The sequence below is a fragment of the Bombyx mandarina genome, chromosome 12, assembly GCF_030267445.1.
Source record: "Bombyx mandarina strain Sakado chromosome 12, ASM3026744v2".
Lineage (NCBI taxonomy): Eukaryota > Metazoa > Arthropoda > Insecta > Lepidoptera > Bombycidae > Bombyx > Bombyx mandarina.
In genome coordinates this window covers 52,279-156,649 of record NC_143219.1, presented here as the reverse complement: position 1 = coordinate 156,649, position 104,371 = coordinate 52,279, and the positions used below count along the sequence as shown (strand labels likewise).

General features: G+C 41.6%; 5 protein-coding genes and 1 long non-coding RNA gene across 6 annotated transcripts; 3 read left to right on the top strand and 3 right to left on the bottom strand.

Moving 5' to 3' along the window:
- Positions 1–9,269: 9,269 nt before the first annotated feature.
- On the top strand, positions 9,270–15,029 carry LOC114251768 (uncharacterized). The gene is made up of 3 exons (XM_089731570.1): positions 9,270–9,314; positions 12,119–12,272; positions 14,723–15,029. The coding sequence occupies exons 1-3, from the start codon at positions 9,270–9,272 to the stop codon at positions 14,890–14,892; spliced, it is 369 nt and encodes a 122-aa protein (XP_089587696.1). The 3' UTR covers positions 14,893–15,029.
- A 5,439-nt stretch (positions 15,030–20,468) lies between these two features.
- LOC114251767 (venom protease-like) lies at positions 20,469–57,221 on the bottom strand. Its single transcript, XM_089731710.1, has 10 exons — positions 57,060–57,221; positions 37,433–37,530; positions 32,370–32,437; positions 32,224–32,285; positions 25,057–25,223; positions 24,864–24,976; positions 24,624–24,776; positions 21,606–21,744; positions 20,750–20,881; positions 20,469–20,674 (listed from the first exon to the last, which is right to left on the bottom strand). Exons 1-10 carry the CDS (start codon positions 57,130–57,132, stop codon positions 20,510–20,512), a joined length of 1,170 nt encoding a protein of 389 aa, XP_089587836.1. The 5' UTR covers positions 57,133–57,221; the 3' UTR covers positions 20,469–20,509.
- A 16,143-nt stretch (positions 57,222–73,364) lies between these two features.
- Positions 73,365–78,713, top strand: LOC114251796 (uncharacterized). Its single transcript, XM_028186187.2, has 3 exons — positions 73,365–73,436; positions 75,518–75,671; positions 77,414–78,713. Exons 1-3 carry the CDS (start codon positions 73,365–73,367, stop codon positions 77,581–77,583), a joined length of 396 nt encoding a protein of 131 aa, XP_028041988.2. The 3' UTR covers positions 77,584–78,713.
- Positions 78,328–82,988, bottom strand: LOC149501701 (uncharacterized). Its single transcript, XM_089731754.1, has 4 exons — positions 82,124–82,988; positions 81,260–81,799; positions 79,323–79,584; positions 78,328–78,355 (listed from the first exon to the last, which is right to left on the bottom strand). Exons 1-4 carry the CDS (start codon positions 82,986–82,988, stop codon positions 78,328–78,330), a joined length of 1,695 nt encoding a protein of 564 aa, XP_089587880.1.
- A 2,356-nt stretch (positions 82,989–85,344) lies between these two features.
- Positions 85,345–93,156, bottom strand: LOC114251795 (venom protease-like). The gene is made up of 10 exons (XM_028186186.2): positions 92,995–93,156; positions 92,481–92,578; positions 91,768–91,835; positions 91,516–91,577; positions 90,244–90,410; positions 90,051–90,163; positions 89,811–89,963; positions 88,291–88,429; positions 85,626–85,757; positions 85,345–85,550 (listed from the first exon to the last, which is right to left on the bottom strand). Exons 1-10 carry the CDS (start codon positions 93,089–93,091, stop codon positions 85,386–85,388), a joined length of 1,194 nt encoding a protein of 397 aa, XP_028041987.2. The 5' UTR covers positions 93,092–93,156; the 3' UTR covers positions 85,345–85,385.
- A 4,580-nt stretch (positions 93,157–97,736) lies between these two features.
- Positions 97,737–101,619, top strand: LOC149501700 (uncharacterized). Its single transcript, XR_016323968.1, has 3 exons — positions 97,737–98,006; positions 101,115–101,262; positions 101,456–101,619. It is a non-coding gene; the product is annotated as an uncharacterized LOC149501700 (long non-coding RNA).
- Positions 101,620–104,371: the final 2,752 nt, after the last annotated feature.

Sequence of the window (104,371 nt, the reverse complement as noted above, 5' to 3'; positions counted from 1 at the left end):
GGCAGGGGGTGCGAAGAATCCCCGGTCGGCAGGCCACCATAAACAACTGACCATTGGCACGTTTAACACCCGGACTTTGAGGCGAGATGAGGATGTGGAAGAGCTGGAAGTAGAATTGAGGTCCATTTAATGGCATATCCTTGGGCTTTCGGAGGTCCGTAGAGAGGGTGAGGACACCGTCATCCTCGAGTCTGGAAACCTCTTCTACTACCGTGAAGGAGACCAGCTCTCTCAAGGCGGTGTTGGGTTCATCGTTCACAAAGCCATCACTAACAACGTCTTGGAGCTATCGAGTGTGTCGTCGCGGGTGGTGTACATTATAGTTAAAATCTCAGAGAGATATTTACTCAAGGTCGTGCAAGTGTATGCACCAACGGCGACACACCCTGATTGTGAGGTTGAGGCCTTATATGAAGACATCTCTAAGGCCATTCATAACACCACCAAGACCCACTTCACCGTTGTAGTTGGCGACTTCAACGCCAAAGTGGGAATACAAGGGGAAGACGAATCCATAATTGGACGGTATGGTTTGGGGACGAGAAACCACAGAGGACAAATGCTTGTCAATTTTCCGCAGATGGAGGGACTCTATTTGATGAACTCGTTTTTCAAAAAGAAGCCCCAAAGGAGATGGACTTCGCAAAGTGCCGACAAAGTGACACGGAACGAGATCGATTTCATCATGGCGGATAAGAAGCGAATATTTACGGATGTCTCAGTGGTCAACAGGTTTAGTGCCGGCAGTGACCACCGACTTATTCGAGGAACCCTAAATATCGACATAAGGCTTGAAAGAACCCGGTTGATGAGATCGACTCTGCGCCCGTCTCTTCCCCAAATCATCCAAGTTTCCGAGAAGTTCCAATTGGAACTTCAAAATCGATTCAGTCTGCTGGATCCCACTGAGGACGTGAACGACGTGGTGGAGAACATGGCGGCGACACTACGTGAAGTTGGCGGAAGATACTTTGGATCCCAGCGGAGAGTTCGTGAAGCCAAGCTAACCCCTGAGACTCTGGCATTAATGAGGAAACGACGAGAAGCCACTCCATCCGCAAGAGCTACAGCAGAGTACGCAACCTTAAATAAGGACGTCCGGAGGATGGTGAGGCGTGACTACCGTAGCTTTAATGCTAGACGCATTGAAGCTGCGATAGAGCGGAATAAAGGCCTTAAAGCCCTTGTACGGACGTCTAAAAGTGCTCCTCTGCTTAAGCTTAAGCGAGAAGATGGTTCTATAGTTACTTCCAAGCCAGAAGAAATCTTAGGCGAGGTCGAAAAATATTATGGCAAACTCTACGCAATGCACACTTCTCTACCTACACCCGCCAACCGAGCTAGTGACAGCCGAGCACCACTTACTCGGCATTACTCGGGTGATGTCCCGGACATCAGCATCGGGGAGATTCGGATGGCCCTGGAACAGCTCAAAAATGGTAGAGCGCCTGGTGAAGATGGAATTACTACGGAGCTGCTGAAATCCGGAGGGGTTCCTATCCTGAAGGAATTACGGAGCCTGTACAATTCCGTCATACACAATGGGACTACACCATTGGCGTGGACAAGGAGTCGCGTCATGTTGTTCTTCAAGAAAGGTGATAAAACTTTGTTGAAGAACTATAGACCGATATCTCTTTTGAGCCACGTCTACAAGGTCTTTTCTAGGGTCATTACTAATCGTCTCGCCCGAAGGCTTGATGAATGCCAGCCACCGGAGCAGGCTGGGTTTCGAAAGGGTTACAATAGACCATATTCACACCCTCAGACAGATTATAGAAAAGTCTACAGAATATAATCTGCCACTTTGCGTGGCTTTCGTGGACTACGAGAAAGCCTTTGACTCTATCGAGACCTGGTCAGTTCTGGAATCCTTACAGCGATGCCAGATAGACTATCGCTATATCGAGGTGTTGAAAAGTCTATACGAAGCCGCGACGATGACCGTACAAATCCAGGATTGCCAGTCTAGACCTATCAAGCTGCAGCGGGGTGTCCGACAGGGAGATGTTATATCTCCGAAACTGTTCACCGCTGCACTTGAAGATGTCTTCAAGACGCTGGACTGAAAAACATGTGGAATCAACGTCAACGGAGAGTACATGTCACACCTTCGATTTGCCGATGACATAGTCTTAATGTCGGTATCGCTGGAGGACCTCAGTCGTATGCTCAACGATCTCAATGCTGCTTCCCGATGCGCGGGACTGCGGATGAACCTTGACAAGACTAAAATCATGTTCAATGATAAAATCGTCCCGGGCCAAGTTACCATCTCGAATGCAGTCATTGAAGAGGTAAAAGACTTTGTCTACCTTGGTCAGGCTATCCAGCTTGGCCGGGGTAACTTCAATACAGAGATTGAGAGACGCATACGACTGGGTTGGTCGGCATTTGGGAAATTCCGTGCAATCCTCACCTCGCAAATTCCTCCATGCCTGAAGACAAAAGTCTTTAACCAGTGCATTCTCCCCGCTATGACCTACGGCGCGGAAACCTGGACACTGACGGCAGGGCTGGCCCATAAGTTAAGAGTCGCACAGCGGGCGATGGAGAGACCTATGCTAGGTATTTCTCTAAGGGACAAAATCCGGAACGAAGAAATTCGACGGAGAACCAAAGTCGACGACATAACTCTCAAAGTTAGCAGGCTGAAGTGGCAATGGGCCGGTCACATCTGTCGAGCCAGCGACGCCAGGTGGGGGAGGAAAGTCCTCGAATGGAGGCCACGGATGGGTACAAGGAGCGTGGGGCGTCCTCCAACCAGGTGGACTGACGACTTAGTGCGCACGGCGGGAAGTCGTTGGATGCGGAAGGCGGAGGACCGCATTATGTGGAAGGCATTGGGGAAGGCCTATGTCCAGCAGTGGGCAGATAAAGGCTGATGATGATGATGATGATAACTTCAATATGCGATCTGCTACCCAAAATTACATTCTTATAGTCTTCAAAATCGTACACAGCATCTTTTGTTTTTAATCTGCCTCTTTATATTGCCATGAACTTCATCATAAGTGTGACCTTCAGTTAGGTATTTCAAAGTCAAACTTTCTAAATTGCAAAACTCAGAGATTATTACAGTAACAAATGATGTAAAGAGGATCCAATTTTTATTTTGAGCTGTGCAATTATTACACCACAATATCTAATGATTAAGATCTCTTTCTTTTTCGATCATTGCTGCAATCGCATTAACAATGTCATGAGCGTCTCGTACAGAATAGGCTTCAAGCCATAGAACACAAATACTATTAATATTAGTTTTCTTTCTGATTGGTGCAAATGCAAGTTGAAAGTTATCATTCTACTCAAAAAAAACGATTCTTTGACTTTAGGTATGTCAACATAACTTTATGTATATCCATCGAATAGTTTCTTACAGAGGAAGTATTTTCTAGGGTGGTATCTTCTTGATACTTTTGTATTACTTTACTTGCTTTAGCTTTGTGATCCTCATATGCAGTTTTAACATCCTCTGGAATATCTGCACCTTCATTTACTTTATGTGTCGTAGTATGTTACAGTAGAAACCTAGGAAAACAAAAAACCTTGACAATAACACACCGAAGCGTACTTACATTTCACCACGTTGTTCTTTTAAAGCACTCAAGATCAATTTCGACCTATAAAACTGATTTTTACTCATTTTATAGACAAAAACACGCACGACGTGCAACGACTTTCTCACTTACTAAAGTTGCGCGAGAGTTTTGACGTTTATTTCAACAATTTCATTGACTTAGTATCTGCATGAACATACGTGTACCCCCGTCCATCTGGCTAAACTTCATATCAGGGATAGTTCTATTTGCGAATGTGGTCTTGACGAAGGCTCTCCAAATCACATGTTTTTCAGTTGTCCTCGTCTATCTTCCTCCCTCTATGATCTCCTTCCTCCTGATATTCCTCGCCCCATTGATCTCAAATCTCTTCTTACCCTTGTCAATTCCTCTTTCGTTTATATTCTTAGTTCATTCATTAACCATAATAATATTAAGCTGTAGTTTGTCTGTCTGTTATCGAACTAACCCCTGTATATATATATGTTGTATGTATATTGTATGTATATTGTTTTAGGTAAATCAACAGAGATCCTTTCATCAAACATTCTTAGCTACTCACTTAATTCTTAGTGAATATCTGTGACCTTGCTCGTTCACGAAGCCCGCTATAGAAAGCAGAGTATTATATACACTTGACATTGGCGAAATCTAAAAGGAAACGCCATAAACCTAAGAGATAGATAGATAGATCTGCATGAACCATTTTAAATCCAAGTAACTACAAGCCCTTACCAGGTTTTTAAAATGTTTCGTGTTATATACTATGTCCTAATCTTGTAATTTTTGCATTTTGAAGACGTTTACTGTAGATACTAGGTTTCCGACTTTGTGCAACTTCGTTTTTTACAAATTTTTGGGGGTTATTGCTATCCTAGTATGTGGAGAATGGTCTATAAGGTCGAAAAATGCAAAAAAACAGTTTTTTTTTAATTTTTTAGATACTAGGTTTTGAAATTGGACAGCCAATATAACAGTGATGTGCGTGTGAACAAAATGATTGATTCTCAGAAACGAGTATATCATATTTGAATTTTACATAAAAAATGCAATAAGCAGCCATTTACAAAAATAATACCAGTTTTCGCCAGGCTTGTCAAGGTCTGCCTCAGCTGTGTCCGTTTGGATGCTTTATAAAGGTTAGAATATGATGTCATGTTCATTTTAAAGGATATAAAATAAAAAATATTGTACCTCAGTTGTTTTTAACTTTTGTTTCTCTATCTTACTTTATGTTTGTAACATGGTTTTTCAATGCTCATCTAATTCTGTTTCGAATCTATTTGGCTATTTCCAGCTTTTTTAATTAAAGTTTCAATTCTTCTAGTAGCTTGATGTCTAGCATTGTAAGGGTTTTCATTTGATTAGGTATAGCATTGTGCAATTTATTTCTAATTTGTGTTCTTGAAACGAGGCAACACTAGACTCTGAGAGCTTGTACGTGTCTGTGAAGATATGCCGGTGGTCACGGTCTGAGATACAATACTAGCAAAAGCCAGCTTATAGTATTTAAAGGTGGTAGTGCTGAATGTCTTCAGAGTATACCACCAGTGTTCTTGAATGGTACTCCCCTAGATAGCGTTTATAAATAAATATCTGGGACATATAGTAACTGCCGACCTTAGCGATATTAAGGATATTGGGCGGGAGCGGAGAGCGTTGTCGGTGCGGGCGAGTATGTGGGCTCGCAGGTTTGCGCGGAGTTCAGACGGGTGTTCTCTGTACACCTGTGCTCTGTGGGCTGACTATACGCAACGTGCGTGCAGCGCCGTCCGCGTCCAATTTAATAACACTTTTAGGGCTTTGTTGGGGCTGCCCCGATTCTGTAGCGCCTCGGGCATATTCGTAGTGGCTCATGCGACCATACACAAGCGGTGCCCATCCTTGGTACACAGAGTGCGGGCCGGCCGGCAATGGTGTTCGAATCTCGCAGTCAAGTACCAATATTTCTGATGAAATACGTACTTAACAAATGTTCACGATTGAGTTCCACATATTTGTGTAGGAACTTTCCCTGGCCGCTGTGCATGCGGTACACAGCGGCTAGCGGACACGATTGTTCCTTTATATCGGTCTTAATGAGTTCCACGTCAAACTCTTTGGGGACACCGCGGATGACGACACGGTGCTCGCGATCTTCTTGAAGCGTATAGCTGTGATATCCTATATGCTCCTTTCGGAGCTAAGCTGCAAGCGCGCGGTGGTCGTGGGGGGTGGGGACTTTAATACGAATCCCGTTACCAAGGTTTCACGCGCTGGTATAATTAATTCTGAGCGTGAGGAGGGCGTGGAAGACGCAATCAAACGCTGGGTTTTCTTGAAGGATCAGCGGGGGAAGAGCTAGGTTTTTAGGAGCGATTTGCGGTCGCGGCGACGGGGTAGCGCGGCGGGCCGAGTCCAACTCGAGGATTTTAACGTGTGAAACGTTCGCGGATTTAGGGAGTTTGGAGGGATCACGGGACGCGCATGCACATTATTTACCCCGTACGACAGTCGTTAAATCGTCAGACGACGCGGTAGTGGGCGACTCCTCTACCTTCATCTCGGAGTCCGATTCGGAGTCAGCGATGGAGGACGCAGCGGAAGTTGGAATGGACGAATCGCGTGACGACGGCGCGGTGGTAAGTGGAGATGTGGGCGCAGGTGCAGATCTCCCGGAGGTGTCGGGGGCAGTGGGCGCGACTGAGGGGTAAAACCCCGTGAGGTGAAGGGGCGTGTGGGGCGAAGCCCCGGTAGCAGCGCGCTTGTAATCGAGAAAGTCTAGAATTAGCGCAGGGGGACGTTCACGCAAGAACTTGATCAATGGTCGACGAATCCATCCTTGACGTGATGCCCGGAGAGGGCTGCCCCAGGACTTTCGCGCGCTCAGCTTGCGGCGAGGCCCCAATGAAGGACTCCCTCGGCGTTTAGATTAACGAAGGTCCGTTCGCCGTGGAAATGGCAGCGGCTAGAGTGGGGAACCTTGTTTGAACTGTATAATGATACAGTGGGCGGATATCAAACAAAGGGGGTTGCCATGAAAACGGCAGTTGTAAATAACAGCGTAAACCGACTGATCACAATAGGACTACTAAGTTGTAGAACGAATTCTAGGAACTGTAAAGGCGGTATTTTGTCCCGCTTTTGGCGGCGCTATTTGGTCCCAGATGGCGATGCATCGCAGTTAAATGTAGGTGTCGCGCTTCAATGCAGGTAAAAACTTCCGAGAAGCTTGGAAGAACGTGAAGGCCAGATGTACCGCGAACAAGCGGTCTGGCGATCGGGCGGCTGAAAAGCGCGTCCGCACACAATGAATGCTACGGTCGGAAAGCCGTTAGAGTTTTTTTAGGTCAGCTAGCAGCTTTTCAGGTCAGTGTTCCGTCCCATTTGCTGTTGACTTGACTGTGCTCCTGGCATTGGTGACGTCCATGTGTGACGGTATCCATTGATGACCAGGTGCAGGGTATGTCGTCTGCCTACTAAGGTAATAATAAGTATATTAATATCACTCTTTTTCACAGAGTATATTGGCTAAGGTACAAATGTTATAATTAATTATGTTGTATAACTAGTCTGGCCATAAATATTGTTACATAAAAACTTTTTTTTTTTAAATGTTTTAATTATTTTGAATTTGGAACACGTAGGTATATTATTTTAAAAAATTCTTTCAATTTTGCACCATTTCACATATTTTTTCGTGTTCATTATCATATTACAATATGGCATGGGGTGTTAAAGAAAATAGGATTGCAGTGATCGCCTTGCACAAAGTAGGTATGGAGCCGTCGGTCATATTCCAGACACTTCAAAAGCTTGGTATCAGCCGTATGCTCGTATAACGTACTATCAACAGATACAGTAACACTTCGTCTGTCGAAGATCAGAAAAGATTAGAGCGGCCGCGTGCTGTTAGAACTACAAAGACTATTAATGCTGTTCAAGCCAGAATTCGTCGAAAACCCATTAGGAAGCAAAAAATGTTATCGCAAGGAACTAAAACAACCTATACAATTAAAGAGAGTGGATCGATCAAAACGCCTGAACGATTGAAGAAATTGTAGTGAATAAGCAAAATGATAAAGTGTACGCTCACAGTTCTAAAAAAGCTGCTCAAGTGGTCGGAAAGGTACAACGTGGTCATCATTCTGCGTCAGTGATGGTTTGGTGGGGCGTGTCTTAAACGTAAAAAAACTACATTTTTGTGAAAAAGGAGGATCTGAACGACACGGCGACATTGAGTCTCTTAAAAAATCTTTGGAGCAAGCCGTGGCGAAATTTGCCTCGGAAACACTGCGTACATCCATAGATTCATGGCCAAACAGATTAAAGGCCTGTATAAAAGCCAAAGATGGCCCTTTCGAATAGAATATTATTATTTTTTGCTGAGTCTTTCATAAATAGGTATATAATAAATTGTAATAATATTACATTACTTCATTAAAAAATGCTTTTTCATTTCTAACAGAACTTATGGCTGAGCTAGGTAATTTCTATATCTTTGGGAATATATTGTATAGCCCCCGATTTTGTCCAATGTACTATGTTATTATTGTGTCTGTACTCTAGTTTGAGCATAATGAAATATGAAAAACAATATAGAAAATAATGTTAGATAATTAAAATCGAATGTCAAATATTTACTCTGACCGCTGCAATCATAGTTTTACTTGAGTTTATATTTTTCTTTACCAACACTAATGATTGAACTAAACCCATAATTTAGTTGCAATTATCATGAAACGCGAAATGTGTACCGCAATGATAATGCGCTTCAGAATTAAAATTAAAAAATACAAGTTTCTGTGAGAATCGTTAATATTAGTGCAGTATTCAACACCAAATACTGACGACATAGTTGTGTTTACGAGGCAGTCACCATGAGGCGATCGACAAAAGTCATCTCGCTGGTCAACCAGTCAGATAAGGGAGAAATCAAAACATGTTCCAGATTCATAAAGATATACTTCTTCGTGATTTACATTCTTACTGGCTTCAACTTCGGTTTCTACACCGGCTGCGGCCTCAACTTCTTGCGGGTCATACAAGCTTCAGTCTTATTACTGAGATCGATCATAGCTTCATACTGCATTTATGTTGCGATTCATTTCCGGGTCCTGGAAGCAATTTGGTACTGTTTGATTTTCAGCGAAAGCTTAATGGTAGTGGTCTGCTTCATGCTGAGTAGATCTGCTCTGAGCTGCAAGAGCCTGTTCGAGTACTTGTACAGTGTCGACCAGTTGTTGAAGAAGAGTGTCGGTCCCAGCATCGAAGTGAAGCTCGCGCTGTACACGGTCGTGGTGAGCGTGCTGAGACTGACTGTCTACGTGTTCTGTGCTATCGCCTACTACGAGAGCCTTCACGAAGGATTTTCCGTCGAGTTAATCTACAACACACCTTGTTACTGCTCGGATCTGTATCTAGTGATACACTTTACAATATTTCATTCGGTTTACTGTCGACTGAAGGCGCTGAGAATATCTATGAACGAGAAATTTGATGTTTACAAAGGTACTCTCATATACAAGTCGTTGATTGATAATTTGGAAGAAATCAAGAAAAGTTTGGATGTCCCGGTAAATATTTATACCTCTGTTTCAATAGTTTTTATTTGCTGATCTTTTGAATACGTTAATATAAATCTGAACTTTGTATTTGCTCAGTGACTGTTCATGATCCACTTGATTGTTCTAGTTCTTCGTGATCCTACTAAACGCAGTAGCCATAGCGATGATAAATATTTTGGTGACTTTGGAAATTTCTTATGGACAAACGGTACGTAGAATCTTAGATTTATTCGATTTACCCCTTACTAATCTTTCAAATTACCAATATGCTGAGGCATTTTAGATTCGGTTTATTCTGTAACGTATATTTATTACAGAATAGAAGGAATCAGGCAAAAACCTGCATTCTGTGTGTGAAGTACCGGGTGCAAAACAACGGGTAGTCAGTGACTAAGTTTCGTCACTATTTTGTTTACACAATATTTATTACAGAACACACACAATTAGTCTCAGCTATATATATCAGAAGAGATACTTAGTATATATATATATTAATACGTGAAGCAAAAACTTTGTACCCCTTTTTGAAAATTGCGCGGGCGGAGGAGAATGAAATTTCACACACTTATAGAGAATGCAGAGAAAGAGTGCAGAAAGTTGATATTTTTTTTAAATTGTGCATTAATAATAATACATTAAATCAATACAAATAACATTACACACACTACATGTACTTAACACACACACACACACACACACACACGCATGCATACTATTTGTTTATTGTCAAACTTTTCCTATTGCTTCAAATCTGTGGTCAAATTGAGAATAGGTTAAATATTGTTTGTCTTTATTAATATTAAATAGAAGTATTTTACAATAATAGAATCATAATAGTGTACAAACTTATAATTTCAATAAATTATAGTTGAATTTCGACAACCGGGGGACAACTAGTATACAGAAAAACACAAAGTCCTCATCGAACTTATCCACTCACCGTGCTTTTAGCCTCTTCAAGCACCGGTCGACGAAGAGTTACAACGACTCGTTTAGTGGGTAGGGTTCTAAAAACATCCTTTGGCCCGCGGTCTGCTCCCAACTGAACATCAGTAGACCGTCAAGCCTCACAAGCACTGCGTGTGGGCCATGAACTCATTCACCCATATAAGCAATAAAAAAGACAGAAAAACGGCATATTTTCTAATTTGGCCAGTCTTACGTTTTTATTATGAACCCTATTATGGCAGAGGAAGAGGTAGACCTGAGAAAAAATGGATGGATTGCGTGAAAGACGATATGTGTAAGAGGCGAGTGAGCGAAGAAATGGTATATGGTAACGGTATGGTAGAGAAATATGTAAGGAGAAAAGAATGTTAATAGTTAACTCTTGTTTTCATGTTCTTTTAAATTTTTTTTATATGTGGTACAGATAATATTTAAATTTAACCTATTTTTCCGTTGTTTGTAAACTTGCTGTAACATGTCATAGTGTGTTATAAGAGATTGCTGTACATGCCTGTACATGGCTTACATAACAGTACTTATTTTATACTTGTTAATTTTAAGCTTGAATGTTTTGTGTGTATTGCTGTTGGTGTGTCTAAATAAATAAATAAATAGGTACTGGTTCTACCGTACATAGTTCGAACAAGCGGCTAGTATTTCCTTGGCACTCCTTTTACTTTCATGCTCCACCACAGAACCTCACGGGGAACCCTATCATATGCTTTTTCCAGGTCAACAAACACCATATGCAAGTTTTTACTTGCACGGCGGTATTTTTAGCGTAATTGGCGAAGGGAATAAATGGCGTCCGTTGTACTGCGTCCCGGCATGAACCCAAACTGGTTTTATGATACCTTTTTATTTTATTTTTTATTGCATAGCTTTGTGGACGAGCTCACAGCCCACCTGATGTTAAGTGGTTACTGGAGCCCATAGACATCTACAACGTAAATGCGCCACACACCTTGAGATATAGTTCTAAGGTCTCAGTATAGTCACAACGGCTGCCCCACCCTTCAAACCGAAACGCATTACTGCTTCACGGCAGAAATAGGCGGGGCGGTGGTACCTACCCGTGCGGACTCACAAGAGGTCCTACCACCAGTAATTACGCAAATTATAATTTTGCGGGTTTCATTTTTATTACACGATGTTATTCCTTCACCGTGGAAGTCAATCGTGAACATTTGTTGAGTACGTATTTCATTAGAAAAATTGGTACCCGCCTGCGGGATTCGAACACCGGTGCATCGCTTCAACACGGATGCACCGGACGTCTTATCCGTTAGGCCACGACGACCACACCTCACTCTCCTAACTTATTCTGCTCGCTATCACCTTCTCCCAAGCTTTCATACTATGTGACATGAGCTTTATTCTCTTCTCTTAATACACCAATTTTTATTTGAACATTTTGTAGTTCACCACTCCAGTCATTCTTTCATTCGTCAACTTTTCAAAGTACCTCTTCCATCTATTTCGTATTCCTCATAATTTGTCAACACTCTTCCTGCACTATCTTTCACGCATTTAATGTGGCTAAAATCTCTTCCATCCTTCTCTCTTGCTTTGGCCATTCTGTACAGGTGCGTTTGTCCTTCAGGTCTTTCTAGCAACTCATACAATGCATCTTGTGCCTTGGCCCTGGCAATATCTACATACTTTTTAGCCAGCTTCTTACTTTCTTTAAATGCTGTCTTTAACTTCTCTTTCGTAACCAAATCTGGGGAATATGTGTTCTGTATTTCTTTAAAGGTCATTTTCTTATCTTTAAGCCCTTTTTGAACGTAGTCGTTATATTACCATATATTACCATATATATTTTTATTTTTTATTTTCGTCCCCGTTGATATCTCAAACATAATTCTAAAATATAATATAAGCTAAGCTCATGCCGTTCAATAACACAGTGGAGGGCCGGTAGTGCAGTTTACCCTGCGCACTGTCATTGTGTTCTTTTTGTAGTTGAGAAGACGAGCTCATCGCGCAGCAGGTGTGAACTAGTTACCAAAATTTGTACAAAATATCAAACATAAATCCTTAACAAAAGTTTACATGTTTCAGATGATATTCATTACGGCAGCACCTCGTTATCTGGAAACTGTCCTGCTTTTCTCGTCTGCATTTGCGCCAGTGCTCGCGGCGGACATGATGGCGAGCGAGGCGCAGAAAATAAAAGTCACTCTCAACAACATTCTACAGAGAGACGACTCCCTGCGTGAGAGCTATTTGGTCACAGTACTCAGCTGCACACACTTTAACATATCTGTCATTAACATTCAATAACTACCTACAAGTAATTAATTGACTGTCACCTCACGGACATCGCAGACTGCCAGGTGCTTAGGAATGATGGCGTCTCCAATCTGGAAAGTTTCAATTGAAGTGTGTTACTAATTAGAAGTAAATATAATTATTAGTTAAACATAGTTTATAGTTGAAATCTCTCAAAAACTGGGTTGTAGAGCGTGACAAAGAATAAAACAATAATATGTACGAGGAGAACATAATAGTATTGTTATGCCGCTAAGAGTAACGCCACCTGTGGTTATTAATTAAATAGCAGAAACGAATAGCAGAACAACTAGTAATATCGAGAGCGTTCGAGAAGTGTAACGCCATCTATTATCAAATAGCGGAAACACATATCGAAACGACTCGCCCTATCGGGAATGTTCTCGATAATTGTAGAGTTGTCGTGTCGACTGTAAAAGCCTTGTAGAGATGACATGAAAGCAATTAGTAATCGGATCTACTCGCAGCAAAACAGCGAACGGATCGCCTGAAGTGAAGCTGAAGAAGTGAATTGAGAATTTTAAAGTGCTCTAAGTGTTTGATAGAGTTTTAATTTGTGCTTTGGTGGTTTATTTATCCCGAACCTAAGCGCGTAACAATATGTACCTACGCTCGAAAATGAGGGAGAGTTGTGGAATGGACTCTGGTCCGATGACGTCAGTATCTCCTCACAGATCAACTGTGAAAATACCGTAGAGTGATTCCCATGATGGTGTTACGTCGGTAAGAGCAACGCCATCTATCGACGAATAGCCGAAACAAATATCAAATGAACTACGAGGAGGGATCAAAAAGTAGTGAGAACAACATACTCCTTAGTAAGAAAAATAAATACTAGCAGGTATAGCTCAGATACATATTTGTAATATTAATAAAGAAAAAAATCTTCGATTTTCTTTTGTTTTTTTCTGAATGTAGTCATTTGTTAGCTTCGTGTCCGAACGTGTTTTCGAAAATGGAGAAAAACGAAGTGCGAGCCGTTATTATATACCTCTGCTTAAAAAGTTAACGACGCAAGAGATTCATTGTGATTTGGAGGCAGCATTAGGAGAGTCTGCTCCGCCGTATTCCACTGTCGTAAGGTGGGCTTCTCCATTTCGAGTACGGGGAACGAGCACGGATGACGCACATCGTTGCGGTCGTCCATCGACATCAGTCACCCAAGAAAATGTTGCGAGTATCGAGAAAATTGTATTGAGCGATTGAAGAGTTACCACCCGATACTAATACAAGAAACGGCCATTTCATATGGAAGTATCCAATCGATATTGAAACAATCTTTGAATATGAGAAAAGTCTCCGCAAGATGGGTGCCGAGAATGTTCACCGACAGTCAGAAGCAAAATCGACTTGACATTTGAATATATTGTTGGACAAGTTTCAAGAAGATTCTGAACATTTTTGTCTAATTTCGTAACAATGGACGAAACATGGGTCCATCATTTTGATCCTGAGACAAAAAGCAATCTTCATGTCGTGGCATCGGCTGGCAAGGCTGGCCTCAATATTTTGGGACTCAGAAGGGATATTGTTGATTGATTACCTAAAGCGTGGAACCACTATTACTGGCCAGTATGCAGCTTTAATTTCCAAGTTGAGGAATGCCCTCAAAGAGAAAAGGAGAGGGAAACTTCGAAGGGGCGTGCTGTTTCATCATGAAAGGCACCCGTGCACAGGTCGGCAGTTGCAATGGCTGGTATTTCGCAAGTTAACCACCCCTCTTATTCACCAGATCTGACTCCTAGCGAATTTTATCTGTTCACCAAATTGAAAGATTACTTTAGGGGAAACAGGTACGAAGACGATAACGAGGTGATGGAAGCCGTGGAGAGCTTTTTGCAGAACCAAGACAAAACTTTTTTTTGAAAGGGATCGAAGCCTTGGAAAAGCGCTGGACTCGCTGTGTAGAGAGGAGACTCGGAGAGTATGTAGAAAAATAAATTATTAAGCTATCAATAGACATTATATTTTATCTCATTCTCACTACTTTTTGATCCTCCTAGTAGTATTGTCGAGAAAGATCGAGAATTGCAACGCCATCTATTGTCCGATAGCGAAAACACACATCAAAGCGCAGAATGTTCTCGATAAATCTAGGGATGTCGTATCAACTATAAAAGCGTTGCAGAGATGGCACGAATTCTGTTGGAGATCGGAACTACTCGAAGCGAAACAGCGAACGAATCACCTGAAGCGAAGCGAAAAAATTGATCTAAAGGTTTTAAAGTGTTCTCTCAGTGTTCTAAGTATCAATGCAGTCTCAATTTATACTTCGGTAGAATTTTTATTTATCCCGAGCTCCAGTGCGTAGCAATAGGATCCCTTACAATAAGTCGGTTGTTGACTGATAGTGATGAGTACTTTTCTGTTCAGTGGAAGATGATCGTCGCAAAGTGAAACAGTTCGCGTGGTACGTCTCGGCTGGGCCGTTCCGGCTCCGCGCGTGTCGGGTGCTCTCGCTGGACTGCACGCTCCCCGTGACCGTGCTCAGCATCTGCGTCACCTACCTCATCGTGGTCGTGCAGTTCACGCATCTCTACTGATCTCTGCTCCGCTGCGGCGTGCTATGGTCCGCGTGGAGTAAGTGGGCGTGTCCGTATCGTGTCCAAGTCTCGCATTGTTTTATTATATGTATTATATGCGTTTGATTTTTTCAATTTTGAATATTAAATGCACACCTAAAATTTCTAATTCGAACTATAGAAGTATGGTCTCATTGATAGCGGTGTCTCCTACTGCCCCTCAACCACAGGCAGTTCTTATAAAGCGTATTGTTACACTCTTCTGCAATCAATCTATTTTTACGAACGCGGCTGTAGTCATGAAAGTATTAGGATTATTTTATTTAAATTATAGTACTATATATGTAAAAACGAGTAGACGTATTGACTTTTTAAATAATTAATGATTTAAATACTGGTCTCATGACTATTATAACGGCTGGGCGACGCACGCGGAGTCCAGCGTTACAGACTGGGCGTGGGCAGGAGCAGGATGTCTCTCCGAGTGACATTTTTTTTTTTTTTTTTTTATGATTGTATGTTTACTGGTGGCCCGAAGGCCTTTCCAGTTTCACCAGGACAGGTGGGCGAGCAAAGGCTCAGCCAAGAGGGGTGGGATTTGCTAACAACTGCCCGAGCGCCTCCGAAGGAGACCTAACAACTCAAGAGCAATTGTTTCGCGAATGAATCTACTACCGGATCGGAATCGCGACCCGCTGAGAAGATCCGGCGAGAAACTCAGCGGGCTGATGCATGGGTTAGGTTGCACGTCGACCTCTTTGTCGAGTTCGACGAGTACGGTTACCGGGGTCCCTAAGCCTGCCCCTAGTATTAGAGCTGAAGGCATCTAATGCAAAGGTTATTGGATCTGATGGATCCGTAAGGACGTGTCTAGGGCGTCGACGGTGACTGGCTCCTGCATGATCAGGATTCGGGGAGTAGTCAGCGGCGGCAACGATAAGGCGATTATCATGACGCATAGCCTTATCGAAGTATCGTTCCGACGCTGACTTCATGTATTTCCGAATTGATTCGAGGCCCAGGTCGTCGTGTAGGTCAACGTTCCTCACGAACCACGGAGCCCCGACAGCTAACCTGCAAAAGCGGGATTGTAGGGATTGGAGGGTGTCTATGTGTGTGCGGGCCGCGTGAGCGAACACCACACTCGCGTAAGTCATGACGGGCCTTATGCAAGTTTTGTAAAGTGTCACCTTGTTCCGAAGGGACATTTTACTCCGCTTACAGATCATGGGGTAGAGTCTACCGAGAATAAACGCGGCACGGTCACGGACTGATTTTATATGCGGGCGGAATGTCATCGATGCATCCAGGGTAACGCCCAGGTACTTGACCTTCCTGGCCCAGGGTATGGGTTGTCTAAAGAGAGTAATCGGGGTGTGAGATTCCTCCTCCTAATCCGGGAGGAAATCCGTGTGGAGCTTCCCCTCTGAAATAGCAAAGCAGTACTTTTCGCTGGGTTGATGTCTATGCGCCATTTTCGGAACCACTGTCCTAGGGCTAGGGCTGTGCTCTGAAGCTTCTTCGCGATTAGGGATTTGTTTCTACTGGAATAGTAAATAGTCGTGTCGTCAGCGAATAAGGCTAACTGGGTCGGCGGCGACCGGGGAATATCGTTGACGAATAAGCTAAATAGGAGGGGCGAGAGGACAGAGCCTTGCGGGACTCCAGCTGTGAGAGGTCGCGGGAAGGAGCGGGTTCCCTCGACTCGATATCGAAAAGAGGGGTTCGTTAAGAAGTCCCGTATGATGAGCACGAGACTATCCGGCACGCCCATGTTGAATAGTTTGAAAATCAAACCATTGTGCCAGATTTTGTCGAACGCTTTTGCGACGTCGAAGAAGAGAGCTCCCGTGTATAACGGTTTTGGTCGATTAAGCCCCACAAGAATGTGCTCCGTGAGGCGGTGCACCTGTTGAACGCATGAGTGATTTGTACGGAATCCGAATTGTTCATCGATGAGAATGCCCTTGGATGAGACGAAGTCTCTGAGGCGTTTGTAGAGCAGACGCTCATACAGTTTGCCTAGAGACATGAGGAGGCTAATCGGGCGGTAGCTCGTCGGATGATTTTTTGGTTTACCGGGTTTATGTATGCCGATAACGTCCGCTTCTTTCCACACCGCGGGAAAGATACAGTTCGCCATAGCGGCATTGAAAATAGATGCCAACATCACGATGAGTTGGACGGGTAGAAGTTTAATAACGCGGTTGGATATACCGTCGGAACCGGGAGCCTTGCGAAGACGTAGGTCTTTGATCAAGTCTTTAACTTCCATCGGGGTGACGGGTGGTAACGCATCCGAGGGTGGCAAGGAGGCTTTGCGTTCTACCTCACTGTCTACTAATTCTACATGAACAGGGTCCACGGATTGAGTGCTGGGCGTGCACTGGGTTTGCAGTGTATCGGCCAGCAGCTCTGCTTTTTCATCATCATCGAACGCCGCGAGTCGGCCTGAGGGGCCTACGAGGGGGGGCATAGTTACTACCGTATCCGATTTGAGAGTACGAGCTAAGCGGTAGTAAGACCTTTAGGAGGGCGCAAGTCTTTCTAAGAAATCAGACCATCTGGCATCTCGGACTTCGGCGATGCGAGACTTTACGTCGCGTTTTAGGGCACGCATTCGAATACGATTATCCACGGTAGGATACCTATCGTAGGCACGGATCGAGGCGTTCTTAGCTCTAAGGAGTAAAGAAAGGCGCGGATCGAGGCGTTCTTAGCTCTAAGGAGTTCCCTAATATCGTCGGGCAATTTGAAGCGGTGAAGGAAGTCCTCCGCTACAACTTGCTTCGATGACCTATCTAATGTCGAGGTAATGTGTGACGTTAAGATGTCTATGGCTTCAGCGGTATCCTGAGGAGACGGGGTAGAGTCCGGGCTAAACGGGAGCGATGGTGGATCAGATTCAGCCAAGCTGATGCCCAGCGTGTGCCAATCCACCACAGTCCTCGTGACGGGAACGGAATCGGGAGCGCGACCGAGCTTCATAACGACGGGACGATGGTCTGAATCTAACTCTGAAACTACTTCGATCGAGTGTAAGCGCAGAGTTACGTTTTTTAATAACGCTATGTCGAGTATATCCGGGCGATGCGCGATATTTAGCGGGTAGTGAGTCGGGGTTAGCGGAGCGACGATATCGAAGGCGAGATCATCGACTAACGCGTCAAGCCGCCTGCCATTCGGTGTTGTGGTGTGTGAGTTCCACCTGACGTGTTTACAATTTAGGTCGCCCGCCAGAATGACAGAGCTTCCCATGCCGAGCAGCGCCTCGATATCATTGCTTAGAACGATCTTATCCGGTGGAAGATAAACGGACGCGATAACGATCGGCGCGTGTCCAGTCAGTGAGATTCGGCATACTGATGCTTTGATGTTAGAAAGCGCGGGGAGGTCGAGTGGGACGCAGTGCAGGGCTCGTCTATAGTAAATGACGGTACCACCACCACGAGCAGTGAGCCTGTCGTTCCTAACCATGTTATAGTTCGCGATTTTAGGGTTGCGGCGCGCGGGCTTAAGCAGGGTGGGTCTCCTGCACCAAAAAGATGTCAATTTGATGGTCACGCAAAAAATCACAAACCTGATCACGTTGATTTGCGAGACCGTAAGCGTTAAAAAATCCTATCGTTACGGATAGGGGCTTTATTCTACTTATGTACGCCATTGATTACCGGCGGAGCGAGGGGAGGACGTACGTATTTAACGACGCGTATACGTCAGCGTATTCTTGCACAACGGCGATGAAGTGATGTGCAGTGGAGGCGGCGCAAATGGCGTCACCCAAAGGATTAACACGCTCAAAGTTGATCGACTGAAAAAAGTCGATCAACTCAATTCAAACGATCAATTCCGTCGCGGTTTTTTGATCGCGAGTGCAAAGAGTCGTGGCGTGATCGTCCAAACACTTGACGCATCGAGGGCGCGCGTGACAATTACGGGAAGAATGCCCGTACAACTGACAATTGTGGCACTGGCTCGGAGTGCCTTTTTTATGAGGGGTTTCCACGGTGATTCCGGAAAGCCTACAGACAGTTCGGACGTTAAAGATTTGCTTACCCTCGGGGGTAGATTAGAGGGCGACGAGAACCATATTGTATGGCTCCCTCCCACGTCCTGTGTGCATGCGGTGCACGGAGTTTACGGGTAGGCCTTGTTCGAGTCCCCCCTACCTCATCCGGGTTCTGACCTCGGAGGGGATCGGACGTCGGGTGTAAGAGTGCAGGGGAGTCGTTTAGTGGGTGGGTCCTAAAATCCTTGGGCCCGCGGTCTGCTCACAACACCATGCAGATCGTTGAGTCTCACATACCCCGCGCGCCCCTTTTGCGCGGGGACCTCGTAGGAGGTTCGGCCCTCTACCCGAAAAAAAAAAAAAAAAAAGCTCGGCATCTAACTCCTTGGGGATGCCACGTATGACTGCACGGAGCTCACGCTCCTCCTTGAGCGTATACGTATGATAACTTATACGCTCCTTTCGGAGGTAGCTTGAGAGGGCCCTATGTTCGTCGGGTGTTGCTACTTTTATCTGTATCCCGTTCGCGAGGTTACGGGCATTTACAAAATTTATGTTTTTGGCCTTAAAGGCCAGGGAGACACGGTCCCAAGCAGCCTTCTCTTGAAGAATCAACGGAGGAGGGGCCTGATTTCTCGTTTGTACCACCGGGCGCGGCGACGGCGTGGCACGGGGACAGGGAGCGACGGGGGTCGGAGGGCGGGGGCGCGACGCGTTCGCGGCCTAGCTTATTTTAGCGGCCGCGGAAGCGCGGGACTCCGCGGCGCGCTTCTTACCCTTTTGCACGAGAGTGAATCCATCTGTTAATGAGGCGGGAACGAGGTCAACCTCCATATCCGAGTCAGAGTCGGAGGACGAGAAGGAAGGCGCGGGAGCGGCGGACGCGACGGAGGCCGCAGATGATCTCTGAGGTAGAACGGAAGCTGCCGCGGTAGACGCGGGAGTTTTTCGCGACAGTATGGGGGACACAGGTGTGCTGGGCGCGACGGAGGCTGCGGTGTACAGCGCGGGAGTTTTGCGCGCGCTTGCAGGGGACGCGGGAACGGCAGGCGTGGCGGAAACGGCGGGCGCGGCGGGCACGGTAGAACAGTTCACGGCGCTTTTAGCTTTGTAAGCTAAAAATTCTGATTCGAGGGCCGGGTATTTCTCGCTTAAAAATTCCGCGAGCAGTGTGTTGGTTGGAGAAAACTCCATTTCTTCGGACTGCCCAGGGGGGGCTGCCCCGGGACTTAAACACGCGCTCGCCTTGCGGCGAGGCCCCTGCTTCGGTAACACTAAATTGGCCGAAGCGATTCTAGGAATTTTAGAAATTTTAGTGAATAGAATAAATAGAATAGAATTAGAGTGAATAGAACCACTGCACAGTTTCCGGGCGGCAATGCTTTGTAATTAGGCGCAGGTTCAAATTCCGAGAAACACTTGTTTATTTTTAATTGTATCAGTATTTATGGCCAGACTAAGTATTTGTGAAGGAAGGGCGTAAGCGTACGGGCAGGTACCAGGCCAGCAAACATTCTGTGTATTTTTCTAAAGTCAAATTAAAACAAAAGCCGATAAAGATTCTTTTATATTCAATTTGGAAGACAACAATGAATTAAAACAATTTCTAATAAGTTTAGTTAAAAATCTTCAAGGCCAGACGATGCTCACGATCCAAGGCTTGTAGTGCTCGATGCGCGTGTAGAGGCCGGCGCCCGCATCGCCACACGCCACGCCTGATGACGTCACGCCGAGCACAGCCCTGGTGCAGCCCGCCTCGCTCTCGTGCAGGATCAAGGGACCGCCGCTGTCACCCTGTCACAGTACGTTGTCATATGAGACAACTCAGTCGTGCATCTGGATTCCTTAAATTATGAGAACCAAACTAACCTGGCAAGTGTCGTGCGGTGTGTCGCGGTCTCCGAAGCACAGCTGCGTGCTGTTGTCGAACCCGTCGAGCAGGTGTCGGTGCGGAGAATACTGCTTCAAGCACTCCTCGGCGGTGAACTCGCTCACTTCAACCTTGTTTGTACAGAATGACTTACTAAATTACTGCTAACGAGGAAAGCTAGTTTACACAATAGGAAAATTTACTTTAAGTCTGATACAATGCCACAGAACTTTAACTACTTTAAGTCTGATCCAATGACATTAAATTGAAGTCCTTTATATGTGGATGCGGTTATAATAATATGGAAGCCGTCAGTTGCGCAGGATATATTAAAATACACAAATGTATGCGCGAGATACAGGTGCACATACTCATCCTTGTCTTCTAGACCCAGTGGAACGGGGATCGTTATGGCTGGAGAAAGACTCGAACAGATGGACCCGTAATAATGAATGATGAATAAGTTAAAGGAAGTCAATACTTTTTCACACTCTCTTAATCGCCTTATACAATACCCCCGGAAGGATTTGGGATGGTATTATTGTAGTCCGATACCACAAGGCTTTTCCGGTATATAATGAATTAAATAAGAATCAAACGGGTACGCCATAACCATTCCGGGTCACCATTCACTATATTGTTCAATTTTGTTTTAAACTAAAAATTAATATCAAAGAAAGCCTTTGTTCAAGGTAAGTAAGTAAGTACGTAGCAAGTAGTAAATAATAATTAAATACTGTTATTCAATAGAGGCAATTTCCAACTTAATACTAATAAAACTAATTAGGTTGATGTGAAACTAAACAAAAAGTTCTCATCAATTACTTATACTGCGTTAAATCTGGCCCTACAGACCTTTTGCAGCACATCTGCCAAGCGTTTCCTCGGCCCCAAATAGCCCCACCCCAGGGCTAGTGCTCGGGTTTTATTAATATAGGGAGATATCTGACCAGAGTATAAACACGCGGGCACCACATTCACGTTGAACTCTATTCTGGAACAAACAAAATTACAAACTGAAACTATGAAATTCTGTCCAAATGTTGACAGCGCCTGCATTTATTATTCTTTTGTTCTCGATTGCATAAAAACGCGTGCAACCAATAAAGCCAGTCATTCTGAAGCCGCGCTTAACCTTCAGACACAACCCACTGAGTTTCTCGCCGGATCTTCTCAGTGGGTCGCGTTTCCAATCCGGTGGCAGATTCTGCGGAGCGCGGCTCTTGCTAAGGTTCGTGTTAGCAACGTCGTCAGGTTTGAGCCCCGTGAGCTCACCTACTAGTTAAGGTTACGCTGAAATAGCCTCTCAAGGCTCTCAGCTTAGGTAGGAAACAAAAAAAATCGCGCTTAATATTTACAATAAAGGTCTAGTCTCTTCATACTTAAATAGCTCTTTACGAATAGTGACCGATTTATAATAGGTTGGGGAAAAAGTTTCTTCGCATTTTTTAAGAAAATTCACAACATTTTTAATGTAGTTTATTTACATTTAACTAAAGTATGTGGGTACCATTTTTTTCGATAACTTTTTGCCATCTTGTAAGTAGGGACATGATCCCATTGCTATAAAAACTTTGGGGCTTCTGATTTAAATACCGCGACAATTGGTTGTGGCAGTCCTCTCGTGGTGTTAACCTGACACTGCCTAAAGAATTCTGAAGAAACCGAAACAGGTGGAAATCTGAAGGTGCAAGATCAGGACTATACGGCGGATGCATTAACATCTTCCAGCCAAGTTCTCTTAATTTTTGTTGAGCGGCTAAAGGTGTGTGAAGTCTAGCGTTATCATGATGAAAAACCACACCCCTTCTGTTGATTAATTCCGGCTGCTTCCTCTCATCTTCTTGCTTTAATCTCATCAGTTGTTCGCAGTAGCGTTCAGAATCGATGGTCCTGCCTGGTGGTAATAGCTCATAATGAATAATGCCCTTCCAATCCCACCACACACACAGCATCACCTTGTTGCGAGTTAACCCGGGTTTCGCCACAGTATGTGAAGCCTGACCGGCTTTGACCACGACCTTTTTCACACGTTCTTACCCCACATGATCCACTTTTCATCACCAGTCATCAGCTTCTTCAAAAATGGTTCGGTTTCATTACGTCATAATAAAGAATCACAAATGAGTACACGGTTCATTAGGTTTCTTTCAGTGAGCTCGTGAGGTACCCAAATATCGTTTTTTTGGGTACCCAGTTTTTTTCCAAATGCGCCAAAACTGTTTTATGGTCAATTCCCAGTTCTTCAGCTACGTCGTAATTACTGATAAGCCGACCTTGCTCCACTTTTTCAAAAATGGCATCTATTTTGTCCGTAATGAGGCGACCAGAGCGACGTGCATCTTTGACATCAAAATTTCCGGATTGAAAACGCTTGAACCAAATTCGTGCTACTCTCACAGACACTGCACTAGGTCCATAATATCGCAAATTTTTTTCGTGGCTTGCGTTGCATTTTTACCTTTTTTGTAGTAAAATTTTAATATGTATCGAAATTCTTCATTAGATTCACTCATCTTGACAGTACGAAAAATAAATAAAAATCACACATTTTCCTAATTTGAATTTGGAATTATCTTCTTTATAATTTAAACTTTTAATGATAACAAAACCAGCCAGATACAAATAGTATAGGCAAAGAGATTTTATTACAAGTTCATAAATACTATAATGTGAACAGACTTTTACCCAACCTATTATTATCGGTAAGTTTTTAATTATCACTTTGTCTGATCTCTGTAGATTCTTGAGATTTGTTGTTTATAATTAATTTATTGTAGGGTTCTAATAGTCCCGTTTATCGTGACTATATTGTTGTTAGAATACACTCCGTGGATCGTGCTGTAACGACCCGGAACCAGACTTAGTACTGTCTAATTGTCACTTTATGCCAAGCAGCTGGAATATCCTCATTGGATCCCAGGACCTAGGCAATGTGCATCAGAATCACAATTTTTTTAAGATACCTTTAATTCTTTATCAATACGTAACATTTCACCATCAGCATTTATTTAAACCCCTTTAATCTTTATGGAAATTTAAAGTTAATTTTAAAAACTTTTTTTTATGTGTGTGTGTATGTGTGCTTACGTATAATTAATATGTTAGACTTGTTTCTGTATGTTTTGCTGAAATATGTCACCTTTAGATCGTTAATTTCAGTTTGAAATTTTAGTAAGTCTTTTAATATCTTACTACAATCAAAATGATCATAAACTAGGGGAGGTAATCTGTCCAGATCTCTCGCAACGTAAATCGGGAAAAGATCAGGTTCCATAGATTTAAAAACATTCACAATGTCCACGAGATCTCGTTCTTCTTTGCCCTTGTTTTTGCGCTTAATTTTCAACCTGCCCACAGACACGGAATCAAACAATAACGTTTTCGACTTACTGATTTCCTCAGCTGAGAATGACATTATACAAATTCGCACTAACGTTTCCTATCTATCACCGACACCTTATTTTGAATGTACGATAGCATTTCGTCGATCACTATATTGCACGCATTGCATTTCACAGTTTGCGTCATTTTATCGCGATACGCATTAGCGTTTAGCAACACGCGCCCACACGGAGGGAGGGATGCGCGCGCGCGAACTGCTTATATTTATTTCCCTGAACAAAATCTGTAAACAGACCTAATCTCATCGAATTCTTGTATTTTTTTTTTTTTTTTTCATTGACACGTTACAAACATCGGACGTAATATTCGACTAACTACTAACCAAGCGTAAGAATAGTTTAAAAATTGATTTATATAACATAATAATCCAATCTTATTTATCAGCGTTCTCTATTTTAGTTTTACGACATTATTTTTCAATGTAGTGTGATGTTAGTTATTTAATGATTACATTTACATAACACATACTGTTTCTCTGTCTTGAGGAGCGCGATGTCGTGGTACTTGGAGGGCGAGACGTAGTCGGGGTGCGGGATGACCTGGGCGAGGGTGTGCCGCTGCCAGATCTCAGGAGGGTCGGAGCGCTTCAGGATGCCGAGAGCTGCGTACTTCAAGGGTCCCCTGCGGACGACAGGGCGTGCTGTTTATTGGCGTCTAGTGTCTGTGTGTGCGTGTGCGTGGTAGCGTGGCGCCGGCGAGTGAACTGACAGGCGTGGCTCGGAGATGCAGTGCGCCGCCGTGAGGATGTACCGCGCGGAGAGCACCGACCCGCCGCACAGCCACTGCGCCTCCTCCGCGCTCGCCCCGAACCCCAGCAGCGCCTGCAGCACACGTGCACATCAGTACCTATGCGAGCCTCTGCGACACGTGCACTGCCCTTACGATCTCTGCGGTACATTACCATGAAGGGGAACTCCGCTCTTTCGGCGTCTTCACCGCCGACCGGAGACCACCCGCTGGAGACTATTGAGTGACATTTCCTTTCGGGGTTGTAATGTTTATGAAAGCCATAGGTAACTGTGCTTTTGCAGTGGTAGTCTGGTATGTATAAAGCATTGTCGATGCAAGCTGAAACAATTACAAACAATTTGATGCTAGTATTAGTGTCTGAGAGTTAATTAGTTTTCATTATAAAAACACTAAGCACTTCGACGAAATGTAATTGATAACTAGAAAATCTTATAAAATGTGGTTTCCTGTTTTCCTATTGATCGCTGTGGGTATGTGTGAAGTTGGAGTCGTAGGTGATTCTTGTCCTGGGTCAGCTTCTTACTTACAGTTCTAGCCTGTTGCGCCCTGGAAAGCAAAGGAGCATAAGACCCGTCTGATTCTAAGCGGTTGTTGACGCTTATGATCGTTGGTCAATATCATTATCATAGTCGTATCGATGAACGGTGCATACCGGTGTATTTCATTCCAGAGGCGAACTACAAAAAGCACAAGAACCTCGAAACTTTGGATATGCGACGTCATGTAGTGAATGTAGTGAATGGCCTAAGCTGTGTCTTCAATGAGTTATACTGAATTAAATTCAATGGTGTCAATGAAATGTTCAAAGACTCATCACAGAGATAGTCCCATTTCGACCTCACGTCCTTTTCTTCATTCTAGGACGCCTCTACCCGATGATATGCAGGCAAAGTAAAATGTCCCTTAGAAATAAGCGTGACACTCTACAAAGCTTGCATACGCCCCGTCATGACCTATGCAAGTGTAGTGTTCGCTCACGCGGCCCGCATTCACTTAAAATCATTCCAAATCATTCAATCTCGTTTTTGTAGGATAGCCGTCGGAGCCCCGTGGTTCGTCAGGAACGTCGACCTCCATGACGACCTGGACCTAGAGTCCATCAGTAAGTATCTTCAGTCGGCGTCGATGCGTCACTTCGATAAAGCGGCACGACACGAGAACCCTCTCATCGTGGCCGCCGGTAACTACATTCCCGATCCTGCGGACAGAATGGAAAGCAGTCGACGTCGCCCAAAACACGTCATTTCGGATCCTCCCGATCCACTAACGGTGCTTTTAGGTACTTCAAGCACCGGTCACCGTTCTCGTCGAACCCGTCGCTTGCGACGAAGGGCTCGACGAGTAAATTAACCCTCAGACACAGCCCACTGAGTTTCTCAGTGGGTCGCGTTTCCGATCCGGTGGTAGATTCTGCGAAGCACGACTCTTGCTAGGGTTCGTGTTAGCAACGTCGTCAGGTTTGAGCCCCGTGAGCTCACCTACTAGTTATGGTTACGCTGGAATAACCTCTCAAGGCTACCAGCTTAGGTAGGGAAAAAAAAAACAAAAAAAAAGTCCTTTCAGTTTTTTTACATCCACTTCGACGATATTTGCAGCACGCATTCTGTCAATGTCATGTCAAATGCCATAAGGTTATATTAGAAAATCATTAGAAAATTTAATATGGTGGTTAAGTACCGCAGAACGGGGTGAAAAGGGACAAAATTGAACTTTGCACTATAATTTTATAGACTTACATTAATAAAAGTGAATATCATTTGAATGAAATGTACCTATGTCCGCTAACCTAAATAATACAATACTCTTTATAAAATAACAGTTATTTAATCGGTTATTAATTTATTTACTAAAAACTATACTGTCCCTTTTCAGACTGAATGTGGGGTCAGTTGGGACGCACAAGTGGTTGCTAGAGAAAACAGGTCAGGGCTGTCAAAAGACAAAAAATATAATGGAGTAGATAGGTAGGGACGTAAATAAGATACGTCTGTAGGTATTATTATTTATTCTTATTCTTACAGAAATTTTATCGTAAAGTCTTCTTAAAAAGCCAGCAACAAAGTCAGGGTCTGGCATATGATTTGTGAATCTCTTAATCTTTATGTCTGATCTATCTAAAAATCCTTTTACTAAAAGCATCAGTCGTAAGTGTCAGGCGATAGTATTCAGAACAAACATTCAAATATTCAATAATATATTCTTCTATGTCTCGACTCAACTCAAAACTGTTTACCCACCCGGTTTCTTCATAACTTGAGTATAGTGTCTCTGTAGAACAGATTTTGGATTAATGCATTATTTCGCTATGCTTACAAATGACATTTCTGTGGTTTCATATTCTCGAAGAGCAGTTGTAATAATATTCTCATCGTATTTTTTATGTTTTGTTTCGAATATTTTTATAATTGCGAGGCATACTGAAACAAATAGTAGTACGTATATTATTTACATTATCAAACACCATTTGTCACTAAAACATATTCTCAGGCAATTCTCAAGCCAACTTATACATTGCCAACCTACCTTCTGAAAATTCACTCTTTTTGATAGGTAGGTAATAGGTAAGTAAATAAGATTAAAAAACTCCGAAATATCCCACATATTCATCCCGAGTCACCCCATGCTCCGGTTCTTTTTACACATATTGCTGTCCCTGGTGACCCCAAAAATAATTTAATTAGTAATATTTTTTTCAAATCATGTTATCTGAATAAACACAAAACAAATATACGTACCTGCATTAATAGGTATGGCTTCTTCAACATAGACTTAAGCATGCAAAACAAATGTCACTTCACTAATTGCAATAAAACTTGTTTTTTTCACAGAGTTGTGAGGGGCATAAATTTCCAACAGTTTTTTAAAAAAAGGCTTTCAAATCTTTTGAGACAAAGTCGTCGTGGCCTAAAGGATAAGTCGTCCGGTGCATTCGTTGTTGCGATGTACCGGTGTTCGAATCCCGCAGCCGGGTACCAATTTTTCTAATGAAATACGTACTCAACAAATGTTCACGATTGACTTCCACGGTGAAGGAATAACATCGTGTAATAAAAATCAAAAACCCGCAAAATTATAATTTGCGTAATCACTGGTGGTAGGACCTCTTGTGAGTCCGCACGGATAGGTAGGTACCACCGCCCTGCCTATTTCTGCTGTGAAGCAGTAATGCGTTTCGGTTTGAAGGGTGGGGTAGCCGTTGTAACTATACTGAGACCTTAGAACTTATATCTCAAGGTGGGTGGCGCATTTACGTTGTAGATAGATGTCTATGGGCTCCAGTAACCACTTAACACCAGGTGGGCTGTGAGCTCGTCCACCAATCTAAGCAATAAAAAAAAAACATATCTGTTGGTGTATAAACACCGTCACTTGGGTAATTAGAAAAATCTAATTTAAAGTAATGCTTCTCTATACATGAAATTAGACGTATAGCCATCTGGGATCAAAGCATACAGGTTGCTAAGATTGCTAACACGCGACAGAGCTACATAAAGCTGACCGTGTGAAAACCAGTTAACGCTTAGATCTACATCCACAACTCTTAGCGTCTGACCTTGGGCTTTATTTATTATCATCGCGAAACATAGAGTCACTGGAAACGCGATCGGCAGTGAGCCGTGCTTCCTGTTCTTCAAGTGTCTCCTGAGACCGGGCATTTGCTGTCCGAGCCCTCTCAGAGCTCAGACGGGATTCCCTATCAGTGAAAGTCTCAGACTCACGCAATGGTTCATGAGATTCACGATCGATGGACAAACGTGCCTCACGCTGTTCCCTGTTCTCCCTAATTCGGTGGCCATAATTCGAGAACGATGTGAACTCAATCGAGATACTCGCTGAGCCGAAGTTTCTGTAGCACGAAACCTGGCCTGACGTTCCTGACATGCAGTGAGTCTTGCCTCATGATTTTCTTCAGATTCCTGTGATCGGACTAATCTCATCCTTTTAGCATTCCTGCTGCACTGGGAGAGGTTGGATCCCCTTCGAGGCATTCTTACAATAAGTAGTACCTACTAACACAACGTTGTTTGATAAACACATACTTGCCATAAAACTAAACTATAAATACTTACAGATTATTACACAGTTTAACTTTATTACAGCTTAATAACTATTAAGACGTGTCAACCTAATCTTTTGACTATAGAAAACAAACGAAATGTGTAATAGATACTAATCTGAGCTAACAAAAATGTACTTTTTCCAAAGATCTAACTGTAAGTATTTCCTGATATTTAGAAAAAAATAAAAAAAATACCTAACTAATCAAAGCAAGTCAAGAAAAATAACCTATCTTATATATATCACTGACCTAAGCTAACAAATATGTATTAATCAGAAATTACTAAATTTTTTTTAAACCTAAAAATTGAGAAATATTTTAAATTAAATAGGTAAATGATAAGGTTTATAAAAAAATCAAGAACTTGAAATTAAACTAACTTATACAAAATATACATACTATATGTATTTACAAACCCTCTAAACCCTAAACAAATATGTTCTTATCACATACGACTAAATTGTATAACTTTCAGATTTTTACACATAAAATTAAGAAATAAAGAAAATCAAGAAAATAAATGTCTAACTATACTAAATACACACAATATGCATTTACAAGCCCTATAAACCCTAAAGTACAAACCGATAAAATATGCAAACAGTCAGTGTTATCGAATGCTACTAATACGCCACCGCCTCCGGAATACGTGCGTGCGCTGCGAATAATTGAATGCTGTAGGCAGCAGCGCTTTTTTTCCCCTCCCTATTCTGATAGCCTTGAGACGCTATTTCAGCTTCTCCTTAACGTGTAGGTGAGTTTACGGGGCTCAAACTGGAGTGTTGCTAACACTGGCCCTAGCAAGGGCAGTGCTTCGCAGAATCTACTACCGGATCGGAACGCGGCCCACTGAGAAGATCCGGCGAGATACTCAGTGGGCTGTGTCTGTTATTTTACTCGCTACTTTAGTTAATTTACTCGTCGAGCCCTTCGTCGCAAGCGACGGGTTTGGCGAAGACTGTGACCGAGGCTGCAGCGCGGCGCACAGGCGTAAACAATCTACAAACGCCCAACTACGTGATTCTTTAAATTGGCATAACTTTTTACAACAAACTTAAGAAATAAGTTTCAAGCTTTTAGTTCCAAAAAATGACGATACTTCCATGTAACTTTTCATCCCGCCCTTTCAACCCTTTGCATCCTTTTTCGCATTAAAAAGTAAAAGCCTTTCTCAGGCTCTAGAGTCTAGACTATCTGTATACCAAATGTCATTTAAATCGGTTCAGTAGTTTTGGCGTGAAAGCGCAACAGACGAAGTTACACTCGCATTTGTGGTATTAAAGTATGAATTTTCGATGGTGAGCCAAGCTGCGTGAGAACTCTTATGACCGGTACTACGCTTCCACCATGTCATCCATCATCCGCATAGCTATATGTAGAGATGTAATCTATATATATAAAAATGAAACCCGTTTTCCGTTGTCACGACATAACATGAAAACGGCTTGACCGATTTGGCTTATTTTTTTTTTGTAGTTTTCTAATACTCTGTACAAGGTTCTTACGGAAACAAATATTAAGAAAATCTCTCAGAAAGATTGAAAAATATACATTTAATTTTGCATATTTTAAAAAAAGCGCGTAACGAATGTCAACGTCATTCAATTTAAAACAAAAAATCTGTGGTAATCTGTGACACCACATCGATAACCGCGCTAACAAATGTCAACGTCATTCAATTTAAAACAAAAGAATCTGTGGTAATCTGTGACAACACATCCATAACCGCGTTAATAATAATTTTATTATGTTTTTAATAAAGTTCGTTTTGTTTTAAAGACTAAGAAGTTTTTTGTTTGCTAATAAGTGTTTGTTAGTCACGGTAAGTTCACTTCACTTCATATCGATTTTTGGTAACTTTTGGTGACTACACAATATTACAATTTGACATGGTTATATAGAAAATATATGAGATCTTTTTAATTTCAGTTGGATTTTCGTTTTTAACAATGCCACCAACCAGACGTACAAACTTAGGCCGCAGAACTCGAAATACGGCAAGTCAAAGAAATATAAGAGTAAATCAAACTGATGAGCAACGCGAAGCGCGAAATGAACTTCAACGGAATCGAAATCAACATAGAAATGTTGTTTTTAATCCCCACAGAGCTGCATTCAGTTATAATGTGGCAATTGATTACAGTTCAGAGCAAATTGTTGCTATTGGACTAATGAATATTGTGTGTCCTTTCACATGGCCAATTATATGTCGCCTGTTCCCGTGTCGGAAAACCATCAACATTATTTATTTACGCGCCAGAACATAAAACTAAAAATATAGTTTATCAAAAAGCATTAGAATAGAGAGAAGCAGGTGAAGGGTATAGAGGCTATTAGTTGCTTTCTAGAGCGCGCGTGGTGTTGAGCTCATTTTTTACTTCAAAATGTAAAGTTGTTCAATAGCGATTTGTAAAAATATGAGTGAAATTGAACCCTATGGAATAAGCACTATTATGAAAATATATATGTTGTTTTTTTATTTAATAAAAATTAGTAAAGTCCTCAGGTATGGCGAGAGATTCATTTTTATATGGAGGATATTATAGATTCCAGTTCAAATTGAATAGGTACTCATACATAAGATAGGTCAGCTATACAAAATAAAGTATTGCATCAAAGTGCGGTTAAGGCGGTACGAAGTTCGCCGGGTCAACTATCTGAAATCATTTGACATGATAGACGTTTACGTAAACTTTACAGGAAAAATAAAGCGATGTCTCTAGGTAGCAGCACTCTTGACAATTATATGTACTTGATTGACGAAATTTTGTTCAGAACTCTCTGACTCTCTCTTGGTCGGTTTTGTGACTATTGACGATGATTTGACATTCGACTTCTAGGCGAAACAAAGTTCGCCGGGTCCGCTAGTGACAAGATAAATCTACATTTGGGTGTGCTGTACACTGAATTCTTCTGCTGTTGTAGTAGTCAGGGTGAATGTCTGCGGGCAACGGGAGCCGTGTAGCACTTGCGGCATGCGGTCCGCCTGGTAGCGAGTGGTCACCGCCATTCTTGCACGTCAACTTGCAAGGCGCTTAAAATGCTACCCACCCCGCTGAGGACTCCCGTTCTACTTCGCTTGGAGAAAGCCATATGATAGGGTTTAGGAAAAGGAAGGAAAGTGTGTATAAGTTTGTTTTTGTGCTTTACGGGCGAATGCTCTCACGGCCACCGGGTATAAAAATTTACTTTTCCACAATTAGTTCGTAGCAAGTGAAGATAACAAGGAAAAACAATGAATACAGAAAGCGTTTATACCGTCCCAAGACTTCTCGTTCGTTTTTTCGAGTCGTGAATGTTGGCGCGAGAGGTATATATTTCTGAAAAAAAAAAGAAAATTGAATCTGTAATGGATCTGGTAATGACTTATTCAGACGAGCCGGATTTACAGGGGCACAACTCACTCGATGTTGTCCACGAGCTTACAGTCGGTGCAGCACACGATGGGCTCCTTGCCGCGCAACCCGCACACCTGAGAACGTGAACCTCTCGTCATAAAACCCCTTTATAAGTTGTCGTGGCGTGCAACGTCTTTGACAGGACATGAGACTTGCAACGACTAGACACAGATTAAGACAGACACTTGATAAGAATTCAAAAATAAAGAGAGAAATGGAACGAGGGCGTACGTGACTAGCGGCAGGCAGTACATTTTATGACATCCTAAGAAACGGGACACGAACCAGACGACAAGGAACAAATTGACCGTTCTCATATGTGCATAAAATAGACGACGAAAATAACTAACTGACCGTTCACAAGTCTTAGCAGCAGATGTCCTTGGGCCGGGGAGGTCACTTAGGATCTGACCGCCTAAGCTTCGCCTTCAACGACAATAAAATACACAAACATTTTTTTAACGTATTTCTCGTTTCCTAAATCGATGGTTAAAATTTGAATTCAAGATTTTTGATTTAGGCAGCATTCTTAGCAGCAAAGTAGCATTATTATTATTACCTTAGTATTACAGGGTCACTGAATTACAATAGATCAGTATCTTTTACCTCTTCAATATTTTTGTATTTTCCATACACAATATGCAATCTTTACTCTTAATTCTTCATTTGACAGCCCTCTTATCGGACACCACCGTGACACGTGTTGAAAAACATCGAAATTATGTTCATCATCCGACTCACATTACATACTACATGTAAGTAGTAAGTAATGTAGAGCCAAATACAGAAACAGACCAAAACGTAAAACAAACCCTCAAAATCTGCACTTATAATGTAAGAACACTTTCATCAACAGAACGATTCCTAGAATTAACGAATGCTCTAAAAAATATTAATTGGGACATTCTAGGCCTCGCAGAAATTCGAAAAATGGGATGTAAAATCGAAGAGTACAGCGACCTTATCTTTTGCTACATTGGCGAAACTAAAGGACTACATGGAGTAGGATTTCTAATCAAGAAAAAATATAAAAACAACATCACCAACTTTATAGGAATCTCAGAAAGAGTAGCACTTTTACAAATAAAATTTGAAAGCCTCCCCTTATCAATATATATTGACATTCAACAAGTGTGTTATACTGACATCTAAGTTGAAATAAATGATTTTGAATTTGAATTTAAATAATCCAAGCGTACTCGCCGACAGAGAGATCAACAGAAGAAGAAATTGAAAAATTTTACGAAGACATCGAATATGCTCACACCAAGACGGAAGGAAAGGTCATAGTCATGGGAGATTTCGATGCGAAAATAGGTTGCCCGAAAACAAACTACTATCCAGTAATGGGAAAATATGGTTACGGAGTGAGTAATGAAAGAGGTAAACGTCTCTTAAGTTATGCTTACCAACACCAACTGTCAATAATGAACTCATTCTTAAAAAAGAAGAAGAGCCGCAGATGGACCAGACCAAAAAACTAATAATGAAATAAATTTTATAATGATAAATCACCATAAACTCATAACTAATATCGGGGTACTAAGCAAATTTAAATTCTCTTCCGATCATAGATTAGTGAGAGCATCATTACTTTTAAGTCGTCCAGTAAAGAGCAGAAGAACCTACACAACACCATCTAATGTTCCTAAGACAGAAACAGAAATTAAAAACTATATCGAAAATCTACGAATACACACAGAAAATATAGAAACAGAGTGTAATGATATCCAAACATACTACACAATATCCTAGAAAGAGGCATAACAGAGAGTCTAAAATACAAAAACAGTGCACATGCTCATCAACATAATATTTTCTCCAAAAACACAATTCAGCTTATAAAAAGGCGCACGGAACTATCATAAACAAAGAATAAAATCAAAGATATGAAAGAAGAACTAAGCATAATATACAAAGAGGCTAATAGGTCAATCCGTAAGGACTACAACGACCACAGATATGAGATTATCTCAAGAAACATAAAGAATTTTAGAAGTACCAAAAAAGCCTACAAAAAATTAACTACACATAAGTCATGGATTCAAAAACTCGAACATAACTCACTAGAAACAAAATCTAGAAAAGATAAAGAGTAATAGATAATAAAGAGTAATAAACCATGCAACAGACTTCTATAAAAACTTATATAGGAAACAAAACAACACTGAAACGAAAGCGTAAATAACTCACATGAACTCAACAGACTGCGTCAGAAAAATTGAAGACTCCGAAGTTTTTTTTTTTATTGCTTAGATGGGTGGACGAGCTCACAGCCCACCTGGTGTTAAGTAGTTACTGGAGCCCATAGACATCTACAACGTAGACGCGCCACCCCCCTTGAGATACAAGTTCTAAAGTCTCAGTATAGTTACAACGGCTACCCCACCCTTCAAACCGAAATGCATTACTGCTTCACGGCAGAAATAGGCAGGGTGGTGGTACCTACCCGCGCGGACTCACAAGTGGTCCAACCACCAGTAAAAGGTACGTTTGTACGAACGAATGTACGAGTGTACGAACAAATGAATAAGCTGAAGCCTGAGAAGAGTCCCGGACCAGATGGATTATATAATGAGGCCCTTAAAATAGCAGCACCTATTTTAACACGCCATTTTACGAAATTGTTTAACATGATACTAGACGAAGAAAAAGTAACGAAACAATGGTGTACATCAGACATAATTTTACTCTTCAAGAAAGGATGCCCCTTAGATATAGGAAATTATGGACTCATAAGCCTGCTGGCGAGCATATATAAACTATTTTCATCCGTAATTTTAAAGAGAATATCCGACGACTTCGACAAGCAGCAACCAAAGGAGCAGGCGGGATTCAGATCAGGCTTTAGCACAATGGACCACATACAAACTATGTGGAATAGTTGACGACAGTAAAGCTATCGACAGCATCAGTCACAGTTCAATCTGGAACGCACTACAACAATCAAATATTAACTATAAATAAATCAATATCTTAAAATATATCTACACAAAAAGTACGAGCAGAGTTAAATTAGAAACTAGAGGGGACGAGATAAAAATAGAACGAGGAGTCAGACAGGGAGATCCTCTTTCCGCGAAGCTGTTCATAGCAGTACTTAAAACTATTTTTCAAAAACTAGACTGGAAAAAAAGAGGAGTGTACATAAACGGACACTACCTAAGCCATCTGAGGTTCGCTGACGATGTTGTTATAATTGCTGAAACTGCCAAAGACCTAGAGGAAATGATGAGATCACTGGACTGCGAAAGTTAAAAAATCGGCCTAGAAATGAATGTAAACAAAACTAAGATATTAACCAACAATCACGAACGCGCGATAATGATAAAAGGTAACAATATAGAATACGTCAGCGAATACATCTACTAAGGGAAGCAAATCTCATTCAAAATGACAAGCAACGAAGAAGAAGTAACAAGAAGAATCAACGCAACTTGGAAGAAATTGTGGGCACTAAAAGAAATCCTAAAAGGGAACTACAGCTTGCGTATGAAAATGGCAACATTTGATACATGCCTGCTACCCTGCTTGTTGTATGGCTGCCAAACGTGGATATTTACAAATAAAATAAAACAAAAAATTTAATGTAGTCAAACAGCCATGGAAAGGAGCATGTTGAAAATTAGGAGAATACATAGAATTAAGAATTCATCAATTTTCAACATTCAACATTCATCAAAAACTAAGCATACCGATGCTCTCAGCCACGCACTCTCACTTAAGTGGAGATGGGCCGGACACATCTCACCATACCCAGTCAAAAGACGGACCATTGAAGCCACACGATGGAAATGACCAATGGGAAAAGGAATGTTGGTCGACAATTAAGACGATGGGCTGATGACATAACACACGTCGCAGGAAACGACTGGAATAAATCAGGCAAGGACAAGGAGTCATGGAAAAGGATGGAGGAGGCCTTTACCCAAATAGGGGTCCAAATCTCATAAGTAGTACTAATATTAAATAATTAATTAATTATAAGTATGTAACCTTTTAATTTTAAACTACAACTTACTAACAATCATTGGGTTATGGATATCTTTTTTCTCAGCTAATGCTGGTAAATGTGAATCTAGCACTAACTTACGCCAAATGAGTTGGTTCATTGTGTAGTGTTGTAGGGATTTGAGTAGTGGATGTAAGGAATCGTCGCACTATGGAACAGGTGTCGATTATTACAGATTTTTGTAAAGCGATGTATGAATATTTATTAAGATCAAGTTCTGAGAGCGATGTGTGTAATGATTTTGGAATGAGTCCGGTTGATGAAATTATTATGGGTATAATTTTAACGGTGTATTGATGCCACATTTGTCGTATTTCATCTGCTAGTGGTATATATTTTTGTATTTTCTCATTGTATTTTTTCCTTATATTTTCAGAATTAGGTATTGCAATATCTATTAAGTATGTATTTTTTCTATCTTTTAGAGTTAGTGTAATATCCGGTCTATTATTTGTCTATTTTTTTATTATTATCATTATTATTACTGGTGTAGAGCGTCTTGTGAATCCGCACGGGTAGGTACTTTCTGCCGTGAAGCAGTAATGCGTTTCGGTTCAAAGGAACGGGCAGTCGTTGTACTGTAAAACTGAGACTTATAACTCATGTCTCAAAGTAAGTGGCGGCATTTACATTGTTGATGTCTGTGGGCTCCGGTAACCACTTAACACTAGATGGGCCGAGAGGTCGTCCACTGATCTAATCAAAGTGTTAATTTTATGGTATTATTTTTGTTGTATAGACGGGTGAACAAGCTCGCGGCCTGTATGGTCGGAAAGAAAGAAAGAAAGAAACGTTGTAAGTGCTATAGCTCACAAATATCATAATACGAATGTCGTCAACGCCACACTTTCAGACATGAAAATGAGTTTCAATAATATATCATATATATATATTACAGCACAACAGCCTTTCTGACCTTCAAGCCAGAACGCATTAACGTACGCTTCGCGGAAGTAGAAGAAGGCTTCAGAAATAGACAAGATGGTTGTCCCTTCCGGGCGAACTCACAGCACGCCCCACCGGCAGCAGCGTGACATGAATTGCTTTAAATAATTACCGGTGGATAATTCTGTTCCTTGTAGTCCAAGATGAGTGTCTCGCAGTGCTTCGCAAGAACGCACGTGCCGTTGTAGCCGTCGCGCTGACACGGGGAGCCTGCCAAACAACGTGTCACTATACAATGCGTACTTGAACCACACGAGATCCGTCTTAATGCAGGAGTATACAGGGTTTGAAATAAAGATACACCTCGTTGGATTAGAACAACTGCGGGGTTGGAATGCGATGCCGCTATTCGATTGCTATTAAGTTCTAGCTCTGCTGCGTGCTAGTGGTACCGAGGTGATAGCGCGCCGCGCGATTTTGACCTCTACAGTCGCTCCGAGCCGTCAACGAGGAAGGCAGCCTCCTACTAACAGTATGACGGCTGCTCTAACCCTTCAAACTGAATGCATAGCTGCTTTGCTGCAGAAATAAGCGTATACAACAGAAGTATTGGTATAACATTCATTTAGAGAAGCTACGCCAGCACGGTAGTGCGATGGGCAATTTAACCGAGAATTCCCAAAAAGCCGTGTTTTTAAAATTTAGTGGAATTTAAAATAAAAGCACCGTGGATCCGTAGAGGATCCGACAAGGCATGCTTTGGGCTGCTCCGTCGCCTGACTCGCACATGTAATTAGCGGTGCCCAAGATAAGATAGCTATCGTGTCGCGCCGCTTTATCAAAATGGCATTCTGACGCTTCCTTAAGATACTCGTTTTATTTTATTTTATTTATTGGGTTCAACTTGTTATACTTTAGCACAAAACATTACAAGTAGCACACACTGTTACGCGCTGGGGTACTGGATAAATAAAACTTCCACCGAAGTATAAATTAAAACTCTATTTAACACTTAGAACACTTACATAACACTTTACAATTGGTAATTCACTTCTTCCACTTCGCTTCAGGTGATCCGTTCGCTGTTTCTCTTCGAATAGATCCGATTATTAATTGCTTTCGTCTCATCTCCGCAACGCTTTTATAGTCGACACGACAACTCTACAATTATCGAGAACATTCCCGATGGGGCGAGTTGTTTCAATATATGTTTCCCCCATAATTCTTTGGATTCAGAGACGTAGCAATTCTCACTAAGCTTCTGAACCACGCTCAAATATTGTTCTCAGCCCGTGTTGCCGTCACTGTCTGTTAGTTTTAGAATTTGTTTGGTGCCAGTTCTAGTGTTTAATTTTAACATTTTTGTTCTTCTAAATTGCTCTATTTTGTATTAGTTATGACTTTTCTGACATCGGCTTTGATAGCTTTGATTGAGTCGCAGTTCATTTTTACACTACTTCTTTGGTCTTGAAGTAATAATAATAATAATTTATTTATTTATTTACTACATAAACTCTTAAATAAAATATTCATAAATTCTTGACCTAGAATACTATTTATATATATAACAAATTGAGAGATCACGCAGATGGCATCAACAATATAATATTAACCAATGATCTTCACACTAGGCACAGCCTGTACCGTGAGGAACAAAATACGATTTACTATGTATGTGTATAATCGATCTCATAAACGACATCACTATTATATTAATAACTAGCGACCCGCCCTCGCTTCGCTTCGGAAACATTAAAACACACATGAAACCAAAAAAATAAAATAAAAATTTATTTTATTTTTTTGGTTTCATGTGTGTTGTTACAAGATTTAACATAGGTATAATAGAAAATTTGATTAATAAAAATAACACGTCAAATACACACACATATGTGGGGAGCGTAGAAATAAACAAATATAAAATAAAGTAGTATGAAAGAAAAAATAAACAAAAAAAGAAACAAAACTAATAAATCTACTGCTATTTCTTGCTTTTAATTAAGTTATCTGTGTCCATATAGTTCCATGCTAACAACCATTTTTTCACTAGTGGTTTAGCTTACCTAACCGTTTTGTGTTTTAGGTTTTCATTACAATATCTAATGACCGCGTCATAAATATAGATCTTAGCAACTTTTTGACATAGATGGTTTTGGATAGATGGGTATTTTGTAGCTGTCAAAGTTACAGGTAAATTGCAAGCCCTGCGCTTAATCAAGGAATTGTATACTTCAGAAGAGAGCACTGCTCCATGTATCAATAAAAATATTTTTAAAATGAATAATGACGCGCGTTGAGAACTTGACTTTCCCTGTAAACGCGTTCTATGGAGTACATTCGCTAGTAGATACTCCGCATATTCTGGTCAGTCACTATCTATCTAATAAAGACCTTTAATAATAATAATAAATATAATGACTAAATGTGACCAAAACCCCAACGCGCAAGACATTGCCCATCGGTAATGGCGTTGGATAGGAACACTCTGCGGCGCAGCGGAGTCAACGCAGCATCAATCGCGTTTGAGTGGCAACCGCTTGGCAGGAGAAGACCTGGTCGCCCTGTACACACTTGGCGACGCACCGTGGAGAGTTAGATGAGGACTGCCGACGTGACCTGGAGTGATGTCAAGGAGCAAGCGCAAGACAGGGTAAAGTGGTGACAACTTGTGAGGGCCCTATGTACCAGCGGGGTACCCTAGGACTACAACAACAACAACAACTGTAAATATGAATGAATCTAGTGGAGAAATTCGATACATTTTAAAATTTTATTACAAAAAAGATAAAAATGCAACGCGAGCCGCGATAAAAATTTGCGATGTTTATGGACCTAGTGCAGTGTCTGTGAGAGTAGCACAAATTTGGTTAGCGTTTTCAATCCGGAAATTTTGATGTCAAAGATGCACGTCGCTCTGATCGCCCTATTACGGATAAAATGGCTGCCATTTTTTAAAAAGTAGAGCAAAATCGGCATATCAGTAGTTACGACGTAGTTGAAGAACTGGGAATTGACCACAAAACAGTTTTGTTGCATTTGAAAAAAACTGGGTACACAAAAAAGTTCGATATTTGGGTACCTCACGAGCTCACTGAAAGAAACCTAATGAACCGTGTACTCATTTGTGATTCTTTGTTATGACGCAATGAAACCGAACCATTTTTGAAGAAGCTGATAACTGGTGATGAAAAGTGGATCACGTACGACAAGAACGTGCGAAAAAGGTCGTGGTCAAAGACCGGTCAGGCTTCACAGACTGTGGCGAAACCCGGGCTAACTCGCAATAAGGTGATGCTGTGTGTGTGGTGGGATTGGAAGGGCATTATTCATTATGAGCTATTACCACCAGGCAGGACCATCGATTCTAAACTCTACAGTGGACAACTGATGAGATTAAAGCAAGAAGTTGAGAGAAAGCCGCCGGAATTAATCAACAAAAGGAGTGTGGTTTTTCATCATGATAACGCCACACATCAGTTAGACGTCACACATCTTTAGCCACTCAGCAAAAATTAAGAGAGTTTGGCTGGGAGGTGTTAATGCATCCGCCGTATACTCCTGACCTTGCACCTTCAGATTTCCAACTGTTAAGGATCTCTAAATCCCCCTCCAAACAAGTTTTTATTCTCGTCCACCACCGAGCTTCACTTCATCGAGCGATCGCGAACGCATATACATCTTTAACGATTACATTATCTACAATACTCATATTGCACTTCATGATTATTTGTTCTTCAGTTTTATCTTTTAATAGACCTGTAAATACGAGCCAAATCGTTTCATTGAAGAGAACAACAAGACATCCAGCACGGAACATTGGTGACCTCGACGTGATCAACGTGATCAACATCAAACAGCAGGGAAATGTCCGTTCCTGATTTATATCTATTCTCATCATAAATCAACCATTAATTCATCCATAGGCCTTAGACTCGAACGAAAATTAGCTTTATGTGCTTTAAACTTTAATAAACTACCTCCATCTTAATAACTAAGAGTGAAATACATTAGTCAAAACTTAATTATTACACATTAATAAAGTCAAATATCATTTCGTAATCAATACTTCATTAAATACAACAAATTATAATAATATTACATTTTGTTAACTCTGAGATTGCAGTACAACGAGCTGTTACAATACATTTCGAAAAAAAGTGCGTGCGTACAAAGTACACATGTCAGAAGTGAAACTTTTTTGGCGAACTAATTTATAAGTCTTGCTTATATTGATACAAATCTAAAACTTTAGATTTCCAAGACTTAGAGGAAGGGAAAAAGGAAGATATGGACCCGCCAAAATTCTGTCAAATGTCAATCTCAAACCTCCGTGTTGACAGTCACAGTATGTTTAGATTGCTAAATTGTAAATGACTAATATTTTGCCAATTGAATTGACTAATTTAATTTCATGCTATTTGATTAATGTTCCAAATTCTTTTCATTTCATTTCATTCTTATTAACATTTTTCACAAAAAAAATATAAAATATTAGGCTGTATGGTATGATACATTTGCCTTTCCAGTTGGAAAAATACAACAACTACTACTACTGACATTTGACAAGTACTTCATTTCAATAGTAGTTTGATGTCACTTCCGTTGCATACCTGCGTGACGTTCTGTAAAAATTTTACCCCCATGTGCCTAAAAAAGTTTCACTTCAATAATTCCTTAAATAACAAGCGTAAAATTTAACAATAAATTATTCATCAAACGCATTCATTAAATCATAACATTTGTGTTGAATAGTTCAATTTCTGCATTCCAGTAAACGCTTCGTGTCGCACAGGTCGCTCTACGTGTGTCCGTACGTGTACGTGTTCAAGGCCGTTCCCGCATCTGGCCGACTACACTTTATAAGACACTGCGCTGACCTTGACCCATTGTTACTTGAGGGCATTGACCGGATTGCATAATTTACGTAACATTCTATTTTAATTTTATTTATTTTTCTCGTTTGCTTTCAATTTTGTATTGCTCATTCCTTTGCCATTATGTCTCACACTGAGAGATCTATCTCGCCAATCGGGAGTCTTAAACTAGATGTCCCCAGTGCAAGCAAGCACAGTAAGCACATTAAAAGAACTCAACGCTCGTCGTAGTTCCGTCAAGGGTCGTATCACTAAATATAAAAATTTATTTAATAAGATCTCAGAATCGCAGCCGGCCTTGCAGGTTGATTTGCGTATGCTTAATCAAAGATATGAAAGTTTGAGAGATATGTTTTCTAAGTTTGATGAATTGCAGACGCAGATAAAAATAATGAACATTGCTTATCTAGAAGCTGAACTAGATATAAGAGATGATATTGAGACAGATTTTTCATTACTTATCGCAAAAACTCAATTATTTTTGGAGGCTAATCAGACGCAACGCGAGGACTTTAGGCCCGCAAATTCTGAGATTTGTTCCAATTGTTCAAACCCAAGTCAACATAATAATATATCAGGCTTAAAATTGCCTACTATAAAAATTGCGAACTTTAACGGCACTTACTTTAAATGGCTAGAATTTCGAGACATTTTTGCTTCATTGATCCACAGCAATAACAGAATTGAATCAGTACATAAATTTCATTACCTCAACTCTTATCTTGAAGGAGAGGCTGCTCACGTCATCAGCAATCTCGAAGTAAGTTCTGCCAATTATGATGAAGCCTGGCAACTTTTTTGCGAGAGATCCAACAACGAAAAGCAACTGATAAGCAATCATTTAAACTCGCTCTGTAACCTTCAGCCCGTGTCTCGCGATTCATCTAAAGATTTAAAATTTTTAGTCGATCACATTTCGAAAAACTTACGGGCTCTCAACACCCTGGGCGAACCAACGGCGTCGTGGGATACGCTAGTAATACATCCGGTCACTTTAAAACTCGATAGTAGTACTAATTTTTTAAGTGGGAGGAGTGGGAGCACAGGAGCAATTTCAACCTTTTTTTTTTTTTTTTTTTCGGGTAGAGGGCCGAACCTCCTACGAGGTCCCCGCGCAAAAGGGGCGCGCGGGGTATGTGAGACTCAACGATCTGCATGGTGTTGTGAGCAGACCGCGGGCCCAAGGATTTTAGGACCCACCCACTAAACGACTCCCCTGCACTCTTACACCCGACGTCCGATCCCCTCCGAGGTCAGAACCCGGATGAGGTAGGGCGGCTACCGCGGTCAACACTACAACCAGACGGCGCGGCTCACCCCAAGGACGCCTAGCCGACGGAGCCTTCGAGGCGAATCGAAGGCTCTGAAACGTCGGCCGTCTCGGTACGGCAGCCCGTCGGGCCGCCCAGACGGTGCCGCTGGTGTCCCGGAATACCCCGCTGGACCAGAACCAGCCTGCCGGGTCGGGACGCGATACACCGTCGACCGGTCACTCTATTCACTCCACGGCAGCGCGCTAGAGTGCTGGTAGCGCACCGCGCGGCCTCACCCCCTCAGGTCGCCCCTTGACCTTCACCGGGGGGAGGCCGCCACCTACAGGGGCTGGGACGTACGGGCGTATTCCCGCCTCCGGCCCCCGGCTCGACAGCGACGGATCGGTGCGGAAAGGGAAGAGCTCTCCCTCTCTCGCTCCGCCGCCTCCTTCTGCGAGATGGTGGACTCGCAGAAGTCGAGCATCGCCTTCCAGGACGCGTCGCTGCCGAGCATCGTAGCCACGACGCGCGTAGTCCTCTCCTATGACCGCGACGAGGGCGGCGCGTTGCTCGTCGAATCCAGAGCAACGCGCCAATGTATGTTCCGCTGTGTCTTCCTCGTCGCGGTCCGCGCAGTGGTGGCACTGCGCCGTCGGTTCCCTTCCGGCTATTTTGAAAAGGTACCGGCCAAAACAACCATGGCCGGTCAACATCTGCGTCAGCCGGAAGGTGAGGCATCCGCGGTCGCGGCCCACCCAGTCCGCGAGAACCGGGCGGACCGCCTCGACGGTACGGAGGCCGGCCGACGGGTCCGCCAAGCGGCGAGACCACGCCTCCAGCACGGACCGCCGAGATTGGAGCCTCCGCGCTCGAACTACTCCTTCGCCGGGGCGCCCTTCCCCCCTAGAGCGGAGGTCGCTACGCCACCTGTAATCGGCAGCGAGCGCCTCCGCCTCCAGGTCCCAGGGTGGCGCCCCGGTGAGCAAGCACGCCGCCTCGAAGGAGACGGTGCGGTATCCTCGGATCGCCCTGACCGCGATCGCGCGCTGCGGACGTCGCAGCGCCGCGACGTTCTTGCGGGTCAGGGCGTGGCACCATACGGGAGCCCCGTATAGTGCCATCGACCGCACCACCCCCATGTAGAGGCGGCGCGCCACCTGATCGGGACCCCCGACGTTTGGAAGCAGCCGGCTCGGAGAGCCGGCCGTCGCCATCAGTCGAGGGCCCAACTTCTCAAAATGAGCGCGGAAGTTCCACCGACCATCCAGTTCGAGGCCGAGGTACCAAAGACCGGTCACCCCGACCCCGACGCGGACGCCTCCGATCACGAGGTGGGCACCCAGAGGCGGCGCTCGTCCCGGCCCGTGAAACAACAGGGCCTGGGTTTTGTCGAGCGCCACCTCGAGCCCCAACCGTCGGATCCTTGTGACGACGTGTGCCACGCCTGCGCACGCCAGACGGGCAGACTCCCGGTAGTCCCTCCCCGGAGCCACGACCAACGTGTCGTCGGCGTAACAAATTACGCTCAGCCCGGGGAGGGGACCCCGTACGACGCCCCGCAGGACCCAGTCGTAGCCGATGTTCCACAGCAGGGGGCCCAGGACGGACCCCTGCGGAACACCGCGCTCGACGGGGAACCGGTACATCGCCCCACCGTGTCCGATGCACTGGATCGACCTGCCCTCGAGGTAGGAGCCGATCAGTCGGCGGAGGTATGCGGGGACGCCGTGATACTCCAGCGCCCCCGCGATCACCGACCAGGGCAGGGTGTTGAAGGCGTTCCTTACATCTAAGGATAACGCCATCGCCACCCCGCCCCGGGATACGGCTTCATCGGAGAGGGCCCGCACGCGCAGAATTGCGTCGATAGTCGAGCGGCCCTCTCTGAAGCCGTATTGCTCCGCCGAAAGATCGGGACCCGTCTCGGTCAGGTGCCGGACGATGCGGGCCGCGACGATCCTCTCGAGCATCTTGCCCGCTTCGTCCAGCAACACGATGGGGCGATAGCCCGCGGGTGAGTCCGCGGGGCGCCCGTCCTTCCGCAGAAGGACCAGTCTGCCCGTCTTCCATTTCGACGGGAACCGTCCCGACTCGAGGCACGCTTCGAAAAGCCCCCCGAGCCGGTCCCCTAGGGCCTCGAAGGCCAAGCTCCAGACCCGGCCGTGAACGCCGTCAGGGCCGGGGGCCGCGTCCTTCGCTCTCATTCTGGACACGGCCGCATGGATCTCCGCCCCCGTGATAGGGGGAGGGGGCTCCTCGGCAGCGGGAACGCTGGGGCGACGCGGAGGCGTGCCCCACGTGGCGTCCATCTGGGGGGGCTCGAAGTCCCCTCCCCGCTGCCGGCGGGAAAAGCGCGGAAACTATTTCCCGCAGCTGCCGAGATCACCTTCTCTTAAAGTTTTTTTTTGTTTCCTGAAAGCTCGAGCCGATATTTTGGAATCAATACAATTGAATAGGACAGAGCGTGCTTCAATTAATAAACGTCCGCTGAACTCCTTCGATTTGAGCAAAGGTCAACGGCCTCAAACAAGATCATTTGTGATTTCAGCTGGCCAATCCTCCTCCTCGTCGACTTCCGTATGCGTCCTGTGCGGTGGTGATCATCGCTTATATGATTATGCGACCTTCTTGGCCAAATCAATCGCTGACAGGACCGCCGAGGTGGTGAGGTTAAGACTATGTTTTAACTGCCTACGCAAGGGGCATTCAGTACAACAATGTAGGTTAAGCCCTTGTTACATTTGCAAAATATTTCACAACACCCTACTACATAGGGATAATTCTCAGGCTGCAAATATATCCAACGTTCAAGCACAAAGTTCGGCAACCGAAGCGGGGTCTGAGGGTGGGCAGGCTCCGTGCAATAGCGCTGTCAGTATGTCGGTGGGTTCCAAATCAAATGTACTTCTTTCAACGGCGATGGTCGAAATATACAATCCAAACACAAGACATCATGTCACGGCTCATGCACTTCTAGACAGCGGCAGCCAGTCGTCCATTATTACAGAGAATTTAAAATCGAAATTACAGTTAATATGTACACATACGCGGCATGGAATGATGCCAGTAGACGCCAGGATCCTAATACTTCTGAGGAAAGGCGGAAATTTAACGCCGCTTCTAGGTCCTATAAGAGGGCTATTGCCAAGGCGAAGTCGGAGCACGTTGCCAGAATTGGCGAGCGACTGAAGAGCTATCCCGCCGGGAGCCGAGCTTTCCGGTCGCTCGCTAAGGCTGCAGAAGGTAACTTCTGCAGGTCTAGTCTCCCACCACTACGCAAGTCCGATGACAATCTGGCCCATAGTGCGAAAGAGAAGGCTGACCTTCTGGTCAAACTCTTCGCCTCGAACTCGACTGTGGACGACGGGGGTGCCACACCACCGAACATCCCTCGGTGTGATAGTTCCCTGCCGGAGATCTGCTTTACACAGTGTGCAGTCAGGCGGGAACTCCCGACTCCTGGACGTCTATAAGTCGAGTGGGCCAGACGGCATCCCTGCAGTGGTTCTAAAAACGTGTGCCCCTGAGCTGACGCCTGCGCTAACGCGTTTGTATCGCCTCTCTGATTGCACTAACAGGGTTCCGTCTTCATGGAAGACCGCCCACGTCCACCCTATCCCCAAGAAGGGTGACCGGTCGGACCCATCGAGCTATAGGCCTATCACGATAACTTCCTTGCTTTCCAAGGTGATGGAGCGAATTATAAATATACAACTCCTGAAGTATCTTGAAGATCGCCAGCTGATCAGTGATCGACAGTACGGTTTCCGTCACGGTCGCTCAGCTGGCGATCTTCTTGTATACCTTACTCACAGGTGGGCTGAAGCCTTGGAGAGCAAGGGCGAGGCTCTTGCTGTGAGCCTTGATATCGCGAAGGCCTTCGACAGGGTCTGGCATAGGGCACTTCTGTCGAAGCTACCATCTTACGGAATCCCCGAGGGTCTCTGCAAGTGGATCGCTAGCTTTTTGGATGGGCGGAGCATCACGGTCGTTGTAGACGGTGACTGTTCTGATACGATGACCATTAACGCTGGTGTTCCACAAGGTTCGGTGCTCTCCCCACGCTTTTCATCCTGTATATCAATGACATGCTGTCTATTGATGGCATGCATTGCTATGCGGATGACAGCACGGGGGATGCGCGATATATCGGCCATCAGAGTCTCTCTCGGAGCATGGTGCAAGAGAGACGATCAAAACTTGTGTCTGAAGTGGAGAACTCTCTGGGGCAAGTCTCCAAATGGGGTGAATTGAACTTGGTTCAATTCTTTTTTTTTTTTTTTTTTTTTCTTTTTATTGATGCACAAAACAAATTACAACCAAAGAAATTATAAGTTTAAATGTTTAACATAACAATCTGGATTGCAATTCAAAACAGGTGCATACAGAAAAATTTTTACAACTGAACAGATGCCTAAATACGATGTATACATACTCACATACGCTCACACTAACACACACACAGCCGCACGCACACACACTCACACACATATGTAAGTTACTATCTGATTAAATTAGATCTAATGTATTATTAACTGGACAATATTAATTATTTGAGAATATGTTTAACTAATTTACAATATTTATAAAAAATACTCTCAAATATATCAAGATCAGTGTTGTCACTTGCCAACTCATTATAATGTCGTGCCATTCTAACAATGGGATTAAAGTATGAGATGTTATTTTTGTGAACTTCAAGTGCAAAAAGATTAGTGCAATGTGATCTACGCGCAGTATATCTGGTATTAAAAGATATTTGCGAAATTAAATCACTTGAATTTATTATATAATGTATGATTTTGTACAAATAGACTAAGTCAAAGTATTTACGACGAAGAGATAAAGATTCAATTTTGAATTGGGTTAGTCTATATTCATAATTAAAATTATTTCGACCTGGTTTCAAACGGTAAGCTAATATCCTAAGACATTTTTTCTGCACTCTTTCAATATCATCTATATGAACTTTATAATACGGAGACCATATTGGTGTAGCATATTCCAAGAGACTTCTCACAAGTGAAAAAAATAAGTATAATACCGAATGAGGATTCTTGAAGTCTTTGCTTGATCTGAGAACGAAACCTAAAAGTTGATTAGCTTTAGAAGTTATATATTGATAATGTGAACGGAATGAAAGTTTCTCATCAAAGATAATACCTAAATCTTTAGCGACAACGGACCTATTTAAGACACTATTGTTCAAAAAGTAATTATTAATGATTCTATTTCGTTTATTTGTAAATGAAATAACAAAACATTTGCTACTATTTAAAAACATATGATTAGAATTACACCATTTAACTAATGTATCTAAGTCTTGCTGCAAAAGGGAGCAGTCAGCTGGACTTGAAATATTGTGAAATATTTTAAGTCATCCGCATATAATAAATGATTACAAACTAAATATTCAGTTAAGTCGTTTACAAATATATTAAAAAGCAAGGGTCCGAGATTAGAGCCCTGCGGTACGCCCGATGTTACTGTGACAGGTGACGAGAGAAAGCCCTTCAAGGCCACCAACTGACTTCTCTTGTTGAGGCAAGAAGAGATCCAACGAAATAAGTTACCGTGTATGCCGTACGAGACTAGTTTATGAAGTAGAATACGATGATTGACTTTATCGAAATTAATTTCTCTTCATTGCACTTGATTAAAGACTTGTTATACCAGATTGGATATCTATGGTGTTTAACATTAGTAACCGGGGTATATTTATTGATTATGCCAAACAATGTACTGTAAAAGATTTCACAACATACATTAACATCATCGTGATTTAGAATTTCAGACCAGTCTGTTAAATTTAATTCATACTTAACTTTATTTAAGTCGCACTTGAAGAAATTTAATCTTTTGCGGGGATTTTGTTTTAGAGATTTAGATAAGCTATACTGAGGAATATTTATCAATATTGAGGGGTGATATCTGTCTAGTAGACTTAATTCGGTTGTTTCATTAACAGTAACAGTCTCCAAATTAGAAAGCACAAGATCAAGAATACGCTTATTTGTGTTTAAAATCATATTAGCTTGCTTAAGACCACAAGTAGTTACGAGTTCTATTAAACGATCAGACTTTTTATTTGGAATATGTCATAATTCAACCCGTTAAAGACACAAGTTTGCGCGTTCACTGCGAAGAAGGACCCCTTTGTCACCACACCCCTTTGGCGCCACAATTCCAAGGAGTATCCCTGCGATGTCCAGTTTCGGAGTCATTTGGAAGGCAAAGCCAAGTTGGCGTCTAAAATGCTGGGAGTCCTCAACAGAGCGAAGCGGTACTTCACGCCTGGACAAAGGCTTTTGCTTTACAAAGCACAAGTACGGCCTCGCGTGGAGTACTGCTCTCATCTCTGGGCCGGGGCTCCCAAATACCAGCTTCTTCCATTTGACTCCATACAGAGGAGGGCCGTTCGGATTGTCGATAATCCCATTCTCACGGATCGGTTGGAACCTCTGGGTCTGCGGAGGGACTTCGGTTCCCTCTGTATTTTGTACCGTATGTTCCATGGGGAGTGCTCTGAGGAATTATTCGAGATGATACCGGCATCTCGTTTTTACCATCGCACCGCCCGCTACCGGAATAGAGTTCATCCATACTACCTGGAGCCACTGCGGTCATCCCTAGTGCGTTTCCAGAGGTCTTTTTTGCCACGTACCATCCGGCTATGGATTGTGCTCCCCTCCACGGTCTTTCCCGAGCGCTATGACATGTCCTTCTTCAAACGAGGCTTGTGGAGGGTATTAAGCGGTAGGCAGCGGCTTGGCTCTGCCCCTGGCATTGCTGAAGTCCATGGGTGACGGTAACCACTCACCATCAGGTGGGCCGTATGCTCGGCTGCCTACAAGGGCAAATAAAAAAAAATAAAAAAAAGTAATTTAGTGAAAACATCTAAAACATGATACAGACATTAATACATTTTGATAGGTATTCTAATTTGCGCATATTGCAAAGAGCTTGTGCATATATTCTAAGATTCGTTTTAAATTGCAGAGACAAACCCAATAAAAAGAATGGAATATTGCAGCCTGATGAGCTCATCAATTCATTTGAAACTTTAGTGAGATTAGCTCAGAAGGATAGTTTTAGTGCTGAATTAGCCACAATCGATAATAAAGGCGTGCTGAGTTCGAACAATCCTTTAATTTCTTTAAGCCCGCTTATTGATGATAAGGGTATATTATGTGTAGGTGTCGTTTAAACTATTCTTGTCAGATTTACGACAAACGTCATCCTATGCTACTGCATGCGAAGCATAAATTGACAAAACTATTGTTCCAGCAAGAACATTTACGTCTTCTGCACGCTAGCCCACAGTTACTACTGTCCACTGTCCGAGAGTTCGTCTGGCCCATAGTGGGCAGAGATACAACGCCTTGTCGCCGCCTGCATACAATGCATTGTCTCACGTGCTACTGTGAGACAATGCATTGTATGCAGGCGGGCAAGTGCTAAGATGCGTGCACCTATGATGGGTGCATTACCCAGTCAACGCGTTAATCCTGATTTCCCCTGTATAAGTGCTGATATCGATTTTTGTGGACCTTTCTTAATAACTGATAGGAAGGGTAGAGGGTGTAAGATAACGAAATGTTATAAATATGTGCATTTTTGTCTGCTTCAGATACAAATGTTTGCATTTAGAAGCCGTAAGCGACTTCACCAAAGAGGCATTCATATTATCGTTGCGTCGTTTTATCTCTCAACAAGGTAAGCCGAAGGAGATTTTCTGCGATAATGGCAGAAAATTCGTATCTGCATCCAAAGAGATTACAGAATTTGTGAACTCTCATGCTGATGGCGTCGGTGGATTCCTTTCTAGTGAAGGAATTGATTTTAAATTTCAACCGGGATATGCACCACACTTTGGGGGTCTATGAGAGGCGTCAGTCAAATCAATTTCATTTGAAAAGAATTCTCGATAACACTCACTGCACATTTGAAGAATTAGCTACTTTGTTTAATCAAATCGAGGCCATACTCAATAGCAGGCCTTTATGTTCCTTATCTTCCTCTCTTGATGACCTTGCTCTTCTGACTCCCGGACACTTCCTCATTGGAAGACCTTTAACGTCGTTGCCATCACCTAACTACATGCATCTTAGCACCTCTAGATTGAGCCGATACCAACACTTGGAGCAAATTCGTCAACATTTTTGGAATCGATGGCAGCTAGAGTACTTGAACGAATTACAGCAAAGCTTCGATCAACAGTTACTATTGTTGATCGAAGCAGCAAAGTCACAAATGGCGCGTACCAGCAAGATCAATCCAGAATGGCGACTTGGTTCTACTGAAGGACGAGAATATTCCACCGATGCAATGGCGGACGGGTCGAGTCATCAACATATTTCCAGAAAAGGACAATATCGTGCGAGTAGCCGAAATCAAAACTTCGAGTGGCGTTTATCGACGTGGGCTTCGATCTCTTTGTCCTCTATTGGATACTGCAGAAGATTCTTCATTGGAAGCAAATGCTTCCAAGGCCCCGGAGGATGTTAAGGATCTCTAAATCCCCCTCCAAACAAGTTTTTATTCTCGTCCACCACCGAGCTTCACTTCATCGAGCGATCGCGAACGCATATACATCTTTAACGATTACATTATCTACAATACTCATATTGCACTTCATGATTATTTGTTCTTCAGTTTTATCTTTTAATAGACCTGTAAATACGAGCCAAATCGTTTCATTGAAGAGAACAATAAGACATCCAGCACGGAACACCACCTGTTTCGGTCTCTTCAGAATTCTTTAGGCAGTGTCAGGCTAACATCACGAGAGGACTGCCAAAACCAATTGTCGCGGTATTTTGATCAAAAGCCCCAAAATTTCTACAGCAATGGGATCATGTCCCTACCTACATGATGGCAAAAAGTTATCGAACAAAATGATACCTACATACTTTAGTTAAATGTAAATCAACTATTTTAAAAAATGTTGTGAATTTTCCTAAAAAATGCGAAGCAACTTTGTCTCACCTTATAATAATATAATCGCTGTGTTATCCGCATAGCACAGAATGTCTGCGTTTCTTAAAGTTCAAAAATTTCATTCATATAATATATTGTCATATAAACAAGTGTTTTCCATTGAACTTGCCCAAGTTCACTATCTCTCTTTCCGTTTATGACAAAATGTATTTTTATTTTTTTATTTTTTTTTATTATGTAATTTATTGCGTACATTTTCAAACACTCGAGAAAGTTAATCAAGGTCTCTTTTCTGACGATACGCTAATTAAGACCAAATATGCCAATATATTTTTCGTCACAAAGTGGTTGCCCTATACATGCATTAAAATCTCTTATGATCGAAGTGCAATGGCATGGGTTATCTACAATAGCCTTGTCAATATTTTTATCGAAAGACTCCATGTAGTCATTCGGATGGATTGTAGTGGGGCGTACACCGGAACTACCGCTGAGACCGATGTCGCTGTTGGTTAGTTGTCAACGATCGCCTCGACGACCCATCAGTCTGGCATCCTCGGGGTGGCGTCGCGATGTTGACGGCGGGACACCTCCTACCCTGACCGGACTCTGACTCCGGGCGAAGATCGCACGTCGGGTGAAAGAGTGCAGGGGAGTCGTTTAATGGGTTGGGCCCTACATTCCATCCCTTGGTTCCGTGTTCCGTTCCCAACATCTACGGACCGCCCAGTCCCACATGCGCCGCGCACCCCCTAGGTGCGGGGACCTCGCAGGGGGTTCGGCCAACGGCCCCAAAAAAAGTAACTTGAATTGTCTTAATACAGTAACGCTTATTTAATTTTAATGTAACGAAAAAAACTTTTTTTTTAACTTATTTTTTTTGTTTTGATGGGTGGAAGAACTCATGGTCCACCGCATGTTAAATGATTACCGGAGCTCATAAACATCAACAACGTAATTGCCGCCATCTTGGGAGGAGTCACATGATTTTCTTGGAATTTTCTGTGACTTATACAAAGCATTTGACTGTGTTGAACATGAAACATTGGTGAGGAAACTACATCACTAATACCATATTAGAGATGGTGCATTGGAACTTATTACTTCCTATTTATCGGGAAGGATACAAGCAATAGATGTAAAAGGTAATAGATCTTCAGGCACCGTGTTGAAAGTGGGTGTATCTCAGGGTTTCATCTTGGGTCCTTTTTTATTTCTTACTAGCAGAGACCGGGAGACTTCGTATTGCCTCAATCGATAAATAATATACTAAACTTTTGTATAAAATAAACTTAAAACAAACAAAAGGGATCCGTCTGACAGGGGACACATCAAAGGGAAAACGAAATTGTTATTTTTATTTAATTCCGAGCATTTTCATATTTAATTACCTTTTAAACCTTCTCTGGACTTCCACAAATAATTCAATACTGAAATTAGCCAAATCGGTCCAGCCATTTTCGAGTTTTAGCGAGACTAACGAACAGCAACTCATTTTTATATATACCTAGTCAGGTCATAAATTCTGTCACATGTTTAATGTAAAATAATTGAAACAAGTTTATTCATTATGTAACCATTCATATACCAAAATTAACTTAACAAAACATAGATTCTTATGACACTAAAGTTTATTCAAAATGACCTCCGTGATTTTGAATACAGGCTTTCAATCTGCGCGGCCAGTCGTCTATCGCAGCACGAACGAGGTCCATGTCAATATCGGCGGCTGCCTTAATCAAGGATGTCTTGAGTGACTCCAAATTGGGATGAGGCTTTGAGCACGCCTTTTCCTCCAAGTGTTGCCATATCTTGTAATCTAACGGATTCAAATCTGGACTGGAGGAGGGCCAGTCTTCGTGCCGGATGAAGTCGATTTCACGCGCCGCCAGCCAGTCTTGTGTGCTCTTCGCTCTATGAGCTGGCGCTGAATCTTGTTGGAATACCCAGTGCCTGTTATTGAACATGGTATGAGAAACAGGTTCCACAAGGTTCGTCAGGACTGTATTTTGATACACAACTGCATTCGTTTTTACACCTTTCTCACAAAAATGTACCTCTGTTAAGCCCCAATAAGAAACTCCCAACCATACCATGAGCGAGGATGGAAAATGACCTCGTTGGACACGCGGAATACGGTTGCTCGCTTCTTCACTACTGTGTGCGTACACCTTATCATTTTGTTTGTTGTAGCTCTCTTCTAGGGTAAAAATTTTTTCATCCGAAAAAAGAATTTCCCGATATTTTTTTCCCGCGTACCGCTTCAACAAAGCGCGGCATCTCTTCAGTCTCAGGTCCATTAGACGAGCATTCAAACGATGTCCTGTTTTTCTTCGATATGCCCGAAGCCCTAAGTCTTCATTTAACACCCTTTTCACCGTGGTTCTGCTTAACCCCATCTGAAGGGCCAACAGTTTCTGCTTACGTTTGGGATTTCTTTGAATTCGCGCCTTCACAGCTTTTATCACTGCTGGAGTCCTAACAGACCGAGGGCGACCACTTCTTGACCTGTCATTTACACTAGAGTCTTCATTGTATCGTTTGATGGTACGATAAACGAATCTTTTGGTTATATTTAAATTTTTCAGTATGTTAAAAATTTGAATTGGCGCGTAGCCGCAACGATGCAACGCAATAACTGCAACACGGTCTTCTTTAAGCGTCCACTCCATATTTAAAAATGAGTAAAACTCTAAAAGTATACATTTTTATTTTCATGAACAATTCGAAATTCGAATTCAATAAACTTTTTTGTGGCAAGCATTGTAAAAGAAAAGTTTTTACTGTGTGACAATACTTATGACCTGACTAGTTATAGATAAACGATTTACCTAGTTTTATTGAGTCCCGACACGAGGTCGTATTATTCGCAGATGATACATCTTTGTTATTTAAAATTAAACGACAATTGCAAGTCTATGACGAAGTGAATGATGCTATTTCGTGTGTGGTTCATTGGTTCCGTATCAATAACCTATTATTGAATAGTAAGAAAACTAAATGTATTAAATTTACTTTAAAATGTATTAAATCATCTTTAAATGTGAGACAAGAAGATAGTTATGTAATTGTTTCTGAGGAATCTTTGGAGCTTGTTGAGTCAACCGTATTTTTTGGTATAACAGTGGACTCCAAACTGCAGTGGGGACCTCATATTCATAAATTGGCGAGTAAGCTCAGCTCTGTAGCATACGCAGTAAAAAAAATTAGAATGTTAGCAAATGCGGACACGGCTCGTTTAGTTTACTTTAGTTACTTCCACAGTGTCATGTCCTATGGCATTTTGGTATGGGGCAATGCGGCCGATGTAGAAATAATATTTATTCTGCAGAAAAGAGCTATACGTGCTATTTATAACATGCACTCAAGGGAATCCCTGAGTGAAAAATTTAAAGAAATTAAAGTTCTCACTATGCCATCCCAGTACATTTTTGAAAATTTGATGTATGTTTGTAAACATATTGAGGAGTTTCCTAAACAGTGTGACTTACCTAATAAACATACTAGGAACAAATACAAGCTTGATGTGCTGATGAGTAGGTTACATAAGATACGAAACTCATTCGGGTGTTTGTCTGTGCGCCTGTACAACAAAATCCCACAAGATGTTCAGAACCTACATATACATAGGTTTAAGAAAACTATTAAAGAACATCTGTGCAATAAAGCTTACTATAAAGTCAATGATTATCTAGAAGATTGCACAAAGTGGGAATGAGTTGCTCGCTCCGGGCATTTCAATATTGCAATAATTGTTACGTTATATATAACTAGCGACCCGCCCTCGCTTCGCTTCGGAAACATTAAAACACACATGAAACCAAAAAAATTAAATAAAAAAAAATTAAAAAAAAGTAGCCTATGTTCATCAGGGACAATGTCGGCTTCTAATGGAAAAAGAATTTTTCAAATCGGTCCAGTAGTTTCGGAGCCTATTCGAAACAAACAAACAAACAAATCTTTCCTCTTCCTATTAGTATAGATACCTCTTGTAAAATGAATATTTAAAAAAATGTAATATTACAAAAAAACTAATATTTAAAAAAAAAATAAGACATGCCCGCTGAGTTTCTTGCCAGTTCTTCTCAGGACGGAGGCTAGCGATAGTTCTTTTTGACGTTCAACAAGTATATACTTTCATGTATGTTGAATAAAAAAATTTTGAATTGATTTGATTAGATTTGACTCCCCTTGAGACATATGTAATCTGGAGGTCTCAGTTTTACATTACAATGGCTGCTCCACCCTTCAAACCGAAACGCATTACTGTTTCACGGCAGAAATAGGCAGGGCGGTGGTACCTACCCGTGCGGACTCACAAGAGGTCCTAAAACCCGTAATTACGCAAATTAAAATTTTGTGGGTTTTGATTTTTATTACACGACGTTATTCCTTCACCGTCGAAGTTAATCGTGAACATTTGTTAAGTACGTATTTCTTTAGAGAAATTGGTACATGCCGGCGGGGTCCGAACACCGTTGCGTCGCAGATACGACACCGGAAGCCTTATCCACGACGACGACCGCCGGCAGATGAAGTTTCAGCCCATCTTGTGGCGAGAGGTCATCCATGCTCATGGATAATACTAATAACCATTTCATATTCTTTTAGGCCTACCTAATTTCAAATTTAACTTGAAGGAAAGCATGTTGTGTCGTTAATTTCTTTGTCACTAAAGGTTAAATCTCTGAATATGTTACGTTCTTTTTTTAATAAGGAAAGGTTAGTTTACCTTCTATGTCGGCCGCGGAAGTCCCGAGAGCGAGGAGGAGCAGCACACAAGACACGAGCGTGACACGAGACATGTCGTGCGCGCGCCGACCGATGACAGATTGTGCGATGCGTTATTGATAGCTACGTTACGATACGACACATTAATTACGTCTGAAGGATGTTTTGGGATGAGTGCAGTTTGCGAGAGGCAAGCGAGACCGCTGACGCTTCGCCCATGCGCGATGCAACTTACACATATTGCTGGTGAGCTTCTACAAGTAGGTACCATCCTTGCGTCAGTTTCTGTGGCATAACAGTAACGCGTTATGTTCTCAACAGCCCCGTGGACCAGTCGCGCCCATATAGTACTACCATAGTTGAGACTACCTCGTTACTACGCTACGCTGGGTTGTGGCATTAAAGTTATCTTGTCTATGGATTCTGGTAGCCACCTAATACCACTTAAGTCATGAAATCGCCGGTCACAAATTTTATGTGTCCTTTAAAGTGTTCACTATACATATAACCGTGATGTGCGAGTGAACTAAATGATTGATTCTCAGAAACGAGTATGTTACGACATAATTGAATTTTACATAAAAAATGCAATAAGCAACCATTTACCAAAATAATACCGGTTTTCGCCAGGCTTGTCAAGGTCTGCCTCAGCTGTCCGTTCGGATGCTTTATAAAGGTTAGAATATGATGTCATGTTCATTTTATAGGATATAAAATAAAATAAAATTGTACCTCAGTTGGTTTTGTCTTTTTATCTTTTGTTTCTCTATCTTACTTTATGTTTGTAACATGGTTTTTCAATGCTCATCTAATTCTATTTCGAATCTGAAATTATTTGGCGCAACTCAATTATTGTATTCTAATATTTAGCTATTTCCAGTATTCTAATATTTGGCATTTTAATTAAAGTTTCAATTCTTCTAGTAGCTTGATGTCTAGCATTGTAAGGGTTTTCATTTGATTAGGTATAGCATTGTGCAATTTATTTCTAATTTGTGTTCTTGAAACGAGGCAACACTAGACTCTGAGAGCTTGTACGTGTCTGTGAAGATATGCCGGTGGTCACGGTCTGAGATACAATACTAGCAAAAGCCAGCTTATAGTATTTAAAGGTGGTAGTGCTGAATGTCTTCAGAGTAAACCACCAGTGTTGTTGAATGGTACTCCCCTAGATAGCGTTTATAAATAAATATCTGGGACATATAGTAACTGCCGACCTTAGCGATATTAAGGATATTGGGCGGGAGCGGAGAGCGTTGTCGGTGCGGGCGAGTATGTGGGCTCGCAGGTTTGCGCGGAGTTCAGACGGGTGTTCTCTGTACGCCTGTGCTCTGTGGGCTGACTATACGCAACGTGCGTGCAGCGCCGTCCGCGTCCAATTTAATAACACTTTTAGGGCTTTGTTGGGGCTGCCCCGATTCTGTAGCGCCTCGGGCATGTTCGTAGTGGCTCATGCGACCATACACAAGCGGTGCCCATCCTTGGTACACAGAGTGCGGGCCGGCCGGCAATGGTGTTCGAATCTCGCAGTCAAGTACCAATATTTCTGATGAAATACGTACTTAACAAATGTTCACGATTGAGTTCCACATATTTGTGTAGGAACTTTCCCTGGCCGCTGTGCATGCGGTACACAGCGGCTACCGGACACGATTGTTCCTTTATATCGGTCTTAATGAGTTCCACGTCAAACTCTTTGGGGACACCGCGGATGACGACACGGTGCTCGCGATCTTCTTGAAGCGTATAGCTGTGATATCCTATATGCTCCTTTCGGAGGTAAGCTGCAAGCGCGCGGTGGTCGTGGGGGGTGGGGACTTTAATACGAATCCCGTTACCAAGGTTTCACGCGCTGGTATAATTAATTCTGAGCGTGAGGAGGGCGTGGAAGACGCAATCAAACGCTGGGTTTTCTTGAAGGATCAGCGGGGGAAGAGCTAGGTTTTTAGGAGCGATTTGCGGTCGCGGCGACGGGGTAGCGCAGCGGGCCGAGTCCAACTCGAGGATTTTAACGTGTGAAACGTTCGCGGATTTAGAGAGTTTGGAGGGATCACGGGACGCGCATGCACATTATTTACCCCGTACGACAGTCGTTAAATCGTCAGACGACGCGGTAGTGGGCGACTCCTCTACCTTCATCTCGGAGTCCGATTCGGAGTCAGCGATGGAGGACGCAGCGGAAGTTGGAATGGACGAATCGCGTGACGACGGCGCGGTGGTAAGTGGAGATGTGGGCGCAGGTGCAGATCTCCCGGAGGTGTCGCGGGCAGTGGGCGCGACTGACGGGTAAAACCCCGTGAGGTGAAGGGGCGTGTGGGGCGAAGCCCCGGTAGCAGCGCGCTTGTAATCGAGAAAGTCTAGAATTAGCGCAGGGGGACGTTCACGCAAGAACTTGATCAATGGTCGACGAATCCATCCTTGACGTGATGCCCGGAGAGGGCTGCCCCAGGACTTTCGCGCGCTCAGCTTGCGGCGAGGCCCCAATGAAGGACTCCCTCGGCGTTTAGATTAACGAAGGTCCGTTCGCCGTGGAAATGACAGCGGCTAGAGTGGGGAACCTTGTTTGAACTGTATAATGATACAGTGGGCGGATATCAAACAAAGGGGGTTGCCATGAAAACGGCAGTTGTAAATAACAGCGTAAACCGACTGATCACAATAGGACTACTAAGTTGTAGAACGAATTCTAGGAACTGTGAAGGCGGTATTTTGTCTCGCTTTTCGCGGCGCTATTTGGTCCCAGATGGCGATGCATCGCAGTTAAATGTAGGTGTCGCGCTTCAATGCAGGTAAAAACTTCCGAGAAGCTTGGAAGAACGTGAAGGCCAGATGTACCGCGAACAAGCGGTCTGGCGATCGGGCGGCTGAAAAGCGCGTCCGCACACAATGAATGCTACGGTCGGAAAGCCGTTAGAGTTTTTTTAGGTCAGCTAGCAGCTTTTCAGGTCAGTGTTCCGTCCCATTTGCTGTTGACTTGACTGTGCTCCTGGCATTGGTGACGTCCATGTATGACGGTATCCATTGATCACCAGGTGCAGGGTATGTCGTCTGCCTACTAAGGTAATAATAAGTATATTATCACTTTTTTCCAAAGAGTATATTGGCTAAGGTACAAATGTTATAATTAATTATGTTGTATAACTAGTCTGGCCATAAGTATTGTTACATAAAAACTTTTCTTTTTTTTTCAACTTTTTAATTATTTTGAATTTGGAACACGTAGGTATATTATTTTAAAAACTTCTTTCAATTTTGCACCATTTCACATATTTTTTCGTGTTCATTATCATATTACAATATGGCATGGGGTGTTAAAGAAAATAGGATTGCAGTGATCGCCTTGCACAAAGTAGGTATGGAGCCGTCGGTCATATTCCAGACACTTCAAAAGCTTGGTATCAGCCGTATGCTCGTATATCGTACTATCAACAGATACAGTAACACTTCGTCTGTCGAAGATCAGAAAAGATTAGAGCGGCCGCGTGCTGTTAGAACTACAAAGACTGTTAATGCTGTTCAAGTCAGAATTCGTCGAAAACCCATTAGGAAGCAAAAAATGTTATCGCAAGGAATGAAGATTCCCGCTAGGACTCTGTCGCGTATTATAAAACAAGACCTGAAGCTCGGTGCTTATCGTCGATATACAGGACATGCTCTAAAACAATCTATACAATTAAAGAGAGTGGATCGATCAAAACGCCTGAACGATTGAAGAAATTGTAGTGAATAAGCAAAATGATAAAGTGTACGCTCACAGTTTTAAAGAAGCTGCTCAAGTGGTCGGAAAGGTACAACGTGGTCATCATTCTGCGTCAGTGATGGTTTGGTGGGGCGTGTCTTAAACGTAAAAAAACTACATTTTTGTGAAAAAGGAGGATCTGAACGACACGGCGACATTGAGTCTCTTAAAAAATCTTTGGAGCAAGCCGTGGCGAAATTTGCCTCGGAAACACTGCGTACATCCATAGATTCATGGCCAAACAATCATTCCCGATCCTGCGGACAGAATGGAAAGCAGTCGACGTCGCCCAAAACACGTCATCTCGGATCCTCCCGATCCACTAACGGTGCTTTTAGGTACTTCAAGCACCGGTCACCGTTCTCGTAAAGTAAGGTAGTAAACTAACTCTCAGACACAGCCCACTGAGTTTCTCGCCGGATCTTCTCAGTGGGTCGCGTTTCCGATCCGGTGGTAGATTCTGCGAAGCACGGCTCTTGCTAGGGTTCGTGTTAGCAACAACGTCAGGTTTGAGCCCCGTGAGCTCACCTACTAAAGTTAGGGTTACGCTGACTTAGCCGCTAGGGCTATCAGCTTAGGTAGGAAAAAAAAAAAAGGCCAAACAGATTAAAGGCCTGTATAAAAGCCAAAGATGGCCATTTCGAATAGAAGATTATTATTTTTTGCTGAGTCTTTCATAAATATGTAGGTATAAATTGTAATAATATTACATTAGTTCATTAAAAAAATGCTTCTTCATTTCTAACCGAACTTATGGCTGAACTAGGTAATTTCTATATCCTTGGGAATATATTGTATAGTCCCCGATTATGTCCAATATACTATGTTATTATTGTGTCTGTACTCTAGTTTGAACATAATTAAATATGAAAAAAAAATTAGAAAATAATGTTTGGTAATTAAAATCGAATGTCTAATATTTACTCTGACCGCTGCAATCATAGTTTTACTTGAGTTTGTATTATTCTTTACCAACACTAATGATTGAACTAAACCCATAATTTAGTTGCAATTATCATGAAACGCGAAATGTGTACAGCAATGATAATACGGTTCGGAATTGAAATAAAAAAATACAAGTTTCTGTGAGAATCGTTAATATTAGTGCAATATTAAACGCCAAATACTGACGACATAGTTGTGTTTACGAGGCAGTCACCATGAGGCGATCGACAAAAGTCATCTCGCTGGTCAACCAGTCAGATAAGGGAGAAATCAAAACATGTTCCAGATTCATAAAGATATACTTCTTCGTGATTTACATTCTTACTGGCTTCAACTTCGGTTTCTACACCGGCCGCGGCCTCAACTTCTTGCGGGTCATACAAGCTTCAGTCTTATTACTGAGATTAAGCGTCGCTTCATACAGCATGTATATTGCACGTTATTCCCCGCTTCTGGAAGTTATCTGGTGCTGTTTGACTGCCAGTGAAAACTTAGCGGTAGTGGTGTGCTTCATGCTGAGTAGATCTGCTCTGAGCTGCAAGAGCCTGTTCGAGTACTTGTACAGTGTCGACCAGGAGTTGAAGAAGAGTGCCGGTCCCAGCATCGAAGTGAAGCTCGCGCTGTACACGGTCGTGGTGAGCGTGCTGAGACTGATTATCTACGTGTTCTGTGCTACCGCCTACTACAGAAAACTGCTCGATGGACTTCGCCTCGAGTTGCTCTACCACACACCTTGTTACTCATTGGATCTGTATCTCGTGATACACTTTACAATATTTCATTCGGTTTATTGTCGACTGAAGGCGCTGAGAATATCTCTGAACGAGAAATTTGATGTTTACAAAGGTACTCTCATATACAAGTCGTTGATTGATAATTTGGAAGAAATCAAGAAAAGTTTGGATGTCCCGGTAAATATTTATAGCTCTGTTTTAGTAGTTTTAATTTGCTGATCTTTTGATTACGTTAATATAAATCTGAACTTTGTATTTGCTCAGTGACTGTTCATGATCCACTCGATTGTTCTAGCTCTTCGTGATCCTACTAAACGCAGTAGCCATAGCGATGATAAATATTTTGGTGACGTTGCACATTTCTTATGGAAAAACGGTACGTAGAATCTTAGATATTGGCTTTTAAATTACAAAGATTTTAGATTCAGTTTAATCTGTAACGATTTTTATCACAGAATTGAAGGAATCAGGCAAACCCTGCATTCTGTGTGTGAAGTACCGGGTGCAAAACAACGGGTTAAGACTAAGTTTCGTCACTATTTTGTTTACACAATATTTATTACGATACACACACAATTAGTCTTAGCTATATTCAACAGACGAGGTACTAGAGGTGGTAGAGCTAACATTGTTATTTGTATTTTGACATTCAACAAGTGTGTCATACTGACATCTAAGTTGAAATAAATGATTTTGAATTTGAATTTGACTTACAGCGCATTCCGCGTGGTATATGGGTCTTGACAGTCCACAGATGTTGGGATCGGGCTGCTGGCCCAAGAATATTTTTAGGGCTCTACTCAACAAACGACTTCCCTAGCACGCTCTTACTCGATTCGTCGAATCTCCACCTGAGTCAAGAACCTGGTCAGAAATTGAAAGGCGGTTCCAGGATACCGCCCTGGATCAAAACCAACCTACCGAGTCGGAATGCGATATACCGCCGATCGGGTTGCTTTTCACAGTAAAGACAATTTAACTCGTGCGAAGTCTGTATGTCATCAGTGTATGTATTTGGCTTTCAAAGAGCTGACATCAGGTACACCTCGTTGTCGCCTTTCTGCCGTGAAGTATGTGTTAAAAACTGTCTGTGGCGGTGCAATCACCGTGGTGCTCACAGCTAGATAATGGACGAAGCTCTGGCGACCGAGCAATATAACCATACGCCCCACTGAGATCAATCTGACCTCGGTTGGATGAGGCTACAACGACCTTGGTGGCTTAAATCCTCCTTAAAAGGTTAGCGAAGGCCACGGGAAACCACTGCACTATATTTCCAAGAAAGTCATGAATAGGAAGAATGCGAAAAAATGTGAGCCGAGTGAGCCGCTTGGCAACCGGCTTTTTCCGGAGCAAACAGTGTAAAACGGGTTACGGGTCATCTCAATGTAGGCGACCAGGCGTTGCATGGAAATAATGTTACTGGAAAACACATGTCAAAGCTCAAAAACATAATAAAAATAGGAAACTGGAATGTGCGTGCATTCTTGCACTTGGGTAAATTTATATTAACCGAAAATGAACTCGTTAGGTGTGGAATAGCCATATATGGACTGAGCAAAACTCACTGGAAACTGAGCGAAACTCAATATCTCGTCGGAAAATAATATTATTTTGCCACTACTTTTGTTGCAAATAACACAAATCAATGTATCGTCCATGACTTGTTTTTTAATTCAAAATCACTTTCATTTAAAGTCACATAAACAAATTGTAAACATATTGTTACGGCGGTAAAAGCAACGCCATCTATTGCCGAATAGCCGAACGAATATCGAAGAATCTAGTAACATCTAGAACGCTCGAGAAGTACAAAGCCATCTATTTTCAGATAGCGGAAACACACAATACTTGACTTGTGTGGAATATTCTCGATAATCCTAGGGATGTCGTATCGACTATAAAAGCGTTGCAGAGATGGCATGCAGTCAGTTAGTAATCAGAACTTCTCGAAGCGAAACAGCGAACGGATCATCTGAAGCGAAGCGGAAGAAGCGAATTGAGAATTTTAAAGTGTTTGGAAATGTTCTAAGTGCTAGTACAGTTTTATTTTGTACTTTGGTGGAAATTTTTATTTTTCCCGAACTCCAGCGCGTGACAACAGGATCTACGTATCATACACCAATAATATTGAATACACCTTATAGTCTGTGTATACTCGAAATATTTTATGTTGTTAATTAATAGTGAATATTTAATTAATAATATTTGAAATTTAAGGTGGGTGGCGCATTTGCGTTGTAGATGTATCTGGGCTTCGGTAACCACTTAACATCAGGTGGGCCGTGAGTTCGTCCACCCATCTATGCAATAAAACAAACAAAAAAAAGTTGAAGATGTATCTGGGTTTCGGTAACCACTTAACATCAGGTGGGCCGTGAGCTCGTCCACCCATCTATGCAATAAAACAAACAATATATATACCTAGTCAGGTCATAAATTCTGTCACATGTTTAATGTAAAATAATTGAAACAAGTTTATTCATTATGTAACCATTCATATACCAAAATTAACTTAACAAAACATAAATTCTTATGACACTAAAGTTTATTTAAAATGACCTCCGTGATTTTGAATACAGGCAATATCGGCGGCTGCCTTAATCAAGGATGTCTTGAGTGACTCCAAATTGGGATGAGGCTTTGAGCACGCCTTTTCCTCCAAGTGTTGCCATATCTTGTAATCTAACGGATTCAAATCTGGACTGGAGGAGGGCCAGTCTTCGTGCCGGATGAAGTCGATTTCACGCGCCGCCAGCCAGTCTTGTGTGCTCTTCGCTCTATGAGCTGGCGCCGAATCTTGTTGGAATACCCAGTGCCTGTTATTGCAAATGGTATGAGAAACAGGTTCCAGAGGTTCGTCAGGACTGTATTTTGATACACAACTGCATTCGTTTTTACACCTTTCTCACAAAAATGTACCTCTGTTAAGCCCCAATAAGAAACTCCCAACCATACCATGAGCGAGGATGGAAAATGACCTCGTTGGACACGCGGAATACGGTTGCTCGCTTCTTCACTACTGTGTGCGCACACCTTATCATTTTGTTTGTTGTAGCTCTCTTCTACGGTAAAATTTTTTTCATCCGAAAAAAGAATTACCCGATATTTTTTTCCCGCGTAAAGCTTCAACAAAGCGCGGCATCTCTTCAGTCTCAGGTCCATTAGACGAGCATTCAAACGATGTCCTGTTTTTCTTCGATATGCCCGAAGCCCTAAGTCTTCATTTAACACCCTTTTCACCGTGGTTCTGCTTAACCCCATCTGAAGGGCCAACAGTTTCTGCTTACGTTTGGGATTTCTTTGAATTCACGCCTTTACAGCTTTTATCACTGCTGGAGTCCTAACAGACCCAGGGCGACCACTTCTTGACCTGTCATCTACACTAGAGTCTTCATTGTATCGTTTAATGGTACGATAAACGAATCTTTTGGTTATATTCAAATTTTTCAGTATGTTAAAAATTTGAATTGGCGCGTAACCGCAACGATGCAACGCAATAACTCCAACACGGTCTTCTTTAAGCGTCCACTCCATATTTAAAAATGAGTAAAATTCTAAAAGTATACATTTTTATTTTCATGAACAATTCGAAATTCGAATTCAATAAACTTTTTTGTGGCCAGCATTCTAAAAGAAAAGTTTTTACTGTGAGACAATACTTATGACCTGACTAGTTATATATATATATATATATAGTTGTAGGATCGTTCATAAGTAAAAGTGGGATGAATATAGCGAAATTCTTTATTTTACTTCACAATCACTTCGTACACGTCTTTCTCAAACTATTCCATTTTTGAACTACCCCCTCTAACCTTAAACTACTATCTCTTTGTGAATCTAATAGAATGTTGCCATTGCAACAGGCACAAAATAAATATTAAAAAAAACAAACTGAAAAAAAGGTAATAAAAATAACACTCCCCACACGGCCATCCTGGTCATTCATCTGACCCAGATGAACTATCTTCATTCACGACCCAAGGCTTCATTAGGTCAGCCGAGCTGGTAGTATTAATAGGACCTTCACCGTCGCCGACTTTTCTTACAGCGTACCGGTCATGGTGCTTCTTAGCCACTACTTCGTAAGGCCCCAGAAATTTTGGATACAGCTTACTTCCCTGGGTGAATTGAGTTCGCTTGATAGCAACCAAGTCACCTACTTCGTAATTTATAGCCTTTCTCCTTTTTATATTGTAGCTTTTGACATTCTCCTCTTGTATCTTCTTGATAGATTCTTTAGCTTTAGTTCTTAGTTCATTTCGTTTCGCACTGTAATTTTGTATTTCCTCTTCTTCTATCAGCTTCATAATATCTTCATTTTTGTCTTTCAACTTTGTCCCAAAAAGAAGTTCAAAAGGTGTCATACCAATACTTCTCTGGTACGTGCTATTCAAACAGCGTTGTACTCCTGAAATTCGTCTATACCACTTCGTCGGATCATCAGCACTAAGTTTACTTAAGACGCTTATGATTACTTGGTGGATTCTCTCGACTTGGCCATTTCCTCGTGGCTGTCCAGTAGTAATAGTGTAATGAGTGATACCTTCCTCTTTACAGTATTCCTGAAAATTTGTCGATGTAAATGCGGCGTTACGATCTGAAATAATCTTTTGTGGTGAGCCGAATGTTTGTTGTTGGATTCTTAACTTATCTAACGTCTCTTCTGTGGACAAAGTTTTCGTAGGGTAGATCCAGGTGAATTTAGTAAATCCATCCACGACAGTTAGGATGTGCTTATAATTTTTATGGGTTGATGTCAGTGGACCGAGGTGATCAATATGAAATGTCGCCAGCGGAACATCTCCTTTATCCAACGGATGTAAGTATCCCTCTTTCTTTCCTTTCTTATGCGAAATAAGAATACATTCCACACAATTATCTATAATCTTTCTAATCTTTTCTTTCAGGTTCTCTATGTAGTATTCTCTATTCACAAGTTCTTCCGTTTTAATTATCCCAAAATGTCCATGATCGTGTTTCTTTCTTATGATTTCATATTGCATTTTCTTTGGAACTACAATAAGTCTCGTACCATCTTTTTCCTTACAAAGTATTCCTCTTTCTATAAGATAATCTTGATAGGGTCCTTTTTCTAACATTTTCTTTAAAAGGTTAGTATGCGGATCATCGTCTTGTGCTTTCTTAAGTCGGGCTGCTGTTTCCGTTAATATCATACAAATCGGGTTTCTGCTTAACGCGTCAGCATGTTTAAGTCTTGTTCCAGGCCTATGCTCTATGTCGTAATTGTACTCTTCGAGAAGTAGGGCCCAGCGCGCAACACGCGGAGGTAGATCTTTCTTTTGTAACGTCTTAGTCAGAGCAGAGCAATCTGTGATAATTTTAAATCGAATTCCTAAAAGATATACGCGGAATTTCTTAACAGCTTCAGCAATTGCTAATATCTCCAGGTAATAACTATGATAGTTTCTTTCGATAGATGTCGTCTTTTTGCTCATGTAATAGATCGGATGCATTTGATTGTCTTTTGGGCTCTTTTGTAATAAAACAGCTCCATAGCCTTCTACGCTCGCGTCTGTATGTAACTCCGTTACCAAATCAGGATCATAGATACGTAGAACGGGCGAACTGCACAGTATGTTTTTTAACTCATTAAAAGCCTTCTCACACTCATCACTAAAATAAAATTCAGCGTTTTTCTTCAGTAGATCGGTGAGTGGCCTTGCAATTATCGAGTAATTCTTAATAAATTTTCTAAAGTACCCGGACAGTCCTAGAAATGACTGTAGGGACTTTAAATTGTCAGGTGTCTTAAATTTCGAAACTGCTGCAATCTTTTCTTTTGAAGGTCTTACTTCGTTATCCTGAATGATGTAGCCTAAGTACTCTATTTCTCTCCTCATGAATAAACATTTGCTCCAGTTAAACATTAATCCGTATTCTTCAGCTCTCTTAAAAACTGTTAATAATTTATCCAGCCCTTCATCTTGTGTTTTACTTGGTATTGCTAGATCATCCAAATATGCTAGAACGGTGCCATCCGAAATGAGGTCTTGAAAAATGTAATTGACGTATCTTTGGAACACCGATGGTGCCGTACACAACCCAAACGGCATTTTTATAAACTCGTATTGCCCTCGAGGCGTTACAAAGGCGGTGTACTTTATACTGTCGCGGTGAACGTTCACGTGTAGAAATCCATTCTTTAAGTCTAATGTCGTAAAAACTTTTGCACCCTTCAGTCTGTCTATCTGATCTTCGATAAGCGGCAATGGGAATCGATCTCTTATAATTTTCTTATTTAATCTTCTGTAGTCTATACAAAGTCGGTAGGTCCCATTCTTCTTTTTCGCTAGTACAATAGGACTTGAGTAATCTGATTTGCTTGGTCGTATAATATTTTGATCTAACCACTCTTTTATTTGTTCGTCAACTACTTTCATTTCCAGCGGTGATAGTCGCCGTGGACTCTGGTGAATCGGGTCTTCGTCGGTAAGTACTATTTTCATTTCAATATTTGTTTCTTTCTTTGGTTCCTTAGGTTTATATTCTTCTATCAACTTTGTTAACTTATTTTCAATTTCTTTGTTTTCACAATCTTTAAGATCAGTAACACTCTCTTCAGCCGATATAGTTAATTGTAAAATCTTCTCAAGAAAAATGCCATCTGTTGTAAAATTCACTTCAAAGTCCTTCAGGATAGGATTTCCTAATATAACTTTGACAGGTATAGCATCATCTTTGACTACATGAAATTTAATGTCAGCGTAGTAATCATCAATTGTAAGTATGGCATTCAAAACTCCTTCAGTACGTAGTTCTTTTCCAGCAATTCCAGTTAAATTAATTGTGAAATCTCTAGTATAGCTTGACTTGTCTCTTAGAATGTTCTCAACCTCAGATATTTTGATCAAATTAACGTCACTTCCAGTATCGATTAAGGCTGTCACTTCAACATCATTGATCTTTATCTTCTTGTATGGAGCTCTAGCTTCTCTTATGTCTTCTGTAACATTTACTTTTCCTTCTGTACTATTCATTTTTATACTTGTATTATTTTGAATATTTAAAGTATTCTTTGGTTTGTTTGTACACTCTGGTCCCTTATGGCCAAATTCATTACATCGGAAGCATTTGATACCCTTCTTACAAGCTGGTGCTTGATGATCTAAGTCACCACAGTTAAAGCATCGCTTCCCGTTGTAGTTTCTTCGAATTTGAGGACATTGAGGAGTGGTATTAGACGTAGTGGGGCGGTTTGATATTTTCTTCCTCATATCACTGTAGTCCTTCAATTTCTTACGGAAATCTTTAAGGTTTGATGCACCATACAACATAGATTTGTTAGACTCACTGTCTCGGATGCCATCGATAACATATTCTATAAGAGCATCGTCTTCAATATTACCGTGAAGTGCACACTCTTTCATGTGGAGAAAATACTGCTGGTACGTCTCATCACTTTTCATTTTTCGTGAACTGAGATTCTTATGTATGGCAGCACTATTTAGTTTCGGACCAAATTCTTCTTCGAATTCGTTCTTTAGCTTTGCCCAATCTTTCACACTTCCTAGTGACCGTAAAAATAACTTGGCAGTTCCACGAAGCAGGCGTTTTGCATAGATAAGTTTTTCGGTTTCCGTCCAGTTCATCAGTTGTGCCGTATCCTCCAATTCGTCAAACCATAATATTATAGGGTAAGTATCATCACCACTAAAAGTTGTTAATAACTCCTCCAAATCACGGAACGGGATATAAGGTGGGTCATTTCGAGATTCGCGATCTTCTGCTTCTTTAATATCCTTCTTCGGCGGCATCTTTAATGGTTAGGTACCTAAGTTTTGAATTTTCGAAATAAATCGATGTTCTTGTGTTTTTAACCTTCTTATAAAATGTTCTTCGTAAATTTTTTGTTAAGTCGTAATGTCAAGTCGTAAGTGCAACGTCTGATATTCGTTAAGTCTTAATATTCGCAAAATCTTCTTATCATCATAATAACTTTCTTCGTAAAACGCGAATAATCGTTACTCGTAAAGTGCACTAATCGTAAAACTTGCCGTCTTGAACATCATATTTTCATTTCATCTTCGTATATTTATTCGTAAAAATATTAATTTATAATGACGTAATAAACAGTGTCCCAAAGCATTTTTTCAAATATGCATTTCAAACATCGAATCATAATCCGCATCCCGAAGCATTCGGTGCAGCGATTGTATCGGTAATACAGTCTAACGTGCTCGATTTCTTGAATAACTTTGAACGAACTGTTGTACTACTACCTTCGTTTTATTCTAGCTCGGGTTGGTAAAACAAATTCAGAATGACTTGCCGGTTGCTTGTATTTTGTTGATAATATCTTCGTAAATCTTCATAGTTCTTCCACACTGATACTTTTCTCAATCCCGGACGAGCCCCCAAAATAGTTGTGGGATCGTTCATAAGTAAAAGTGGGATGAATATAGCGAAATTCTTTATTTTACTTCACAATCACTTCGTACACGTCTTTCTCAAACTATTCCATTTTTGAACTACCCCCTCTAACCTTAAACTACTATCTCTTTGTGAATCTAATAGAATGTTGCCATTGCAACAGGCACAAAATAAATATTAAAAAAAACAAACTGAAAAAAAGGTAATAAAAATAACACTCCCCACATATATATATATCTTATTTTAACGCCGTATCAAAATTTTTTCAACAGCGGCTATTACATGCCCGGTCTGTTACGAATCGGGAATCCGGAGGCTTGGGTGTGTTCACATCTTTGAAGACGAAATTTATACATTTGCGACTAAAATATTCCTCCTTATCTTCTTCTAATACTTCTTCTAATCCTTTGTAATACTTTTAATTAAGTTCTTTAAAATATTGATCTCATTACAAAAATCGTTTGGATTTTATTAATTTTTCTATTAAAAATGACAACTAAAAACGACCGTTAAGTTCAAAACATGACGCGGCCGTTGCTTCAAAGGTTGTTTTTGTCTTAAAATGTATATGAATATTTATCCATGTTAGTAAATTATAATCAAATATTGCTCTGATATCATACTGTAGCAAAATTCTACTACAGAAGTCGTCGTGGCCTAACAGATACGAGGGCTGCACTAAAAGTATCGGGAATGGAATATTTCCACTGTTCCTGTCATATTAAAATCTTTTTAATTGAAAACTCCTTGGTTTTAAAAATCGAATACCATTTATTTATTTAAAAAAAGATTCTCGGTCTTGTCACGAGGTTTTGTCAAACTTGTTTAGTCGTTGAGAAAATGGAATTGACTCTAGAAAATTCAAGAGCGATGATTTATTATGACTTTCGAAGTGGTTTAACACAAAAACAGTGTGTTGACCGGATGATTTCTGCATTTGGTGATGAAGCCCCATACAAAACCACAAATTATCACTGGTTTTCTGAGTTTCAACGTGGACGTGTCAAGCTCAGTGATGATCCCCGTCAAGGTCGTCCAAAAACTGCAGTCACCCAAGAAAACGTTGATGCTGTGCGTAAGCTGATTGAGGAAGATCGACATGTGACATACCGCGAAATTCAGGCAACTTTAGACATTGGCATGAGTCAAATACAAATAATCTTGCATGAACAATTAGGTGTAAAAAAGTTGTTTTCCCGATGGTTACCGCATTCGCTCTGTGAAGAGCAAAAAGCGGCTCGCGTTACTTGGTGCGTCAGAACTCTCGAAAGATTCCACGCAGGATCCTCAAATGCTGTATACAACATTGTATCAGGTGACGAATCCTGGATATACGCGTACGATCCCGAAACAAAAAACCAGTCACGAGTTTGGGTGTTCGAAAATGAGTTAAAGCCAACCAAAATTGTTCGTTCACGGAGTGTTGCAAAAAAAATGGTGGCCACGTTTGTCTCCAAAACCGGCCATGTTACGACTATTCCTCTTGAGGGACAAAGAACGGTTAATGCAGAATGGTATGCTAGCATTTGTTTGCCACAGGACGTTTCTGAACTAAAGAGAACTGCAACCGCCGCATCATCCTCCATCACGACAATGCGAGTTCTCACACCGCGCACAGAACAAAAGAGTTTTTAGAGCAAGAAAACATAGAATTATTAGACCATCCGCCGTACAGCCCCGACCTAAGCCCTAATGATTTCTATACTTTCCCTAAAATAAAGAATAAATTGCGTGGACAGAGATTTTCATCACCTGAAGAAGCTGTGGACGCCTACAAAACGGCCATTTTAGAGACCCCAACTTCCGAATGGAATGGTTGCTTCAATGATTGGTTTCATCGTATGGAAAAATGTGTCAAATTTCGCGGAGAATACTTCGAAAAGCAATAAATACATTTTTAAATAGTAATGTTGTGTCACTTCGTTAATTCCCGAAATTTCAGTGCCGCCTATGTAAGACGTCCGGTGCATTCGTGTTGAAGCGATGTACCGGTGTTCGAATCCAGCAGGCGGGTACCAATTTATCTAATGAAATACGTACTCAACAAATGTTCACGATTGTCTTCCGCTGTGAAGAAATAACATCGTGTAATAAAAATGAAACCCGCAAAATTATAATTTGCGTAATTACTGGTGGTAGGACCTCTTATGAGTCCGCGCGGGTGGGTACCACCACCCTGCCTATTTCTGCCGTGAAGCAGTAATGCGTTTCGGTTTGAATGGTGGGGCAGCCGTTGTAACTATACTAGAGACCTTAGAACTTGTATCTCAAGGTGGGTGACGCATTTACGTTGTGGATGTCTATGGGCTCCAGTAACCACTTAACACCAGGTGGGCTGTGAGCTCGTCCACCCATCTAAGCAATAAAAAAATATTAAAAAACATATCCTTAATGAACGGTTAAAAAGTTTTAGCAACACACAGCGCCAGAACAAGCTGGTTTTGCAGAGGGGAAAGGAACAAGAGAACAGTACTTTTTTGTGCGACAAATAATGGAGAAGGCGAGAGAGTTCAATATGCCAACATTCATCTGCTTTGTTGACTTTCAAAAAGCATTGGGCTCTGTAAAATGGCCACAGCAATGGAGTCTTTAAAAAAAATGGGAGTGCCGAATCATCTTATAAATGTCCTACGAACGGCTGATGAAAACAATACAGCTTCAGTAAAGGTGGAAAACCATGCTTCACAACCCCTGCGTTTCAGCGCTGGAGTCCGGCAGGGGTGTATCTTATCACCTCTCTTGATTAACATTTACATCGAGACAATTATAAGAATCGCTCTAGATGAGTGGACTGATGGTGTGTCCATTGGTGGCAAAAACATACGCAATGTTCGCTATGCTGACGACACCATTCTGCCGGCTACAAGCAAAGATCTGATTGCCGAATTACTAAATCGCGTCGAAACAGTTGTCTTCAGTTTTGGTCTCCGAATCAACAAGCACAAAACCAAAATGATAACTACCTAGATTCACTAAGCGACGCGTAATCATAACGCGATCGGCCATGGACGAACTCGTAAAAATAGGGAAATACCAAAACCACCAAACATTCTCGATCCTGCGGACCGAATAGTAAACACTCGACGTCGCCCAAAACACATTATTACGGATCCTCCCGATCCATTAACGGTGCTTTTAGGTACCTCAAGCACCGGGCACCAATCTCGTCGAACCCGTCGCTTGCAACGAAGCACTCGGCCAGCAAATTAACCTACAGACACAGCTCACTAAGTTTCTCACTGGATCATCTGGGTCCGATGCGGTGATAGATTCTGCGAAACACTGCTCTTGCTACGGTTAGTGTTAGCAACATCGTTAGGTATGGGCCCCGTAAGGTCACCTAAAGGGTGATTTTTTAGCTATTTTCTTTTTGGCAACACTGATTTTGAAAACTCACGCATGTTTCGTGTTTTGTGTTATGGTCAAACATCTTCAGTTTGGTATATAATTTAACCATAAATCGTCTTACAAACGAATAACGCTTACAATTCATTAAATTTTATTACCAAATGCGTGCTCTGTTAAGAAAGATCATCTCGCGTGGTTCTTCCATTTTATGGTCAGTTTAATCGACCCACTGAAGCGGCCATTCGGGCTATTGTGACTAAATTTCGCATCAAATTTACACTGTTGAACATTAAACCACCATCACGCTTACGTACAGTGCGAACTGAAGAAAATACCGCAGCTGTATCGGCCAGTGTTAGCGATGACCATCAATTATCGATTCGGCGACGTTCGCAGCAATTGGGCCTCTGTTACTCAACAACCTGGAAAATTTTGTGAAAGGATTTAGGTATGAAGCCTTTCAAAATACAGCTGGTGCAAGAATTGAAGCCGAAAGACCTACCACAACGCAGAATTTTTGGTGAGTGGGCTCTTGAAAGGTTGACGGAAGATCCACTTTTTTATTTCACGTTTGGAACTGGTCAATTGGTCGCCTAGATCGTGCGATTTAACGCCTTTAGAATATTTTTTGTGGGGCTATGTTAAGGCTCATGTCTATGCTGACAAGCTCGCTTCGATCAACGCATGGGAAGACAACATTGAAGCATTTATTCGTGAGATACCAGCCGAAATGTTGGAAAGAGAATGCCAAAATTGGACTAAGCGGATGGACCGTTTGAGGCGCAGCCGTGGTCAACATTTTCATGAAATAATCTTCAAACATTAAATTATACGGATCGTACTATCAATTGAAATAAAGATTTCATGATTTTTTCTAAATTTTATGTGTTTTTTTTTAAATCATTTCCTATAGCTATTAAAAATCACCCTTTACTTGTTAGGCTACGCTGACTTAGCCTCTCAAGGCTATCAATCAGCCTAGGTAGAAAAAAAAAGAATGTGAAAAAAAATGTGTGCGTGTACTAGTGTACACACGTAAGAAGTGAAACTTTTTTATGGCCTTATTTTTCGAAAAATGATCTACATGCAACTTTCTAGAAATTGGTTAAATAAAGTTAAATTAGATAAAGTTTAAACAAAAGGATTTTATTATCATAGACATGAATACAAAAAAGATGGCGCGTAACGGAAAAATGTGACGCGTAACCGAAAAATGTGACGGTAAATTTTTTTCCAACGCCGATAAAGAAGTTTCACTTCAAATATAAATCTTAAACAAAAGTTTGCATATTTCAGATGAAACTCATTACGGCAGCACCTCGTTATCTGGAAACTGTCCTGCTGTTCTCGGCTGCGTTCGCGCCGGTGCTCGCAGCGGACATGATGGCGAGCGAGGCGCAGAAAATAAAAGTCACTCTCAACAACATTCTACAGAGAGACGACTCCCTGCGTAAGAGCTATTTGGTCACAGTACTCAGCTGCATACACATTAACATATCTGTCATTAACATTCAATAACTAGAAGTAATTAATTGATTATCACCTCACGGACACTCACATACTACGGGGCGTTTAGGAATGATGGCGTCTCAAATCTGTGGAACCGCCGCGACAATTATGTATTACATACGTTTTAATAATAATAATAATAATTAATAACGTTTTCATTTAGAAAATCACCTCAGTTTTTCTTCTTTTTCTTCACCTTACCCCACTAGAGGAGGTCGGCACAGCTATTTTTTCTCTTCCATTCTCTTCTATCAGCCGTCATCTCAGCACTCACTCCTTTCTCTCTCATATCGTCATTCACACACTCCATCCTTGTCTTCTTCGGTCGACCTCTTCCCCACTACTCTTTCTCTCTTATCATCATTCTCTTCTCCCTCTACCTTGCACTACCATTTTTATACATCTTCTAGTTACATGCATCTTCTCTCTACGCATCACATGTCCATACCACGCTAACCGTCCGCTCTTTAATTTGTTGCTTACTGGGGATACTTTCACACTTCCTCTGATATACTCATTCTTTATCTTGTCCATTCTTGTCACTCCACACATCTATCTCAACATTCGCATCTCTGCCGCATGCACTCCTTTTTCATGCTTTTCTTTCGTCGCCCAACACTCAGATGCACACAGCACGACTGGTCTAATGATCGCTTTGTAAATTTTTTCCTTGAGCTGAAGGGGCATTCTGTCGGTTTGTTACGTCCCGGTCTATGTTCTCGTCGTTCTGTAGTATGGAGCCGAGGTACTTGAAGTCGAAGCAGACTGGCAGGTATACACCATCTAAGGCGATTGGCGTGAAGTCTGAAGAACCACCAAAATCATAAAACATGTGCTCGGTTTTTGTTCGACTGATCTTTCCAAATCGCTTTTTCCAAATCAACGTACCTTAATCAAAAAAACGTACCTTAACTTTAATCGTTAATCATTTGTTGTTCTTTAACTGACTTGCTGTTGCTTGACATTGTATTAACGTTTCTTCTTTTCTTCTTTTTGATTTAACATGAAATTTTTAGACATTTTTATTAATATTTCAACAAATAGTACTGTTTTTTTTATTATTATTATTATATTCCATTTTCGAGCCGATGAATTACCAATGCTATGTACGCCATTGTTGTCACATGCATCAGGCCATAAATTAAATAGTTTAAATTTATTTTCAATGTTAGATGTTTGTGATGTGGCAGTACTTATTTAAATAAATTAAAATTAAAAATGAAATCAACAAACACCATGTGCACATGTTTACTTGCACGGCGGTATTTTTCGCACAATTGGTGCAGTCCGGTGCACTACGTCTCGGCATGAGTTGTTATTTATTTAAAATTACATTCATTGCATATGTTTACTTAACTTTGTTTCCTTGCTGTTTGTCAACTTTAGTGGGGCTTAATTGAAATTGCTGTTTTATTTATTAGAGGTAAATATAATTATTACTTGAACATAGTCTATAGTTGAAATCTGTCAAAAACTAGCTTGTAGAGCGAGCCAATATGTAAGACATAATAATATGCACCTACGCTCGAAAATAAGGGAAAGTTGTGGAATGGACTTTGGTTTGATGACGTCAGTATCGCCTCACAGGTCAACCTCTGACAATTCCGTAGAGTGATTCCCATGATAGGATCCCTTACAATAAGTCGGTTGTTGACTGATAGTGATGAGTACTTTTCTGTTCAGTGGAAGATGATCGTCGCAAAGTGAAACAGTTCGCGGGGTACGTCTCGGCTCGGCCGTTCCGGCTCCGCGCGTGTCGGGTGCTCTCGCTGGACTGCACGCTGCCCGTGACCGTGCTCAGCATCTGCGTCACCTACCTCATCGTGGTCGTGCAGTTCATGCATCTCTACTGATCTCTGCTCCGCTGCGCCGTTCTATGGCCCGCGTGGAGTAAGTCGGCGCGTCCGTACTGTGTCCAAGTCTCACATTGTTTTATTATATGTCTGATTTGTTAAATTTTCGCACAGAAATCATAAATGCCACTACTCACTTCTACGCTAATCTATACAGACAATCAGACACACAAAATCAAAAATAGTTTCCTATAGATACACAGATATCTCTCCAACACACTAGTTTACAGAAAATTAAATATTGAAACAAATAACGAGACTTAAGCCAGGAAAAAGCCGAGGTCCAGGTGGAATCACCAATGAATATATTAAGGTTGCGAAGACTCTACTACTGACACCAATTACTATACTATGGAATAAAATACTTGGCGAAAAAGCCACTATACAAAAAAAGGGCGACCCAGCTGATATAGGCAACTACCGTCCTATAAGCCTGCCTTTTGTTTTTATATAATGTCTTTTGCCATATAATGCCTTTTGTTTTTATAAACTTTTTGCGTCCTGTCTACTTGAAAGAATAGCCCCAGTCATTGATGGTCACCAACCGATCGAACAAGTCGGATTTAGAACTTCATATCCAAGTGGTTGAACATGTGATAGAAAAATATTCAGAATTCAATAAACCCCTGTATTTAGCGTTCATCGACTACAAAAAAGCTTTTGCTTCAATGTCACACGAGAGCATCCGGAACCGCTGAAACCACTAAACAAAAATGAAAATTATATAAATATCCAAAAAAATATTTACTCTAACAGCACAAGTAGAGCTAAACTGGGCCGAGTAGGCGAAGTAATCAACATAAGGAGAGGTGTCCGGCAAGGAGACCCCATCTCACCAAAATTATTCATAGCCGTTTTACAATACGTAATGGGAGAGCCGCCATGGTCCAATCAAGGTATTATTATAAATGGTAAATTTTTAAGTCATCTTAGATTTGCCGAGGACATATTTTATTTTCGGAAACCCCTCATCAATTAAACATAATGGTAAATTAATTAAGCCAGGCTAGTATATAAACTGGCATTCCTTGGTGGAGGCTTTGGTAATGGATAATTAAAACAAATAAAATTAAACTAATTACAAAATAGAATTTATAATTACAAACTAAATTCATCTAGTGTCATAAATATAATTGAATTATAGGTTAATAAGTTACCAATGGTTATCGTTTAATGTGTACTATGCGTGGAAATAAATAAAGCATTATTATAAATATTTTTTTTATTTTTTTTGTTAAATATTGCATCTTAATGGACACCCAATATTATTCATATTTCGATTAAAAGTAACAATATTTAAAAGTAGTTGTTATCTTTGGTACAGTCACCTGGTAGCTTTTCTGGAAAATGTTCTGCGCGTTTTAGGAGTTGGTAATAATACTTTTTTTCATATATGGATTAAAACACTTAATTAACTAATAAGTATTATTTAATTATAGGAGCGCACACTTAACCGAACACTGTTAGGAAAAGACAAGACGGAAGTTGAGTTAAGAGCGAGATAGCTACATTTTAGAATTACAGGTATCGAATGCGTTTAGGAATTGGTTTGATATCTCACACTCTCCCCAACTTATAATAAACATAAATGCCGTCAGCCATAGATTACAATACCTCTTAACTACACAAATGTATATTGCTTTTAATCATCACACTGTGAACATGAAACTATTTGGTCGACGTGCCGTTTCCATGTTTGACCTTCCACATCTATCATATATGTAAGACCTGGCACTAACTCAGCTAGTACTACACCTTGGACCCATGGCTTAGCTTCCTTCCTATAGTCTCTAACCATAACCTTTTCCCCCACTATCAAATTAGTTTTTCTACTTCCTATCTTCCTTTTGCTGACTACATTCTTCATGTTTTCCTCTATAGGTGGTGGACGTAACAAACTAAATCTATTCCTTATTTCCCTCCCCAACATAAGTTTTGATGGTGCTACCCCTGTACTTTTCTGTGGTGTGCTTCTATAGTCATTTAAAAATATATTAATTGCTGTTGATAAGGTGTGACCGTTTTCTTTAATTTTTGTAACAGCTGTTTTGAAAGTTCCTACAAACCTCTCAGCTGCCCCATTTGTGGCTGGGTGGTAAGGAGCTGAGAATGTGTGTTTTATTTGATTGCGTTTACAAAAATCCCTAAATTCAGAGCTAGTGAAACTTCTACCATTGTCTGTTACTAAGTGGTTTGGTAACCCAAATCTTGAGAATATATTCTTAAAAGCTTCTATTGTTTTGTTTGAAGTGATATTACTCATTTCAAATACTTCCGGCCATTTAGAATAACTGTCAACTACTACTAAATACATTTTATTGTAAAACGGTCCTAAGAAATCTGCATGAAGTCTATGCCATGGACCAGGTGGTATTGGCCATGGTTTTTGAGTTTTTGGTGGGGTCTTACTATTTTGTAAGCAAATCATACAAGTCTGTGTTACTAATTCTATGTCCCTATCTAATTTAGGCCACCAGAAGTATGATCTAGCAATTTCTTTCATACGCACAATACCAAAATGACTTTTGTGTATTTCAGATAGTATCTGATCTTTACAAGATACTGGTACAATAATACGAAACCCCCAAAACAAACATTCTCTGTCAATACTTAGTTCATTTTTTCTAATATAAAATGGCCTCATTTCTTTAGTTATTTGTTTTTTATGCGGCCAACCATCCATCATATAGCGAACTACTTTAGTCAATATTACATCTTTTTTTGTTTCACTTTGAATTTTCTTCCAATCTAATGTTTCTATTTCAGCATTGTTTACATGATAAATACTACTTAAATTAGCACTTACAATTAACGAATGGTCATTTATACAATTATTTTCAAATTTTGTTACAGTTCTTGATAAATAATCTGCCGGATTCATACATGTTTTAATATGACGCACCCTGTAATTAAAAGCGGACAAAAAGATAGCATAATGTTGTAACCTTTTTGCTGCCATTTTAGGTATACTTTTTGTTGGGCCAAATATTCGTACTAATGCAGCATTGTCTGTTTCCAACTCAAAGTGTCTGCCATATATATAGTTGTAGAATTTAGTTATACCAAATATTATAGCCATTGCTTCCTTATCTATAGTAGCATATTTTTTTTCTGTATCATTTAATTTTTTACTGGCAAAAGCTATAGGCTGAACTATACCTTGTTCATTCCTATTTGATAGGACTGCCCCCAATCCTGTTTCTGAGGCATCACAAGTTAATATCAAAGGCCAATTAATATTATAATGCTGAAGGCTAGAAACATTCGCTAATTTCTGCTTGACTATTAGGAATGCTTTTTCACACTTATCAGTCCAAAGGAATTTATTTTTCTTAGTACATTCATACAATGGTGTTATCAAAGTTGCTAGATTTTTGAGAAATTTTGAATAATAATTAACTTTTCCTAGAAAAGATTTTAATAATGATAGGTTAGTAGGCCTTGGTGTATTTAGAATAGGTTCTATATTAGTTTTAATAATACTAATTTTATTTTTTGTCTACTCTAAAACCAAATACTTCTAAACATTTTGTAAATAATTTACATTTTTCTTTTTTTAACTTAAATTCACTTTCTTGTAGTCTGCCCAAAACTTTACATAATGTTTCATAAGTATCTTGCAAACTATCTCCCTTTATATAGATATTATCGATGAAAACAATTATGTTTGGTATACCTTCCAACTTTTTAGTCATTAGACGCTGAAATGCACCAGGTCCTGAACTGACCCCATATGGTAAATAATTATATTTGTATGTTCCTATCTCGGTTACAATGGTTGTGCAATCCTGGCTTTCTAAACTTAAAGGCGCTTGCAAATATGCTTCTTTTAAGTCTAATTCGCAGTAATATTCGCCCCCTTGTAGGGTGTTCATAATGTCTTCAACATGCGGTAAAGGGAAATGATCTACTTCCAAACACTTATTTACTGTTAACTTGTAATCTCCACACAATCTTACTGAACCATCCGATTTTAAAATTGGTACTACAGGGGTGCCCCATTTACTGTGTTTTACTACTGTGATCCTACCATTGTCCAATAATCTTTTTATTTCATTATTTACTTTGTCCTTAAGAGCATATGGTACGCGTCTCACTGGTAAACACTTGGGTTCTACCTCCTTTTTCAAAACTAAATTTATGACATCGCCTTTGAAATTTCCCCAGCCTGGGCTGAATACTGCTGCGAATTTTTTTTCTATACTATTTTGTGCATCTGAAACATTTAAAATATTATTATTATAAATTTCAAATTCTTTTCCTATTTTCGGTGGCCACAAACCTAAGGCGTTTAGCCAATCTCTGCCTATTATGCGGGGTGACTTATTTTTTACTACAAAAGCTTTTAAGTAAATACTTCTGTTACCATATTCTACAGATATATTATGAACTATGCCTAGTGGCCTTGTTGTGGATTGATCGAAATTTTTAAATATTATGTCACAATCTTGCAGTAAATGGTTTATTAAAATGTCATTTTTGTCCTTTTCCGTGATTACTGTCACTTCTGAGCCTGTGTCTAGTTGAAATGGTAGCTTACACTCCTCCATTTTTATGGTTATGTAGTAAGGTGGTATTTTACTCACAGTGTTACAAGCATATGTTTCATAATATTTTGGTTCAAACTCAGTGGGTTCATTATCTGTATTTTTATCCTTTTGTTGGTTATCTTCCTGCAGAACATTTACTTTTCTTTGCTTCTTGGGACACATTCTGAAGATATGTCCTTGAATTCCACATTCAGAGCAATATTTTCTGTTGAGTCTGCAGTCCCGCTTTAGGTGGTTCCATTTTCCGCAGCAGTAACATTGATTTTTTTGTTGGTAGGTATTTCTTTGCTGTTGTGGTGTTTTATTGGTTGATTTGTAGACAAATATTTCCGAAACTTCATTTGTGGCCCCGTTTGCTTGTAATATTGCTGCTTCAACAGTGCGGGCTAATTCAATACACCTTTCTAGTGTTGCATCACCAGCACTCTTCATCAATTCAAACTTTATCATTTTTGAGGACACTCCGTTCATTAGTTTCTCTTTGACTTGGTCCTCCATATCTTTGAAGTTACATTTTGCAGCAAGTTTCCTCAGTTCCAAGACGTAATCTTCTACTTTTTCATTCGGTGCCTGGTTCCGCTGTCTGAAATTTGCTCTTTCAATGCCTGATGGTAGTTTTTGATCATATTTTGCTGCTAACTTGAAACAAAGTTGGTCAAATTTTAGATCCTGTGGTTTTTTTGGTTTACATAAATAAGAGAGGACTTCATAAACTTTGGGTGCTAATTTAGTGATTAATAGTGGTACTTTTTTTTCATCGGACACTTCATTAACGATAAAGAAACAGTCTAACTGTTCCTGGAACACTGACCACTTTTCTCCATCAAAGGATTTCAAATTTGATATAAGTGACATGTTGGCTGATAACTGAGCACTATTTTTGTTAGTTTCTTTTAATTTATAGTAATCACTCGTTAATTTTCGTAGTTGATCAAGTGTTGCTTCCGATTTATAAGTTACGTTTTCACTCTCAAGAATATTTTGTAGTTGTTGTTTGTTACACTTGTATATAAATGTGCGTTTGCCTTGTTTAACTAGCGTCACTATATCAGGTTGTTCAAGATCCGAGTTTTCTATGTCGTAATAGTCTAGATCGTCGTTTTTTTCTTCTATTTTCGACATGAATTAATAATGTAATTTGATTATTGCTTATCGAAGGTAGATGTCCTTGAAGTTAATCACGCGTTAGTTTAACACATTGTATTTTAAATTTGAGGGTACATAGATATTAGGACTGCCTTTAGATCATGGCGGCTCAATATCGTTCACAACTAAGTTCACACTGAAGCCTTGTTGAAATTTTTATTTATTAAAATGCTATAATTATTTAGTGTACGACCTTGATTTATTAATTTGTACTTGCTTTTCTTGGTTAGAATCCTCGTCGCCACTTTCATATATGGATTAAAACACTTAATTAACTAATAAGTATTATTTAATTATAGGAGCGCACACTTAACCGAACACTGTTAGGAAAAGACAAGACGGAAGTTGAGTTAAGAGCGAGATAGCTACATTTTAGAATTACAGGTATCGAATGCATTTAGGAATTGGTTTGATATCTCACACTTTTATATGTAGGGACACTTAAGCGTTATGTTAAGGATACTCATGTAATTATTGCATTACTGTACGCCAGTTGCGCAGCGCCGCGCCGCGCCGGTCTACGTGTAAGCACAAAGGCAATAAAGGGCGTTTTCATTTTATTATAGATATAACCCAAAAATATATACGTATAACTATCTTTTCGTTTGCGATTATTTGGATTTTAATCAAATCCTATAAACTGTTTAGTTAGTGGTTAGTACCACTAGACTAGAGCGCGTTCACAAACTGCAGACTTGTGCAGACCCCATGTGCTCGTTGGCTCTAACCGAAATGTATCTCTTAGTGTGTCCTGTGTATGAGAGCCTACAGCCACAGCACAGCTCGTAGCCGCACGCCTCAATATGTCGACAGTCTAGTGTGGACTTGCCCCTTGGCGTACGACAGGAACACTGGAACCCATCCCACTGTGGCTGGTTTTGGTTTGTGATGATTGCGACCAGGGAACTCCAAATTGTTCATACTTAAAACGCGCTTCATTTTTGACGTCTAAGTTACATTTGATTTCTTAATGGAATTTTTCTTTAATTTTTTTAAGATATGAAGTTTTTGTTCTGCAAAAACAACACAATATATTTATGAGATAACGCACGCAAAAGGAATGATACAGAGCACCGCAATAGGAAGGGTTGATATAGCGGCCACCCAGTCACAATCAACAGCCGCGGGTTAGGCCAGCCATGCACCCAGAAGTGGTACCATCAGTCAGATTTTATTGTTAGACAATTTAGACGTGTCCAACAGATGCAGTAAAATAACTGCTATTTTAAACACTCCCGCGTGGCTCCCTGAAACTCAAGTAGCTACTTTTTTCTTTTTTTTTCTGGTCGGGGTAAGAATCTCCTGCGAGGTCCCTGCGCCTAGGGGGCGCGTGGGGTATGTGGGACTCAACGATCTGCAAGGTGTTGGGAGCAGACCGCGGGCCCAAGGAATTTTAGGGCCCACCTACTAAACGACTGCACTCTTATACCCGACGTCTGATCTCCGTCCGGGGTCAAAACCCGGTCAGAGTAGGGGGGTTCCCGCGGTCAACACTTCAACCAGACACGCGGTGCCACCCCGAGGACGCCCGACCGACGGGTCGTCGAGGCGATAGTCGATGACCAACGACGTCGGTCTCCGCGGTACGGCGGCCCTACCAGGCCGCCCGGGCGATGCCGCTGATGTTCCGGGATACCCCGCTGGGCCAGAACCAGCCTGCCGGGTCGGAACGCGGGTTGCTTTTCCACAGAATGTTCGACGACGACAGCGACGACGGAAATGCGGGCCGCATCGCAGTCTGCAGCCGCCGACTTGTCGTCCCGTCCTCTTAGTGCCAGCGCGCTAGAGTGACGGTAGCGTGCGGCGTAGCCTCAACCCCCTTAAGTCGCCCCGTGACCATCACCGGGAGGAGACTGCCTGCTCATAGGGGCCAAAGCTGGACAAACGCCCTCCTCCGGCCCCCGGCTCGGCGGCGGCGGCACGGCGCCCAGAGGGAAGAAGAGCTCTCCCTCTCCCGTTCCACCGCCTCCTTCTGCGAGATGGTGGACTCGCAGACTGTTCATGTCTCAACTCCGTTAACCATGAGTCTCTTTTTTTGGAAATCGGTTAAAAAGAAAAGAACATATTATATATAACTAAGCAATATTTTTATTAGGTCACAAGGTCTCAAGGCCAGACGATGCTCTCAATCCAGGGCTTGTAGGGCTCGACGCGCGTGTAGAGGCCGGCGCCCGCGTCGCCACACGCCACGCCTGATGACGTCACGCCAAACACAGCCCTGGTGCAGCCCGCCTCGCTCTCGTGCAGGATCAAGGGACCGCCGCTGTCACCCTGTCACAACACGTTATCATATGAGACAATTCAATCGTGCATCTGGACTATTCAAGTTATGAGAACAAAGGTAACCTCGCAAGTGTCGTGCGGTGTGTCGCGGTCTCCGTAGCACATCTGCGTGCTGTTGTCGAACCCGTCGAGCAGGTGCCGGTGCTCAGGATATTGCGTCAAGCACTCCTCAGTGGTGAACTCGCTCACTTCGACCTAGTACAGAATGACCACATTCAATTAATTTATAAAGCAAGCTCGCTTTTCCGCCTAAATGCCGTGAGTGCGAGTAACCTATCAGTGTCTTGATTGGTAATCAAGAGAGCAAAAGAGTATAACCGAACTTTCAGTATCACTTGAAAATTGCAAAAATAGGGTTGGGGGTGGCATGTTGGGGTTGTCCCCAGATAGAAGAATTACCACTGCAATTCGACTTACCGCTAGTAATTAGCATCAGAATTAGAGGGATAAAAATAGAGAAAACTAGATTGCGGTTGCGGCTAGATGTAGCAGCGTTGCAGCGTTGCAGCGTTGCAGCGTTGTGTATCGCTGTGTAGCTGGATCGAGGAAATGAAAAACTTAAAAGTAAACAAGACTGTACAAGTATTTACGCCGCGATTGCGATTGCGAATGGTTTATTAACATCACCAAAGCAAAGCTATAAGTAGGTCTAACCATAATTTGAAGCCCTGCGATGTATACGGAAATGAAAACGACTTCATAACTTGTCAGGCTACGCTGACATTGTCATAGTCTCTCAGGACTATTAGCGTAGGTAGGAAAAAATTTAATTAATATCTAATTTTAAAAGAATCCTAGCGATGAAATCACTTCCAATCGCCATCGTAACTTCTGTAACGACCTCATTCGGAACCTCAAGCTGGAGTTTGTGATTTGACAGATCACTGATGGTAAAGGAAGTCCAAAGAGATTATGGTAAACATTGAAAAGCTTTTGTCCTTTATTTGGTTTATTGGTTCAGAACAAAGAACCTACTGAGCTGGTTACAGCTTAATTTAAGTCAGACACTAGTGCAGGGCTTCAGTGTTGTCATATCTATTTATTCTATTAATGGAATTCAGGTCACTGAAGAGTACCTTTTCATCTTAAGCTAAGCGTATCTTTGCTCCAGTAAATATTTATAATTAAAACCTGATCTTTACGAGGACATAGAATAATGATGGGTCTGTGTAATGAGAAAGCACTAAGATTAATGATATTTTTAATCAAGACATTGAAAGTTGCAATTTTAGTTCCACTATTCTACATTATCAAATTAAGCCTGTCTAGCGGAGAATTTCTTGAAGATTGTAAATTTTTCTCTGTTTATCCAGCACATAAAGTAGGTTTTGGGGATACACCTGATAATTAAAAACATATATCTATATTGTGTACCTCTTCTAAAATTCTTGAGAGGCTAGTTAACAAAGAAAATTGCGCGAATCTTTCGGTCTGTTATCGCTCAGACAGCTCAGTTTCAGACAAAACAAGTCGTCTAACGATGCATTCACTGTCCTATAATTCATTGTGTCCCCGTATTTCATCCCCGACAAGCAGCTTGGTGTGTCACAGGGTGGGGAGTATCTGGAACAGCCCACAGAAAGCAAATTTTGATGTTGCACGGGGTAGTATTTTTGGACGTAGCTTATTCATTTTGTACATTAAGGATGTACATCAAATAAGAAATTAAATTAAACCACTTGTTGTTTGTTATGATCACACCACTGAGATATTTTCTGGAAATTTTTGGAGTGGTGCTGTTGCTTATGTGAAGGATGAGATGAGAGAGAATAAATAGTGAGAAGACTAAATATTTCATAAGAAACTCACACCGATGTTGTGCTAACCAACGATTAAGTCTACAATTAAGTTACATAAATGCCGAGAAAAGAAGGTTGCATCCATAATAGTTGTACCCATATTAACAGGTCTGAGAAAATAAGAGGAAGTAAGTGAAGTCAAAGCGTTTATAGACGGTTAATAAAATTGTAAGCACCGTGATGCGTCGCCCTGCTTGGTTCTGTATGCTGACGTTGGTCTATCAATCACTGTGTCAGTCTTTGATATCATGCTGTATAGTTATGTGGAGGAGTGGTCCCTTTTTTTGAGCAGGATGCGTCATACATGTAGTTTCCGCACCGAGAGGAAGCGCAGGGTATGTGGGTCTTTACAGTTCGCAGATTATGGAAGTGGACCGCTGCCCCAAGGATGTTATTAGGGCCCTACCCACCAAAGGACTCCTCTTGCACTCTCATCCGGTGACAACAGCAACGGCGCCGACCACACTGCATACAACATCCGCCATCGCATCATCTCGTCCTTCTGGTACTAGCGCGCTACAGTGGCGGTAGCATGAGTCGCAGCTTCGACCCACTCAGGTCACCCCGTGACCATCATCATCACATCGGGAGGTGACTGTCACTGGTAACTTACAGGGGCTGGAGTTGCACGAACGTCCTCCGTCAACTCTCGGCTCGGCAAGAGGGAAGGCGGCACGGCCCCGGGGGGAAGAGGGCGCCGAGGTGCAAGTTACAGGCCAAGCAGCCGTGTCCCGTGAGAACCTCCATCGCCCGAAAGGTGAGACGTCCTAAGTCGGGATCCACCAAGTCCAGGAGGACGAGCCGAACGCGTCAACAATCCAAGCAATTCATTACGCGTAGCGGGAGAGCTCCCAAGACAACCTAAAAGAGCTTAAAATAATATTCTCAAAGTGACTTAAGGTGTGTCTATATGTATAATATGTAGGTACCTTCTGCAGAACATCGGCCAAGCGTTCCCGCGGCCCCAAGTAGCCCCAGCCCAGTGCCAGAGCTCGTGTTGGGTCAATTCTCTTACTGTTCACACCGGAGTACAAACACGCGGGCACTACGTTCACGTTGAATATTATTCTAGAACATAGGGTCATCGTCAATCATGGCAGCAAATTTCGACAGCGTCGCTTTTCATGGAAATGGTCAAAGATTTTAGATTTTTCACTTCTGGGTTTAATTTTAGATTTATTATATGCTTCCTACTCAACAAAACCTGTATTTATGTACCTGTGTGTATGTATAAAATTCAATAAGTATGTCTTTCAGTCTGTAGTTGTGGCAGGTCAGGAAACCTTATTTTGGGACCAGATGACCTATAAAATTTGCCTCGATAATTTATTTATTATCTTATTCAGGTAATAAATCAGGTATGTAAATCACTACCATCCACGTTAAATTTTGGTAAAACTTAAAATAATTATAATAAAAAAAATTAAACGGTTTTACCGGAACGCTTGATTTTAGTGTCGAAAAAAATGTCGTACTGGTCTTGTGTGAAATGAAAAGTGAAATCAATAACCTAGGAATACAGCTATATAATTGATTTTTTATTTTTTTTTGGTCTACTCGTCCACAGTACGTCAGGCGACGACGGCCACGCGGACCGCTTCCCATCTTCCTGGTGTCAGCGCGCTAGTGACGGTAGCGTGCAGCACAGCCTCGACCCCCCTAGGTTACCCTGTGACAATGACCGTGAGGAGACTGCCTTCAGTGTCAGACTCTCTGACCTCTCTCTCCTCGGACCCCCGGCTAGGCGGCGGCGGCGCGGCACCGATTGGGAGAAAGAAGTCTTCGTCCCATTCGGCCGCCAAAACGCCGCTAAATTATGTCTATGAACTAAAGTCCATAAACATTTTTTTTATTATGTAGTGAGGTGAATGATCTACCAGCCCACCTGAAGGGTGGTAATTATCGTGGCCCATAGACATATACGCCATTCATTACGCCCTACGATCACAAGTACACGTGCTGTACTACTCCAAGAACACTGCTGCTTATTCTTCGGTGAGTCGTGTACGATAGTCTTATGAATGATTTTAGGACTGACTTGTTCCAAACGTTGCACACACTACGGCAACGCGTGGCGATATGATCGCGCTCAGTCGGTCGCGCTATTACGGGCTACTTGAAGGGACATTTCAAAATTGAAACCTAAAAATAAAACAAAATCCTGAGTAGCCTTTTAAGACATATGCGGCAGGAGATGGGTGGTGCTATTCTAGAGCACACAGCTAAACTACTTGGAATACCGTTCACTTCATTTCTTGACTAACAATGAAGTTTTGTAAGAACTATGTTATAACGCATAATGAGCGCTCCAGCATACGCTTAGTAAATCTAGTAAATCAGCAGAATCGCACGCTTAATCCAATTGGGGAGCTCACAACTATCGTAAATAAAATTACATTCAGCAGAAGCAGTCCAAATCATAGTAGACTACCGATAGTTCAATACGTACTGTTTCTCGGTCTTGAGGAGCGCGATGTCGTGGTACTTGGAGGGCGAGGCGTAGTCGGGGTGCGGGATGACCTGGGCGAGGGTGTGCCGCTGCCAGATCTCAGGAGGGTCGGAGCGCTTCAGGATGCCGAGAGCTGCGTACTTCAAGGGTCCCCTGCGGACGACAGGGCGTGCTGTTTATTGGCGTCTAGTGTCTGTGTGTGCGTGTGCGTGGTAGCGTGGCGCCGGCGAGTGAACTGACAGGCGTGGCTCGGAGATGCAGTGCGCCGCCGTGAGGATGTACCGCGCGGAGAGCACCGACCCGCCGCACAGCCACTGCGCCTCCTCTGCGCTCGGTCCGAACCCCAGCAGCGCCTGCAGCACACGTGCACATCAGTACCCATGCGAACCTCTCCGACACGTGCACTGCCCTTACGATCTCTGCGGTGCATTACCATGAAGGGGAACTCCGCTCTTTCGGCGTCTTCACCGCCTACAGGTGACTGCGAACTAATACTTATTTTGTGACATTTCTTCTCCGAATCCCAAGCTTTGTTAAAATTAAACGTCACGGTACTAGTACAAAAATACTCAGGTATGTTCAGAACGTAATCGATACAAGCTGAAAAAAAAACAGACTTTAAATGTCATAAAAAAGCGTATTTCGTCTATCGGCTATCCAATAATAATAATATTGAGGAGTGAAAGGCTATTTCGTTTAAGCGACATTTCACTTATTTTTCTTCTTCTTCTTATCAGCCCATGGACGTCCACTGCTGGACATAGGCCTCCCCCAAGCCCCCGAGCCCAAGGTCCTGCGCTGCCTGCATCCAGCGGATCCCCGCGAACCTCAATAGATCGTCGGCCCATCTTGTGGGAGGCCTACCCACGCTACGTCTTCCAGTATTCCAGTACGCGGTCGCCACTCAAGAACTTTCTGGCCCCAACGGCCATCCGTTCTGCGAGCAATGTGTCCTGCCCACTGCCACTTCAATGTCGCAATCCTTTGGGCTATGTCGGTTACCATGGTTTTCCTGCGAATCTCCTCATTTCTGATTTGTTCTCGCAAGGCACAATTATGGCAAAGACCCCCCCCCCCCCAACATGGCTGACACATTTCACTTAATGCGCGACAATTATATCTTTGTAATTAAAGGTGCGTTTTATTTATTATTAGCATCAATAGTGCGAACGATGTTTTAATTGAATTTCAATTAAGCTTTACTGGTGGTACGACCTGCGTGAGTGAGCCCGCGCGGGTAGGTACCACCGCCCTGCCTATTTCTGCCCTGAAGCAGTAATGCGTTTCAGTTTGAAGGGCGGGGCAGCCGTTGTAATTACCTATACTGAGACCTTAGAACTCATACATCAAGGTGGATGGCGGCATTTACGTTGTAGATGTCTATGGGCTCCGGTAACCACTTAACATCAAATGGGCAGTGAGCTCGTCCACCGATCTATACAATAAAAACAAATTTGCAATTTTGTACGTAAAGATCTAATATAATTTGAATATTGACTTGTGTTGTGTGATGGAACACCGCTTCAGCACAATTCAATTAGGCTTAAGGCCGCATGTACATACTTACATTACGATGTCTATGAGCTATCAATGAATAAATATCTGAAGAAGATTGAAGTACTTCGCTATCCCTTCCTGTCCTGTGAGCTAACATTGCTACTACCTGCTCGTGGAGTATTATATAGACAACATACAGTGTACATACCGTCCCAAGATTTTTTATTTGTTTTTTCGAGTCGGCTGTATCTCCTCGTCAGGTATATGTTACTGAAAGAACGTATATTTATTATTATTTTCATGGTTTACAGAAATACACAACCACAGCTAGGTAGTAAATATGTAAATCGGTTATTATCTCAAATATTTAAATTGCGTCATTTCCTATTGTAGCTTCGCGCACGTGTATCGTCTGATCGTTCAGTTAGTGTATATGTAATATGCAAAATGAACAACTCACTCGATGTTGTCCACGAGCTCACAGTCGGTGCAGCACACGATGGGCTCCTTGCCGCGCAGCCCGCACACCTGACGACACACACAGACACATCAGGTCAGGTACAGTAAGGGCCCGCAACAGCGACAACACGCACACGACGTGCTGCTACGTGGACCCAGGGACCGGGCATATCACAAACACACTCTCGTGGTACAGGCGTCACGTGGTACATTTGTACCACCGCAAGCCGCGGAGTTCTTCGCCGCGCCATTGTCAAATACCTTTGCCTACGTGAATAAGGCTATACACAGATGCACAGTTTTATTTGGGCAGTGGTTGCCCCTCTGGCGTTAGGTACTGAAGCCTATGAGAGTGGATGATCATACACCATTAGGAGAGCCGGATGCTGAACTGCCTCCGTAGACAAAGACAATTAAAACGTGCAGCAGTGAGCCCGCAATCCCGTAAATTGTGTTAGTTTCATTTTCTTTGCATACAAATAGTGGTATTTGCTGCAAGATTTCAAGATTTGAACCCTGCTATAGTCGCCGCATTTGCTACGACTATACTAAGCGGCTTCTTACCCACTAGGCTTTGGACATTTTTGGTAACAATCCATTAAACATATAAAACAGACAAACATATTATTATAAATACAGCATTCCATACATTTATAGCTCAAAACTAATAATACAAATTGCTATGTACATCTGGTGTACAGCAGTGCTACTGACCGGCGGGAAGGATCTATCCCTGTAGTCCAGGATGAGCGTCTCGCAGCGCTTGCTAAGCACGCACGTGCCGTTGAACCGGCCGCGGACACACGGGGTTCCTGCGACACGACACGTGCTCACACACATAAACACATGCAAGGTAACACAAACACGCTACAGTAGGTATGTAAACGTAGAATCGGTGTTTTAAACTGACATTTTTTATTTTGTTTCGTGTTTAATTTTTTTCTATACTTCTAATTCACTATTCGTATCCGTAAAACTCGTTTAAAGTCATAATTTATGAAAGGAAATAAAAATAATTGTGAACGTTAGCAGTGTGTGACGTCAGCAGGGTGGTCACGTGTAACCGTGTAACAAACACATAACGAGCTTCATTGCAGACCAGTTTGATATGAATATAAGGATATAAAAAATAACTTATTTATTTATAATTTTTCATTGAGATCAGAAGATAACATGTCAGAGTCTAAGTGTAATAAGCAATATTAGTGCTATTCAACAAACAACTTACCTTCGACATCAGCCGCGGCAGCCCCGTGCCGGGCGGGCAGCAGCGCGCACAGCACCGCGCACAGCAGCGCGCACGACACGAGCGCGTCTCGAGACATGCTCGTGCGCACACAGCGGCGTCTAAACAACACACGCACGGCGACTGCCGCGCCGGCGCCCCCTTACTTAGTACACCTCCCCTCATGGTAGCGCAGCCTCCGCTGAATCTAACTTCAACGAGAAGAGCCTCGACGTTTAAAAAACAGTAGGTACAAAATTGACGCGGAATTTCTCAAGGTCTAAAGAAGTTTTACGATTACTTTATTCTAATATAGGTAATATATGATATTCGGAAAGGACGATAATGTTGTTGCTGCATTATCGTCAGCACGTATGTACGTATGAATCTTGGTATAAATATAAATTATAAAATATGCACTCTACGTACAGAATCTAGTTGAGACTTGACAACATTTGAGGGCAAATCTAGACCATTATCTGTGATAGGTGCGAGTGATAACGATCCAACCAACATTTGAAAATATCGAATTCTTGGAGAAGATTTAATTATATTTCCCTTTTTTTGGATTTTCTGTGGTGGTATATGTGATAAATCTTTTTTATTTTAAGATATTGTAGATAACATCTTTAATAATAAACTTTTAGTAATGTTGGCGTTGGCAGGAAGCAATCAGCTCTTTGGCCTCCATTTCAAGGTTTTAAAAAACCTAGAAATTACATCATCCAAATTCATCTGTTCGTTATGATGCCAAGGCTCTATGTATCCGAGTCGTTATACCAGAGTATGTGAAGTCGAAAACTGTAGATAGTGTTTTATTAGAACCATCGGTCCGTTTGTGTTTGAGCATTTCGCTTCCGTAAGAGTTACAGTGTACTGCGACCGATGCATTATTGCGGACAGAAGTGCAATCACTATTAGGTTTAATATGACTTTAATATCCTGGACTTTTCATTTTTCATTATTATTATTTTTTAATTGTATTTTTGACTTGTTTTTTCCTTTATTGTAAATATTTTTATTTATTTAAAAAAAAGAAAATATTTGAGAAAAAAACAAAAAGAAAAACCCGCTGAGTTTCTTTCGCCGGTTCTTCTGAGGACTGTGGCTTTTTTTGGACAGGTGGTAGAGTTAACATTGTTATTTATATTTTGAAATTCAACAAGTGTGTCATACTGACATCTAAGTTGAAATAAATGATTTTGAATTTGAATTTGAATATTACGATTATATGTAGGTCGGTCTGCGTGTGGAGCAACGTCGGTTATTGTCACCATCCCTAGTGAGTACAACCTCGTGTAGGCAAAAAGAATAACTTTTTAAAAGATTGGTTCTTTACCTACGAAATTAAAATATTTTTATCGTTTTTTTTTTACATATGTATATCTATATATCAAATCCCATAACCCATGGTATCGATGCATCTCTGCCAGTGCAGCAGATATGCGGCCTTAAGTCTAATTGAATTGTGCTGAAGCTGTGTCTCATCACAAGTCAATATTTTAGGGCTCTTCTTGAAGAAGTCTGGTGTACGGGAGCCAACATACTCTTCTAAGGACAAAATGCCTTAGAACTTAGGTTGTACTGCCTCTCTGTTTTTTCGTGCCAAAAAGTTGGCCAAACTTTGAAAATAGTAGAAGTCTGCCGGCGCAAGGTCTGGTGAGCACGGTGGCTAACGTAAAAGTGCCAACCCTAGCTCTTGTAGCTTAGAGATCGTCTATTTATAAATAAATACATAATAAATGAAATGAAACGAAACGAACATCAGCTTTAATAAAAATGACATGCTCTGTGTAATGACCGCGTCAGGTATCAGGCAGTGCCTGTATTGGGATTAAAGCGCACAATGTACCACCGCTCAACTAGCTATATTATGAATAATTTGATCATTATCAGGTGGGTCAGTCTAGTCAGTGAGTATATAATAATACAAAGAACCAAGAACACACTTTGACGTTGCTTCATTAAATTCAGTACCTAGATAAGTAAACATAATTTTGTAGATAGGCTGCTCAAGATTATCAGAGCTCCTTTATGTTAAGGGCCCGCTCTTTCTGATAAGACCATTTTATCAACCAAGGTTTTTTAAGAAATGTTAGTGTCGTACATTTAGAGGTGAGCTCAGAGCGACCTCATGTCAACCGACCGACGACCGGAACCCATAGACAACAACCCCAACCTTTTTGAAGTGAAACTTCTTTAGAATCGTTGTGGTTTCAAACTCGATGAAACGAAATGAAAGGAAACGAAAAAATAAGTCCATAGAGACACAAACACATAAATGTATAGGATTCAGCCGGCGAGAGAATGAGATAGAACATTATACGTGAAGTTAAAATATCAATTCACAGAGGGCGCTACCTCATACTATAAAAGATGATTTACAATTAACTCTTTCTACTTAGTTTGATATCAACAGTGGTTACTGCACGTAAATTCAACAATTCCTGAATCGCAGTGACGAGATGTTACACAGTTGATACTTGCACACACACACTTTTTTTAAAAAGATATTACTGCTCGGTTAACTACTGTATCAAGAAAACACTGGGCAAAAATCATTAATACACAAAATGTTGTTCCAAATTTATTTTATCACCTTGAATGTATGCTCCTGTAGAAACGATACGATTACAATGAGTAGTGAGAAAGTGAGAATTGAGTTAAATAGTTTGATAGTAAAAGAAAACAGTCAACATGACTTTGAGCTTTGATCGACTCTTGCGTGATTTTTTCGGACTCAGTTCAGTAAAGATAGCTAGTTTGCATAACAAACTCTTAAACTCCGCGCTAAAATGGTGAATAGTTAGAATATAATTAATGTATTCCCCTGTGTATTAACCTCATTTGCCTCCAAGCCGAATGATCCTTGTGGGGGATAAAAACCATAACCCTCCAACAGCACAGAGAAACATCTACAAAGACACAAAAATATACGTCGCAGCCCTTAACGTACTCATGCTGAACTATGAAGTAATTAACTAACGCGTTAAAACAAATTCAATGGATGATCGTCGGCCTCAGTGAAATAAAGCGAATTGGTGAGAGAATTATTTCTCAACCATACTGGAACGACGCCAGGACACCATGGCGTTGGTTTCATTGTCAAAATATATCTTGAAAAATCTATAGAAGAATTTATGGGGATCTCGTATCACATAGCAATGATAAATTTCAAATAACCGGAATATAAAGATTCCTGGTCTATTGTACAAATATATTCACCAGCAGAACAATCGGACCTGGAAACAATTGAGGAATTCTACCTTGGCTTAAATAACACGATCCAAGAACATACCCACAAAAACTAAATCGTCATGGGAGACTTCGATGGCCAAATTAGAGGTATGTGCCCAGGAGAAGAGACAGTACTAGGATCATTCAACTTATAAATTTCAAACCAGAAAATAAGTAAACCATTTTAAGCTCAGTATACAAAAATAAACAACGAAAAAGTGGACATGGATTTCACCAGATGGGAAAACAAAGAATGAAATCGATTTTATAATGACTAATACAAACACGTGCTTTACATTTTTTTTCTTTATTGCCCTTGTAGGCAGACGAGCGCACGGCCCACCTGTTGGTGAGTGGTTACCGTCGCCCATGGACTTCAGCAATGCCAGGGGCAGAGCCAAGCCGCCGCCTACTAATTTTAACTTCATTAACAAATTTAACTTCAATACGAACCACAAACTAATCAGAGCTGAAATAAAATCAGTACAACCAAAGAAACCCAGACCGAGACAGGAACTAACAGGAATTTTGTAGTCGTCGTGGCCTAAAAGATAAGACGTCCGGTGCATACGTGTTGAACGATGCACCGGTGTTCGAATCTCAAGCGGGCTCTAATTTTTCTAATGAAATACGTACTCAAAAAATGGTCACTATTGACTTCCGCGGTGTAGGAATAATGACATCGTGTAATAAAAATCAAACCCGCAAAATTATAATTTGCGTAATTACTGGTGGTAAAACCTCTTGTGGGTCCACAAGAGTAGGTACCACCACCCTGCCTATTTCTGCCGTGAAGCAGTAATGCGTTTCGGTTTAAAGGGTGGAACAGCCGTTGTAACTATACTGAGACCTTAGAGCTCATACATCAAGGTAGATGGCGGCATTTACGTTGTAGATGTCTATAAGCTCCAGTAACCACTTAACAACAGGTGGGCTGTGAGCTTGTCCACCCATCTAAGCAATAAAAAAAAAACAAAATGTGTGCAATTCACACGTGGTAGAAGTGAAACCTTCCAAAATTAAAATACAATTATCCTAAACGTCTTAAGTATATGTAAAATTTTGTCATTAGTAAATAATTGTAAGGTAGCGCCCTCTGTGAATTGATATTTTAATTTCACGTATAATCCTAAATTAAAATTCACTACAAGAGCTTTCATACACACGTTAGTATTAAAAAATCTCACAGATGGCGCTGTATTAAATAGTATGTATATTTCTGTCTCATTCTTTGCTGGCTTCATCCTACACATTTTTGTATTTGTGTCTCTTACCTGTCGTTTTTTCCGTTGCATCCGGTTTGAAATCACAACGATTCTAAAGAAGTTTTCACTTCAAAAAAACAATCGGTAAGCTCAGCAAGCATGAGCATTGAATGGCATAACTCGTAGCCACCCTGAGAGATAAATTCACAGACTTCAAAGAAAACACAAAGACCGTGGGCGTGGAAGAGAAGAGATCCACAGAAAACAAGTAAAATTCAAATAAGAGACTAGATTAAAGTTTACATCGTTTAATCATATATTTGTAATATGGATCTGAATAAAAAGGCTATTCAATTCGTGTATTATGGAGCGAACGTCACCTGATGTCGTGTGAGAACGCGCGTGTAACAACCGCGCGGCTCCATAGTCTTAACGATTCCCACGCTGAGCGTGTACGGCGTCACGTAACCGTCACGTAACCGTCACGTGATCACTTCTGCACCAATACAACGCGCATCGTCAACATGATACCACTGCCCACGGCATCCTATTACTGAAATTTTCCATATTCCCGTAAGTAGAACAAACCTCCTTAGATATTTATATTTATATTATATGTGCATTAATTGACGGCATTGACATTTTTAACGACACGTGTCCTGGTCTCAAAAACAAACTAGTATCCAAGTTCCTTTGCTTATAATTGATGAGAGAATGTCATTCTGATTACATTGCGCAGTCTGTTCTATGTATTTATATTTTTTGCATTGCCGCGCTCGACTTTTTTAATTTTTTTATAGTTTTATAATTTTTATTTATAATTTTTTACTATATAAATATGTGCATTATTTCTTATTTAGTAATCTGTGAAGTTAGTAGTGTGTGTAGTTAGCTCTTGTTTTCATGTTATTTTCAAATATATATATTGCTGTAACATGTCATAGTGTGTTATAAGAGATTGCTGTACATGCCTGTAACTGGCTTACATACCAGTACTTAATTTTATACATGTTAATTTTAAGCTTGAATATTTTGTGTGTATTGCTGTTGGTGTGTCTAAATAAATAAATAAATGATGCACGCCGGTTGGAATCCTCAAGCAATTACTTAGTATATCGATCCACGCTCGCGTCAGCGCGGACGAGGGGAATGAAATAAATTAAAGAGCATAATATGTACTTCACCCATAACGGTGACTCTGAATAAGTTTTAACGTTATAAAATGTTTCCTGTTGTCAAAATAATTATGATGATTAGATTGTGTTTTGGCCTCTATTACAAGGTTAAATGTAGATTTTGTTCGGTTGTATTAAAGATGTATTGCGTTATTTATTACATCTATTGCATTTCCGCTATCGTGAACATGTTCGTGATCGCTTCGGCTCCCGAGATCTGTGCCTTTGCTGTCGTCTGTCGTGGCAGCTGAAATATTTAATGAAATAGGCTATTAAAGATCTGGACAACGCCGGTGGGTCGGGCTCGGTGGTGACTCGGTGGCAGTCGCGTCGCTATTTGCTTGTTTCCATTCGAACATTTGGCCTTATTTCTGGGAGTTTCATGTTCTTATAAAATCAGCGGTATGCCCGTTTGGACGCCACTCCAGATCGTGGTTTTGTCCATGACGTCCGGGACGAGGGGAGCGTCTCGGTGTACGACCCTTGTCGTCCTCGATGTGCTTCGTTTGAGAATGAACTTCTTGAAACGTTTGCTAGAGAAGACGATGCAGTCGGAGATATCAAATCAGCAGAAGTATCAGTTCCTAGAGCAGTTTGCAGAGCACTACAGATATTTGCTGGAAGCGTTAGACTCTACTAGACCTCATTCTACCATCGTGGTGATTCATCAGCATACGCTTTATGTATTGGCTTGACGCGTTTCCGTGAAACTATTTTATTCATCACGGCTCTCATATTTCAGGTCACAACGATGTTAATGACGTCATTTGTAAAAGTATTGATCATAATCTATTTCGTTATTACTAATTCTATAATGGTGAGTTCATTCACACACACACACAGCTCTCGATTCAACAATAATAATTGATTTAATAATGTTTTACTTTCTAAAGTGTAGTTATCTGCAAAATCGTAAGTTCTATTTGACATTGTGTCACCTTCCAACCACGCGGAGTGTCGTGTAGCCGGCACCGATGCCCCTAACTAATATTTTGTTCTCAAGAATATCTACCACGATACCGTTGCGCCACTGTTTCTAACCTGTTTGTCCTGTTTGTCTATCACCCGCACTATATATACGTAGTCCAGCCATAAGTTCTGTTACAAATGAAAATGCATTTTTTTAATGAAGTATTGTAATATTATAAAATTTTACACCCACACATCTATTAAAACCTCACCAAAAAAAAAGAAAAATCTATTCGAAATGGCCACCTTTGGCTTTTATACACGCCTTTAATATGTTTGTCCACGAATCTATGGATTTACGCACTGTTTCCAAGGGAAATTTCGCCTCTGCCTGCTCCTTGAGAGACTCAATGTCGCCGTGTCGCTTAGAGCAGGCCATGTCCTCTGAAACTGACCATAATTTAATGGCTAGAGGGTTGAGGTCTGGGCTAGATGGAGGCCAGTCTTCAGCTCTTATAAAGTACGGAACGTTGGTTTCAAGCCAGGCTTGGGTAGTTGATGCCGTGTGACCAGGTGCAGAGTCCTGCTGGAAATTCCACGGTATATTTTTAAAAAGTGTATTGCTGAGAGGTTTCACAACATGATCCAAGACTGTATCTTGATACAGTTTGACTGAAGTATTCACACTTTTTGATGGGTGGCGCATTTATTTTGTGAATGTCTATGGGCTCCAGTAACCACTTAACACCAGGTGGGCTGTGAACTCGTCCACCCATCGAAGCAATAAAAAAAAAAACTTTTTTCTAAAAAATGTAGTTGTGACTCCTTGATAACACACGCCCCACCAAACCATTACTAACGCAAGATGATGACCACGTTGTACCTTTCCGACCACTTGAGCAGCTTCTTTAGAACTGTGAGCGTACACTTTATCTAATGGGTTTTCGACGAATTCTGGCTTGAACAGCAATAGCAGCCTTTATAGTTCTAACAGCACGCGGCCGTCCCAATCTTTTCTGATCTTCGACAGACGAAGTGTTACTGTATCTGTTGATAGTACGATATACGAGCATACGGCTGATACCAAGCTTTTGAAGTGTCTGGAATATGACCGACGGCTCCATACCCACTTTCTGCAAGGCGATCACTGCAATCCTATTTTCTTTAACACCCCATGCCATATTGTAATATGATAATGAACACGAGAAAATATGTGAAATGGTGCAAAATTGAAAGAAGTTTTTAAAATAATATACCTACGTGTTTCAAATGCAAAATAATTAAAAAGTTGAAAAAAAAAAGTTTTGATGTAACAGTATTTATGGCCAGACTAGTTACAACTAAAACATCAACAGTTCATCAGGCAAACTACGCAACTAAACTTAACAATGAACCGTAGACTGAATGTAATGTAACAGACATTACTACCGACTGTCAGAGACGGTCGCCAGGCAGGAGTAAACTGAACCATCCTTATTGTACACGCAGCAGATAAGACAATAAATCCGGGTTGAATAATTAAAACAATTAAAATGACAATTGATCCCTCCGGAATCCGGTTACTGCACTGTTGAAGGTTTAATTAATTTAATTGCAGACAATAGACAACTCTAGACTGACTTACATGATGATGACTTCATTCGAGGTGGCCGCAGTCAGTGTTGCCCCGGCTCTACTCGAGATGGCGAACAATGAAAAAGATCAGATTATAATGATCTTGGCGGATCAACTCCTCAAATATACCGGTAACAGCTTCTAATTACGATTCTAATAATAATATATATTATTGATTTAAAAAATTGCCCTTGTAGACAGTCGAGCTTACGGCTCACCTGATGGTAAGTAGTCACTGTCGGTCATGGATGTTAGCAATGCCAGGGACACCGCCAAGCCACTACCCACGCAATCCACGCATATACTTAGTTTGTATCATTCCAGACTCGAAGCTCCGTCGGTCTGTGTACGACGTGGTCGAGTACATTACCGTCGCTCCACCGACGGTCACCATCTGGCCGGAGTTCACCGTCGACCTCGGCCTCTACATGGACTTCATTGGACTCACTGTCTGCTACTGCATTATGATATTACAATTTGAGTATTGACTTCTTTTTGTTGATTTTATTTACTACCCACAGGTCCATGAACCAACATGCATGTTGTTTTTTTACGGGAGCCCACGGACGGCAGCCCGCCGATACACCTAAGGTATGCCCGTCCGGGCGTAGCTGGAATAGCCCGCTGGGTTATCAGCTAATACAGAGGGGGAAGTGGGGGAGGTGGTGACTCTGTTCTGTCTATGCTTTAAGCCGGACTACATGATCGCTGCCCTGAACTGAGTCGCAATGCCATCATCACTGAAGACAGTAACTAGGAAGTAAAGTTACGAATGATGAGATAGTTGTCTCTTTCGATTAACAGTCACACTGAGCGTTGTCATGTAAGATTGTTTCACCTCAGCACGCCACCGTCGTATTCTACCAGGAGCGTGTGGACGCGGCGCGCTGGGAGCCACGGCCGCGGCCTCGAATATTTCCGACTGAACGGTGCTCGATGGGAAATGAGTATAGAGTGGGACACAGCTGGCGGGATATTTAATTTACTATTTTCGGCAATATGACATCTAAGAGATAAGAACGCTATTAGATCCATAGCACACGGCGTATTTGAAGCGTGCAGTCGACGCGCTTCACAGGGGATTCGAACAATCCTTGTAACAGCTGTAACCCTATAACCGCAGTTGGTGGTATATTTGCTATATTTCAATGTACTCTTTTCATTATGGCCTAAATGATAAAACGTGCACTCGTATCCCACAAACAGATACTCATTTTTCTAATGAAATACGTACTTAGCAAATGTTTACGATTGACTTCTACGGTGGAGGAATAATATCGTGTAATAAAAATCAAACCCACATAAACTATAACTTGCATCATTACTGGTGGTAAGACTTCTTGTGAGTCCGCACAGGTAGGTACCAACACCCTTCCTTTTTCTGCCATGAAGCAGTAAAGCGTTTCAGTTTGAAGGCTGGGACAGCTGTTATAACTAGTCAGGTCATAAGTATTGTCACACAGTAAAAACTTTTCTTTTAGAATGCTGGCCACAAAAAAGTTTATTGAATTCGAATTTCGAATTGTTCATGAAAATAAAATGTATACTTTTAGAATTTTACTCATTTTTAAATATGGAGTGGACGCTTAAAGAAGACCGTGTTGCAGTTATTGCGTTGCATCGTTGCGGTTACGCGCCAATTCAAATTTTTAACATACTGAAAAATTTGAATATAACCAAAAGATTCGTTTATCGTACCATCAAACGATACAATGAAGACTTTAGTGTAGATGACAGGTCAAGAAGTGGTCGCCCTCGGTCTGTTAGGACTCCAGCAGTGATAAAAGCTGTGAAGGCGCGAATTCAAAGAAATCCCAAACGTAAGCAGAAACTGTTGGCCCTTCAGATGGGGTTAAGCAGAACCACGGTGAAAAGGGTGTTAAATAAAGACTTAGGGCTTCGGGTATATCGAAGAAAAACAGGACATCGTTTGAATGCTCGTCTAATGGACCTGAGACTGAAGAGATGCCGCGCTTTGTTGAAGCGGTACGCGAGAAAAAAATATCGAGAAATTCTTTTTTCGGATGAAAAAATTTTTACCGTAGAAGAGAGCTACAACAAACAAAATGATAAGGTGTACGCACACAGTAGTAAAGAAGCGAGCAACCGTATTCCGCGTGTCCAATGAGGTCATTTTCCATCCTCGCTCATGGTATGGTTGGGGGTTTCTTATTGGGGCTTAACAGAGGTACATTTTTGTGAGAAAGGTGTAAAAACGAATACAGTTATGTATCAAAATACAGTCCTGACGAACCTTGTGGAACCTGTTTCTCATACCATGTTCAATAACAGGCACTGGGTATTCCAACAAGATTCGGCGCCAGCTCATAGAGCGAAGAGCACACAAGACTGGCTGGCGGCGCGTGAAATCGACTTCATCCGGCACGAAGACTGGCCCTCCTCCAGTCCAGATTTGAATCCGTTAGATTACAAGATATGGCAACACTTGGAGGAAAAGGCGTGCTCAAAGCCTCATCCCAATTTGGAGTCACTCAAGACATCCTTGATTAAGGCAGCCGCCGATATTGACATGGACCTCGTTCGTGCTGCGATAGACGACTGGCCGCGCAGATTGAAGGCCTGTATTCAAAATCACGGAGGTCATTTTGAATAAACTTTAGTGTCATAAGAATCTATGTTTTGTTAAGTTCATTTTGGTATATGAATGGTTACATAATGAATAAACTTGTTTCAATTATTTTACATTAAACATGTGACAGAATTTATGACCTGACTAGGTATAGATATAGTACAATAATTTAAATAAAACAATCCTAATACTTTCATGACTAAAGTCGTGTTCGTAAAAATAGGTTGATTCCAGAAGAGTGTAACAAGCTTCGATCAATAATAGTACTACTGATCGAACGTAACAAGACTCTACTAGGGGGGGATCCAAATTTTGTGAGAATGAGATAGAATATAATGACTATTGATAACTTAATAATTTATTTTTCTACATAGTCTCCGAGTCTCCTCTCTACACAGCGAGTCCAGCGCTTTTCCAAGGTTTCGATCCCTTTCAAAAAAAAAGTTTTGTCTTGGTCCTGCAAAAGCTCTCCACGGCATCCGTTATACCTCGTTATCGTCTTCCTACCTGTCTCCCCTTAAATAATCTTTCAATTTGGGGAAGAGATGAAATTCGCTAGGCGTCAGATCTGGTGAATACAAGGGGTTGCTCAATCAATGCGAAGCCAGCTTGCTGAATGGCAGCCATCGCAACTGCCGATCTGTGCGCGG

Excerpts from the sequence above, each read along its gene's own strand:
- LOC114251795 (XM_028186186.2), bottom strand. The coding sequence starts at position 93,091 with ATGTCTCGAGACGCGCTCGTGTCGTGCGCGCTGCTGTGCGCGGTGCTG. Across the intron at positions 92,579-92,994 it reads TGCCGCGGCTGATGTCGAAG|GAACCCCGTGTGTCCGCGGC; the intron begins GTAAGTTGTTTG and ends GTCGTGTCGCAG. Across the intron at positions 90,411-91,515 it reads AAATAAAAAATCTTGGGACG|CTTGTATCGATTACGTTCTG; the intron begins GTATGTACACTG and ends TTTTTTTTTCAG.
- LOC149501701 (XM_089731754.1), bottom strand. The coding sequence starts at position 82,988 with ATGTCACTTATATCAAATTTGAAATCCTTTGATGGAGAAAAGTGGTCA. Across the intron at positions 81,800-82,123 it reads AACCATAAAAATGGAGGAGT|ATGCACAAAATAGTATAGAA; the intron begins GTAAGCTACCAT and ends TAAATGTTTCAG. Across the intron at positions 78,356-79,322 it reads CAAGGTGTAGTACTAGCTGA|TTTAGCTCTACTTGTGCTGT; the intron begins GTTAGTGCCAGG and ends TACTCGGCCCAG.
- LOC114251767 (XM_089731710.1), bottom strand. The coding sequence starts at position 57,132 with ATGTCTCGTGTCACGCTCGTGTCTTGTGTGCTGCTCCTCCTCGCTCTC. Across the intron at positions 32,286-32,369 it reads AAGCTCGTGGACAACATCGA|AAATATATACCTCTCGCGCC; the intron begins GTGAGTTGTGCC and ends TTTTTTTTTCAG. Across the intron at positions 24,777-24,863 it reads TGCATCTCCGAGCCACGCCT|GGGACCCTTGAAGTACGCAG; the intron begins GTCAGTTCACTC and ends TGTCGTCCGCAG.
- LOC114251796 (XM_028186187.2), top strand. The coding sequence starts at position 73,365 with ATGGAGAAGGCGAGAGAGTTCAATATGCCAACATTCATCTGCTTTGTT. Across the intron at positions 73,437-75,517 it reads TTCAAAAAGCATTGGGCTCT|ATGAAACTCATTACGGCAGC; the intron begins GTAAAATGGCCA and ends TGCATATTTCAG. Across the intron at positions 75,672-77,413 it reads ACAGAGAGACGACTCCCTGC|TGGAAGATGATCGTCGCAAA; the intron begins GTAAGAGCTATT and ends TTTTCTGTTCAG.
- LOC114251768 (XM_089731570.1), top strand. The coding sequence starts at position 9,270 with ATGATAAATATTTTGGTGACTTTGGAAATTTCTTATGGACAAACG. Across the intron at positions 9,315-12,118 it reads AAATTTCTTATGGACAAACG|ATGATATTCATTACGGCAGC; the intron begins GTACGTAGAATC and ends TACATGTTTCAG. Across the intron at positions 12,273-14,722 it reads ACAGAGAGACGACTCCCTGC|TGGAAGATGATCGTCGCAAA; the intron begins GTGAGAGCTATT and ends TTTTCTGTTCAG.